Source organism: Blennius ocellaris, assembly GCF_963422515.1.
Source record: "Blennius ocellaris genome assembly, chromosome: 10".
NCBI classification, from domain to species: Eukaryota; Metazoa; Chordata; class Actinopteri; order Blenniiformes; family Blenniidae; genus Blennius; species Blennius ocellaris.
This window is the reverse complement of record NC_137659.1, coordinates 5,118,237-5,262,415: the sequence shown is the minus strand read 5'-3', so window position 1 is coordinate 5,262,415 and position 144,179 is coordinate 5,118,237. Positions and strand designations below refer to the sequence as shown.

Below are 144,179 nucleotides of genomic sequence, written 5' to 3'. Positions count from 1 at the left end.
TGTCGTAAAAGGATAGTTCATCAAATTTAAATTCCTTAATGATACGTCGATACTTTAACAAAGAAATATATTTAGCATTGTAGTTATTTATGATAGATTATAATGCTATTATTTACCAGTACAGTCCACTTGAGATCAAATTATGCTGTTATGTGGCCCCTGAAGTCAAATCAGTCCCTCCTGGTATCGTCTGTTCTTTAAGTATTAACTTTCGTGGTGAAAGACATAATGAACTCCCAGAAAGGCCGAAGGCAAACTGGAGCCTTAAAAGGCTCCAAGTGTCAACGACACGAATCCGCCTGGAGCTGAATGATGCAAGTTACGCCTGAGACACTGCCTTGTTGTTGTGTCCACACTCGTATTTATGTTGAATGCCAGATGGAGCAAGCCGGTGATCAATGCGCTCGGATGCTGCTTTAAATTCACTGCGGCAGCTGCAGGCTGCTGGAGGCCTGCTGCCCAACCGGCTGGCCAGTTGGCCGAAACGTAGAAGGAGAAAAAGAGTTTCTTTGAGAGCTGTGTGGAGATCAAGCGGCTTGGAGCTGGAGAAAAAGAGGAAGTGATGGACACTGTGAGGTTACATGTTCTTTGTGCTCTAAACGGGTTTATAGTTCATATTTCAGGCTTGTTTTTATTGTTTTAAGATGGTCAAGTGTAGAAAACATTGTTCTGAGAGCTTTTGTTGCCACTGTTCAACCTGATGCCACACAATGGAGAATTTAACCTTTTATCCAATGTGATCTGAAAAATGTGTAACTTACATATACATGTGCAAATTGCAGTATGTAATATTTTAAACCTGGAGTATATCAAATTTGTGAAATTAAACTTCACTTCTCTAATTTAATCATTAAAACAATGTTAAAAAGGATCATTCATTCATGTATGTATGTATGTATGTATGTATGTATGTATGTATGTATGTATGTATGTATGTATCTATGTATCTATCTATCTATCTATCTATCTATCTATCTATCTATCTATCTATCTATCTGTCTATCTGTCTGTCTGTCTGTCTGTCTGTCTGTCTGTCTGTCTGTCTGTCTGTCTGTCTGTCTATCTATCTATCTATCTATCTATCTATCTATCTATCTATCTATCTATCTATCTATCTATCTATCTATCTATCTATCTATCTATCTATCTATCTATCTATCTATCTATCTATCTATCTATCTATCTATCTATCTATCTATCTATGGGGTGGGTGGGGGGGGCTCACTATTTGTATTTTCATCCTCCTCTGGGTTTTCCATGTATCTAAACATATATAATACATCCTTATACTTTGATTGACATGATTCCCAGTCAATATTTTCTTCTTACACCACATTTTGGCCAAGCTCCACTTCTCTATCAGTCCAAACAAATGAGCTGTGTGGCATTATTGCCCAAGGAATCAAAATAAGAAACAGTAAAGTAAGTGTTGTGTTTATTCCAGGACTCTGATTGGCTGACATGGCTTCATGCTTCTCATAACACTGCTGCCTAAAGGTTTGACCTGCTCATTGTAGCTCTTAATGAGGTGTTTTGCGGGTTTGTTTTACCCTGTCCTCTTAAAACACTCATTTATAAAGTGTTATTAACTGTGTTGAATTAAAAAAAAAAAAAAAAAAACCTGGATTCAAGCGTGTATAATCTTCCAATTTATTAGAGTTGTCCGACTTACTAACACGCTCCCTTGAAGTGCCGGAGCAGCAGGTTGATGAGCCGTTACATAATAAGAGTATGATCGAGTGGACAACTTTGATTTCTATTCGTACAAGTAAAGTAACACAGTGGAATTTTGTTTGCATTACGGAGTCAAAATAAGAAAAATACAGAAAAATAGCAGAGATATTTGAACTCCTACACTCACATGATATATATATTTTTTTAAACTAATTATGCCATTGGCCTTTAAAATAACCTTTAAAAAAACTGTCAAAACTCAAAGCCATGTACATCTATAACCTCGCTTGACCTTTGGTACACCTTACAAGAATAAAAATCCAAACACAATCACAGAAATGTTATCTTCCAATTAATTTAATACATTTCCTACACACCTTTGATAAACATACAAGAGTCCATCTCTCATTTTGCCATTAAACTAACCACATTGTAGCTTTAGCGTTTAACAATCTTCACTGTTTAAGATATGTACACCTGCTAAAAATAAGTACGTGCTTAATTAATAATTGTAAGGGTTTTTTTTAATGAGTCAGTGAAAAAACATTGTTCGAGGTTTAGTTTTTCACCCCGGAAAACAATTAAAACAAACTTTTCCATATCATAATCTAAACTTTATAAACCAGATTCACAACAAAGAAGAAATGTTTTCATGTGCTCGCCAAGTCTGAGCCAAACTTGTTGAAGGCATATTATTATAAAACATGACAAACATTCATTCCACCTTTCTACTTTTCACAAGAAGACTCTCACACATGGAAGAAAGCGCTCTCGCACAAGTGGAGGTGGTGATTACAATGAGGTCTGAGTGGACGGCGTTGGGGAAGTCATGCTGCGGACGGCGTTGTGATGAAAATGCGGTGACGCCCTCCAGGCTTTTTCTGCTCCGGCTGGAACATTAACAGTCAGCGGAGGCCTGCAAACGAATGCTGGGCTGTCAGCCTGCATCTCGGAGCCGATTTCTTCACCGCAAGCAGGTCGAAAGTGATGCTAACTATAGGTTGTCAGACAGGCAGGAAATGTGTCGGTGACACGTTAAACCTTCCCGAGAGATGACCGACAGCAGAGCGGCTGCCAGGCTCCATTAAGACAGGCCTGTTATTGATGCACATGTCTATTTAAGTAAGTGGAGTATGTGCAGCAGTGTAAATTAAGTTTTGTTTTTGTTTTTTGTCTTGACAGAACTTTGCGTTGTTTTTAGGTCTGTTTCTTTGTGGGTTGTTTGCCATTGTCTGTTCTGAGCCTGGTTCTGCAGACTTATTCCTATTCCCCACGTCGTTTATGCTTGCTCATGAGGAATTGTTTCTTTGTTTAAAACAAAAAAAACAAAAAAAAGTTACCTGAAATGTCTATGCTGTATTTGTGGTGATAGAAATTAAATTAAATCGAATTTAGTTTAATTGAAAATGCTTTATAAGTTAAATTTATTTAGCTTTGCACTCACTCACTAAAACTCCTCATTTACCCAGGAGCTGAATATAAGACCACCATGATAGCGAAACACAATTTTTCATATCCATTTCCGAAAAGAAGAAGCCTTTTATATAGTTTGATGAAATTTGATATTTCAACAATCACACTGTGCGCCATGTGACGTCTCACTCAGTCTGATCTGTTGCAGTAACATTATAATGTGAACAAAAAGGCAAGAAAATCAAATCTCAGCAAAAACATCTCAAGCGATAATAAAGACCTGCAGAGTAAATGTAGTATTTGGTTTGGTACAGGAGGCTACAATCATGGAGAGGACTGCTGACTTGACAGTTTTCCAGAAGATGACCATCAACACCTTTGCACTTGGAGAGTGAGACACAAAAGGTAATTTAATCCCCTTTGAAATCAGTCAATAAAGCGAAAAGAAAACAGAAAAACCTCAGCTAAAAGAATATATTGGGCAGCTTCAGGTGCTGTAAAGACAACTACAACACCCATGGCCACATACAACAATACAATAAAGATATTTCATGCGCGAGTGCCCAGCTGCCTTTTGCCACACACAGAAACTGTACAACAAGCGAAAGCAGGGAGTCCAAAAATTATGAGAATATAAGCCAGATTCAAGATGAAGCCATAAAATAACATCTACAGAATGTAAACAAGCAACTTTCAATTTCGCATTATTTCAGTGAATTATCTTTTAAATATTACGGCTTATCCTTGTTTTCTTTAATAAGACTAATTTGGGCTTAATTAAAGTCATAAACACATTTTGCTGTAGTGATCCCGGGACCCTCCGAGCACCCGGTAGGCTCAACGGGCAAACAGATGCATTCATAATGAAGACAAAACCAAAAGAAACATGATAAGAAGAACCAGCAGAAATAAACTCCGAAGATTCCAAAGTGACTAATTGCCTTTGGAGGAGCAAAAGAGCAGATCTTTAAATGGAATAAAGACGGGAGGAGTAAAAGTTGCATCGCTGCACAAAGCCCAAACAAAGACGCACATGTTTTGTCTTCTTGTTTTCTGAATTCAGACTGAAAGGAAGAGTTAAAATACTTTGGGGTTAAAGTTTTTCGGTGCTGAGAATCCTGCAGGCTGCCAGCCGGCTGATGGAGACCGCAGCAGACTCACTCAGGCTCTCCATGACTCCGCTGGCTGAACCATAATAACGTCTATTAATATCGCTAAAAGAAGAAAATCAATGACACTGCACACTGGGAGGGAAATTAAAACATATATTTTTCAGTTTGTAATTGCTGCTCCATGAAAAAAAAAAAAACTTTAAAGGTCACACGTCATCACTGGAAATATGCTTCATGTATATTTTTCTTTCTTCCCATTTGTAATACAAAAAGCAAATTGACTCTTTTTATTCTAATTACATTTCATATGAGTGATATTCACAGGTACTTTCCAGTTTTACATTTTAAAAAGGCAGTCTTGCAAACTTTGATCAAAAATGGCTACCTGATCATTGTCTGCTGGAAAAACCTGAAGTTATTCCTTTGAGTTAAAAACCTCAATTGTATTTAGCAGAAAGTCAAAGTTTCTCAAGCTTCACATTCTAGCAGGTTAATTATGATATGCTAGGTTTCCGAGAAGAAAATTATTCATTTAATGTAGATTTGATTAAAGATTTAAGTTTAGTAAAATATCCAAATATCACCTGACAACCAGACTGCGGTTTCCGGGCATGGAAATGACTTCGCTCTCAGTGTTTCCGATGTTTCCATGGAAACGGGGATCACTGCATTGTCGTTTCAAATGAGAACGTTTTCTGAAACGACAACATAAAAACGATATGTTTTCACTTGAAACATTGTCGTGTAAACGGGGCCTCGGAATACATCTTTCAGCCAACGTTGCGTCGTTTTTTTGTTTTTTGTCCATCTGTGACTTGATTTCAAAATAAAATCACTTCCTCATCATTGTTGAAGCAGCTTCTCACTTTGGAATAAAGACACAAATTCAAACTTAATAGTATTACTGTATTACTATGCCATTGACAAAACTGATTTAACTTTTAACTTAACTCTTTTGGAGAGTTTGGAGGACAGTGGAGCGGGTAAAACAGCAAAAAAAAAAGAAATTGAGCTTAAATAATTTACAATCATCCTTGTGATTATAAAAATGTTGCTTCGACTTTCTTCCTTTAAATTGCTGCTCATTAGACTAAATAAATATATGATCCTGTTTGCTGTCTGGTGTATCGCATGATCAATATGAAAGGAATTTTTCTCAGTTGCACCGGGGAACATTTCATTCACCCTTTATGTAAAGAGAACATCAAACTAGCAGTCCATGCAAGATAACTAAGCCCCTCCCTGTCACGAAATTCATCAATTTATTCTGCCGTGTTTCATTATTTAAAAGGCTGAAGTAAGGTCAAAGTGGGTCGACGGAGGCGAGGTCGACCACATCTCTGGATGTGCCGTTATCCTGCCTCACCTTCCTTCACCTTGTACAACCGCTATAAATATGGATGTTGTTTTCACAGTGTGCTGGTAAAAACACAACGAACGAGCCGGGATTCAGAAAGGCCAATGCAGAGTAGAAGAGAGATCCTAATAAAAACTAAAAGTGAGCTCAAGATACATTTCTTTAAGTTTTATCTTCTAAACACTCACATTAAACAGCTCCATACAACACCTTCACTAATCCCGTCGGGTTTGTTTTGTTTTTGGGGGGTTTTTTTGGGGGGGGGTTGTTGTTTTGGAACAAAGCTGATGCGACAGGCTGCAGCTTCCTGGAAGTGACACACAGTCTGTCGGTTCACGTCAGCTCCGCTCTTCCAGGGATTAACTGGCTCGCTACTGGATGGCACTGCAGCAGACACCAGACATCACAGAGGAAACTGCATCCCAAAACCCTGGGGGTGGGGGGGGGGGGGGGTCAAAGGTAAATTACAGCCAATTCTTTTCATTTTTGAGATCGGCTGCTAAAATCAGATTTAAAATAAGCTGATATCTTTTTATTAAAATATTGAAAATGGTTGATGTCAACATGTGATTCCTTGTTTCTGTGTATATTTTACGCTTCCTATTAACTGTGGTGTCAGTGTGGGATATAATAATAGTTCAATGCTGGACTTACTAATTATTTTCATATTATAACATATTGTTGTTACCAGCTGCTGGAATCAGTAAGTCTATTATTGTGAAATCTGAACTCTTTATGTGTAATCTCTACAACTCAATACTGCCACATCTTTGTTCAGATCTACAACAAATGCAGTCATAACAATGTGTTTTAATAAAATGTCCAGTCTCCTGTCCAAAGACGTAGAAACAACCGTTCACACACATTTTACGGTCAATTTAGAGTCACAAAATAACATAACAAGCATGTCTAAGAACCCCGTTACACAATATCATTTGACAAAGTTTTGAAAACGATGTCTGTTTACACTGCAACAGCAGAAATAGTCATTTTAAAGTCACCCTTTTTGGACTTTGTGAAGGAACTGGAGAAAATTCCATTGGGGATACTTTCACTGTGTGTTACCGGAAGCATTTGTATTGTTTATTTTCTGACTAATTCTGTCAATAAAATTAACAATTATATGAATAAATATTGCTCTTAATGTGTAATAAATGCACTGTATATATGATGTGATGATATCCCTGCTTCGATTCCACCTGAGACTCTTTGAGTGACCTTATTCAAGCCGGGGAAAAAGGACTAGGGTTTTTATTAAATCTGAAAATAGAATTTCATTTCGCCTCCTTCATTAAAAAATGTTGTTGAATGGAAATTTATTGCCACTGCGGCTCAACTTGGAAATGAATCATGAATCACACAGATCATAATTGCCATGCTCCAAACCTGAGTCCGGGAGAACTCGTGAGTGATTTCATCTTTTGGACACCTTCAAGATGGACGTCCGCCTTGACCTAATTTTTGTGTTGTAATTGGGTGTTTTTGAAAATGGTCTGGTGTTGGACATTTCAGTCACCTCCTCCAGGGGAAAGTTTTTCACCTCAGTATCAGTATGCGGCGGTGCAGAAAGGGAAGAGGAATTTTATTCAAAATGGCTCAATTACCCTGAATATTGGCTGTTTAACATGGAGTGCAGGCGGGCGGGGAAACATAAAAAATGCTAGAATGACTGAGGGGGCTGGGTGGATGGTCAACCAGCAGCGTGAGATGAAATCATTCTGGAGGAATTCAATTAGTTTTTGACAAAATCATACCATTATATGACACTGATGGTGGATTAGTGGAAAAGAAAGCAATAGAGGTGTCAGCCACACATGCAATTCATACTTGTTTCTTGAAATCAACGCGATGGTGCGCGGCGGCACTGGACATGAGACAGGAGGCTGAACAGGAGGCGACAGAGAAGAATGGACAGGATCAGGAAGGAATACATTAGAAGGTCAGGTCATGCTCGAGTGGAGTGGAAGTGAGAGAAGCGAGATGAGAGCAATGTGAGGTGGGAGGATGCAGGAGGTGGGATTGGATGAAAATCATTTTTTTAGAAGAATTTTCACTTCGCTACGGTGGTGGTGCACATGCTCACTAGCATTTCGGAAAAGTCACAATAACCCCTGTCTCCGTGGAGAAGGCGTATTTTGTGCCCCATTTCCATGGTGATGGAATCGTAGCATTTTCCTAAAGCTTAATTTCCACCTGTTTCCTCGGAGATGGAGAATTTTCAAAAAGTTGCATTGTCCTCCAATTTGACAGAGTGTTTTTGAAAAGTTGCATTAACACTTGTTTCCAAGGAGATGGAGATGGAGCATCTTCAAAAAGTTCAATTTCTGAAAAGTTGCATTTCCCCTTGTTTCCATGGAGACGTGCTCAGAGCTACTTCCCATACCATTATCATTTATTTCCACAAATTTCCAATTTCCTAAATCGATCACGCCAAAGTCAATTAAAAAAAAATGGAATTTGTCACCATCAAATTGTTTCGCTAACTGACATTGTCTTCAGAAACCTGCCGCAAGGGTTTCTGGGATATCAAAGATTCCAGCAAAAATATCAACATTTGACTGATTCAGATCGAAAACAATGTCATGCTTTCTCAAAGAGCATTCAAGTCATGAGAATAGTCTTAAATGGTGTGAAACTGATCATTATGCGAGAGATCATTTATTTTCAGCACGTCACTATTTAACTCGCTACCATCTTCATACCAAGAAAACAAAAAAAAAGTTGAGAACATATAAACTGAGCTCCGTGTGCACATGGCGGTGATTGTTGTTAGACCGTCCAGTCACAGAAATTCAAACGTTTGTATCACGGTGCAATTGATAATATTATAATGCTGAAATCTGCAGTTATCTTGGGGGGAGGGGAGCAGATACACTCAATACTTTTTATCTACAGCCAAGCAATCAATACAAACCCAGGTGTTTGATTCACAAGACACTCATGTGGCTGCAGCAGCTTCACTTCATCCCCATCACTCATTTGACAGGCCTCCATGTCTAAAATTACAAGTTTCTTATCGTGGTTATTTCACGTAAACAGAAAAGCGCTCCAGGTTGTAGTGTCGTGTGTAACAGAGCATACAAAATGTAGGAAAGTTGCATCATGCGTCGGACTACTCAGGGTTCATGAGAATACCTGGAGAAATGTTGAAAAACAGAAATATTCCTGTATATTTAATGTTAAAGTATGAATGATCTTTGAGGGTAATTCTTGTTGAAATATGTGAAGGTTGTTCTTGTTTGAGTAAACTTTTCATTTTTATTTTTTATTATTTTTATGCAATGATCAGCACGTCAAAGTTAAATAGCTTTAGATGAAGGTAAGTAGATTGCAATGTAAAGTATCATGATGCAAAATCGCACTCAAAATTGGCCAAATTAACTTTTTTTTTTTCAAACTTTTGTGTTGAAGTGAGATTTTCTCGTCATTATAAAAGGTTCAAATCTCCTGTTTGTGTCTAATTTGATAAGTTGTTCGTGTTGTGCTTCGTGTTGATCGTGTTGTATTTATCATCACTTTCCAGAGTACAGAAGCGAGTTTGAAAATTAAACTGGAAAAAGCCAGAGGAGAGGCAATCTGTGCCTCTGCCTCTTTTCAGTTATTTTTAAGTCATGACTAAAAACTCACTGAACATATTGATTAGCACAGCTGGAGAGGAGCCAAAATATACATGAAAATATCTCCAAGCGTTTACACCAGTGAAGCAGAGTTGACTGTCTTCCATGTTATAAAGAGAGGGCGGAGCTCCTTCAGCTTCATGAGTGACAGACAAATCTATCACAGAAGTCTGTAGCTTCACCTCCTCGTTACCAGTGTCCTCGCTTCTGCAGCATCAAGCCGAAACAACAATGGTTTATAAAGTCCCTAACCCCCCCCCCCTCACCGGAGAAAAAAAGATGTTGTGAGAATTTGACAGAATTTTTCATGAGGAAACGGAGGAAAATCAATGCAAGTGTTTACCGAGCTCACTCTGTGAATGCTGCGGTACAAATAAAGTGGAGAGGATTGATCAGCCGAATGAGGCAGTAACAGAAAACATGCCGCTGTTGTAGTTGGCTCTGATTTAAGATTACCAAAGCATGTTTTTTGGACATTTCACTGTATTTTGCAGCAGAAAGTTTCTTTAAAACTGGCCTTATATTGAGATTGAAGTCCTTTTCGGTAACAATTGTTTCATTATATCGATATTCTCATCACGTATACTCTGTGCCACAACAAAGAGCAGTTTTAGAGTTTTCATTTTAATGTCATTATGGCACTATTTTACCAACTCAAGATGAAATTGAACTATACTGTGTATGGCCCTTGGACTAAAATGTATTGGACACCCCATTTGGAATATTTAAAAACTTCTAAATCGACAAAGCTCATTCATTGCACATTTTTTGCAACCATCAAATCAGTACAAATCACGGCATCCTCATCATACAAGAGGTTTGAGAAGTGGGCTTGTTTTTTTTTCAGGGGACTGCACAAGTTAGAAAGTGTAGTTAAAGTTTATTGTGGGCTGAAGTACCCATTCCTTCTTTTTGATGGTCAGTTATGGGTTAGATATTAAAAAGTCATGACCTTTGGCTAAGCTGGACACCAGTTTTTGTTGTTTATTAATCATGTTTGAGTGTCTGAATCAGACTTAAATTCTAAGATCCTGCAATTGAATAAAGCTCAGCAGCCTTGAGAACGTGAGTGTGTTTACAGGAAATATGTAGCCACGTGAAGACATTCTTCATTGCTTGAGGCTCCGCATTTGAGGCAGCAACACTATAACTGTTTAACTTGCTGATGAGCTAACAGGCCATTTTCATGGTGACGGGGTACTGAGAGAGTTGTGGAGCGTGACATTAGCCCCGAGCTTAACTGCAGGACTGAGTGAGTGACTGAACAGCCGAATGCCTGTTTGACGGACTGATTTTTTTTGGGAGGTTTGAATCCAGCCGAGGAGTCCTGAGGTGTGTTGTGAAGCATGATATTGGACCCTGAGGTTCACAGCAGGAGACTTTAGAGTCCTAACAACCGTTGAGCATCTTGCGGCCTTTCAGCTGTGACTGACGGCTGCTCTCATCTGGAACAAAAAGACGCTAAAAGAGAGGGGCTGACTTGACGGTGGAAAGTGGCGAGAAGCCGGTCGGCAGACCGAACCTGCTATTAGGACAGTGATGGATCTGGTCAAGATGAAAATACGAAGCTCCGAGGATGGCAGACAGGCTACAGATCACAGGATGACATGATGACACCAGTAAAGATGAAGGTTGAGCGACCGGGATGGTAGAGACGGATCAGAAAAATGTTGCACATTTCCTGAACACAAATCGCTCGTTTGATGATGTGTGCTGGTTTTGCGACTACTTTAAGGTCAAGTATTTGCTCAGGAAAGCTCTATATACTGGAATGAACATGATGGACAAAACTTGGTCCTCATAAAATTATAAAATCTCTATGCACTGTACAATATATGCTGTCCTTCTTGTCTTGAGCCTTTAATATCATTTTTTTTTTTTTTGCCCCTCTGTCACCTAAAATTGTTAACAAGCCATTTCATTGTATTTTGTACCAGAAAGTGTTTTCAAAATTACTTTATGTTGAGATTGCTGTCATTTCCCATAGCAATTGTTTGAGTTTTGTGAAGATATAGACATTTTCTTCATGTGTACTTTAAAAAACCCAAAAAACTTTAAAGTTTAATTTTAAAGATTATTATGGCACTATTTGACAAAACACTCAAACACTCAACAATGTGACCCCCTTGATTTAGTGCATGTGAAAGTTGTCATATTTATTCACGGGGATTCCTCCTCTTCCCAAGATGGACATGTGTGGGTGGAGCCAGTCCCGTTCACACAGACACAGCAGATTCTGAATGCAGCTCCTGTGAGCCAAAATTGAAATGGACAATAAACAAGGAAAAACTGGATTTGGGGCAATAAACATTTTTGGACCAATGAGTCCCATGTGAAAGTGTTGAAAAGTTGTTTAATGTGACCCATTTAATGTTTCGATTTTTACTAAAAGATAATTTAAAAAAAAGATGCGTGGTAAAAACTGGACCTCAGTCGCTACAAAGATATAATCAGGTGCAGCAGGTGACAAAATTTCAGCTATCTCTCAGACATAATTCAGATGTGATTTGCATGTTGTGCCTCGGTGTGTACCTGTGCTTCTTCTTCTGCGGCTGCTGCAAACAAATAAAGCTCAGCGTTTCTGGAACAGAAAACACACTGCAGCATAGGAATGTGCTCACCTGTTGGGAAATTGAGGTCAAACTTCTCACAGGATTTGTTTTGCTCGAGATACCCGAAATACATCATGTGTGGAGGAACACCTTATGGCATCTCATACCCTCTCTCTCTTTCTCTCTCTCTCTCTCTCTTTCTCTCTCTCTCTCTCTCTTTGTCTCTCTCTCTCCCTCGCTCTCTCTTTCTCCATCTCTCTCTCTCTCTCGGTGGTCAGTAATGGATGTTTACATGGAGGAGAAATAGTTTACTCAGATCATCTTTGCTCCTGTCAGCAGGAGATTGGTGGCGGAGGGGAAATGAGCGTCAGACTGTGACAGAAAGAAGCGCTGCGGAGAAAAATGACAGCTAAAAAGACAGAGGGGGGGGGGGGGCTCATGAGAGATGGACGGACAGGAAGAGGACGTGTAGAAACTGTGTGACAGGGGGAGAAGCAGAGGAGGAAATTACATATGTGAAGCACATATTTAATCTGGATCTTAATCTGAAAATGCAGCCTGGGGCCCCACAAAATAAAGAGCAGGAAATTATGTTATTACCAAGGAGTGTGAAGCCGGTTATTAGAAATGATTAATTGTCCATATATCCATGTGGGCAGTTTGCTTTTTCAATAGGTCGAAGCCCTAAAGGCTGTTCAGTATGGAGGTTTTATATGGACTTCCACTGTTTCACCAATTAAGCTAGCTGTCTTTGTCCCTGGAATTTTACTTTTAAAGTATATTCCTTGTGTAGTGTTTAAACTAGAAGCAATTACACTATAAGAAAGTGAAGCTTATTTAAAGTCATTATTGAAACAGCACCTTTAACCACCGGGTTAAGATAGATGTAGGCTTGGAATAATTACTTCAGGGGTGTGTGTTGTCGTCCAGCAGGATTTTCCCTCTCATTCTTTTTATGAGAGAATATCAAACGAAAAAATTAGAGGAAAAAATTAGGACTATGTCATTAAAAAAGAAACATTTTTATGGATGAATTTGTTTAAGGTGTAGAAATGATGAACTAATTCTGTAGTGTTAAAACAGTGGCAGTAAATTAATTCGATATTCAAACTCTCACAAGTCACACACGTCTCAACTCTCTGGTTTTACTTTAATTTGGGCTTTCTGCATAGAGTTTGCATGTTCTTCCATTGCATATTGCAGACCCTGCATGGAAGGTTCATCCTGCAGTGCATCTTTGATATATACATGGGTCTAGTTGGATAGAGATGAGTGTAAACATATTTTCATAAAATACATATAGATTATCAACAAATGGTTTATGGGTGTATATGTATGTGTCTGTATATATCACTGTGCATATGTGCTTGCACACAGAGTTTGACATCATTATGTTTATCCTGCACTGACTTCTCCACAAGTATCTGAAGGAAGTAAATTGTTCTGTGGTGAAAATCCTAAGTAAGTGCAGACCTGCTTGTTTAGTCTGCAGGTTGTTTGAATTATCGTCTGTTGGAGCCAAACTGCTGAGTGTCGAATTAACGGAGACGCTAATGACTCCGCTGAATCAGATGGAAGCTGTTTGCACTTCAGTTAGCCGCAGGTTCAAAGGGTTAATAGACTATTTCTGCTTCAGGGCCAGGAGGACAAATAATGTGGTGAAATGGTAATCGGAGAAGAGCCGAGCTACAGATTCAACACGAAATCTTCTTGTGTCTTGTCTTTGTATTAACCTTCTTTTGTTGTAGGCTGAACATCTTCAGAAGGTTCTGCACAGCTTCAGTGGGTCACTCATTCATCGTCTGATTCATTCCTGTTCAGCCAAGACTAATTAGCTGCTTAATATTCCCTTTTTGTCACAGTAGAGTTAATTAATACCCTGACCTGGGAAAAAAAGTACGACATCAACTGTTTCTTGCAGTAATGAATAAATATTGAAATGAAAGTCAGGGCTGTTATGTTGACATTCAGCAGATCAGAATCTAATTGTGATTGAATGACTGCTGTGTACAGTAATTAATAACTTATTTAGTTGATTTTATAATAGCGTCTGCCCTCTCGTGAACCCGGCAGCTCCGTTGAATGTGTTTGAACATGCACAGAAAAGAGAAAGGATTTCTGTTTCCCTCAAGCTGTAAATATGTCTCCAGAAATACTTTGAAATACACCTAAATGAGTTTTTGGATTATTATGCTACCTTTTGATTGAAGTATAATTGTTCAAATTATATTCAAAAGCAATGTTTTGACAGCAATTGCTCCATTTTTTTATTTCTTTTTTTTTCTACTGCCACTAAGTGGATAATTGTCAAAAAATTGTAACAACAAATACTTGAGATTGTGCTATAAATTTGACAAGGTTTTCATGTAAAGGATCAAAATGGAGACTGAGCAAAAAAAAAAAACCCTAACCCCAACCCTTTTTTTTTTTACTCAAAAACAAAGTCTGAAATACTTAATTAACTCAAAGCTCCAACAAAATTAAGTGAGGGAATATTAGTGGACCGCCACGTGTAGTGGTTAGCACTGATTATTGATGCACTGATGCCACAAGTACCAGTACTAACCTTGAGCTACTGGCCGATACCAAGTACTGATATGAGTACTTATTAAATGGCATAAAGCTGTGGGAGGAGGATAATTACAGCCACCTGAGGCTCATCAGGGTCTGATTACTTCCTCCCTATATTAAAGTGCGTGCGTATGTGTCTGTGTGTGTGTGTGCGTGCGTGTATGTGGTGTTGATTTTTTAATTTTAAAAAATGGTGAACGGTGACGCAGGCTCCGTAACTCTAATGGTACGCGATGGCTATGCGTTGCTCCAAAAAAACCTAAGCAGACTGAGATAGCTCTTTGCAAAACACACGCACACGCTCCAGCTCACTGTTAATTAATGTATCAGTCAAACTAACTTTGTTCATATCGAAGCAAACTTTCAACAATCCTTTCTCTCAGATAAAGCACTCTGATTGGAGCATTTTAAAAGTACAGCTGGTTTCACCATCGACATAACCTCACTGAGAGAGCTTTCTATTAAAATAAAAAACAGTCGACATGAGAAGCGTCCTTACGTCTGTCAATAGAAAACTGCAGTGGTTGCTAATGAACAAGTTCTTTGCTTTAGATTACAAGGATGAATCACATTTTGCAAAGGCTTTTATCTCATTGCTCAATAGTTTCTGTCATTAAAGTGTCTACGCTTGAGCGGCTTGGCCTCACACAGCAGAGCGACACAGTGAGAGAGCAGCTGAAATAGATATTTCCCTCAGGAGTCGGAGACCAAAAATGGATGAGAAAGACATGTAGGAACTCAGTTTCCCACTGTTTTCAAAGGTGTCATCTATGGGAAGATACCATTACTGGTTGCCGAGCAGATTTATTCAATGTAGCGCAAATGATATGAAATCAAAAGTCTCCAGATGAGCAGTCAACTTCAAATGCAAACTGAGCATGGGATGTAAGAAAATGTTTCCTTCATTCTGTTCATTTCAAAGGTTCAACTTCTTTTCCAGATGGACGATTTTAAAGATCTCCTATTATACACCTTTTCAACACTTTCACATGGGTCTCGTTGGTCAAAAGACCATTGTATTCAAAGTTTATTGCCCCAAACCCAGCATTTCCTTGATTTTCAGGATCATATGCGCTCTATTCAGAATCTGCTGGCTGACCGGCTCTGCCCAGTGGGAGGGTCAAAGTGAGGGCCGACCTTGATTGTGATTGGTTAAACCTCCAATGGCCACTATATAGCATTTGATTTCTGATTCGCTCATTGAAGCAGCACATTTTTTTTTTTTACTGACACAAGCCAGGGAGAGAGATGACAGACATTCTTCACTTCTGGGGCGTCATTCCAAGGCATGGAGATGCATACTACTCTTGCGAAACCATTAGAAAGTACATTCTGCATAATATGACCCCTTTAAAGAACTGTGCAATCCGGCCCGTCCATCCATCCACCCAACCATCCAGCAGTGAGGTGGGATTGTAACACAGCCGAGCGCCGCACTCGGAGGTGTCCGTTTCCAACTATCGGTCTCATCGTAGGAGCTCGGTCACATCGCATTGGTTGTATAAGTGGCACCCTCTCAGCTCGGTGTCTAATTATCGCCCATTTGACACAGTCTGAGCGACACGTCTGGAATACAAATGATGGAGATAAAAATACAGAGATCGCGCCGCGGCCATGTACCTGAAGAAATTATCAACGCCTCGACTCCTCTTATATGTCCTTAGCGAGCCTTCACTAATAAGCAATAATTATCACATTTGTTGCCACTTTGCGCCTGTACATGCAAGTATGTAATTTACTTCCTTTGTGTGGTGCTGCTGTAAATTCTAATGTCAGGTCAGTTAGACACTCCGGACCTGCTGTGTGTGTGTGTGTGTGTGTGTGTGTGTGTGTGTGTGTGTGTGTGTGTGTGTGTGTGTGTGTGTGTGTGTGTGTGTGTGTGTGTGTGTGTGTGTGTGTGTGTGTGTGTGTGTGTGTGTGTGTGTGTGTGTGTGCATGCGTGTCTTCTTCAGAGGTCACATTCAGCCAGTTTCTTCACTCTCTGATACTTTCCTGATCTTCACGTAGAGATCAGGCCTTTCAAACACCGTTTTTTTTTTTTATCTTTGACCCGGTTAAAATATGGTAATCGGAAACACACAAAGACATCCTTGTAATATACATCCTTTAGATATGTGCCAAAAGGAACAGAATCGCTTTGAAAGCGACTGGAGGAAAGCGCGTTAATTGCCGTGGCTGTTTGGCAGCGAACGTTTTAAAGATGCATTTTAACGTTCTCCTCGTCCCCCTGCGCTATTCACAGATCTGAATTAGACCCCTTGTCCAAAGCCGTCTTCCAAATCTCTCTCCATTTGAAAAAAAAAAAAAAAGTGAAATAAAAAAAAAAAAAATTTAATCTGTCCTTTTAAAGTGTTGTCAACAGATGTGATTTGCCAGCTCTGTAGTTTAAAATTAAATTATTAATGAATACGATGTTCCTGGTGTCAGCTGAGCCGCCCTCGGCGCTAAAAAAAACACCCTTAAGCCTTCCGGTGGAAAACCGCCACGGACCCCCCGCTGCTTCATCGCAGCCTGACTGGCAGGATAATGCATTCCTCCAGCTAATTGTACCTCAAAAGCTTCTATGTCGAAAACGAGAAATTATCTGAACTACAAGTATTGGACTCAAGTGCCAACCACAAAAGTAAATAAAGTGAAGTGATGTTTTTTTTTTTAAATGTTGGTTTTTTTTGTTGTTGTGTTTAAACCACAAATTAACACATTTCTTTGTGGTGTGGTTTAAAAAAAAAGATGAATAATGGATTACATTTTCTAATTTAATGAAGGGAAAACATCTGAAATATGAGCTGTGGATTATAAATGTTAACCAGTTATTAAGTAAATAACATTCAGCTCAAAACTATTGACACTATTTTTAAAGGCTGCTTTTCTAAGACTGTGTTCGACAACATTTCTAGTGAAAACACATTGTTTTCATGTTTTCGTTTTATTTATGCAAAATTATGCGTTTTCACATGAAATGTGTGAAACTTCGCCTAAATGAGCCTCTTCTTCTTCTTCTTTTTTTAATAACAGAACAAACTCAATACAGTTTAAATCTTTGAGCTTGATTAAAATAATTAAACTTGATTGAAATAAACAGAAATTTAAAAGAAAGCCACATTTTGGATACAATTTTCTGAAATCCAACCATTTTAATAGTGACGCACAAAAAGCTATGTGTCAAATTTTACAATATACATGAAAACATTCTGGATTATCATTTCATCATTACTACAAATACAAACAAAAACCTTCATGTAAAAATCATGTGTTGCGTTCACTGACACCTCAGTACAAATCACCTCAACGTCAATCCATTCAGGAGGAAACGAGAACAGGCAAGAATAAACAAAAGTTATGCAACATAAGTGGCTGAAATGAAAGTCCAAAACTTTTATTCACTCATAAGACTGATTTGACACAAAGCAATTATGATTATATAAAAACTGAGGCATGCACAAGTAAACCTATTAGGGAGGAGAGATTATTCCTGGATGCGGCAAACTTCAAGACAGAAGCATCTTTCTGTCTCTCTCTCTCTCTCTCTCTCTCTCTCTCTCTCTCTCTCTCTCTCTCTCTCTCTCTCTCTCTCCCTCCAATTAAACCGCTGAAAAGTTTGCGTCAACGCTGAAGAGACAGAGAATTTGTTCTGTGTAAAAAATTAACACAAAAATAATTCTCAGACAGATCGAGTACGGTACAGGAGCCAAGCAAAGTCATTAATTTTTCATCCTAATCGCGACCTTTTTGAACCATCCTCCAGCCCACGCTCCATTGTCTGCAGGTAAAACTGTCTGAAGGGAAAAAGAAAATTAAACCAAACAGCCTGTCACATGGGGGGAAGAGGAGCTGAATTACTGCAACACGATCATTTCGTTCGGTTACGTTCATTTATTTGTGCAGTTCATGTTTGGAGCCAGTTTGACCATATATAAAATTACACACAAAAAAATACCCGGTTCACATTCAGATTTTTTTATGCTTGTTAGTTAGTTAGATGTAAGCTTCTTGCGTATCAATAAAACTCCTATAACCTCTAAAAATGCACGCTTAAAATGATGTTAGTCCTTTCCTAGCAAGCAGATGAATGCCACTAATAGAAGCTGCTGAAGTTCTTTGTAAGCAGTGTGTTATCTATAAGAATTTTCATGAGAATGTGAAAATACAATGACCATCATTGAAAGGTTTATTAGAGATTTCAAAGACTATAAAGTATCCAGAGTCACTAAAATACCTTCTTGTTACAATCAAAGTGTGCATAAGAATTCTGAGTGAACTACATGTAAAACCTTTAAACGGGTTGCAAAGAGTTGTGAACCGTGCCGCCGGATATGATCGGATGTTACGTTACTCTGTGAAGGAAACTTTCCAAACATTGAGACTATTCATTCTAATCAGGCATTGTTTAAATGCGACAGTCTGATCTTCATACTTCGGTTGTTTCAGCAGGAAAACACACAACAGACTCAACTAATTCAGTTTCTTGACAATGTTTTCAGTGGACTCAAAGAGCCTCCATATTTATTTGGGATGTGGTTGAATATGAGAGACACACAATTGAACTCCACACGACAGACACGTCAAACACAGTTTAGTTAAGGAGCCACATACAGCTCAATTTTATCTTGAATGGACCTGACCAGTAAAATAATGCCATAATAATTTTTAAAGTTAAACTAAACTTTTTTCTTTTTTTGCAATGAAAATGTCAATATTGTCACAAAATTAAACTTTTTGTGGTACTTTTTGGTGAAAAAACAGTGAAATGTCCAAAAAACTTCTATGGTTGTTCAGTTGTACTGGTATATGGTTATTTTGGGCATTTTTACAAACTCACCTTAACAGCATGACTTTGAAGCGAATCCTAGTTCGTTTCATGGTGACATCACCGACATCGCAATGTTTTTTTAAAAAGATCTGTGTCAAATTTTTACTATTTTCAATCCTTAGTATTTTGCGCAAGTTGCAAGCATGTTGCGTAAAGTTTTGTTTGTTACTCATATATATGGTCTGTTATTCCAACCCTCACTGCAGTGATTCAAGTCAGTTAAAGAGTCTTGACCCAATAGAGGGGCTTTCCCAGTCCGTCCAGCAAAATGAAGCCCATTAAGTACAGAAACTGCTGGATGGAGAACGAACTGACAAGGTGACACCTCGCCTTCTCATTTCTCCTAGTCTTTTCATTTGTGGGAGCTAAATAAAGGAAGGTTTCAGGCATCCACATTTCAAGCTTTTTGCGATAAAGCGAGACATTTCGGGAGATATTTCGAAACTTGCTTTTGCAGCTCAGTGAGGACAAGGCTTTAAGAAAAGTATCTCATGTAAGAACTGTTGCAAAGGGATCTTTCTCTTCCTTCTTTCTTTGATGAAAGTTAAAAAGACTCATATAAATGTCAAGTTTAAGTTCCGCTTAGCCATGTTCCCCTCTTTGTAAGTTGATATTTGTAAATGTCAACAACAAATTGCAATAATAGGAAAGTGAAAAATTGTACCATCTTCCCTTGAAAAACAGAGGATTCTTGCAATCTTGATTAAAAGGTCAGATTTGTAGTTACGAGCGTGAAGTTTTGTGTTTGCTTCAAAACAACGCAGAACTTGCTACGTTTTCTTTTCTCCCATCTCATAACTTGAGAAGATTACTGTCTGTAGAGACACTTATGCTCTAATTTCACACTGAATAATGCAAAAGACGTGGCCAGGAAGCGACGAGACTGTCGGAATAAATCAAACCGGCTGCGCTCTTGTGTCTAGTTTGCTCTCCGTTTGACTGGAGGACTTTCTGAACGTGTTTCCTCTCGCGTGAGCTTGCTCTCCGGCAATCTGTGAGAGAGAGAGGGACGGCAATGACTGCTGTCAGCTCCAATAATGGACGTCAACCGAGAGGGAGCGAGCGAGACGGCGGGGGGGGGGGGCGAGATAAAGGACAGATTGGAAAGCAATGAGAGAGGGAGACTGAGGGGGACAATATTCAGCCAACTTTCCTGTCGTGTATTACAATATGAGCGGGATGAAAGAGCGACGGGGAGACGTAGAAGGAGGGGGAGGAATAAAGGTTGTTTTTGTGCGGCGCGTCAGCCTTCAAGGTGCCTGTGTGGAAATAAAAGAGTGTGCAGATTTCATCTGTTGCTGGGAGGTCAATGAACCGAGACGGGACACTGGAGCTGTGTGTTCGTCTGCTGAATGGAGCTCCTCGGGGAGATCACACACACACACACACACACACACACACACACACACACACACACACACACACACACACACACACACACACACACACACACACACACACACACACACACACACACACACACACACCCTTCTCCGTCTCTCTCTCTCTCTCTCTCTCTCTCTCTCTCTCTCTCTCTCGTTTATCAAGGTCAAATCTCAGTCATCTAATCCTCTGATGAGCTACCTCTGAGCCCAGGAGCAAGGCAGCCATTGTGCATCGGTGAAAGAACCTGAGATCCAATGAGTTGGGACACTCACGTAGCTACACACACACACACACACACACACACACACACACACACACTTTCACAGGAAACACATCAGACTGAGACGCTTTGAGAGAGAGTCGGATCATCAACCAACACAAGAGACGTAAAATAAGCATTAAAAGTTAAAGATATTTTCTGACCCGTGTTATTCTTTATTTATTCACATGTCTGTTACATACCCCGATCAATTAAAAATGTTGCCCCATGCTTCACCTCCAGCTTATTGGGATTCCAGCCAGTGAATGATGCTAATTTCCTCACGCCCGCATCTTCACCGTGAGTAATGGCTGCAGCTGGAGGCATAAGCAGTCAATCCGAGTCCGACCCTGAACAGGGAGGCAACGAAGCTGCCGGCTACTCGGCTGAGACGCAATCAGGTATTCAAGGAGGATGAAATAACACCAAAGTGACCTAAGAAAGTAGCATTATTTAAAGATTCATAACAACTAGCTTTTTTTTTTTTTTTTATAAACTCGAACTGCTTATGATGTCGTCGTTCTTTGTCTTTGAGTTTCAGCGACAGAGAATGCAGAGCCTTTGTAACTGTATTAGCATTTTTCAAAGCAGTTTATTTGCTATGTTTTCACATTATATTATTGTTAGCAACAATTACAATCACAACTCTTCTAAAGCAAGTTGGAGACTGTTAAGTTGAAATGTTTGGGATGTCTTCAGCAACTTTTTGGTATGAAGCTTATTTTATAATTTCAATTAGCCTCTTTTACAGGTTTATTATAATAAGACTGAGAAGAAGAAAAAAACAACACCCACTCCACACTTTGAAAACATCTGTACTGGATCAAAATATCCAAGCCTCTTCTTTTTTGTTTGTTTGTTTTTTGCATTGCGTTTTGAAAACAATGTTTGTTTTCACGTAAACGGCTCACGACGATGTAGTTTTTACACCGGGCCACTAGTAGATGCTATCGTTAGGGTTAGAAAATGATTTTATTGGCCATGTAGTTTAGGACTCATGTTGTTTGGTGGAAATGGGAGAAAATGCAACTTTCTGAAAGGCTACTGCTACTGCACATCCACACCATGACTATAGAAAACTGTTCTTCATGTGCGAGTTGATGGACAAAAACAAAAATGGCGGCCTCCAGAGTGTCATGACTCCCAGTCCAGATTCTCCTGGAATTTGGGAGTTTTATAGTTGACAGTCACTGTAAAATCCATCTTGGTCGTCTGTCCCCGCACTAGCCTTTGTTAATATTTTTAGCATATTGTTCTCACATATGTGTTTCTGGTTACATTACAAAAACAAACAACAGGACCTAGAAGTGGCCTAACATGCTAACTACATAATTATCAGCGTTTCTGCTATTTCTGTGTGAATGGACATCATGTTAAAAATGTTGGCGTGTAAATGTGACACTGTTCTGAAACTAAAACTCAATGTGCTTTCAAGGTAAATAAGCAGGAGACAGCGGGATGCATGTATTTACGAGTGAAAGACTTTTCTCACATATTGCAACATGAAGAAAATAACTATTAAATCACATTTTCTGTAAGTGTCATCAACTCACTGTGGTTAGTTTGTTGAAAAATGTCAAGAAATTAGAAAGTTGTCTTCCCAGTATAAGGTTAAATGAATATATGGTTAACATATTTGTTAATCAGACCTTTCACAACAATATATATGACCTTGATTAATAAATCACAATAGACTGATTTATATTCTGAATTGCCTTTCCATTCATATTGGAATTTAGTGGAAAAGCGGAAGTTGTGTTTTGTAATAAAATGTAAAATAATAGTGTTGAAGAGGCCTAAATGATGACGGGTAAAAGGAGCAACATAAATGAAGAAGGGGAGAGAAAGTTGTCGGGAGCTGAGCTTCAGCTGAAAGTGGCAACGAGGTATGTTAATTGAATTTATTTGGTTTTTGTTGGTGTGATTGCAAATGATACGCTGTTAAATTGTACCGTCATTTTTTTTCTGCCGAGCTCTCGCTGTGATGCAAAGTGTGGTTTACAAAGGCATCAGTAAAGACGTTGGATCATAAGTCATAGTTTACAAGTCATTCAGCCGGTACGCTTCAGACATGGAACAATAGAAAAGAAACACCCGACGACGCTCGGTCTGACAATGCTGTCACATTATTCTGATATTTACCTCCTACAGTCGTACTCTCATTCGTTTTATTCTCCCATCAGCATGGAGGATCACAACCCCGCACAAAGAGCTGTAATTGGACCATTTATGTTCATTTCCTCGGCGCTGGCGTGCGGTGACGGAGTCCTAACAGATTAGAGGGGAACATTTTGTCACAGTCGTGCTGTTAAGTGCCCGTTCAATGTGTTCTCCATAAATCTCTTCAGATAGTCAAGTACAAAAGATGATATGGAAACTGAAGTTGTGAGTCTTTTTCCACTTGTTTCACTCTCTCTCTCTCTCTCTCTCTTTTTTTTGTATCCTCTCCCTGGCTGAATGCTCTTTTGTTTGACAATTTAACATTCAGTTTCTGTCCTCAGAGACAGAAGAGGCCCTGTGTTGATTCAGACGATCGGCTCAATCAAAGAGTCCTGATTGCCTTTTCGAGATGCAGATGAGGGAGGACGACGAGGAGGCTCTGAGTGACGGCCACAGGTTTCGTTGTGTATTCAAACACCCTTAGATTTATTCATTTAAAATAATTAAATCATCCTGACAGGTAGATTAAAAAGGTTTCTCTCCAAATTACAGAGTTTGAATTTCATCAGAATTGCGACTCAATAACCTTTATGAGGTTAAATTTGTTGAGCACACGTCATTCATAAAACCACAGGATGAAGATGTGAGCTGGTCAGAGTCACCATATCTTAAATACTGTGATGGGAAAAGAAAAAAGCCTTTCAATTTCTATGGTTCCTCCTTATTTCCAGTGTCTTCTGGCTGCACTTTCATCATTGATTTTGTCACTGTACCTGGAGTTGCAGGTTGTGGCCTCAATGATTTTACATGAATATAACTGAACTACAGTGTGACAGGAAAGCTGATTTCACTGATTTTCCGATTGCTGTTGGAGGAAATATTAATTAGAATTAATGCTGATTATGGAAAAAAGTTGAAGAGAAGTTGTGGAATTGAACTCAAGCCGTAAAGAAAGTTGTGTTTTTGTAGTTAGTGATAAGTTTATGAAGCTGTAGCTTTATATTAAAATACTTAAAATTCGAGAATATATTTGTCATAAAACATGGTTGTCAAGATGTTATTTTCTTTTCGCAAAGTAAATGGGAAAAATAATGGAAAAACATTTCTTTTCTAAATGGCTTTTCTTTAGATCCACAAAACCAATTAACCCACTGTATGTTTGAGCTTCACTGAGCAGAGAAATTACAGGCACAAGTCCTGGCTTGTTGGATAAAGGATCCAAGGTTCACCGTAGAACAAAAGGAGCAGATGTTATATTAAAAAAGAGGTAATGAAACCGTTGTTATGATAAAAAAAAACAACAAAAAAACAATATGACAGATGAATTATTGTCTCAAGCAGGGCATTTTTTTATGTCATAAAGCATAAAATGTGCCTGGAAGGGGTGTTTGAAGTGACAGGTAAATGTACCCTGCCTCGCATTAAGTGGCATTCTTGTTTTTCATTACTGTAAAAAAAAAAAAAAAAAAAAACTGACAGCTCGCCAGACAAGGCACAATCATCAAACTGAGAAGATGCAAAAACATCAGGCTGCAGGGAGCTGACATGTTCACAGGTACAGTATTTCAGCCCTGCTTTCCTGCACAAAGTGCTCTTTTTTTCCTATTTATGTGTCAGGTCACTATTTTCCCATAAAGTACTACTTCATCGTCCATAAACTTTCTTCATCCGCTTTGTCAAACTTACCCAGACCCATCGCTGAAAGACATTCAAACACAATTACCTTCACAATCCGGGAGGAAAACGGAGCCCCGTTGACATGACCAGATTTTCAAGTGAAAATGCAAAACTTTTGCTGCATTTTCACTGAAGTGACTGTCTTCAGGGAAACAGGGGAAATGCAAGTTTTTGGAAATTCTTGGGAGGGGGATGGGGCACAACTTTTCAAAAACTGTCTGACTGTTTAAATTTGAAACGGGGGAAAACTTAACTTTTAAAAAAACTTTCTGACTGCATCTCCATGGAAATAGGGGGAAATGCAACTTTTCAAAAATGCTCTGACTCCATATTATACAGAATTTTTTTAACAACAAGTTAAAGCAGGAATGTTTTTGCTTCGCTGTCATGTTTCAGTGCTGAGATGACGCCCTGAGGAAGGCTGCAGGCCGAAACATGTCAGCAAGGTAAAAACATTTCTGCCTTAACTTGTGGTTAAAAAAAACAATCCATAATATACATTTAAGAACGACAAAACAAGCCTAATTCTGCTCTGACTCCATTGAAACAGAGAGAAATACAACTTTTCTGAAACATTCCGACTCTGTCTCCATGGAAATGGGGGAAAGCGCAGGTTTTTTTAAACGCTGCTCCTCCACATGTGAACCACAGTCGTCGTAAAGACAACTGAAACGAAAATGCAAAAAAAGTATGCACATTCATTTAAACCATTGTCATGTAAACAGCGCCATAAAGATAGAGGAACCATTTTTCTTCCAGCTCAAAGATGAAATGATGCTTGTAAAGTCAATATTATTGACAGACATCACTTGTGAAAGTATGGAGATACAATTCTCCATACTCGTTATTCAATTATTTTTTTTTGTATACTTGTGTTGAAATGTGGAGCTCTGGAGATGAACCAATCCAGTTGCAGTTTCTTTGTGGCGCTGCAATTGTTATTGTGTCATAACCCAGAGTTGAGATTGATGGTATTATGAAAATAATACATTATACAATCGAGAAGCTGCTTTTCTTTTTGTATAGAGAAGAGTTTTTGTGTCTCCATTATGACACTGAAGCTCGTGATTATCATCCACTTTAGATTCCTGCACAACATTAAGTCTGAGATGACGCTGATACAGGCTGAAAGGGAATCGGGGAGGGGGGGGGGGCAGTTGCTGCTGTGATGACAGATGTTTTCTGTGTAAGCTGTGCCTGCTGCCACGCTGATGGAGGATCTGCGTGGGACCTGCTGAAGCATGATACCTTTCTGCACGCAGCATCTGTGAGGAACAAAGTGAACCGGCCGTGTTTGCACGCTCCTGTTTATTTTAATGTACAGATGGGGGTGTGGGTGGGTGGGTGGGGTGGGGGGTGGGGGATGGGGGGGCGGTGGTATGATATATTGATTGATCAGTGATCTAATCTGGTTTAGCATTTAATCTTTTGGAAAATCCTTCTGTAATTTCCTTTTCTCCAACCGTCATAATGCACAGCTCGATGTGTTGTGACCGTGAAATCAGGGTTTCTTATCAAATATTGAAAGAATTTATAAGATCTAGTGACATGTAAATCTTGCAAGTCATTTATGGTGAGACAGAAAAAAAAAAAAAAAAGCCAAAGAGATTAAAAGAAATACATGACAGTGTTAGGAAAACATTAAGCAGCCTTGAAGGGAAGGTCACACAAACTGTCAGTGAGATTACAGTTCAGAGCCGCACCATCATGAATCTTAATTCCATCTTCTGCAGCTTGTCGGCATGGAGGGGCTGTTGATGTTTTTGTTGTTATGTATTCAGAAACGAGCGCCCTGTCATGTTTAATTCAGCTTACAATGTAAAATAATTCCCCAGCATTTCCCCCAGTAGGGAAGTACAGCTTACTGACAGCGAGCTTTGAACGCTGGAGCTCCACAACATGGAGACCTTTTTGTATGTTCAGAGCTGCAGGGTAAGAAGGGGGCGCACACACACACACACACACACACACACACACACACACACACACACACACACACACACACACACACGCACACACACACACACACACACACACACATGTGCGCACACACACATAGCCAAGGCTCAGTGGGAGTACATATGATGCAGGCTTAATTAATGATTTCATAACTGTCGAGGCGTTAAACGAAGCGCAGGGAGACGGGAGAATCCCAGATGAGGAGGGAAAGCAGAGCTCTGATATCATGTGAAGAGTTACTCTCCACCTGCTCCAACACACGCGTCTCCCCTCCCCATGAATTCATTGACTTCGCCTGCGTTCACACCCGGTTTGGGCGAGTTCCACCTGTGGATGTGTGAACGCTGCCGGCTGCTCTTCGGTGCAAATGAAGTGAATTTGGATTCAGTCTGAAAGTGAACTCAACACAGGATGACAACACTGATGTTTGAGGTCTTGCACCATATGTTCTCGACTGGAAGTCTCGTAATTTTTTTGACTTTGGGGGTTTGGTGTTATAATAAATTGAAACATATAGTTTGAATACTGTAGATGCTATGGGGAGAGACGCCAATAGGACGTCCAAGGAGCATAAACTGCATCTTAGATTTGATCTTAAAGTGAGGTATATGCCGAGTTAAAACGAGAGCAGGAACATAAATGAAGGTGTAGCAGGAGGAGGAGCCCATGAGTGGACAAAGGCACCTATCCGACCTCAGTAGTGATGAGTGAGTGACTTGATAAAGAAAATTAAGATTCAATGAGAAGTGGCATCCAGCAGATGCAATAATACAGTATGAAGCATACAGACAGTGGATAGACTGGAGTCTCTCAATGACATTCTGATATAGTTTCACCTCCCTAAGCCATCAGACTCTTAAATTCCTGATAATTCCTTCTGGGGAAGGCAATTATGGTTCACTGTGAAACTTAAGTGCTGCAGCAGTATTGTTCAGTGCACAGATTGTTTACAGTCTGATGGCAAGTCTTTGAATTGAAATTCCATTCAAATGTGCACCAGCGTGTATGATCAGTTTGATAATAAAGTGGCTATTCTATTCTATTCTATTCTATTCTATTCTATTCTATTCTGTTCTATAATATTGTATTCTATTCTATTCTAATAGACTATAAACAAGTGTCTTACAAACAAAAGAAAAACAACATGTATTTGGGAAAGATCTTTGCAAGGTTATGGGATTCAAACCCTTTCTTTGCTACTTATACTTTTTAAATAAATAAAGATACTATTAATTTGATTCGTTTTAATGATAAATACACAAATATCATGTAATTCACAAGATAATCTGTGAATTACTACATTTCCAGGTATGTAAGGAAGTTTAAAGTTTGAAACATAATGCCTTCAGGAAGTACCTACTTCCTACATCCGGGTACATTCTGGTTGATTCCATCAGCTTTCCTCTGCCGCCATTAACAAGCCGGCTGCAGCTCTGTTCTACTCTCTGCGCTGCAGGCAAAGTCAGCCAATAAAGAAACAGGACAATTACACACATAATGAACGTTGCCGAGAGGAGGAATTAAAATTTAAAGTGAGCCAGGTGAACTGCTGAGTGAGAGAGAGAGAGAGAGAGAGAGAGAGAGAGAGAGAGAGAGAGAGAGAGAGAGAGAGAGAGAGAGAGAGAGAGCGAGAGCGAGAGCGAGGGGAAGAGTCCAACGTGCCACCAGGTTTATGAAATTAGAAGGAGAAAAGAGAGACTGAATAAATAATCAAACCGAGAATTAGCCCGACACTTTATGAATTTAGATTTCTCCCCACAAAGGGATTAAAAGACAAAAGATAAACCCTCTAAAATCTCTCCATAGCCAGACTATTGAAAGCACTCTGGCGGCTCTCTAATCAAACATTTGTACAAGTAGTTTTTTGAAGATTTATGTTTTGGGGGTTTCACAAAGCCTCACACTGATTAAAACATGCTCCATAATCACATCGACGCAGACTTTCTTTTTTCTTTTCTGTAGATTTCACTCTTATTTCAAGATAAAAGCGTATTTTATTGAAGAGCAGAAAGTTGCGTCGGCTTGGCGGAGAGAAGTGCCTCGTAACTCTCTCTCCCTCGCTCTCCGGTGACCTTATCCTCTCTAAACTATAATCCAGAGGTCTTGAGTTAAGTGGCCTTTTGATCCAAATGGTGTTATTAATCAGCACCCGCAGGAGAGAAACCGCTAATGACCTTTATAATGAGAGGGCTGCGGTCGACACGCCGCTTCCTCTCTTCCTCCTCACCTCCTGCCGCGCTCTCGCTCCCTCCTCAGCCGCTCCTCTTTTGTACGTCCTGCTGCTCATTTTCGAGCTCTTTAACCATCTTCAAGCCTTCCCTTCCTTTGACTTTTGCACTCCATTAAACTGCGCTCCTTCAGGGGCAGTTTTAAGGAACGGCCCTCGTCACCTGGCAATTACTACGGCGACTCTTCTGATACCTTAATGCCGACACTGCTGACTCCTGAGCGAGTGGTGAGCGGAACCTCGCCACATTTTAAACTTGCCTCAACGACCTTGATTGAAATGAATGGCTGCCTTCAAGGTTTTGCTGTCACCTTACAATAGTCTTGCTTTTTTTTTTTTCTTTTGTACCAGCATAACAAAATGAAATTGAATATTGCAATGTCAAAATGTTTAAATGTAAGCCAATTTTCCAAACAATACTGAAGCGCCGGTAAGGTGGGTAATAATAACTGGATGCCTGAGACGTTGAATTCCTGTTTTATAAACAAAACATTTAACCACATTATACAACACAGTCATCAGCAGTCATCAAAACTATAGGTTTTTCGAAAAAATCTGATCTGAGTAACACAAATCAGTAAAAACAGGTTCAAACTTTTTAACGTTATGCTTGTCTTTGTTCTTTATTATGTCAAGCAGTGTTCGGTAGGTGGAGCGCGTTGTCTCTCAATTGAAAGGTTACGAGTTTGATTCCCCATCTGTTCACATGTCAAAGTGCCCTTGAGCAAGACGCTGAACCCCAAACTGCTCCCAATGGATGGATGAAATGAGTGAAAGTGCTTCACGATGTAAAAAAGTTTGGGGACTGCTCAAAGTGTGAAAGGACTAGTATATACTGTATATAAAGCCAGTTTTTGCCTTTGTATTTAAAAAGTTGCATTTTCTGTGGCTCTGAGTACTGCTGTCTTGTAAACAGACCCTCAAAACACGTTTTCCATTTTCACTTGATAATGTTGTCATGTAAATAAGGCTCGAGACTGTGGGAGGAGATCACAGTAAGCAGAGAATATCATGCATTTTCTTCTGGGTGTTGACTTGTTCTTTTTCTTTCAATGATCCTGGTCACTCAGACTTTGACTCCTCAATGAATCATCGGAGACAGTACTAGTTTTGTAAGTTAATGTGTTCTGTAAGGCCAATAACATTGCACTATGTAAAGACTAAATATTTTTAATCTGGTTTTATTTATTTGTATAGTAACACCAACATTTTTCAAATAATATTTAACATTTTGTAATAAAAAGCCTGAATGTAATGTAATTAATTTCCTCATATTCTGTAAAAGAGTACATACTGCATTGGCTGAAACACAATTTAGGGGTTTCTTTTCTATCTGAATAAATGTAATATAGTTGAAAAATAATGCCTTCATCAATTAAAAAAATCTATATACATTTCTATTTTTTTTTAAATCAAGATTTCATTTTATGCATATTAACATTGATATTATTGCCTCAACTATTTAAAAGGAGACTATTAGCATTCCATCCATCCATCTGTCTATCCATCCACAACAAAACAGAAACGTCGAACACTAAATCCCTCCAGATTCTCTCATAAACGTTGTCTTGTTTGTTCAAACAGACAGTAGTGATCAATAACACCATTAATTAATGTTTTTTTCTCTCTAGATATTCTCGGTGAAGAGTGAAATCCGGTGAACACGTGTTGCTTGATCCTGCAGATTTAGCGAACTGAGCTTCAGGGATTATCCCAATCCCTCCAGTGTCTTCTGAGCGTCTGACCTGATCATTAGGAGCTGTGAACTCTGATGGAAGCAAGGTTACACTGTATTAACTCATTACTTCTTGAGTTAATTAGACTTTCTTTTGCATGCATGGAGCAGTTTACCCATCTTCCTTCTTGCTGCCCTCATTTTGACCTTTTTTTTTTCTTTTTCTTCTTGGATATTTTTACAAGATTTTATAACTCTGACAAAATCGGCATTACTGCTGAAGTCTGAGATCATGGTGAATTAACTGACACATGCTCGGAACAACGATGATGATCCATGTGGAGCTGACTTTGTGGCCTTCAAATAAAGTTGATCTGGTTTCTTGACCTTGTTTTAGCTCTTTTCTAATTCCTCAGTTGAAACGTGTGAATACAATGAGTAATGCCCATTTCGATATTCGTGATTCCCCAACTCCTCAGGTCACTTGTTGGGTAATTCCTCAAATAACTAACTTTCCCCCGTCTCATGCCGACCAGATTGCTTCCTGCTGTTTGCGTGCCACCTTCCCGCTCATGCTGACGCCAGATGAAACAGATTAGCAGCATCGGAGCCCCAGTGTGGTTCAAGAAAAACGAAACGTGGGCGTGAAACTCTGCCTGAAGGCTGAAGATTTACATGTAGAAGACACAGACACGGTATGATGGATTTGTATTTTTTTTGGGGGGGGGGTTTTACAGCTCAGTTCATGGGGTGCAGGAGAAGGAGGAGCAGTGATGCAGGTAATGCATTACTCTCATATAAACCACTTTTTAGTTTTCAGGTGTTGTGTTATGGAAACTACTGAAAAGTTACTTGTAATCTAACTGAGTTACTTTTATAAACAAGTACCGGTAATCACTAAAGTAACTACGTTACTTTTTAGAGGAGTAATCAGTCGTCATATTACTTTTTCAAGGTAACTGAGGAGGAGGCATTGCAACATTCACACACACACACACACACATACATGCAGATGTAAATGATAAATTATTATTTATTTGTGCGTTGATGAAATTGGTTTACCCCCCCCCGACGTCCTCCAGAACACAATAAATAGTAATCTGTCAACATAAAAGAAGAGAAAGAGGTGGAGGTCTCGTCTCCCCCGTGGCCCTGCTCATGTCCCTCTGTGGTTTCTATGGAAACAAGAGGAGAATCGAGGAGAAACGGACCAGAGTGACCCACCTCAAAGTGTCTGAACATGAAACATTAGATAAGATAGAATACCCTCACTGATTGCTGAGGAATGAAAATGAGCGAGTGGAGTGATGTGGCATCACGCTGGGAAGTGATGATAGCATCTTCCCCAGCAGGTGGAAGGTTAATATCAAGATCCAGCAGACAGCCGGAGAAAGGAGCAGATATGAACCTGCTGTCACAGACACCAAACACACCTGACTCAAGGCAGATCTGGAACCTCAATCGGTGTTGATGTGTCACTCACACACACACTGAAGTGTGACAATGGAGTGAAGGAAACGGGCTCAGAAAAATCCATTTTTTGTTTATTTATCAGCACCAAAGGCAAACTTAAAAGAACAAATGAAATGCTTACATTTCGTGACGTACTGATTTTGTACTGAAGTCAGAGATATCTACCGTTAAAAATCATCTCAGTTACCTTTCACATTTAATCCAAAGATAATCACATCGACCAAACCATTGCCAGGCAGGAATGAGGGGCTTTATACCTTTTTATTTTAACATGAAAAATGTGTTGTTGTTGTTGTCTTTGTCAGGATTTGAAGTGTTTTGTTGTGTTTTTCATTATATTGGCTGGGTTTATATAGCTCACTTCAAGCATAGGTCATCTGGCCAAACCACCGAGCAAATTGTAAAAGTTTTATAGAAAGATTTTCTTTAGGAACATTTTTTTTAAGCGGACGATAACGCAAAACTGAGACCCAAGCAGAGATGTTGGTGATGCTGTCGTGAAAGCTAGCAAACCATCAATAGACTCAAAACCATGGTCTTAGGATAAGTTCGTAAAATTATCCATAATGAAGTATTATGGACATTTCACAGTATTTTTCACCAGAAATTCTGAATAAATGTTGAGATTGTAATAAATTTCAGTAGTAACTCTTTGGTTTTTGTGAAATTACAGACACCTATGCCCTATATACCACAACAAAGAAAAACTTTAAAGGTTGCATAGTATTCAGAATTCACTTTATAATGGTTTGACTAACAGTAATATTTAACTCCATAGCCTTTGTATGATGCCCCAGAAGTGAAGAATAGTACTTGCTTGCTCCACCTTACAATTGCCCAATTACAAGTGGACACCATTTCTTTCTTGATGCAAATGCCATCGGATGACAGACAGGGAGTCGGCATGGACAGACACAGCTCAATTGCATATAAAGGTATAGATACAGAAACAGTCTGTTCTCAGTAGAGCTCACGAGAGGGAGTTTTAGACTGGCTGAAATTCAAGACCAAGGCTGGAATTGGAGAAAGACACCTTGATACAATGGAGTTGGACCTCTGACAACAATGTTACATTGTTGAAAAACTGTATAATATGGGCCCTTTAATGATTAAATTCAAAGGTTATCATGGCACTATTTTACTGGTCCGGCACGCTCAAAGTTTGGGCTGTATGTGATCCCCTGAACTAAAATGTGTTTGACATCCTTGACTTAAAGGATATTTTGTGAGGTTTCTATTTTAGAAATGCTTTCCAACAATGTCTCTGCTGTCACAATGATGGTTGCTGAAATATTCAAGCCCCATTATGAATACGAAGCTTCATCACTTTAAATCATTTTGAGGCAAGAATTAAAAGTTGCCCACAACTGATAAATCACGCTGAAACATCACGGTATGAAACCATCAAGCGAACATTAAAACCAGTCAAAATGACAGTCATTGTCCTCACTAATTACCTACTGTGTGCAAAACATCAATTTCTCCGAGATTAAAGCTGAGACAAAGAAGAACGTTTCCAAGCCCAACGGCTCCCGTGCACATGTGGCTGTCTATCAGCAGTTCTGCCATTCAGAGGTAAAGCCGTGCTAATCCTCCCTCATGTCCTGGATGTTTGTTCTCTGCTTCTCTGTTCATGTAAGAGAATTTGAAAGCATCTGATCCTCATCCTCTTTGTGGAGTCTGCCGCTGTCCATCAGCGGCGAGCATCTCATTATTGAAATTTTGGTGCGCAGAGGAGTAAAAAAAAAAAAATCAGTCAGGGATTCAAACAGCATGAAGACTCAGCTGGATTTATCCTCCATACTTTGACGATATGAATGCAAACTGCGGTGCCAGTTTCTCGACTGCAGACAAAAGTCCTGTAACGAAGGTTTAAGTGACGCTATTATTGTTAATGTCACATTTCAGCATCATTATCAACTGAGTTTGAATGTCAAGCTGAAACCGTGAGCTGACAGGTGATTATGAGGGGTAGAAATGTCACCAGTGAGTTGAGTAATTGTTACTTTGTTCACGTGGGTGTATCTATGTCATGTCATTGAAGGAGAGAACCAAAGAAAGGTCAAAATCTGCAGGTTTACGCCTGTATAAATGGGCATGAGCTTGACATCGTGTGAAGGCTGATCCACCGAAGGCAAGGACACACTTCAGACAGGTGAGAAATGACACCTACAGTTGATTCAGCACGTTCGTTTTCATGAATATGGAGTACTGCAAATCCCAATGTGCTTCAGGTCTGAAGACAGATGTGTTGGATCTGATTTTAAGTTTTGGATGGAGGTAAAATCAACTCAGTCTTCAGCACAGATGCTGCTGTTATTGTGGTTAGGGGCATTTGCTCGGCTGGTTCCCCACCACTTTTAAAGATAAATCCTGGGAAAACAACGTGAAAAAGGTGGGGAAAAAATGGGAGTTTCATGATTTAGAGGAACCGCCACACCGAGTTTTCAGATTTGATATGAGATGTTCATTAGATCCCTCACTGAGAGCTGCCTCAAACAGCTGAACCTCATCCACCCAATCTTGGCACAAATGAAGGGGAAAGTCTCATTTAAATGCTGTATTGTTCCATTTTAAAACTGCAGGACTTTGAGTTTTTAATTTCACCGGGTTTGTTCTTTCTATAGCTCTTTTTTTGAAGGAAATAACAGCAGTAGTTGACACTTTTTTTTATTTATTTTTCTTTTTGCACATTATCTAATTATGAGATAATGACTTTGCCCTGCAGTAAACCGTAACTTGCCTCTGGCTTTTTCTCGGCACGCAGCAGGTCTGGGAAACGTTACCACCCTCCTTCTGTTCTCCTGCGCTGTGGACTGCTTCAATGTGATGCAACTTAAAAAAGAAGAAACAGCTTTGGACTGCAACAAAAGTTCCACCTCATATATATATATATATATATATATATATATATATATATATATATATATATATATATATATATATATATATATATACACATACATACATACATACATACAAATCAACGAGCAAACACTCTAAATCTGGATGCACAATTCAACATTAGTGTAATCTACAATGTGAATCTACAATGTGTCTTCGCGTGACACATAATGCACATTCCTGCTTTTTGTTTTCTATCGCAATTCTGCGTCCGCATATATATATATATATATATATATATATATATATATATATATATATATATATATATATATATATATATATATATATATATATGCTGATCCTGATGTGAATGCCGAATTACTCAACTTTCCAGAAACTCTGAATCCAGCTTCTCTTTCATCCAAGCTCATGCCGTCTACTCAAACACCGAAACTGGAATTTAGCCAAGGACTTCGCTCCACCGGGACAAGCTCTTGTCGTACAACAATCCCAACTCCCACCGGACAAAAACACCTCTGGTTGTTGTTGTTGTTGTTGTTATTGTTGTTGTCGTCGTCGTCGTCGTCGTCGTCGTCGTCGTCGTTGTTGTTGTTGTTGTTGTTGTTGTTTGAGATGGGTTGACCTTGAACTTCTTCTGCCGGGAGAATTCGGAACAAAGCTGTTCTTTTAATGCTTCCCATCAGCACTCGGCTGCAGCAGATGAAAACATCCACTGTTTGTGGAGCAATTCTTTTCTTATGTAAAGCTGCTTGTGTGAAATTCAGTATTTTGACGAAACAGTTGCCTCATTAGGTTCCAATTATTCTCCCTAATGGCATCGTTATCTGGTTAATGGGACCTGAGAGGCAGGTGATGGCCAATAATTGCATCAGCTGTGTTGCTGTCCATGAGGCTGAAGAATCTGCGAAAGTGATTTCAACTTTCTTAGACACTCAACTTAGCCAATTTTATATTTTCATGTGAAAACATAAACATTTTCTTTGTGTTTTGGGTGTCCATTTACACAACGAAGGTGTTCAGAGCCACTGAAAACTCAATTTTATGAGAACATCTTCCAAGGGAGAACCTCTTAAAAATGCTGAGTTTCCATGGAAACAGAGGAAAACAACTTATTTTAAATGCCCCAACTTCGTCTCTGTGTAAACAGAGGAAAATGCCAACTTTTCTGAAATGCTGCTACTGCACAATCCCACCACAGTCACACAGTGCATAGTTCTCCTGTTCACATGTGCTAGTAGATGGACAGTAACAAAAATGGCAGCCTCCAGAGTGTCATGACTCCCATAGTCCATATTCTCCTGCGACTTGGTACTCACTGTGATAACAATCCAAACTGGTCTTTGGCCCATGCAACTGTCTGTGTACTACCATTGATAATGTTTATAGCGTATTGTTCTCTTCATGCATGTGTGTCTAATTTTATTACAAAAAGAAACAACAGCCCCCACTTGTGGCCCAACATGAAAAGTACCTTGTAAATCGGCATGGTTTACAAAACATAACCATGTAAACACAAACCTTTTCTGAAATGAAAATGCAAAAACAATACGGACGTGATTTCTCTCACACCTTGAGGCCAATACGGGAACTTTGTTCTCGCCATAGATGGGAAGTGAAGCCACACTTCACCAATAGTCAACCCACCGCGACCTTGAAGCGGTAAAACTCGGTATAGAAGATTAATGGGCAGATGGAGCACCTAGAACAAAACATCATGAATTTTAATTACGGAGTACTCTCTGCTAACTCATCCTGCATCACCCAAAACGTACCAGATGTGTCATTGCATTACACCAGTGCTCTCCAGGCCTGGCCCCATGCACCGGGTGCCTCGCAGCTCTCCGATGCCTCCCTGCTCCAAAACACCTAATTTAAATGAATGAGTCATCATCGAGTTCTGCAGAGGACTGGCTTTGGAAAACACTTCAGAGGACCTTCTTTGCCAGGTGAAGTCAGGCGATTGCCCAAGCTTCCCTGTTTTCCAATACAGGCTGGTTTCCATCAGGCGATCTCGCCTGAATGCCCAGACTTACTGTGGCTCGAGACAGAGTTACTGGCAGTAAAACTGATTCATTCCATAAATGAACAGGGTTCGTGAACTTCCATTAATCATCTTTAATCATGCTGTTAATGGGCTCATATTGTTGTAACCTGTGAACTGAAGGCGTTCCAGTTTGATGGCATCAGCTTGAACTTCAACCAGGTTGGTTTTTAACTGTGCAATTTGTACTCAAAGCGTAGGAGGGGATGTTGAGATAAAAAAAAAAAAGGAATGAATAGTGAAAAACTAATATCATGATTAACGTGCAAGCCGCGCAACTTCATTGCAAATTCATGTTTCATATATAGAATCAATGCCGTAATAAATATTCAGGCTTGTCGGTTGCAGAGATCTGCATGAGTGAAGAGATATCTTTTACTGCTTTTAAATCAACCATTTTACCTCGATACAATACAGGAAATCCAGAATTCAATCAAAATGTAGTTGATGTAAAGCACAGTATGAAAGGTGACAGCTCTGCTTTGATTAGCGTTTTACTGTCGCACATATGTCACCTCTTCCCTGCAGTAACAATTATCAAGCAGAAAGGGGGACATGACTCGACATGTAGACCACAGAGGAAGTGATTATATCCATGTAAATGAAGGAAAACCTGAACTTTTTGAAAAAATAAAATAACATCCAACCTGGTCATCTATCCATACAAATGTACACATACTCCTATTGTTAATGTTTATAGTGTATTGTTCTCCAGGTACTCTGGACTCCTCCCACAGTCTAGAAAAAAATGTGTTGATTTGATTTCTGTAAGCGTGTGTTGGCCAAGCGTTATCATCCATTAGTCAGCAAGGACTGACTTAAACTTGCATAATTTTTACCACATCATGGATATTGAGTCTTTTTTAACATGAAAATACACGTTATTCCTTTAATTTGTATTTTTAAAATTCTTAAGTTCAGTTTCCTGTCTAATAGAGTAGACGTCCCCATTAAAACCACCTTCAAATGTGTGATCCACTGTGTTTCATTCTGTCCTTGTAAACTCCTTCATTTTGTTCCATTGAGCTGCACCACCTTCGAATACACTGAAGTAAATCCTCTTAGCTTGTATTCCCGAAAACTTTATTTCTCTGTGTAATTGCCTGCCTTTCAATTTCCTCCTCTGCCTTGTGGTGTCTGGGAATAATTATAACTCCGCATTCTAAATGGCTTAAAGTGGCCAAGTCATCAGACGTTTTCTGTGCTCTGCACATCGACTGAGTAAACTGCACTTATTGAGCAAAGGGGATTTACCTTTAAACCCATGATTAAAGCGTGTTGGATTAGAGAAATGACTGAATACTTAAAAAGCTGGAGAGGATGTCATTTTTTGTTGTTGAGTGTGAAGAAAAGGCTAGCAAAAATAAAACAAATTAATATTAACATTTATAATGTGTTTTGCGGTGAAGGATTTAGAATTATTAACCTGAAGATGATCACTATATGCACAGATAAAAGGGAGAGATCCTAAATTGCCATCTTGAATACTAATTGTCTGCTTTCTTGTGGGTTTTTTTCTTAATTGCAAATATCAACAAACAACAGCACCCACTAGAAGCCTAACATTTGTGCCGTTTCCGTTCAAGCAGACATTGTTTTCAGAACATTGCCATGTAAAGGCAAATCAAACGCAATCTTTGATTTAACGCTCTTCGGCATGACTTTTTAGTTTACGGTAAAACCATATTATCACTTATTGAGCTTTAGTACAGTGGCCTGGAAGTGCAGCACACTACAAACTTCAGAAAACACGACCAAATATGTTAGTGATGTTTGGATTTGTTGGTGTTTTGTTGTAGTGTTTTGTACTTCCAGGCCACCGTACTTTAGGGTTCCTTATAGTGTACCAATCACAAAACCTGCCTTCAAGTTACCTTTAAGAACTGCTGACAGTAACAATGAGACCAGAATAACACAACTATTGCACATTATAAAGACAGGCCTTACTAAACGAGGCAATTAAGAAATGGCAAAGCGAGAGGCACTTTTAAAAGAAAGTAGATATTCTCTTTGGCTTTTCCAGCAGATTAACTTACCTCACTCTTTACACGTCATCATATTATCTGTTGTTTGGAAGCACACTGTGGAGGGGTGGAGTGGAGTGCAGTACAAATATGGTGATCAGCGCAGTAGGAATGACTGAAGACAGTATAAAATCCACAGACAAGCAGTTGAAAGTGCTGCAACGCTTTGAAGTGACTTGATGGTCTTTGGGTTTGATGCTCTGAGCAACATCGATAAAGTTGACTGATGTGTCGCAGCCCAGATTTGGATCTTCAAAACAGGAGAACAAACTGTCACTGTTTTTTTTTCAGCTTCATCTACAAGCAGCAAGGAAGCCCAGACAGAGGTCCTGTGAAGCTCAGCGAGCGGAGAAACTGCTCCATGGTCCGTGGTTTTATTTCCACCGGGACCACCTAAAACTCACAGCCTGAGCACGGATAAGAGCGTGCACCAAGCTGCATTTACACATGATGACACCGAGGTGTTCATATCTGTCTCCGCCTGCTGCCTTTGTTTTCTCATCACATGCTCTGTCATCTTGTTGCAGCACAGACAAAGAAGGAAAAACTACTGCAACCCTCCCAAAAAAAAAAAAAAACAGTCCTGCCGGAGCCAGGACTTTCTGTCTGACAGCGTCCTGATAGAATCCAGAGGAGACCAGACTCTCCTGAAGCTTTATCAGCAACAAACAGCAGCACAATTACACCAAAAATCTACAATGGAAACGATTACTGGAAACAGCTTCTGCACATTTACATAACTCAGAGTGAATGCCTGTCTCTCTGTCAGCATCCCCGCTTTCTATTCCTCTTCCCCTCCGTCCTGCAGCATCCCGCCATTATTCTCGGCTCCACAGTTAAACCTGTTAACACGCAGCAAAAAAGGATTCCCCGTCTTTACAGCTCACTGCAGTGATTTCCAGGTCTGTCGTGTTGTCTGGCAGGTTCAGTTAAACAGCGATTAGTGACGGAAACATGAGGTAAACATGGTCGATTCCTTTCAGAGCATTGCAGACACATATACTCTCTGCCAACACGCCTCCTCCTCCAACAGCCTTCACCCTCAGTTTGATATTAATAGTTGTCATATTAGATATTGATACTTCTTCTTCTTTTGCCTGTTTTGAGGCCCGGTTGGAAATTACAGAGTGGATGTAAATGAGAAGGAACTCATTTTCTCTCAAGAGTCTCTCCGACAGAGAGGGCAGTAATTATGCAAATGACTCCGGAAATCAAACCGTGCAATGTTGTCAACTGGAGCTTGTTGATATCAAATGACTGAAGAAGTGGAACCTGTTGGAAGTAATCAGGCAAGACAGCGAGGCTCGAAGGCGACATGGTGGACAAACCTAACTGAGCGTGAAGAATCACAACGTGGCGTTCCTGCCTGCTTTTGTTCGACAGTCTCCCCGTAGAGCTTGTTGATCTAACCAAGCATGCCACATTAACAGATGCTGCCTCACTTCACAGCATCTTCAGAAAAAGTTTGAGCTGGTGAAATATAGGCAACAGTTGAGCCTTGAGCCAGGTTGATGACGATGCATCCGAAAAGCTATTTTTGGATGCAGGTAAAAAGTGGGGACTAATCTCTGTGCTGATTCTCAACACTTAATGCAAACCTCTTCTGTTGTTTCCAAGCGTTTTCTCTTGATGGAGATAGCAGCAACTTTATTATTGAGCAGTGAAATTTGGTCATAATTTATTGTTTCTCCTTACCAAAATGTCAACAAATTAAAAAAAATGTATTTGTTGTTTTTGTTGAAGATAGTCCATCGGAATTTTTTCTTTCACTGAGAATAGATATCAGTGATCGCCTGGTTGTTATTGATGATTTTATCCATATGGTTGATGTTTCTGGTTCATGTTGATGTTTTCCACACGGGTGTTATCTCCGGGGATGCTTTCATGCCTGCAGCAACAAAGGAAATTGTCTCTCTGTGTTGGGGTGTAATTACTAGTAATGTGAGGCAAAGTTCCTGTAGAATACGTTTCAATTTAATTGTCTGGGTTTCTCTTCGGAAAAAATGAAAGTTGGCGTCAATTTTTTTGCCCTGATGTTCAGATGCATTTTGTCCAGAAAGCAGGTTTTACACACAAGGAAGGGAGGAGAGGAAAGCTTTTATCCACACCTGAGATAAAAATAATTCAGCAGAAGCGGGGACACGTCGGACAGAAGAGCGGGGGTAAATCTCAAGGGTACCCTGTTTGTACCAACTGGGCTGTGAGTAATAAAAGTGAACATTTTCCTGCGCCATGCTGTCGCTGTCTGAGTGGTGTAACAATTGCACATTATTGCACGGCACCACCGTCTATCCATTGGCATCCAGCCGTGTTTTATTGGAAGGGAAGGTTATGGGGCAATGCAACCAGTGCATGGTGGCACCAGGAGGTCGGGGGCCGAGTACACCCTGCAATAGTCGACACACATCGCCTCCACCTTTCTATGTTTAATTCATAGGGTGATATGTTTGTGTCCACTTGGAGAATGTAAAATTCCTTCTCTCGCCTCAGATGTTTTTTTGGGTTTTTTTTGTTTTTTTGGTCTGTTCCAGGATATATCTGCTTCGTTTGTCCTCGAGTGCTCCTCCGTGTTCACCTCGTGGTTGCTAACTGTGTCTGTCTGCAGCTTGGAGATAAGCAGTGGGGTTGTGTGTGTGGTTATTTTTTTATTTTTTTTTTTATAGAGCTTCTTTACTAAACACAGCTTCTGGCAGTGGCCAGAACACCATGTGTGTCACTGTGAGACTGAAAGAAAACAGCACAGCTGTGAGCCAGATATTAAAACAATAAGAGGAAAAAAACTTTCTAAAAAGCTAAAAAAAACTAAGTGGGAAAACTGCAGTTTAAGTTGATAACTCTTCACGGCATCGCCACCCGAGTTGGAGTGAATTGAATCGTCTTCATATTACTTGCTGATAGTTTTGCTGAGCAAATTTACTGGTTCACACGAGGATTGTTACACACTTTAACGTCTCCTTTCAGGTATAGTCTAGCCTCAAATAAGCAGCAGAATGAGACAAAATAACAGACTCAAAGTCGTCTCACACACAATTTTGTGGTTTGCTACTCGAACATCCACCAAGTTTTCCAGTGTATTTATGTGTAGAACAGGTTTGAATTGGTTAATTTCGGTAGGTAGGAAGGTAAGTAAGTAAGTAAGTAAGTAGGTTGTTCAGTAGGTAGGACGCCTGTCTCACAACAAGAATATCCCAGGTTGTATTGTGGGCTTGGGGAGCCTTTTTTATGGAGTTTGAATATTCCCTCTTTACATAAGCACTTTCTTTTGACCCACATCCTCCACTTTCCAACCTAAAAATGGTTGAATTGGTGACTGCCAGCTGACTGTAGTTGCGATTTAGCTTTTTGATGGACGGGCACTTTATTTCTGGTGTATCTTGCTTTTCACCCACTGCAAGATGAGATTTCCTTCCACACCTTTAGGTTAGACAAAGCAGTATACAAGACTATCTGTGCCCGAGTTGTTTCTGTATAACCCCTCCATCTATCTTTCTATCTCTGATCTATTCTTTGATTCTGCGCTGCAGCCTTCACAAAAACAAACTTGCAGGATCTGTTCCTGAGGTGTAAACCACACCTGCATGCGGTTATGTCATAAAATATTAATACTCTGCACCATACAGAACGTATGTGGAGTGAAATGTTCATTTATATGATTTATTCAGTTGTCAATTCATTCCAAGCTCTTGTGGAGCGAGATATCAAAGCAACGAGAGGCTGCTCGGCTCCATTCCAGTATCTGTGCAGGCCTGGAAAAAAAGCCTGATGGCAGGTTGTGCGATAGTGAGTTTAAGGGGAACAGGTGGGAGCGACTTAATTTAATTTGACATCTTGTCTCTTTATTTTCTGCAGTATTAGGTTCGTGGACAGCAACACACTGAGGAAAAACAAACACAAGCGGACAACAAGGAGGATGCACTTCGGTGGTGGCAGTGTTTTAAGCAGATTTGTGAAACAGGGTCAATAGCACACGTGTTTTAACCATTCAGAGTAATGGCTGTATCGGCCACTAAGCGGCTGGAAAATCAATGCTGCGCTGATGCGTAGATATTTCTGTCCTCCTCCTCCTCCTCATCCTCCTCCTCCTCCATCAACACCCACATTCTTCACGTTTGACAGCCGATCATTTAGTCCGATGACAACCTGCGGCCATGACAACAACCTGTAAAAACGACACAAGCAGTACGAGCAGATCTGTTTTACTTTTTATACAAGAATGAAAATAGATATTTTGGGTCTGTTGTGACAATCAGCTTCTGCTGCTTTACAGCTGGTTCCACTAAAGGTTCCGACAAATCTATTCTTGAGCCAGTTCATGAGAACCTATTATCTTGGAAATGGGTTTCAAATGTGTAACTAACCAGTCCTGATTGGCTATATGGTTTAATCAAGCCTTTCGTATGACCTTGCAGTGTCAAAAAAACCAAAAAAAAAACCCAAAGAAGACACTGATATTCAGGTTTTTGTGGGTGCTGGAGCTGATCACACCTGACAATGAGTGAAGATACTAAGGAACATCCTGGACTAGATGCCCATCCATGTCAGAGAGAAACACTCACATTCACAGCTGCGGACAATTTAGAGACACCAATTAAGTTTAAAAGCATGGGGGTTTTTTTGTTGTTTTTTTGAGGATACGAGAGAAATCCCAGGTACGTGAAAACTCTGTACAGGGAGGCCAGCGCACCCAAATTCACACCAGGGATTAGAGTACTGAACACTGTGCGACCATTATAATAATTGACAGTTTTGCATCAGCCTCAAAGCCTCAGACCATACAGGTGTGCTAAACACAAACGCTAAAGACTGATGACGTCATCTGCTCTTATACGCACTAGCCTACAGATAAACACTGTGCACTGCATGGTATTAAACCTGAACATTTCTTTAAACATGAAACTACTAAGAAAGTCCAACATGAACCCCATATTTTATACGTTATACTTGTGATTATGTTATATTGTTACTTGCAAAAGAGTTGGTACTGCTTTACTCATATTTTATAATACACAGCTGTTTCATGTGTTTATCGAGAAGGGATTACTTGAGACACCATTTCATGTATGAACACGCAATTTTTGATGTTTTTGGTTTTGGAAAAGTTTAGCATTTGCACAGCAACATTTTGAAAACGATGTCTGTTTCCTTGGCAAAAAGCAACAACTCTGAAAGTGGCGCTCTGGATGCCACCCGTGTTGTTATAGTCTTGCTACTTGCAGAAGAACTATTTACTCCACGCATGTTGCGCAATCACAGAAGCAGCGTTTTCACTGGATACACATAGATGGCTAGTTTTCAAAAAGTTGTTTTCCTCTGTATCACAAAGTTGTGATTTCAGCTGCTCTGGGCACCTATGTTAAGTAAACGGACACCCAAACCGTATGTTGTCAAGTTAACAGGGCCTGAATCACGATCAAATTAGAAGGAGGCATTGATTCCATGTCCCCTGCCATAGAAACGGTTCAGCAATGTGTGATTCCACCAAATGGTGCGGGTAGAGCTTCCTGCAACTTGCACCATGAGCATATGTTTGGGTTTTTTTGTCTTTTTTTTAGTAGTTCAAATTTCCGAAGTATATTTTTTTTTTGATGACAACGAAGGGACTTCTGGGAGCTGTTTGGACCGCTAATATTACATGCGGGGTAAAACGCATATTTCATAAGTATCACTTAAAATGTGATTGCAAACAAATGACACGCGTCTTCTCTGACATTAATCGAGGCGAGAGACGCATTTAGGGTTAAGATGTTAATAGATAAATTTCCCTTCACATTAACTGCTGGAGGCTCATCACTCCTGGAAGCAAAGCCATCTGAAACCGAATGTTAAGAGCGCGCACACACACACACACACACACACACACACACACACACACATACACACACACACACACACACACACACACACACACACACACACACACACACACACACACGGCTTGAGCTAATGAATCAGGGGTCACTGGATTTCACAGTGAAGCAAGTGCAGTTATCGAAGATTGGAGAGTGGCGCTACGCTGAGCATTAAATTTCCATTCATTAAGAAACGAATTGAGACCGTGAATTTCAAAGACTCTGGGTCAGTTTAGTCAGGCTCAATTTAGTTTGTTATTAATCCCCTTAGAAAATGAATATTCAGATTGCATACAGGTTAAATGTCTTCAAACCAGCAGATCTGGAACATGACAGTCATCAGGGAGACAGAAGAGATTCTGTTGCAGTTTTAGTGTTTTAGTGTCAGGCGACGCTAAAATCCCATAATGTCATTTATCATCAGTTTCAGCCACCTGATATTGATGATAAAGAAGCAGATTGTAGTAGTTTGGACTTGTTCCGGGAACCTGCAACACTCGGGGCTTGTTCACACACACAATTTCAAGTGAAAACGGAAAACATTCATTGCATTTACGATATCCGTTTACATGACAACCATGCTTAGGGCCTTTCAAAAGGTATAGACCACATGGTATCAATTGACCAATCATGTTGGTCTTTACTGGGCATAATGCAAAATCAGATGTCAGCTGTGCATTGTGTACATGAGCTGATAATTTGCTATATTTTGGTGACAAAAGATTAATTCAGGCAAAATTAAACAAATGGTGATGGTCATTATACACATATTTTAGAGGCTTTGAACAACCCAACCGCTTTTTTTTTTTTTTTTGGTCATCTTTTCCAAAAATTGACTGTTCAAATGACGACTGGACGGCTCGCTGCCTAAAACTACAGTATGCTCCACACATAATCTGGCAGACAAACAACATTTCTGTTCAAATAAATAGCAGAATAAATCCTACAGAAACACAATTAAACATTTATGAGTTTGCCAAGGTACACCTTTAAATTTCAATCCATTTTTGCCTGCTAGGATTTCTACCTTATGGACCTGCTTCTGTTTGCGTCCGAGGCTCATGGGCACTCCAACATAAATCCATACCAAAACAAAGTTTTTGGGAATAAACTACAGAGCAAAAATGAATGTGCACAGATTGTGAGTCCTCTCGCTCCCCGATTGGTCGGTCTTTAGAGAGCGTACTGCCTGCGAAGTGCTGGCCAGTGGGGGGGGGATTTGACATAAAAGACCAGTAGAATTAAAATGCATCACCAGCGGTTATGAAGATACCTTTACTGATTTGCCCATAAAGGGATTGAAAACTTTCCTATTTGATAAGTTTGGTGAGCCACCTCTCTACTACCTGCAGAAAAGTGAAGCAGAACTAGCTAATCTTATAAATCCTGGTGGCCCTTCTCGTCTCCCTGGGTGGCTAATTCCTTTCTCCTCGCTGCTTATGCTGCTGAACACCGGGTGTTTTCTTATTCTTGAAATGTAGTTTTCTCACTCTCGCACTACTTTATCTTGAATAATTTGAGACTTAAGTCTTTGTAATCTTTGTTTGCTAACTGTTTTCTCCATTGATCCGTCCATCCAATGTGTCCCACAATCCCAATCAAGAAAAGTGTCTATTAACACATATTTGCAAAGACGTTGTCTTAAACTCTCCATCTCCCACTTGGTCATCCATATTTCGACTGTTAACATTGCTGCTTCACCCCAAGTGGCACTTAAACATCCCATAAAATCAATATTGAGCCTCCTGCAGTCACTTCAGATAATAACCAAGGAGTCAATGATGTGTTTCTATTGAGTTTTACGCTTGTTAAGTATGTCAGTCAACAATAACAACAATTTATCTAGTGTGAGAATGCTGCGAGGGTGTATGTATGTTTGCTAGTAGATAATGACAAGGTGTTAAGAGGGAAGGGAAATAAACCAAATACACTTCAGCAAGGATACAATTCAGATCAGTTTGCACCTTTCGAAATCTATTAAAATCAAAAATCCTTGAAAAAATGAAGCAGTTTTTCATTTTAAACAGTCATAGTTATACAGTATCTCACTAAATTCTACATATACATGGAACCAACATTTTGAATTTAGCGTTTACAAGTGCATCAACTCCTCTTGAGTTGATGAATTCTGTGTGTTTTTAAGAATTTGATTTCATGTCATCTTTATGTCAATCGGTGTTCTCTGATGCAGATCTTGGTGATGGAAGCTGGTTGTAGAATTATGACAAAACCACTGGATTTAACTTTAAACATTTATAGTCATGTCCATGAATGCTGTCAGGCACGTAAGGCAGTAACAAAGGATCGTCACTGTTGTCTGTTTCAGGTTAGATTTCTGAATGGCCCCCCAGGTCTGTTTGAGGTTTATGAGTTTTGAATCTGCCAGGTGTTCTTGGGTCGAGCAATCTTATGCAGGGTTGTGTGAGGCTGGAGACAGTCACACACACTCATTCACCAAATATTCTGCATGTTTTTTTAACGGTGAGACAATAGAAAACCTGGAGAAAATCCCAAAGAGCAATTTGATCCAAATAGAGAGAGAGATCCAAATCCCCAACCGGACTCGATATTCCCAATGTGAGGTAAGAGCACAAACCACTTCACCGCCAAGCAGCACAGAATGAGCCACATTTGGGATTGTGAATACAGTTAGTGTTTTATTCCAATTTTTTTTTTACATTAATCGTGGCCGAATCGTGACTATATTTATGATCTTGGCTCTAAATCAGTGGTGTTACGTCACACTCTGAGAATGTTTCAAGGACGGGATCTGTCATGGTCTTGAGACGAAAGACCCCCTGCGATAAAATTCAGTGTCAGATATTTGAGGTGACCATGACAAATAAAACTTGTCTACTCCATATAAGAGTAGACAAGTTTATTAAAAACATCTCAATAGTCATCACACTCATTTTGTTTGTTACGTTCACATAAAGTGTGTTTTATTGCAAAATGAAAGACCAAGTTTCCGAGCCACGACTGCATCTATAGTCTCCTCTTTCTCCCTTTTTGGGGGATTTTTCTCCAAACACATGTATGCCACAACAGCGAGAGCTCCATTCATGTTTCATTTTTAACGTATTATTCTTGTGCAATCCTGTGGACTCACAACATCGTCGTGGGTGTGACTCAGGTTGCACTTTCATCCTGCAAGCTACACACAGCAAACTTCGTAAAGGTAATTCATGTCATACATTAAGGTAAAGATCTTTAATAAACTTTAAAGAATAAAAAAGGTGTTTCCTTCATTTTGTTGGAGCTTTTCACTCTAGGGGTTTATAAGGTTGTATCTTATGGACCATGAACGTGCCAAGTATCCACTGTGGGGAGTCTCACAGATGTGAATGTTCCGTTGGAGCCCCTGGCTGAGGGCACACGGCCGGTTCCTACTGCGTCCACCCCCCACAGAGTAACTGTTGCCCCACAGTGCGGTACATGGCCAGATCTGAGCATCCCAAGCTTCGTTTGAAGAGCCTCAGAGATCGAGTTGTACACACAGCTCCCTGCAAGAAGCATCATCATCATGCAGATCTGGTAGCGGGAGTCAGTAGTGCAGCCTGCCGGGCGCTAAGTGTGTGTTTTTAATGATTATGGAGATATTACCATGCAGTACTTGTAATAGAGCGCTTATATGCATGGAGGAGTTTCTTTGTGGAAGTGAACCCACTTATGGAGCCAGGTATGTTTCCAATATATTATTAGGATTATATGTGATTACACGTGAGACTGTTTTACACTTCACTGTGCATGGAAATCTAAATGAATGCGTTGGCGTAATGTCACGGACAAGCAGCAACACAGGCCTCACTCGAAGCAAACTATTAGCATTCCCAAAGAGACGAGGCCAATAATGACTTTACGTGAGTCAGTGAGGCTGTAGGCTGAAGCTTCATGGTTGCAGGGATGAGAGGTAACGACATCACGAAACCTGTCAGTGATGAACCACAAACAAACTGTTACAGCAAACAGAAGATCTCATAAATATGGAAACCTAATCAATCCTTTTTCAGAAAAAAAAACGTAAAAATAATGTTTTTAAACACGAGTGCCATTGCTATCAAATTATAGGCAATATAGAATTTCTACCAAATTGTATTGTCATTATTAGTAGAAGCAGTAGAAGTATTATTACAAGTAGTAGTAGCAGTATTTATAAAAGTACCAGTACTAATGGTAAAAGTTAAAGCAAGAGTAGAAGGGAGTAATAAAATTAGTATGAGTGTTGTTGTAGTTATTGTCATTGTTGATGTTGTTTATAGGTTTATTAGAGAGCTAATTATCTGTTTTTAATGATATTTTTTAGATTTTCATTTTTATTGATCTATATTTAATATATATACTGCATTTGCGTACATTTAATTTTTTCAATGTTTTGTGAGAAAACATGATTGGGGTAACTTTGAACATAGGCAAAGTCCAAATTACTAAAAAGGACACCAGGATCTTAAAGTAACCGATCTATACTTATTTAAATTGCAGCAAGTGTCTGGCTGGGTTATATTATTTTATATAATACTAATAAATTTCCAGTGGTTTCTTGGAGAAAGTTGCTGCATGAAGATGTGACATCTGGAAGGCAGTGAAAGTGTCACTGCATGCTGACAGGCACTTAGACTCAGATTTAATGGACATCAGAGGACGCCAAATTGAAAGTGCTGTTGGAGGAGGAGGAGGTGCTGCAGTCACCAACTCATATATCAGTAGATACCATTATTCTTTCCACTGGAGCTTTGTTTTTCTCCCACTGAACCGGTGGCTGTCTTTACAACTATGGCTTCTCAAGTGAAAGCGTCTTCATGTCAGAAAAGGTTCACATTTCCATGACAATGTTTTTGAAAACGATGTACATTTACACGAAAACAGCAGAAATGCTTAAAACCATGTGACTTTATGTTCAGCTACTCATGGGTACTGTTGTTTGTTTGTTAATGAAAACACACAACTGCACTCAATGCGTTATAAACATTAACAATGTACACAGACATTAGTATGGACAGGCAACGAAGTTGGACTGCTGTTCCAGTGACTTTGAACCAGAAACTACCAGGTCCCAGATGAATATAGACTGGAATCATGACACTCTGGAGGCCGCCATTGTGGTTATTGTCTATCGACTGAGCATGTGCAGAAGAACTATTTACTACAGCTGTAGTGTGCAAGTGCAGTAGCACAGTTTATATATATATATATGGTCCGGCCATCACATTTGTTATGTTTCTCAAGGACGTTTTGACAGTCTGTACACGGACGGTTGCAGAGGTTGAAAGTCTGACATTTTGTTTATGGCCCAGCTTTTGTACCTGCGAAGTCAATCTGTCACCTCCCTCGCAGTCTCATGTTTTGTTTAAAGCACCTGGCCAGGATTTCTGCTGTACATACACCATCCTCTGTGCTAGAGTAACAATGGCCTTGGGGCAGGAATCCAGTTTCTATTGTCCTGATGGAGTGGACGGCGGCTCAGCCTGTGTTTATCATTTCCCATGCAGCCGTGCAAACCCAGCAGATATTAGCTTGGGCCTTATCAGCAGGCACCACAAAGGGCTGAGGGTGAAGTGGCTCGGATGCTGGGAGGAGAACAGCCCCTCCGGGAGGCGGCTAATGATCATCCCCGCTGACAGAGCCTGACACTGGGCCCGGGGTGCAGCCGCGACAGCCTCTCTGCGGCAGGGCTGGAGCGACAGCCACAGCCACCATGTCATTTCAATGTTAACGCAGAAAATCTGCTCATCACACGAAGCGGGCAGTGACTTACGACTGGGTTCATTAGGATTCAGCATGGAGGCTGGAAAAAGAGTCTTGATGACAGCAAGGTCACCGGATCAAATTGGCAGGGAGTGATCGGAGTTACAGCCCCGAATGATTTCTCACCTCGCCCAGTGATGAGTGCAGCTGCAAATCAATATTTATCATCAGTTTGATTATTCATCAGGTGAAGTCTTGTTTCCTTTGACTTCTCAGTTTGTTTGTTTTTTTGTTTTAATTTTTTATTTATATTTGTTGTGAAATAATTCCTTTATCACTGCAGACATGCTTCTGACCGAGTTCAGGGAGGCTCCTGAGTGAGATGCACGATTTAAGGCGAGGCTTACGCAAAGCTCCTCTGCTGTCTCTGCCCATTTGTTCTGGGATGTGGGATTTGTGTGTCCACACCTCCAACAACAAATAAATCACATGCTTTCTATCCACCTGTATCCATGTTGCACACTAAAAAAAACAAAAACACAACTATAGGGCTCAAACAGAATGATGGAATTTCACCGGTGCAGTGCTGCTTGTTGCTGTTCTCAAATCGATTCATTATTCAACATGATTCTTAATTAATCATGGCGTTCTTGTGATTAATTCATCTCATTGTGGCCCATTTGTAGTTGAATATGTTTCCTGTTTTCAGAGCTGATTCTAAATCTGGATGGATGGATGGATGGATGGATGGGTTTTTGATTGATTGATAAATGTATTGTTAGATTAATGTGGTGATTTGGGATTTATGCTGGCTTTTTAGCCTTTTGTATTCCATCTTTTTTCGTTGTTTAATTGTTTAATCATCACACTGAATGGCATCAGTGTTGTGAGATTAAATGGTCATGAGATGTACTTATGTTTATTATGTTGCATATATCACATTCGCCCATTCAATCACACACCAATAGTGATGGCTACGAAGGACGCGGCTTAGAGTTTAGTAAAAAAAAAAAACACTTGGATGGAGGATTGGACTACTAATACTGGAAGAACTTTTCTTAATGTCCCAGTTATTTGTAAAGTATTATATTTGTAAAGTATTATCAGGAAAACGTGATTAGGTCTCAAGGGTTGTTGGTTCAGTCCTGCTGGCCTTTCTGGGCAGAATGTGGATGGTTTGTCAGTGTATGCATTGGTTTTCTCCAGCTATTCTAGCTTTCTACCTGATGCTGCACTGTGTGATGGACTGGTGTACTATCCTGTACTCTGCCATATGTATGTATATATATATATATATATATATATATATATATATATATATATATATATATATATAAAAGCACATCGATACAGGGTTCCTAAAATGAAAAAAAAACACACAAAAAACGGACCTGTGAACCCGACGCCTGCAGGAGGCCGCACAACATGTCACTTTCTTTGCTCTATTTCTGATCTCTACATGTTATTTCACACATGCCTGCTCCCCCGAGTGCCGCCATGGAAAGTGTGACTGCCGTCAAACATTTGAAGAAGTTGACATCTGAGGATTTAAGCAGATAACTTCCCCTTGGAGCTATCAGCGTTTTGGACTCTTTAAATCATAAAACCAATCAGGGCTGTGCGCTGAGGGAATCCTCATGCCCAATGGAGAGAAAATGCCTCTGAAATGAGTCTTTGCGAGCAGCGAGTCAGATATGTCGTACATTCATTATGCATTTCCCCGAGAACAGATATCTTCTCTGTGGATCTGAGGCTTGAGAGCCGTCCAAGTGTGCTATCAGAGGGCATGAAAAACAGCAGCAGCAATGTCAAATGTTGCTCATACTTGCAGTTTTTTTTTTGTTTTGTTTTTTTACATCAGAATCAAAGAATTCCTTTTTCCCCTCTGTCAAATGCTTTGAAAAACTCTTTGAAACCAGGATATCGGTGACTATACGGGACATTTCATTGTAGATTTGAATCCACAGTCAATGGCCTCATAACCTCACAATACTCATTTCTCATTCTCTATGATAATAAAACTCACGTTTGTTTCGGAACTTTTGATGGTTGTTTGTCTTAAAAAACAAAATCAAAGCAATTTTTCTTTAGATCGAACGGGTCAAATACACAGGAAATGATGTAAAAGCTAGACTGAAGCTCTTCAAACACTTGCGATTAAAAACCAAACATGACTGAACGTGCTGCTGCTGGTGGATCCTGCAGAGCACTCAACATGTTTCTGTGAGTAAAACTATTACATCTTGTTATCTGAAGGAACATTTCATTTCCTCTGTGTCTAACTGATGCCTCAACACACAAGGAAAAGGGAAAAAAACAACAGCTGTGATTGACGGGAGTGAACAAAACAACAAAAACATTCAATTCTGCAGCAAATTATTTTCACTGAAACAACATGAAAGGCACATTGAAGGACGGAATGACCTTTGCTGCCATTGCCTAAATAACCAATTATATCTGCTTTTGTCAGAGGTAACAAGTAATCAAGTACATTTGTCATGTGTCTTTACTTTATCAGACAACTTTTTTCAAACGTTCATTCTTACATTTCAGCACAAACATATGTAAATTCTTCTTCTTTTTCTTCTGCTTCTTCTTCTTCTTCTTCTTCTTCTTCTTCTTCTTCTTCTTCTTCTGCTTCTTTCTTTTTTGTTTTCACCTCTATGAGGATGATTCAGTGGAAAGATTAGGCAGCTGATGATGACTGTTCAGTGATCCACACAGTGAGGGTGAACGCTGCATTTTTGCATTTTGTTTACTCGGCAATGACAATGTGTGTTCATACGGAAACAGCAGAAACACTGAAAACAATGTACAGTAGTTTTCATGTTGGGCCATAAGTGGGTGCAGTTGGTTCTCCATGCACAGAGAACCATAAGCTCCAAACATTAACCTCGACCTTCATGTGAGCGATCAGTCGCAGTTATTTACGGTTTAAGTTCACTTCAGCAAAGACAACTTTATTTATCCCACAAAAGGCAATTCATTTGCACTCAGTCAATAAAATAAATAGTCAATAATGGAATCATCAATGTGTCAAGGGAACAGTTAAGCATGGAACATACGGGGATGTCAGAACAGCAAGACACTGTAAAAAACAGATAAGTTGAAAGATCAAGCACATAAGATAAAAACAAGGCAGTATAAAAATAGTAAAATCAGAAATGAGACAATAAATAAATCATGTCTTTGAAATAAAGTAATTTAGAGGTAATTTAAAATCGGCGTGGTCGGTGTTTTGGGGTGTTTCAACATGGCCAATGAATTCTTCAGTTGTTCTATACTAGCACAACTAACTCTGTGTGTGTGTGTGTGTGTGTGTGTGTGTGTGTGTGTGTGTGTGTGTGTGTGTGTGTGTGTGTGTGGTTTTTTTTTCAACATGTGATCATGAAGGTGACATCAATGTAAAACCTATGTCATCTTTCTTATCGAATCCAACATGGCCTCTTTGGTTGTGGCTCAACATCATAAGATCTTCATTGTGTAGAACAAGAAATGGTAGGTATTGTAAGATAAAAAATAAAAAATAAAAAAATTAGCCTGAATCCAGTGTCTCCAGCACGTCTTTCCCACGCGGGGTTGGATTACAGCGAAGGTTTACTTTGTGACCCATTAGTTCCCACCAGAGAGGCTCTTGAGTGAACCAGAAGAAGGCGCTGGGGCACTCAAGTGGCACTTTGGTGTTACTTTAGCAGGGCTGCGGTTTGATATCAGCTCACTCAATTTGCTGGGAGTAAATCAAATCTCCCAAAAGAATCTGAGCCCTGTGATAAACCTCTGTTTAACCCTTGCCCCTCGGAGGAGGCGGATTTATTCAACTTTAACCCGACAGACGACCCGAATGCCTCATTAAATGTGTTTACACTCGTCACTAAAAGTGTACTAACTTGTTTTTTTGGGGGGGGATTTAATAACGTTTATGTAACAGAAATCAGAAATATCATTTGTCATCAAAACCAGTGATATTCCCACTGTGATCTGAGAGTGCCTACCACTACAAATCAGATCAAATCAAAATTTATTTATAGAGCACTTTTCATCCAAAGGCTGTAGCACAAAGTGCTCATAAAATGAATTGATAAATTATATAAAACAAATTAAGCTAATATACTGACTACATTAGAAAAAAGAAGAAGAAAGAGTAAGTAAAATAATCAACGAATTAAAAATAAACAGGAGCTTTTTAAATGAATTGATAAATGAATTAATACAATACATGAATGAATCCAAAGGCTGCCGCACAATGTGCTTATAAAATGAATTGATACATGAAATAAAACAAATTAAGCTAAAACAAATTTTAAATGAAAAAAAGTGGGTTTTGAGCCTGCTTTTAAAAACGCCAACAGCCGAGGGCTCATATCGTAAAAGCAGGTTAGAAAGATAAGGAGTCCCAAAGCCATTAAGACGTTTAAAAACTAATAATAAAATCTTAAACTCAAACCTGAAACGCACTGGAAGCCAATGCAGAAAGCAAATTTGAAACATTCTAAAATTGTATGCAACTAAATGGTAAAATCCCAACATCTCGAAGAGAATTGATTTGCTTTTTTATAAAGTCTTCTTTTTTTAATTGACTATATTACACTGGTGAATAAATTAAAAGGGTTACAAAGATAAACTTGACTCACGTTTAATTAATTTTTCATTCAAGTCAACTTTGGTCCATGCAAAATGTCCAATTTTGTTTTGTTTTCTTTGTTTTCTGGATGATAGAAATATTCCTGCACTCACACATCATTATGGGATTATTTTTCCCTCCTCGGCTTCACGTTGCCGCCGTCCTGTTTGACATTTCTGCTTGGAGTAGTTGTGCGGGCTGACCAGCTTCACCGCAGAGCGAGATTCAGAGCGGCTTTCCCATAAATATTGCATCAAATGAAGCCGGTGTCACAACCTGAGATCATCAGACAGCCCATGTGTCACCCAGTGAGGAGCCAGACGTTATTAACAAGGTTGCTCAACGTTAGCACACAAACACTGAGAATCCTCAAATATTAATATTAAGTCTTCGCTTTGGTTAAAAACAAAACTTCCATCTGACTGCGTTTGTTTGTGTTTGTTCGGGTTCTTGTGCTGCTGCTGCTGTAATGAGCCCATCTGTTTCTTATTTAATAAGAACAAGCAGGTTTTTGTCCTGGAAATGAATTATGATTAGATCCCAAGATCCCCAGTGTGTGTGTGTGTGTGTGTATGCCTGCGTGCGTGCATGCGTGCGTGCATGTGCGTGTGTGTGTATTTTCCCTGTACTGGATACACCCCGCCCTGGCTCATTGTCAGCAAGGATTAGACTCGTCACCCCATGACCCTGAATTAAATAAAGCAGTGTAGAAGACAGAGGTGGATCTTCTTACCATCCATAGTCACTCTAATGGAAGTAATTCGATTTGCACATCATCATTTATATCGGTTGTTCCCTGTCAGGGCAGATTTGATCATGCTGTTGGGCACAAAGAGTCATCAAAATTGGGCCACATGGTGGCGCAGTGTTGAGTGCCCGAGCGTGTGGAGTTTGCCTGTTCTTCCCGCTTGTGTGTGGGTTTTCTTCCCACGGTCCCAAAAAAAAACATGCACCATGTGTCCCTGAGCAAGACCCTCTACCCCCACCAGTGCCCAACTGTGGCTGTCCAACAATGGGTCAATTCAGTAAAAGACATTTTCACGATAAAATTTGATAAAATTAGAGGAAAAATACAAATTGAACCTGAAGGCTGTTATGATGGAGTACCTCTACCACTGGAATGTATGGGGCTGTAGAGAAGTATTCTCACTGTGCAGGTGTCCATGTCCATTATTTAGGAGGTTTAACTCGTCTTCAGTCACCGGGGAGAGCCGAGCCAGCAGACCTTCATCCACTGATCCAGTAACTCTCACAAACACCCAGGAGGAGCTGCACCAGATAAAACACCTCAATAACACTGGGCAACATGTTTATAACACAGGCTTTCTTTTGCTATCTTCATGTTTTAAAGCCCCGGACTGAGATCACATGATAATCTCTTTGTTTCCGGACTTCAGAGGAGTTACGCAGCCTGAATCCGACCATCCATCTGTTTTACTGCTTCATTCAGGGGCCACTTTTACCCTACAGGCAGGGTAAATCCTATTTCCACACAGAAACCACAAGCTGCACACAGAAAGGAATCAAAACCCACGACTTTCTCACTCGTGCTAAAACAAAACATATTGAAAGAGGCTGATTAGAGTCCAAGCATGAGCCGGCTCAACACAAACAAACAGTGTAGCGTACACTTTTTAGCTTCTGTTTCTATGAGACCAAAAAAAAAAAAAAAGAAGCAGGATGCAAGCGGGCTGATTGGAGGGTTTGATTAAATTGTTGTTCCTCCAACTCCTTTATAAATATGATAAACCCTCAACGTTTGATTTTCTTTTTGTTACTGTTGGGGATGTCTTGGTTTCTCGTGTTTAAATTAAAACCTTCATACATTCATACATAAGCCCCGTGTAACAAAACGAACCCAAAGGCAAAGATACAGACTGTTGTAAGCTGTAAGTGGTTCAGTATAGAGGCCTTTCTGTATCGAGTTTCCATGTTCTCCCTGTTTTTTGTCAAATCAGCTGACAAACATAGGTTCCTACATCTCCCACATTATTATATTGGGGTTTATGTATGGTTTGCGGTGTATTTGCGAATTTATGTCAATCTAAATATGTTTACCAACTTGTTTTTAACACAATGTTGCCCAAAAAAAGCTTTGTGATTGTTCTGATACTGAGAGCAACTTTGTGACATTTTGCACACTACAAGGCTGCAGACGTCCAATGACCTGAGAAACAAAAAGTGTTTACCAAATTTGTAAAGAGAAATGTTATTTAAATAAATTAAACTGTTTGCCAAAAAAAGTGCACTAAATCTGTACATTTTCAGAATGCACTTTTTTTTAATGTATTCATTCATTTACTGTAGTTTATATTTATGTGTATTATGTTGTATTTTCTGTATAATGTGTTACATAAAAGTTTTAATATCTGTAGGTATTTTTATGAAAGCAATTGTCACATTTTAATGGTTAATGCTAATGTTATAAATTTTTACTGTATGTTATATTTGTAAATATGTATTATTATGTTGCGTGTCTGCCCAGGGACTGCAGATGGAAACTAGCTACAGCTAAAATCTGATACGGAGCATCTTTTCTTCAACATTAATGTTTTCCTACAAGGTCCCTGAAAAATATACTAAATAATCAATAGATTTTACTGTTCTCGGCCAAACAAGTCTGTATGTGACCTCTGAAATTAAAATGGACACCATTGTCTCCGAGAGTGTTTCTTAGGCAACATTTGCAGGGAAAACAGTAGCTTGTATTGTTTCTATGAGAACAAAACCTTTTTAATGATTGATATTATTTATGCTCTGAGGCCTTCACCTTTAAAACCCTTTCTGTGTGAGCCAGGGCTGAGAAATCGATCTCATAGCTGAGCCATCGGGGCTGACGACTGGCTTTGACAGACTATTTATTTACATTATTATTCCACTTTGAGAGACACAAATTGCATTATTGCCCGAAATGGCACGCGGACCCCCCCCCCCCCCCCCCTCCCCCAGGTGGAAGCTGCGGATTTCACCCTGGGGTAATCAAAGAGCAGTTGTTATTCTATAATGTGATAGAGGTTGAAAAAGAAGTACTTTTATTTACTTCACGTGTGGTGAAGTACTAAAACACATACTTTCAAGAATAACAGGTTACAGTATAACCTGTACCTATAATAATATGCTCACAGAAATGTGTTGGCTTATTGTTGTTGTGTGTGTGTTTTTTTATATAATATATGGAGATTGTAATGAACCACTGTGGTCTGACTGACACACACTAATCCCACGTGCTTGTTTTATATGAGAATTATATAGGAAATGTGGAAGAAATTATAGTAAAACATTTACATATGTTCAGTTTAATGTTCGAATGAACTATCTATACAGTAGTAAGATTAATACCTATACATTATTTGCTAACTAATCTGAAAATCAAACAAAGAAAGAAAGATCATGAAAAGTCTATCATACAGAATTTTCTAACTCTAAAAGAAATAATTTAATGAATAACTTATCACTTCATGTAAAAACTACAATCTCATTTTAATATTGAGAATGGCTCAGAATCTAAGAGTCAACAGATCAGACCAAAGCATGCTTTAAGATTAATTTATGGACATTTAAAATCAATTTTTGAACATAGCAAGAATGCCAGAACCGGAGTAGGGTAACATTATGTATTAAAACCAGTGGAAAACCTTGCGGCTGACGGAGCGTGTACCACTCAGTCATGCTTCTTCGTCTATACTCGACCCCAACACGTTCCCATGAAGAGGGCGACACTTGAATCAAGGGTGCAAAATCTTGGATTGCCCCTTTCAATCACAACAGCGACCGGGTCCTGATAGCTCCTGGATTGATGCCACTGAAACATAATTCAAACAGGAAATGTAGTACTTGACTAATCATGTCTTTGAATATACTTTAAAATGTCTTTATGAGTCTATGTGCCAGTTAAGTTAGTTATGTTGACGTGTATTAACTTTACCAAAGAGACAAATGTAATCAAAGACAAATACATAACAATAGTCGAATAATGCAATCAAATAATTTTATATAATAATGGAGAATAAGCAATTCTGTTAAACTTTTTTTTTTTTTACAAGGAGAAAGAATAAACTAAACTGACAAAGACAAGATAACAAAATCTAAATAGAGAGACATAAATGAATGCGATTATTATTATTTATTCAACGATCTGAATTAAATATATAGCACCGAGATTTCTTTCTGCGGGGTTTGCATATTCATTGATAATTGTTCCATATTTGAACCTTTTGTCAGCCATAATCAAAATTTTAATTGAATCAAACCATCAGTGATTGCGGTGAGATACCTGTTGTACCTGACTCGACCTGCAGGGGGCAGCCTACAACCTCCAAACACCGGTAGACACGTGACACGAAACAGGAAGTAAATAAACGCTCTTCCCGCGCTGTCCATTCGGGTCGAGGAGAAAATCAGAAACAATGGATCAACTTTATCTGGATAACATTGACGAATATGTTAACGACCACAACAAAATAGTAAGTGCGGTTTTTATCTGTCTCGGGTCATCTTGTTGTGAGGTTTCTCGAGTCGAGCAGGCAGCAGTTTGAAACGTGTCCCGGCATGATTAACACTTGAACTCCGTTTACGAAACACCCAATTTAAGATGATATCGCTCCTACGATGTTTTATGCGTGTGGAATCGTACAATTGACATTTATCACGATAGATTTGGTGGTTTTCGTTCATTCGGCTTGAGGATAACGTAGAAGAAAGGAGTTAGATTGCGTTTAATGTCATAAAATTGTTGCAGGTTACCGTCGTTAGAAATCACTGACACCTGATTCAGCCACATGTCGTGTGTGTAATTGTCAGTATGTTAAGATTTCGAACATGCACAGTTCAACGTATCCGTTTAAATTAACAATGGTTCCTAACATGTTTATAATCAAGTATTATGTTCCACCAGGTGACCTATAAATGGCTCAGTCTAACTCTTGGAGTCCATGTCAACACAGCAAAACAGTGAGTGCTCTTCTTTTGGATTTTTATATCTTCGTACCACAGTCTAAAAATTCAGATTTTGTAAATCTCCGAGGCTAAGTTAGATAAGCCAGATTCAAATATGTTAGAGATGGAGCTGCAAGGCAGGAGAAGAAGACGATTTCAGGAGGGTGGCAGTTTAATAGTAGAGAAGGCAGGGAGTCAGGTGTGACAGAGGCAGATCATATTAATATGATCTACCTCTATTCAGCTAGGCTGGATCACTCAGATAAAATGTGTCTTGTCAGGATGCTGTACCACTACCTGGATCACAAGAGGAAGGAGAGCTCAGCTCAGCTGAATGCCACTTATCTTGTGTCGGGAAAGTTTGTGGACAACGGTGAAACGGTAAATCGGATCACAATTTCGGATTTCACTGAATCTTTCTCCATGCCCAGAGCTGCAGATTTCATTCTGACATTGTTTGCTTTGCAGAGTCATCGAGTATCGGTGGTCAGAGAGGATCAACTGGAAGGTGTGTAAATATTATATCATATAAAAGTAGTTGTGCTATATTTGACAGCTCACCTCTGTACCACTTTATTCTATTGCAAGCTTTAGTTTGGGACTTTAAGATTTAGGCGGTGGAGAAGGCAGCAGAGTGTCATCTCACTATATTTCTTTTTGCAGATTGTAAATCCAAGATGAGCCCGATAGTCAGCGTCCACGTCTACAGTGTCCAGAAAGCTTTCCTGAAAGACAGCGGCCCCCTCTATAGTGTTGACTACGATGCTGTGAAAGACAACCTTCAAAACTGCAGCAAGTATGTTGATCAAGAGGCCATACAGCTTCTTCTTTTCTTTTTTTTTTTTTTAACAACAGAAATCGTATACAAGTAAATGTTGATTGTATCCCCTTTCTTCTCTCTGTTTGCAGATACAGCGCGATCCGCTGCGCCAGCGCGGTGCCCATGTCTTCTCTGGAGCTGCAGCTGGTCAGAGAGAAGCAGCAGGTTGCTGTTCCCGAGACTAAAAAGTCCGGCATGAACGGAGACGCAGGCGTCGCTTCAAAACCAGCCGCCAAACCACAAAAAGGCATCATGGGAATGTTCTCAAATAAACCCAAGGAAAGCGTCAAAGAGGCCAAGTCTGAACCAAAAGAAGAGGCACCGGTAGGGACTGATCTCTCAGGCCGCATTTTCTAGTGAAAACAGTGTCCGTTCACAAGACGACAGCGCTTGGAGGCACTGAAAATGTTTTCGAAAACACTCAGTCTCTGTGGAAACAAGGGGAAATGCATGTAAACACGCTGCAGTGTAAATGCGAAACAAATATGCAACAATGCTGTGTTTTCACATGAATCGAGAAAGCGGCATTTCGGTGCCTGTAATTTATCTCCATTAATCAAGAGTGTGTGACGGTGTTGTGTGTTGCAGGTCCGGCCTTCCCAAAGCAAACCAGCTGCAAAAACCAATCCGATGATGAACTTCTTTGGAACTCAAACAGCAAGTGAGTGATTCTAATGTTTATTTCCACAAAATGTCTTTCAAACAAGAACACTTTGCGGTTTGTTTTTTTTGTCCTCGTGTGATTTTTTTCTTTTTTTTTTCCATCATCACTTCCATAGAAAAAGTCGACAAAACTGTGAAGCAGGAGAATGAGAAACCAGCAGCAGCAGCAGCTCCATCATCCACTCGGGCGGAGCCGCCGCAGAAGAGCTCCAAACCTGAAGAACAGGAGGAAGCTGCCGCTGCATCAGAGCAACAAAAAGACACCAAGAAAGACTCCAGGAGGTGCGATTCTATCAATGAAGGAAATCTGTGCCAAATCATTTCAACTAGGCACAAAAAATAAGGACTGATCAATACAGTGAAAATATCCAGCACAAGTTTTGTTACTTGATGTGCGTATTTGGAAACGTTTGTCTTTTGTCGTCTTTAGAATGTCTTTTTTGTGTTTGTTTTTTTTAAGCAAAACCAAGCGAATCGTGGATTCTGGCAGTGATGATGAGAAAATGGAGAAGAAAAAGAGGCGAAGGATTAAGAAACCCGAACCCGACAGCAGTGATGAAGATGGTTAGCATCTCTTTATTTTACTACTCTTTATTAAATTGATAAACGTTAAGAAAATAAGTATGACTGTTCATTTTAGGTGTTTACCATGTTGTTGAATAAATAAGTAATTTGGAATAAGATCAAAGCTGCAGATTTATCTTTATTTACTTAATAAATTATATTGATAACCCTTTTTTCAGTTGCTTTGACAAAAAAAATATAAAGACCCATGTAGAAAATGTTGTTTTTTTTCCCCTCTATTCAGTCATTCCAGACTCTCCACAGCCGATAGAATCAAAAGAAAAGACACCGAGTCCTAAAAAGCAGCTTTTGCCTGTTATGCACTCGCATGTAAGTGACGGAAATATGAAATACATTTAATATGCGTTTTCTATTATCAGAGCATCACTAAAAACGTGTTCTTCTTCCTGCAGGTGAACCCCGAGATGAAGATCCGGAAGAGGAGGCGCGTCCTGAAGTCACAGACCTTTGTTGACGATGAAGGATGCATTGGTATGAAGAGATAAAAACCGTTTCAGTGTGTTTTTTTTAACTTTGAAAACATAGATAGCAGAGGCAGACATTCGTTCAAAGATTGTGCGACTGAATTTTTCCAAGCTCATGCTGAGCCCATCAGACGTCAAGCAATTCCCTCCAAAAAATTCTTAATTCTATGAATTCAATTTCACTTTTTCTCAAAAACGGTAGGAAGATGAATCGGTTCAAAAGAAAGGGTTCCAAGAGAATTACACAGAATCTGTCTTCATTGACGCAATGGACAAAAATTCGAGCTGAATGCATCTATTAGGGTGAAAAACTGGGACATCAGAGCTTGAAACTGCAAGCTGAAGCAGACACACAAAGAATAATTTACCCATTCACCCCCTTTCTGTTCTCAATTGTATTGGTCACTTTAATTTATCTTCACATGCTATTTATAGTACATGAGTGTGTGATTGTAGAGTTTTGGGACAGACTTTCCACCTCTCCAGGGTGTAACCTGCTTCTCAAACTCCCTGCAACTCTTTATGCTTCATTAATCTTCTAAAACTCCTTGATCCAGAGTGGCTTTAGTGGATCTGATTTCCAAATATGTGACTGTGTGTTGTCTTCCTGAAGATTGAATCAAGTTTTTATTTAGATATGTGATTGAAGCACAGTAAAATTTAAAGGAACTTTTTTTTTTAATATTAGTTATTTTAAAACATTTGTTTTCAACATTTTTATATTAATGTATGTTTAACATTTGTCTAAAACACTCCCAAAGGATGTCAAACATGAGGCCTGTGAGCCGAAATCAGTCCGCAACAGGCTGCATTACAGCCTGTTAAACCACAAAGAAAATTGTAAACATTTCAAAGAAAATTTTTTAACGCATTTTTTTAAGAGGAGCTGACATAAAACCACACTGAGACCCCAGATGAGATATTGGGGATGCTATAATGAAAGATGGCAAACTAGAATTAGCCTCACAGTCATGCTGTTGGGATGAGTTTGTAAAAACATGCATAATGCAACAGTTACAGAGGTTTTCCTGACATTTCACTGTAGTTTGCACCAGATTGTCATAATATTTGGTATCAATTATCTATAAATATAGACATCTTTGACACTTATGCTCTGCTCCACAACAAAGAAAAACGTTCAAGTTTAAATTTAAAAGTGACTATGGCACTATCTTGCCATTTGGGCCCATGAAAGATAACATTTGGCTGTATGTGGCCCGTGAACTAAAATATGTTTCACACCCCTATACTAAAGACTTTGCATATTTTGAATTCATGTTTAATTCCCGTTCACGTCTTTCTACAGTAACCGAAAAAGGCTACGTAAGTGAATCCTACTCCGAGTCGGAAGACGATTTCAAAGCCGCCAAGTCGGCTCCGAAAGACCCCGTCAAAGCAAAACTCCCGTCGACGAGTAAACAAGATGAGAAGAAGAGTCAGAAGAAAGCCTCGGCAAACAAATCGACCAAACAAGCTTCAATCATGGGATTTTTCCAGAAGAAATAAGCGTTTTTAGCCCTCGTCGGCACCGCTGCAGACCACCTGAGCAGACTTCAGAGACTATTTCTGGGACGCAGTGTGCAAAAGGACCTCGACATGTGAACGTTTCCTATTCACAACACTTAAGTTTTCACCATCCACAGCTATGAAACTATGTTAAACTTAATAAATGTTACAAACTTAAACCTGTCTTTCCAGTGCTTTTCTACATCTTTTCCCTATCATACGTGTAAGGCAAGGCACATTTATTTATATAGCACCGTTGAGACACAAGGCAATTCACAGTGCTTTACAAGGAAATAAAAGAAAAACATTAAAATGAAGTATAAAGGCATAAAAAGAATTAACCAAGGAGCTATCGAACAGATTTTTTTAATTTTTTTTTTTACTGAGACTTGTAAGCGCACTATTACAAAAATCCAGCCTGCTGAGAATAAATATCTCTCAGAAATCCTTTAATACTCCAGAGGATGGAACAAATTATTGGAACTTTAAAATAAAAAAATTGCAAAAACATAGTTTCTCTACTTCAAAATTTTTGTTTAGTTTTTCTGTCTACGTTCCTCAAATTGTGTTTAAAAACGACTCCACGAAAATAACGACTTCTTATATTGGCTGTGATCTTGTTTGAAGTGAAGCGCGCCCGGTGGAAGATGGAAGCCCTCGACAATGACTGATTTGGTTTCCTCACAGCCGGTAATTACATATAATTCATATAATTCACTCCCAAGATTAAGTGTTGCACAGGAAGAGAAATCTCCAAAATACTGAGTGGAACTGACATTTATGCAAGAACCTGAACTTCAAAGACGACCACAAAACACACCGCTGCATTTATCTACAGAATATAGCTACATTTTTTTTTTTTTCAGTTTTATCAACCGTATAGCCATAAAACACAAGCCCACAGTCCCAAAGCAGGAGAAAACAACGCAAGACGTATTCATGACTGATTATATAGCGTTGGTGTCATGGTAAAGTATCCATGGGATTAGCTGAGATGGAGGATTTCTGTTAAAGTTCCAGGGAGAAGGTCGTATTTGCATAGGACAACAAGCATTTTAATTTGATTTAATATTCAACCCATTGATTTCTGGTGTTGTTGTGAAATTCTATGGTTTTGAGTTTATATTCAGGGTAACACATATACCCAATCAAGTGTATCTACTGCTGTGCAAACCCGAGAAACGGAAAGATTTCCAGTCGCCATGCAATCTTATCCTCAGTCCGACCTACTTGAGCCTTAATTGATTGAGCGAAATGTGCTGTTAAAGTGACTTTGCAGGTCATGTTAATTTGTCATTTCACAGTCAATTAAGTGCAGCTGAAGTCCGGAGTAAAGTTGAGTGACAAACTTTATTGTAACCTGAATGTGCATTTGTGGCAACATGCATGAAGCACATTTTGCAAACTGTTCTGCAAACACACACACACACACACACACACACACGCACACACACACACGAACAATAGATGTGGTAGTTTATGAAGCCTTGCCTCACACAGCTCTGTGTGTGGTGGCATACATCGCTGATCTTTTTTTCCCCCCAACCTATATATAGGTATTAAATGAGAAAAGGCATGAACAGTGTGGCCTCTGTCAGACACTGTCCAGCTGTGCTCAGCAGCCAGCAGAGGACAGTCATTCGTCCATTTATCTTCTGTTACGGCTTCATGTGGTCACAGGAAGGGATGGGGCCCATTGTCAGGAATAATGTGAAAATATCCAGGGAACAGACAAAAAATGTTTTTAAATTGAAGCTGATTTCAATATAAAACGATGTATATGACAGGCATTGAGAAGAGAAAAGCCTATCATATCGTATTTGTCTTTTTAATATAAGTAGGTACATGTCCTGATTGTGAATAGTTCATGAGTGTTGTATTTGATGTAAAAATGTGCAGAGTCGGGGCGTTTTTGAGGCGTAGCGTTTTCCCCCCGTTTCCAAGGTGACAGGCTAGGAGCGTTTTCGAAAAGTTCCATTTTCTCCCGATTCCACAGAGACAGAGTGGGAACCGTTTTATAAAAGTTCCACTTTTAACCCGTTTCCACAAAGACGAAGCCGTTTTCAAGATGTACCATTTTCAGTGGCTTCAGGCACCATTGCCACGTAAACAGACCCCCCCAAAACAATAAAAAGGCTTTTTATTTTCACTTGAAAACGTTGTTGTGCAAACTCGGCCTAGATATATGATATGTAACAATTTGCACACAGCTTAAGTTAATAGAAGAAAAGGGAAATGTTAGTGGGAATATATCAATTGGATTTCGACCTCATGTCTTCCCTGTCTCATACAAACTTCTCAACCTCAACTTTGATTAAATGCCGATAAAAAAAGGTTTTTCGAAATCTATTTATTATATAACATCTTAAATGTGCAACATTACTCCCCAAAAGACTATAAAACCCACTTCTGCAATGTTTATTGAAGTACAGCTCCGTGACTGTTTCTCTTATCTTCAACTTCATGAAAACTTCCCTGCGGGCTTTTGTTAATGACGTGCTACTGCTTCTCTAGACTTCGTATTTCACACATTGAATGATGGGTTGCTGTATTCTTTTTTTTTTTTCCTCTTAAAATGCGCTGTGAAAATAAAATAAATGACATGGAGATAAAGATGGTTGTTTGCTCATTTGTAAGCACCCGTGAACACATTAATGCCTACAGCCTAATGCATTAACAATGAATATAAATCTGCACGCTACAAGACTGTAATAACCAAGACACAGCTGTCAACTAATAGGCTTAGCTGGATGCTGAGCCCTTTGGTACACAGTGGGGGGGGGGGGGGGAGTCTCCAATAAATATGTAGCTCAGTGTTATAATTCAGCACCTAGTTTAAAAAAAAAAAAAGACTTTCAAGGGAGAATAGAATGAGCATAGATCTGTTGCTTTGAACAGCAGACTTTTGGGACTTTTTCCAACAATAACTCACTTCCCTTGTGAGCTCACTCAGCTGCACCGCACCCTCTCTCTCGCCCTCACCATGAGCACACAGTAGAACTGGTATCTGGACGAGTGCAAACATGGGAAAGGATATCCCACAGCGTTCTCGGGGTGTGGCTTGGAAATGTGCTCAGCCTCTTGTGGCTCCGTGATGGCATCTGTTGAGTGAGCTCAGACACGATGCCTTTTTTTATTTAGGAGGAGGGCTCACAGCTGCGGCTCTCTCGGAAAACTGACGGTATAAAGACAGCTGAGTCACAGGCCGGAGTCATATCCTCTTTCAGGTTCAACAATGGCACCAGTGTTTCCAACGTTTTCCTCCGAGCACATTCGTAAAACATTTTTTAGAAAATTTGACTGACTGTAAGACATTGCAGTGAGTTTCATTCACTGAGGCTTACTGTAACATCTATAATTTTGTTGTACACCAACTATATCATGCCAATAAAGCATCTTTTATTCGATTGTATTCAGTCCTAATCTACAATTGTATTATGAATTATTCCAGTAATTTAGCATTATAGACTTTAAAAGTTCATTGCAATAAACCCTGTGAAAGTGCCGCCAGGTAAACGTATTTACAAAAGTTAAAATGCATAAAACTGCTATTATAGGCACATTTCCATCCATTGTTACCCTGAACTTAACCTTTCTTTTGTGGTGATGTGTAAATGTATTCGGGGCAATGTTAAAATTTCATGGAGAACCTACTTGTGAACTGCTTGATGTGTATTTGCCCTAAGCAGCTTATTTCCCCCTGCATGTTGATTTCAATGAAGGATCGTTTCATCCACTGATCTCTTAAATGTTGCACAATATATCAGCTTATACAATGCCTTGACTGTCTTGTACTTCTTCTAATACATGTACCATAAAACACAAAATGAATGCGAGTAGTTTTTGCCTTGGCGGTACTTTTAATATTAATGATAATGATAATGATATAATGATTCAGATTTTTATGTTGTTTTAATGTTTGATGGAAGAGGCCATAAAAATAAAAAGTAGACACGCTGCGATTGTTATAGAGTAAAAGAGACTGACAAGAGAGTGATCAAATGTATGATCTGAATTTCCGCCATAGAAAGCAGAGTGTATGATAAATGTGGATGTTATGAGTTTTTTTTACGCTTGGGGTGGGGGAGGGGGGTGTTTTGTGATGTTTCTGATTTTTTTTTAGTAATGTTTTGTGGTGTTTAGTGATGTTTCGTGATGTTTTGTAATGTATTGTGGTTATTCGTGATGTTTATATGATGTTTCACAGTGTTTTTTTTATTTTGGTTTTTTTATGTTTTGTAGTGTTTTGTGACATTCTGTAATGTTTTGTGATATCTTGCGATGTTTAATGTTGTTTTGCAGTGTTTCGTGATATTTTGTGATGTTTTATTGTGTTTGCTGATACATTTGGTTGTGCTTCAAGGTGTTCTGGGACATATTGTGACGTTTTGCTGCCTTTTGTTGTGCATCGTGATGTTCTGTAATTGTTTGTGGTGTTTTGTGATGATGAGGGATGCTCTGTAACATTTTGTGATATTCTGTGATGATTAGTGATGTTCTGTCACGTTTTCAGATGTTTTGTGTTGACGCGCGCTTCATCCCAGCAGCAGCACGCGGAGGAGGGAGCGCCGGATGACGTCACCGTGCTCCACATCCACGGCAGCAGCAGGAGGGGCGAGGCGGCCAGCCGCTGATCCACCGGCATCATGGCTTCCTAACAGGAGGGGGAAGTAACTGAGAGGACGAAAATAACACAAAAAGCGCGGATTTTTGTTGACTCTCCAACAGAACACCGCCCTTTCTAGCACCCGAGGTTGGAAGAGAGGGGCTCGGCGTCCCTTTTCGCCCCCCACGGCTGCCCCTGGGATCCAGGATACACTTTAATTCTTATCGGTGAATTTCCATTCGTAAACCGTGGAAGATGGCCGACCCGGCGGAGTGCACCATCAAAGTGATGTGCCGTTTCAGGCCCCTGAACAGCTCCGAGGTGACCAGAGGCGACAGATACATTCCCAAATTCCAAGGGGAAGAGACTGTTGTTATTGCGGTGAGTGGTTTTCACGCTGCCGGGCCGGAGCTACCTGTTTGACACGGCCCTCCGGCGCAGTCAGCAGTACGCCATTTTTGATTGTCTGGTAGCTCCGGTAGTTAGCACCTTTTAGCTTCGTGGCTAACGTTAGCTGACCTGTGCATTGTGGCGTTGTCCCGCCGGCCCGTCACACTGCACCCGATACAGTCTCCCATCACACAATGAAATCTCAATCTGTACGATGCTTGTTCATTTTAAGGCGTTTTACCCGCAAACAAAAAACAAAAAAACACCTGTTTAATGGCTGTCACCGTGAAATGTCACGGCTAGCGAGCTGTCATTCAACAAAGCCACCAGACACAGGTTAAAATGTCGATGCCCAAACGAGATGCTTTTCGCTTCATTGTCACCACGATAATGAATATATAGCTTCCGTGCACCTGCAATTGCAAAGCTATTAATTATGGAGAGTTTGCGTCAGCAGAAAAAGGCGTAAGCCAGCTTTGATTTGTGGCTAGCGGACTGCTGGCTAACAGGCTAGGCCAGCTGGGAGTTGACAGATTAGCCGGCCTTGGCTAGCTGGCTAGTTTTAATACTGAAGCTTAATTATAGCCATCACTGGGCCTACATAACCAACCCCATCTGGAGTCTCAACACTACTAAAATCATTTGGAATCAAAATAGCAATGTGAAAGATCAACAATTGTAACATTTCTGCTTTCATTCAGTGACGAGGCACGTTCAATTAGATCAAATCAATCTTTATTAAGCCTTTTGGGAAAGGTACTTCAAGGAAATAAGATCATTAGAAGCACTACATGCCGAAATTGACAATATTATCAACCAATGATATCAGCACCTGAACCAGATATATATTACGACACGCAAATCCCTTCTGGTTGTATATTTTGCGGTATTTAAACTAACCAGTCCGCCATTGCAAAAGACTCCTGCATCACCTGACAACCATAAAATGATAAAAGAAAAGATTCCTCATAATGCTATGATACTTTTATTTCACTGAATAAATGAGCCGAATCTTCAAAAAGTGCTTATAAGTTGTCATAAGGCTATAAAACACATCTTATAAATGTTCTATTTACACAACCTGGTGTTTTGTTGTCACATGATTCTGCAGCATATCTGCCTGAAGATTGTAAAATCACTTATAAAATGATATTGGATGTTTTTGTCTTCTAAAAATCCCCCAAATAAGGCCAACATGTCAAGTTACTACTTGCTTTAAAATTATGTGTCACTGGCTTCTCCATCCTTTGCAAGAGATCATGGTTAAACATTAGTTATTCTCAGCATAAAGCTCCTTCTCCCTGTGGACTTTGGTATCTTGCTAATATGCTCACTTATAGTGACACAGCCTTTTTAAAGAGTTCAGAAGGCAAAAGAAACTCATCAAATCCAATGTCGGTGTAGATCATCTACTCTTTTGAGCTTGATTATTGCGTGACTATTCGTTGCCTGTCACGCACAACAGAGAGGGACATTTTAGTTGTTGTGACCTCTTCAGGCTGGCTTCAGACCTTCAGATAAGAGCAAGCACAGCGTCTATGCACCGAAGACGTGATATGGCCCTGCCCAGTGCGGAGGGCCAACCATAGTGCCAAAATACCAGTGCAGATTGTGAGAGACACAAGTGTTGCAAGCCAGGAACTGTTTGGTGTCTGCCGGTGCATCAGTGTTGAGATGCACAACACTCACGATGCCCAATCAGCAGCGACAGCTCAGGCCTCCTGGGTAATCCCCCCTGTGTTTTCTCTCCTGGTTACCAGCTGTTTCACCAATCAGAGCCGGCCATTGGCTGGGCACTGGGCAATCTCTCCAGGTGGGGAGGGTAATTATGGCGATGTACGTTGTTTTGCAGATGCTGTCCGCTAGGATGGCTGACTCACTTTGTCCTTATTTTTTTCATCCGTTTTGAAACCATCCAGGATGTGGACTTGGTGCTCTGCTAAAGCCTTCATCACTCCCAACAGTAGTAACACAGACATCTCCAGTTCACACTAAGTGATACTTCTTTAGGCGGGGCAACGATTCTTCCCACACATTTCTTTCTGCCCCAAACATTGACTGCAGCGCACCCTCAAATAGCTGCCGCTAAGGCCCTGACGGTCTTTTTCCAGAAAGATGAGGTGGTGTCCTCATTAGAGTGCAAATGTGCATCAGGTGAATTATTCACGCTTCTGTTACTTCTCTTTCAGTTGTATACAGAAAGGTTAGGTCATTCCCTTTGCTTTGCTGCCACAGTTTCTATTTTCATACAGGCTGTGATGCCGCTCAAGAATGGTGCTGAGCTACTTTACAGCGTAGTGGTGGAAGTGCGTGAGAGATAAAAGGAAAGAAAAGGATTAGAGAGATAAGTTAAAGTGCTCTTGCCATATTTAAACAAGCAAATAACATGTAAGAGCAGCTTTTTTACGTCCCTGACTACCACAGATTTGATCATATCAGGATACTTGTTTTGTCTCCTGCACCAATGCAACAGGAATTATGTGGACATCTCCGTAACCTTGGACTGACGGTCCCTCCTGAATGCTTTACCCTTGACTGTATCCTAACCGCTATATGGAGGAGAGAGCACTTATGAATACTATATCAATACATTTGTCTGTAATTATTCTCACAGTAATCCCATTAGACACAAGTGTAGGTAATGAGGCCAGTAGTGGCAGAAACAATGAGGACTTTTAACTCGGGCCTCACTATTGTTTGCCGACAGCGTCTGGCACTCCTGATAGTGGCTTGCTGCTCTAGATAGGGTTAATTGCCAGGAAGAGGCTAGCCAGGGTGAATTAGAAATGGCTGGAAGTGCTGCTGGTCAGCGTTGCTCAGGGCTTTGCTTCAGATGGGAACGTTTGTCAGGAGGGATTACGAGCAAGAGTGCAAATTGAGGACATCTCGGCTGTAGTATTGGAAATACCTCCAGTGCTGCTAAATGCTGTTGAAGACACACCGTGACATGGCTTCCCAAGTGAATTATGAATGAGTTTGCACTTGTCCTGTTTATCCAGGGGTTTCCACTGAACCTGCCTGTAACTAGCCCTCTGAACACGAAACAGCTATAAACCCCGCCCAAACCTCTGGAGACAGACAAGAGTCAACAACATCAGGAAAGCTCTAAAGAAGGCACGCTATCTCATTTGAACTTAAGAACTGCTTGTAGCATCAATTTATTCGCCTTGCGGTTGTTCATTTTAAATCCGGCTATCGATCGCCATCTCACTGGAATCGTGTTTTGAAGGCTTGACGTGGCCTCGTGGGAGTTTGCATTCTGCTGCTTGTTTCAAGTGGGACAACTTTCAAATTGGTACTAAGAGCTTGGGTTTTGATGCTCATCGTTCATTTTGAATGCTGAACAAATGTGATTGGAAAGGGTTTTGGATAAGAGGTACTTACTGGATGGGATGCTACTCCATCAAACACAGACAGAAACCCTTAGGGACAATCTGCTTTTCACACAACGTAGAGGCCCTACATCACACCCCAGATTTGAACCAAGGACTTTCTATTTATGACTAGAGCCCGAGTAAAGGTTCTGATGTCTAAAGTTATGGGCCAGTAACCAGAGTCCAACATGGGATAATTATTGCATGTTGTACTTTTACTTTTTCTGCCGTTTCTCTCGTCTGTAATCAAATGGCAATAGATTTATAAGAAAAGGTTTTGGACCAATCGCCAGTGATCGACATTTGCAGACTCTTGTTTTCATCATTGGTGAAACAAGCCTTGGGCTTTATGTGAATCAAATGATTTTCCATTTCTTAAAAGTGTGTGTTGATAAATGTTATAGTTGGGTGTTTTAAGTCATGCAGGCTCTCCGTCCTATTGTCTCTCATTTCGCAACAACAGACTACTGCTCCTGCTGATCACATTCTGGTGATAAGATGATAAATGAAAGTTTTCAGATGCATCTATGAAATATTTTTTCTTTGAGATATAGTTTTCTAATGGTTTCTCCCTCTTTATTCCAGAGTAAACCATACGCGTTTGACAGAGTGTTTCAGTCAAATACAACACAAGAACAAGTGTACAACGCCTGTGCTCAAAAGATTGTAAAAGGTGAGATTACACCCAGTGTTGTTCAGTTTTCAACCATACACTCAATTCTTTTAAGTCACTAAGTATTCTTTGTTTTCGTAGATGTTCTGGAAGGATACAATGGGACTATTTTTGCCTATGGGCAGACATCATCTGGAAAAACACACACCATGGAGGTAAGGCCTTCTCGACTGTTTATGATTAATTGTTCTTTTAAAATCTCAGCTACATGTGGTTAATTTTCCCTTTTTACTTTCAGGGGAATCTCCATGACACAGATGCAATGGGTATCATCCCCAGGATAGTGCAGGACATCTTCAACTACATCTATTCCATGGATGAAAACCTGGAGTTTCATATCAAAGTAAGCAGATCAATATATGTTGTAACAGCAAAGTATAATATTTGTCCAAGGTCTGATAGAAATGCGGGACAATCCAAAGTCAACGAAAGCTGGTGTTGTTTATGTGTTTTGTAGTTTTAGCATTTTTCTTCTCTTTTTTTTTGCCCAAGACAAAATGAACAATAGAAGAGGCTGGAAGGCAGCACACTTCTTTGTGCTACTGGATCATATTTCCTGCTTGACCCACCTACTTAGAGCTGTGTTCTAAAGTTTCCACGCATGGTGGTAAAACTTGTTCTGAAATGTCTCACTGCAGAACTTGTTCTGACTATTTAAACATCCGAGTTGTCTGCTGCTTTCAGCATATAGCCGAGGAAATGCAGCTAAGCCTAAGCGTAAAAAAGCTGGTGTTGTAGGATAGAAATCAATTTTTGTCCACTGTATTTTGTGGATGTCTAGTTTTCCTGCATCCGCATTAATCGAGCCATGAAGGCATCATAACCCCTTGATATGAATCTGAATTTTCTGTTGGTTTCACGCATGACAACGTTGCCTTTTTTGGGGTTTTTCCACAGGTTTCCTATTTTGAAATCTACTTAGACAAGATCCGAGACCTTTTGGATGGTAAGTGGATGAGACGGTGCAACCAACTGTGAACAAGCATGAGAAAAAATTAGTGTTTATGTCAAAAGTATGATCGAGGAGAAGCAGTTGTGGATATTTTACATGAACATGAAACACGATAACAGCTGTTAAACCGTTATAATTATAAGCTTCTTTTTTTTGCCAGATCTGTCAGATTACATCAAAATGTTCTCACATCACCTGAGTATCACTCAGTATGACATTGTCCAACAATGTTTTTAATTAAAATAATCGAATCAAATATCATACGTTTAGTTTCCAGTCATTGCAGGCTATTTTATTATCGCATATCAAATTCTGTTTTTTGTTATTTTACACTGTCCTACCAGCGACATATATGGGTCTACAAGCCATAAGCTTTCAACCATTCAGCATTAATGGCAAGAAACACAACCAGCTTTTGAGCAAGGGTGTCAAACACATTTTAGTTTGTGTCTGCAGTCGCATGTTATCATCAAGTCTGAGACTGTTTGGGATAATCAGGCCAGACATTCAAACAAGCACGAGAAGCTCAAACCAAGCCAGCACAATTTCAACACACAGAAGAACGCAAACATTTATTGTTCTCCGTATTTATGTCATTAAAAATGTACGTTGTTTACTCTCTGTAGACTGTATTGTTTCTTGTACAAACTTGGCTCCACTGATGCATTCTCCTCCTTTTCATGCCAGTATCAAAGACCAATTTGTCAGTGCATGAAGACAAAAACAGAGTACCCTACGTCAAGGTGAGGCCTTCTCTTATGTCACATGTTGGGAGAATCTGGTCCAACCTGTTTAAAAAGTAATTCAACCTCTTGGGATACTTTTTTTTTTTCCTCAAGGGATGCACTGAGAGGTTTGTCTGCAGTCCCGAGGAGGTCATGGACACAATTGATGAAGGCAAATCTAACCGACATGTAGCAGTTACAAGTAAGCTTACACTCTGCAGTTCAATAAGTTAATGAGTCCAATGTTTTGGTGGTATGGTTCTTTTTCTAACCAAATGTCACTTCCCGCTCAGACATGAATGAGCACAGCTCCAGGAGTCACAGCATCTTCCTGATCAACGTTAAACAGGAGAACACTCAGACAGAGCAGAAGCTGAGTGGAAAGCTCTACCTTGTTGATTTGGCTGGCAGTGAAAAGGTAAATTGGAGCGTCTCTTGTAGTCAGAGAATTGTGTGCTTCAGGTCTGAGCTCTGATCACGTCAAGCCTCACTGATTCTATTGTGACGTGCAGGTCAGCAAAACCGGAGCCGAAGGAGCCGTGCTGGATGAAGCCAAGAACATCAACAAGTCCTTGTCCTCTCTGGGAAATGTCATCTCTGCGTTGGCTGAAGGAACGGTCTGTATCTCCACCTCACCCCTGAGATGCATGTTGTTCAGTGTCCCTCCTATCTGATTATGGATTTTTTTAATTGGGATGCACCAATACTGGTATTTAATTCAAGTAGACTTTTTTTATATTTAACCAAATACAGCGCAGTCATTTTGAGTTGCCTTTTACAGAGAAAAACACCAAATCCACATGAGCAAGCATAAGCGACTGTGAAAAAGAAAAGCTATCTTTAACAGGAAGTAACCTTTGCAGGACCAGGCTTAGTGGTGGCGGCTTTCTCCTGTTGGGGTTGGGCTGAGGGGATGGAAGAGAGAAAACGATTGGACAGACGGGTTTGGGGGAGGGATTCAAACCCTGGTTCGAGTATGGCGTTTTGATACTGCACAGAGTATTCGTACTTGTAAAAGATGCCAGATTCAACCTAGTGGGTGTTAAGTGACATCATCCCTCAGCAGAAAGTAGACAAAAGACAACAAGGGATTTCCGCAGTTTGGAGATTCTTTAATATTAATGAAAATAACAAAAGTAAGACAGACCGTAACCTATGTCCTGCTACATGCTAAAGAGTTGTGGAGCTCACACACCAGCGACGCTATACAAGAGTGAAGTATGACGGATACACCAATTAGCAGCGATTTAGAGGGTGTGGTGGCAAATAGCAAGCATATTGCAGACATGGTGGTATACTGGGGCCTTCAGGGCTGTTGGAAGTTTGTATGGTGTTGACACAGAGGCTGTGCGGAGGTGGTTTGCAGCAAAGCAGAGCCTACGCATATCATTTGCATCTGGATTATAAATTAGACTTCATGGCATTTAATTTGTACTTGTACTTGGTTTCGATTAGCAACAGGTTAAACCTTGTCCTTTAAAAAAGTGGCATCAATGCATCTCTTATTTTTCACTACAGACAACGGAAAATTTTATGTTTGTTTTGCAGGTCTTAACTTCTTTCCCACCGTTGATCAATTTTACCAGGTTCTTTTTTTTTATTGTTTGAAAATTATAGACACCACTGTTGATATAGTAAACTGTATGAAAAGGTGCCACGGTGTCCTCGCTGCAGCGCCCGGAGCTAAGTGTGCAGGAAGAAAACCCACATCATTTCCCGTTATCTAAAGTGTGAAAGTGCCATTTGCAGCCATTCATGGGCCCTTTGTGCGGCTGAAATAACTTGAGCTGATAAAAACTTCCCTCTGAGCATGTTTTTGCTTCAGCGGTGTCATACTAATTTCACCCCTTTCATTTTGATCAACAATCGGTTTGTTCCCAAGCCCATTGGCCCTGTAAACAACCTGAGGCCGACAGGCTGCAGATATATCTGCGATGGTCTGAAACAAACAAGCGATTGTCCAGAGGTGTCTTCTCTTCTCGCTCTCTCTCTTCGGCTGAGAGCAGCAGCAGACTGCTGAGGCATCGCTGGTTGTATCAATACTAATCATATATCAAGCTTGCATTTAATTGCAGTGTAGTTGTATTGAACTCACGAGAACTTTAACCTGAACAATCGCATCCTGTCGGCACTGCTGGTAAAACCTAAAGGCTCGTCTTCATTTTCAAGACAGTAACTCGTCTTTGAAATGACCACAGTTCTACTTTTGTTTTGTTATTCTTTCTAATAAGTTCTATACACAACCATGGCAAATATTTTCTTCCCAATTTGAGAAAATGCTGGACCATGTCAATATAGTCAATCAAGCATACTCCCTTCACATAAATGCTCCTAGAAAAACTGCTCATACTTCTATATCCAAGTTTCTGAATCCACGTTAATGGGTTTATAAGGGAGGTAAAATCGCAGTCTGCGAGAGCACGAGTGATATTGGCTGCTAAATTCTGCAAACATTTGCGTTAATACAATTCCACCTAATTAAGCTTCAGCCTCAGGCAAAGTGAATCAAGACCTTTGTGAAACCCAAACATTTTTTGTGAGGTATATTTATTGCTGGTCAAGGCGACACGCGAGAAAAAAAATCAATACATTTAAATATTTCACTACTATTTTTGACGATAGTGTATCGATTCCCCAAACATCTGTTTAGATCACAGGTGTCAAAGTCATTCTAGTTCAAGGGCCACATGCAGAATAATTTTATCTTGACTGGGCCGGACTGGTAAAATTGTGCTTTAATAACCTTTAAATTTACACGTTAAAGCTTTTCTTTGTTGGGGCACAGAGTATACGTGTTGAGAACTTTCAGAAAATGAAACGATTTCTACCAAAAATGACTGCAATCGGGTTGGACTCCTATAGCTGTTGCATTATACATGTATCGACAAACTGGGTTTTGAGGCTACTACAAATTTGCTAGCTTTCATGGGAGCATCACTGATCTCTCAGCTCAGGTTTCAGTGTTTTGGAAAGAAAGAAAAAAGTTTTTTCTTCTGAGTTTTGTTTCCCAATTTGCCGGATTGGAGTGTCTTGTGAGTTGGTTTTGGCTCATGGGCCTTATGTTTGACACCCCTGGTTTATATTTTGAATCAGCAGCTGAATTTATCGCAGTGTGTGAAATAGATTTCCTAATTCATTGGTTGCTTGTTAGCTGGGTGCAGCATCATCGGAGCAATCCAGCCAATAAAATTCCTTTCAATGAGTCTCACCTGCATGCTTTTCTCTTTTTGTGTATTTCCAGGCCTACATCCCCTATCGAGACAGCAAGATGACGCGTATCTTGCAGGACTCGCTCGGTGGAAACTGTCGAACCACCATCGTCATCTGCTGCTCACCTTCCTCCTACAACGAGGCTGAAACCAAATCCACCCTGATGTTCGGACAGAGGTGAGTTCGACTACTGTACAGCACATTTTTATTCACAGACGGGGAGTAAAATAGTTTCAACATGATGCAGTAATATACACACTGTCGTGATATTTACAAAAAAAAAAGACTTTTCAAGAAATTCATTCAGGGCTGCTTTAACTCTTTGATTGCATTTATTTTTTTTCTCTTTTATTCATGTAATTTTGTTTTATTACTCCCAAGTTTTATCTTTTTTTCTTTTTGTTTTTGTACGTTGGTTGCTGTTGATGTGAAACAATGTGATACAGCTTCGTTTTACAGCTTATTTGATAAGCTGTAAAGCTGAAATGGGCTTGTTTGTGATATTTATGGCTTAAAATGTACTTTTCCCTCTCCCCCAGAGCAAAGACCATCAAGAACACCGTGACAGTGAATGTCGAGCTGACAGCAGAGCAGTGGAAGCAGAAGTATGAGAGAGAAAAGGAGAAGAATAAAACCTTGAGGAACACTGTCACTTGGCTGGAGAATGAGCTCAATCGCTGGAGAAATGGTACAGCAGTCCTCTGGCCGTTTAAATGCTTTGTTACATCTTCTTTTTGCCTGTAGTGTGTTAGAAATTTGACCCGTGTTTCACCTCAGGCGAGAGCGTGCCGGTGGAGGAGCAGTTCGACAAGGAAAAAGCCAAGGAGGAGGTTCTGGCACTGGACAACATGATCAACGAGAAGCCGGCCTCCACGCCCAACGTGCCCGGAGTCCGTCTCACCGACGTGGAGAAGGACAAGTGTGAGGCCGAGCTGGCCAAGCTCTACAAACAGCTGGATGATAAGGTGAGGGCGAGCACGTCCCAATTAGACATGCACCGATACCACTTTATTAAAGGACGAGTACGAGTACTAACCTTTAGCTACCTGCTGATATCGAGTACCGACACGAGTACTTATTTAATGCCTTGTTAGTCTATTTTACAGTCTGTTGTTAGACTCTCCAAACCGCGGACATCACTCATGCTCTCTTGCTGCATGACATCACTTAATACTCACCGGGTCGTATCAGGAAGATTATATGAGCACTCTGTGCAGAATCGGACGCGTTGCTTCCCCAGTCGCAATCAATTCAGGTTTACCCGGAAGATAAAGATCGCTTTTGTAAAGGAGATGCAGTAGCAAAGTTGCAATTTCATCGACTGGAGTCTGTATGTTAGTTTGTCAGATTATGTCTTATGGTTTTTCACAATGCAACACAAGTACAGAGTGAGACCCACTTCTGCTATTATGAACTGAATATGAGACGAGGTGCAGCAGAGCTGACGTTTGATGTTGATCGTCACACCCTCAGATCTCAGATGCCGAGATCAACATCTTTTAAGGAGACATAAACATCAAGAGTCAACTCTTTGTGATGCATGTGAATACTAATGCTGGCGTATCTCTTTACAGGATGAAGAAATCAACCAGCAGAGCCAGCTGGCTGAGAAGCTGAAGACGCAGATGCTGGATCAGGAGGAGGTGGGTACAAATACAGAGGGAACTCCTCATCACACAGCCGAAGTTGTCCAACTTTTAGTTGAATGCAAATATTTGGTGTGAACATCTAAACAAGCGCATCAAACAAATCCCTTCCTTCCGGCACGCAGCTGCTCGCCTCCTCTCGGCGTGACCACGAGAACCTCCAGGTGGAGCTGAACCGCCTGCAGGCGGAGAACGAGGCCTCAAAGGAGGAGGTGAAGGAGGTGCTACAGGCGCTGGAAGAGCTGGCTGTTAACTACGACCAGAAGAGCCAGGAGGTGGAGGATAAGACCAAGGAGTTTGAAGCCATCAGCGAGGAGCTGAGTCAGAAATCAGTGAGTCAGGAAAACACTGTTCTCTCGACTACAATATGTTACACACACATAAGAAGAAAAACTCCCACATTTATTAGCCAGGCCACAGTATTATTTCACCATCTGAAGCCGTTTCCAAGATGGGCAGTTTACACAAAGTGAGAAATAAGTTGCCCAAATGACTGAGTGCCGTCGTCCTCTTCAAGTGCCTCAAGACACCCTGACGAGGCAATGAATTTTAGGAGGTAATTATACTCTGCAAATTAAGACTTCAGATTTTTGCACAAGCTCATTTAAAAGAAAACGGCAGAGCGAAAGGACTGTGATTATCTGAGACAAGGCTGTGCTGTAATGTGAAGGGTTGAGTGAGGTATGACTATAATGGCACGAACAGGAAAGCAATGTCTGGTTGCATCAGGAAGTGTGAAAACTTCAAACATATGAGTCACATAATTAGCCCCTGTCACCCGAGAAGGAAGGAGCGCAACCATCACTACCCAGAACTAGTACTTCTTTATGTGCTGAGGTTTTTGGTTCTTGATAATCAGGCTCTGAGTTTGATGTAACCCTCTGGTAAAGAATTCTAAACGCTTTTCCCCTTTGCAGTCCATCCTGTCGTCTCTGGACTCTGAACTCCAGAAGCTGAAGGAGATGTCCAACCACCAGAAGAAGAGGGTGACTGAAATGATGTCTTCACTGCTCAAAGACCTCGCCGAGATCGGCATCGCTGTTGGCAGCAACGACATAAAGGTAATCGCATCCCTATCTTATTTTCTCCCTCGTTCGCACCTCGTTCTTTCCCCTAACGGTGTGATTTCATTGGCTTTATCCAGCAACACGAGGGTGGCAGCGGTCTGATCGACGAGGAGTTCACAGTCGCCCGTCTCTACATCAGCAAGATGAAGTCGGAGGTGAAGACGATGGTGAAGCGCTGCAAGCAGCTGGAAAGCACTCAGTCCGAAAGCAACAAGAAGATGGATGAGAACGAGAAGGAGCTGGCTGCCTGCCAGCTGCGCATCTCCCAGGTATGGAAGGACCGACGCCAATGTATGAACCTCTCGTGTGTCTTGTGTGTAAACTTTCATGTGTAACGTCCATGTGCTCCGCTCCCTTTCCAGCATGAGGCCAAAATCAAGTCTCTGACCGAGTACCTGCAGAACGTGGAGCATAAGAAGAGGCAGCTGGAGGAGAACGTGGATTCTCTCAATGAGGAGCTCGTCAAGCTCAGTGCTCAGGGTAGGTTCAGTTCAACGCACAATACAAACCTTTTATTCAAAATAAACGTGTCATTGCTTATATTCGTGCATAGTTTATCGCCAAGTGGTAATGTTTTGTTTGTTTAAATTTTACAGAGAAAGTCCATGCTATGGAGAAAGAGAATGAGATTCAAACTGCCAATGAAGTCAAGGTACATTTCCCCGCCTCATTTATCAGCTCTGCAAACTCTGCAAAGGAGAAAACATTCAATTTGACACCAGATATTAACATAAATGTCGTTGTGTGTCTTCAGGAAGCAGTTGAGAAGCAGATCCACTCCCACCGCGACGCTCACCAGAAGCAGATCAGTAGCCTGAGAGACGAGCTGGACAACAAGGAGAAGCTCATCACCGAGCTGCAGGAGTAAGACGACAAAATATGTTGTTATAAGGAACAGATCAGGGAGAGACGTGGAAAAATATGTATTAATTACTGAGGGTTTGGTTGCAGAGCATCAAAGTGAACTGTTTCCTCTTCTGATCAATCCTGATGAGTAAAGGGCTTCGGATTAGTTCACTCGCGTGTCGTAATCATGAACACATTTTGTTTCTTCAAGCCTGAACCAGAAGATCATGCTGGAGCAGGAGAGACTCCGAGTCGAGCACGAGAAGCTCAAATCCACAGACCAGGAGAAGAGCCGCAAGCTGCACGAGCTTACGTACGTTAATTTCTCTGTTTCCGGCTTCTACCGGGATCGTGCTTGGTCAATTTCACATTTCTTTCTGTAACTTTTAAACTAATGATGAGTGAAAGTGGTGCAAGACATTGGGACACATAAAGCTTTTTGCAGGATTTTTACACTCCCTACAACAACAAAAAAGCCCACATTTTTGATGATATACACATAAAATGAGTGCATTTTTAAACGCATTCCTAATGCATTCCAAAAGTCATGTTTTCGGCTGCATTCTTGCAAGTAACACCTTTTACTTATCAAATGTGTTTCTGTTTACAGACCTATTTATAATACAAGGCATGAAATATTTGCATCTTTGAACTTTAATCTCGTACGAATGCTGTAATTGCTTCTTTTTCTCCCAGGTTTAAAAAGATGAAAGTATGTTGTACAATAAAAAAATATTTGAATATTAAAGTGTCCTATAATGGATTCACTTTATTGATGCAGTTTATGGACTTTGTCCAACATAAGTACATCTCAATATATCTTGGAACATTACTCTGCAAAACAATCCTTCACATCCATCATGTAATGTCAATAAGAAAACATCTAACTGGGAAAAAAAAGAAAACATCTTTATTTTTTTCCCTAAACAATTTTTTACCCCTGCTTTTCTTTTCAATCCATTTACATTGTGTTCTGTGATAAACATCAACTCTGTCTTCCTGTCCTTGCTGGTTCAGGGTGATGCAGGACAGAAGGGAGCAGGCCAGACAGGACCTGAAGGGCCTGGAGGAGACTGTGGTCAGTTCTCCATCTTAACTGCTGACTAAAAAGCAACAATCAATCAGCGTTTTTCCATCGTGATCATCGATAAAAACGATTGTCCTCTCCCCTTCCAGGCCAAGGAGCTGCAGACTCTGCACAACCTGAGGAAACTCTTTGTCCAGGACCTCGCCACCAGGGTGAAAAAGGTAACGCATCAAGCACAGTCCTAATGCATTTTCTCCACAAATAAGTCAGAACAATGAACAATGTGGATGTCCCAGAAGACAGGACTGTAGATTCAGCAGGTCTGAAGTCTTGTGTTTTGTTGCCGCAGAGCGCCGAGATGGACTCTGACGACACCGGTGGCAGTGCGGCGCAGAAGCAGAAAATTTCCTTTCTTGAGAACAATCTTGAGCAGCTCACCAAGGTTCACAAACAGGTAGGACTCGGCACAAAGTTTTCTTCTTCGCTGTGGCTTCTGCGACCCGGGTGACTGAGGCGTGACTCCTTCCACAGCTGGTGCGTGATAATGCAGACCTGCGCTGTGAGCTTCCTAAACTGGAAAAGCGCCTTCGTGCTACGGCTGAGCGGGTCAAGGCCCTGGAGTCTGCTCTGAAGGAAGCCAAGGAGAACGCCGCCCGCGACCGCAAGCGCTACCAGCAGGAGGTGGACCGCATCAAGGAGGCCGTCAGGGCCAAGAACATGGCCAGGAGGGGACACTCGGCCCAGATCGGTGAGTGGAACACCTTCTTTTATTTGATTCAGAGTGGGAAACAGACTCTTTAGGTCACGCTTGGACAGATAAAAACAAGTTTAACCCTTTTTAATACTCTACTGAATGGCTTTATTTCGATTGCATGGTTGTAGAATGAGTATTTCTGATCCTTTTTCCAAGATGACTTTCAATATCTGCTTTGCAGTGAGACGCTCCAGTTAATAATGTGACTGATGTTAATGTACAGCTTCTCGGAAATAAGCCTACCAGCTGACTAGAAGCGTGTTACTCTGTGGTTCTCACTTTGAGAACTGGAGAACAATGCCAACGCCTGTTTTGCGAGACGCGTGTTCCACTTGCAGAAACGACCTCTGTGATCCGTTTCTTGACATCTCCTCTTCCTCCCTCGTCAGCCAAACCCATCCGACCCGGCCAGCAGCCAGTCGCCTCACCCACCCACCCCAACATCAACCGCAGCGGAGGGGGCTTCTACCAGAACAGCCAGACCGTGTCCATCAGAGGGGGCGGCACCGCCAAGACTGACAAGATGTCAGTACACAGTGCACACGTCAGGAAATTTGGGGGGGGGGGCGTTTAAAAGTTGGAAGATTTCTGATGATGAAACAAAAAAAACGTAACTAGAACTAGCCTCGTTAGAGCGCAGACCTTCGCCAACACCACATTTGTTTGTGAAACAGAGTTAGCATCGCGAACATGATAGCAGTTGGCATATATCGGCGCTAATGAGGTAGCTCAGGCACCTACATCACTGAAACGTGACTGTTCGCTATGGAAACGGCTCAGCTACCAGGTTACGCAGAGGCTGCAAGGCTTTCTGGGAGATGTATTAGTGCTGTTATTAATAGTGTTATAAAGGAAATTTAGTGTGATGAGATGAAAGGGGAATTTTTTTCTGCGTTTTTTTTTTGACATTCAATCAGACACTGTTAAATGTTAATGTCCCAAAATCTAATCGATTGGTCCTCTGATGATGACAAGTCATCTCTGATAATTTCATGTAATTGGGGTGAGTCGTTTATGTTAAGTTGGTAAAATACATACAAACAAACCAATGAATAAATGCATGCAGACAAAAACAGAACCTTCTTGCCAACTTTTGTTGGCGAAGCTTATTAAAGAAAAGTCAACATGTCCAATACGAGGGAAATGATTATGGCCTTATGTTTGAACCCTGAGTATAGATGCTCCGCTCTGCATGGTACGTTCTGGAGACGCAACAGCCTTAATTTGCAGCGAGCTGCTTGTGGTGATAATAGCTGTAGGGCGAAATGTAGAATAATCAGGCCTTAATAATTCAAAAAGTAGCAACAACAGTCGACTCAGGCCTCATCAGCAGTGAGCTTTTTTCTTAATCTGTTGTCTCGATAGAACTTTTCAACACTGAACTTTACAACGCAAGAATTTCTGCTTCTTTTGTTATGTTTGCATCGACTGACCTGATGCGCTTGTCACTGACGACCTTCTTCATTCATCCACAGCTGACATGCGGCGGGACAGAAGAACGACACCACAGAAGAAGCCAACATCGCCCCTCCCACCCCCCCTCCCCCGCCCACTCCGACAACCTGTCATTCCACTACAGCGAGCAGGCTCCACCAAGAAGTTTCTCAGTTATAAATATATATATATAAATATTCCCAGCCTGTACAGCTCCGACCCCCAAAAACGCACCCACACATACATCCACCCTCCCCTCACCTCCTTCCCCCCAGCTTCTAATCATGAATTCTTTTCTCTTACTGGATATGATATTTAAAAAAAAAAAAAGAAAAAGAGAGAAGACATGGATTTATAATTTACGAAAAGCAAAAATAATGTTCTCATCCACTGAACCAAACTCGGTCTCGAGCGCAGCCTGCGCGAGCGAAAACTAAACACGCCACCGGATCGTGTTCGCTTTGTTTGTTTGTTTGTTTTTGGGGGGGGGGGTTTCGTTTGGTTTTTGCACAGTCTGCCGTCATCTGTCGTGGTCGTGCCGAGCTGAATGTAACAACAGCAAGATCTGAATATAAATAAAAAAAAATAAAAATAAGCTCCTAAAACAAAACGGGAAGAAACAGCTTGATCATGTAGGCTAACCTCTGTATATTTCATTATCGGCTGTTAACACTTTCCTCTGGATAGATTTTACATGCTTCTTTAAGGTAAAGATTAAAAGAAAAAGGAAAAAAAAAAACACAAAAAAATGTTTCTGAATTGACTAGATGGCGTCGAGCACTACTGTTCTGTCCGCTCTTCTTGTACAGATGTAAAATTGGGCACCGCTGCACGAGAGAGGGGGGGAGTGGTTAAAATGAGAAGGGTTATAAAAAAAGAAGAAGAAAAAAGCCAAGACGTGCAACAGTGTACTGTAGATGTATTTAACTAAATACCTGTGGAGGCCAATGTTTTTATCATTAAGTTAAAAATGAAAAGATATACTCGTTCTTGGTGATGTCAGATGTGAAGAATGTAAAAGGATGGAGGAGAAGAAAAAAGAAGAGGAGGAGGATGATCCGGTTAACACAAGCTTCCACTTTTTTTTTTTTTTTTGTCCCCAAGTAGCTAAATGTTTTTACTCCTCACGGGTTAATATTGATGTTAATGGAAGTTATTTATGTCTCTGCACACAGACCGAGAGGCCCTGTCACACAATCGCTCGTCCCCTCTTTCATTCAGGACCTTTTATGTTTTATTTCTTTTTTTTTGTTGTTGTTGTAAACTTTAAACCCCACTGTCATGATGTCTTTTCAAGGGTGCCTCTCCTCTCCTCGCCTCTCCTCCCATCCCCCTTCTCTTTTTCAGACCTGCCCCCTCTTGATTGTAAATTTGCAGAAAGTGACGTGTTGCGCTGGGTTTTTAACGTACTGTATGTTGTTGGGTTTACCCCCCTCCCCCCCCTCTTTCATAGACTATAGATTTGTCAGGGGGATGTCAGTCAGTCAGTCAGTCAATCAATCGATTGATCGCTCAGATCCTTGCCACTGATCAGCCAATCAGGAAGCGCAGGGTCTTTTTTTTTTTTTTTTTAATTGCACAATAATCTTCTGTCATCATCTGGAGGAAGGAATTATGGAAACTAGCCAAGAGGAAGGGGATTAGGATCTATTTTGTGTTTCTTTGTGTTTCATGTATTTTTATTCCGATTCTCATGACTTTTTTTTTTTTTTTTTCTTTTTCCTTTTCTTTTCTCTAACCCTGTGCTGCCCCGTTGCATCGGCAAACAGCTTGTGGTGACCGTAACCCCGGCATGAGAACACTAACATCTTGTGCAAGTGCAATATACTGTAAAGTTACACTGAATATCGACGTGATCGGGTGCGACTCCGACGCCACAACTCTCCTCTCTTTAGTCCCGGAAAGGCTTCGGCCATCGTGTTTTCGTTTTTTTTTTCGAAAACGTGAAGAAGGGAGTTGTTTTGGGTCGGGATCGGATCCGGAGTTTCTCAGAGGTGTAAAGTTCGCTTCATTAGCACTTTCTCCACAATGTCTGCACTCAGAAAACACTCCTAAAAAAAAAGAAGAAGTCTGAAGCCCATTAACGGACGTGAAGTACAACTGTACTCACTTCCTCCGGGGAGGAGTAGCTCCCCTCCTTCACATATATACCCAACAGGACAGTGTTTGGTGTGTTTTGAGACGGTTTATACCTTCTGTGTAATCTCCTAGATTAGTTAAGACTTTGCAGCATGGACCTTGAGATGTTTATCCTTTGACCTTTCACCAAAACTGGATACGAAATGGGGAAAAAAAATAGTAAATAAATACAGCGGAAAATACTTGTGTGTACCTAAATTAAATTTTTTTTTTTTTGCATTAATTCTAAATTAAGGAGAAAAAAAAACAAACAAAATTGTAGCCACTTTTTTTATTACTGTGTAATAGTTGGTCAATTTTTAAAAAAGGACAGTTTTGGGGATCCGTCAGTGGACAAAAGGTACTGGATCATTCCTGGATGAACTGAGGCACAAATAGCGGGGCTCTGACGTGGACGGAGGCGGGAAGTCAATGAGATCACAGTTTTGGATTGACTGCATGATGTAAATGTATGTGTGATTAAATAATTATGAGAAAACACTCCTCGTGTCTGGACTGCGATTCATTTTAACTCATGGATTTATCATTTTGATCCCGCTTCAAAGTTTTTAAGTCGATGCTTCCTGGACCTCCTGGAATGAAATGTAAAAGGACAACAGAAGTAACATCTTGGAGGAACTGATGAGAAATGTCCAGAAGTAGGATTTAAGATATTTATTATTAGTGCAGATATGCTTTTACACTGTACAAAGAAAAGCGCACTTTGCTGGTCCCCCAATCGATAATGAAATAAAAGAAAGAACAGTCCGTCTCTCAACTTTGTTCTTTGAAAGGAAAATTGTGTACATTTATTTTTATCTATCTTAAACACTTTGAATTAATAAATCTCACCATTTCATCATTCGTGCCCAAACAGTTTATTTACTGAAGATATGAAAATATCTGCTTTATAATTACATTTGTTCACCTCTTTCAAATAGATCACTGCTGTCTGAAAAATGTGTATTTGACATATTGCACAAAATGCATAAATGCAGTGAGAATAGTTTTTTTCAGAAAGATACAATCACACAAATGAAAGATAGGTAGTTTTTAGCCAAGATGATTAAAACAATGAACAGCATGAGCGACAAATTGCCCAATAACAAGAAGTCCTCAGCTTGAAAGTGAAATAAAACAAAATAGAATAAAAGACAATATTAATGATAATGAAGAGAATGTTGTAAAGAAAGCCTCATAGTGAATTAAAACCAATTTAAATCCCATTTTAATGGAAGTTATCTTTTCTTATCAAAACATTTAAGCTGGTCTCAACAAAAGCAAAGTTTCTTTGGGAAGTATCTTGAACGTAAATTTGATTGGCATGACCTTTCAGTTTGTGCCGAGCGTCAGTTCCTGTTTTAGTATTTTTTTCATTAATACATTTTGCTAAATTGTTACGATGTAATTGTAGTTCCCGGTCGCTGCCGCCAGGGGGAGCGCAGTCAGTGTTTGCGGTCCGCAGCACCTGCGGGCTCGAACCACAGAGGGCGAATAAGACACGAGTTCTCACTCTGTATAATTTTCAGCTTTTGAGAAACTTACAAAAAAATCTAAATGGAATTTTAATAAAATCATCAATTTACACAAACAAATAAGTGCACTCTTTCTCGAACCGAAATTTATCAATTTGTTGTAAAAAAAAATAAATAAATCGACTTTAAAAGTTGACAAACTGGTTGCTGTGGTCACCGAAACACTTTTTTTTTTTTTTTTTTTAAACGCACGCACTCATGGGACCGGAAACGACTTTATGTCATTTTTTTCCAGCAGAGTGACACCTCTTCGCGGTGGAAGAGCTTTGTTCGGTGGTAGTTGGGTGAAGTTGTTGAGGGCAGGCGGGCGGGGAGAAGAGCACCGCGGCGGGCTGTGCACACCGGCCGGGAGAGGACGGGAAGGAGACACGGGAGCAAGACACGGAGCGACGCTGGAGTAACTCACCTGACAAGTCCGCTGCCAGCTCCACATCGGCCGGGGAAAGTTACTGCCGGTCGGGGCCGCCGGGGGTGCGTTCGTTTTCCTGAGGTGAAGGTAGGCGGAGGTGCGGAGCTTCTTTGGGACACGGAGGAATGTTGTAGCCAGGAAGCTAATTAGCGAGCTAACGTTAGCCACAGATTAAAACCAACACTTTAACCACACAAAACATGGAAATGTGACAAAACATCAGGATCAAAACTATTCTTAAAGCTGCTAAAGTTAAGAAACACTTATCAGGAGGTGTGATCTATAAACAGATCAGGTGTTTTACTCCTGTTAAGTTTTCATGTACTCTTTAATTTGTACCTTATTGCGTTTATACAAAATATGTCATATAATCTGAAACCTGCTGCTTTGCTTCACTATTATTGACTTTAAATATTTAATAATAATTGATGAAACTCTTGATGTTGTCTTCCAAGCTCACGTTGGAAAACTGACTATAATTTCGTCTATACAGTATATCCTATAGTAGTCTATATATAATATAATGTAAAAACAACATTAATAAATCATTAGCATATTATTACAATTCTGTGTGGCGGATTGATCACATTTACAGGAAACTACAGAGACTATTTTAATACACTGAATAAGTTTAGTAAGTCATATTACGTAAGTACATTTTCTTGTGGGACACGAGCACCCAATGCTGTAGAGATAATTATGAAACATTGCTAAAGTCTTTTTACATAATCGTTCAAGTAGATATGCTGAAGTATTTGTGATTGTAGTCATTTTTACACAGCCTTGCAACAGATTTGACAGTGTTATTGGCATGTAATTGTTTATCTTTGGCACAGAAATGTATAGAAAATATCCATTTGTGTTCTACTAAGAGTTAAAGATGAACTGACTAAGCTGACTAATTTAAAGTCTTTTTCATCTGTGGATTAGATTGTATCATAAATGGACAGAGTATTCATGTATATCATGTGATAACATGTATTTCCAGTGATTTCATGTTAAGCATGTCTATGTTCTGGGAGAGCAGAGCTGCAGCTTTTCAGGATGGACATCACTTTTCCTCTTTGCTGTGTGTGTCCTCTCATCCCGTCGTCTTGTTTCAAGCCAGCACAAGCTGCCTGCGGCGAGTTTGAAGTGTGACACACTGTGGTTATAACGGTCGAGGAGGACCGTGGGGAGTTGAGCATCGAGGAAAATCGGGTTGAGACTCATCTTAACTGGGACAGCCTGTGATGAATCCGGCCTGTTTTTTGGGGGCAGCGTGGGCCTATCTTTGGTGTATCCGCTTGTGAAGGTCACAGTGTGCTACTTGTGTGGCTCTGCTTGATCCTGATGTTGGAAACTGCTTTAAAGCATCGTTGGATTACAATTCAACTCGGTATCTGGTGGTGGATTTGAGTTTTGAACTGTTGTTGCCTGAGTGAGTTCACTCTGTTTTTTTCTTTGTTTTTTTCCGATTGTGTTCCTCCTCAGAGGTTCATTATTAGTAAATACTCGGACACTAAGCATACAGCAAGTTTATTGAAGTCATTCATTTAGCTATGGAGCACTTATTTATAGAGTCCTCAATTAACTTCAGTCACGTTTCTGGATTATTGGAGGAATAATACTGATGCAAGGAGAGCAAACTTTAATACAGTTAGGTTCCAACACCTGGAATCAAATTGGAGATTCTCTTGCAGTCAACTGGGAGTGCGAAACACTACTGCCATTAAAGCAGTAGTGATTAAGTCGGTTATCTGTGGAACTATGAACAGCTAAATATTTAAAGTAAAGCTGATGGCCATCTCTCCCCACCCTCTTTAAATACCTCTCAAATGAGGGAACATTTGCTTTCTGATGAAAATAACTCACTTAATGTAATCGCTTGCAGCTCGAGTCTGAATAGAAACTGCTAACAGGAGTCATGCGAGACTTCCTGCAGAGGAACAACGCGGCCACCTCGAAATATTGGGATTGAAACTTTCCAAGATGCCACTGCTTCCACTTGTGCTGAGAACGGGAGAAAATGCGAGGGTGTGTTTCCTACGTGTGCTGACACTGGCAGATTCTTCACACACGAGTTCCCTCCTCAGTCTCTCGCTCATAACACCCAGGAACCCACTGCGGCGTCTCGCACCTTTTACCCGTCTGTCTTCCAAGCTTCCCCCCCTCTTAAATCTTATTACCATCGCTTTAAATCAAGGTGCCGACTCTGATTGTGCTGATTGGACTCCGAGCAGATTTGTACTGTCTGCTAAGTGGCGATGCTGTGGTGGAGCTTAATCTCGGCAGAGATAAGTAAAAGAGACAACAACCCTCAGGTACTTACTCATGGCGATGCCTCTCAGCTGGAAGAATAAGAGTAATGAGGCTGCCGCGTTCAATTCACAAGGGGAAACTTCAGACGCAGCTTTTCATCATATTATTCTAACTCCTGAAAGTAGAACTTTTAAAGATGAATTGGGAGCGAGGAATGTTTCCAAAAGGTAAAAAGTTCTTCTTCCTCTGTTGTCATCATTTTCCAGAAAGGATGTTCTCAGCTCGTCCAAAGATTTAGTGTTTACACTGCAACCTTTTGAAAATAATTTCTATTTGCATGGAAATGGCAGAAATGCTGAAAATTGTGCAAGGCCACGAGTTGGTTTGTTTTTGTCATGAAACCACACACACACACACACACACACACACACACACACACACACACACACACACACACACACACACGTGTATGGACAACAATATGCCATAAACGTCAACAATTGTGAATACACGGACATTCGTATGGACATACGACCAAGTTGGATTGTTATTGAGTGACTGTCAACAATAAAACTACGAAATCCCACGGGGGATATAGACTGGGAGTCATGACACTCTGGAGGCTGCCATTGTTGTTCTTGTCCACAACAATGGCATGGGTAGAAGAACTATTTACTTATAGCCATGGTGCACATGTACAGTAACAGTAATCAGAAAAGTAGTGTTTCCCCCCCCGATTCCTTGGATTCTGAGCGTTTTCAACTGTTGCATTTTCAGTTTCTCCAAACACTGTTGTCATGTAAGCAGACCCCCCAAAACTACTACTTGAAACAGGACCTTGGAGTCGCCAGTTAACCCTAATGACAAGTTGATAATTCGTGTAGACGTAGAACAATTTTCATGGTTTAATCAACAGATTTCAGACGAACTGCAGACCCCCCCCCAAAAAAAACCCCCAAAAAACCATGGCAGGATGTTAAAGATAAGTAAAAGTCTGAAAACAACCAAAAGGGAAATATTGTGCAAAGAAGACAGGAAATTGAAGCTCATCTCACTGCTGTAGGACTTAACTAACTCATTTCCCATCTACTTTGAGTCGTCTCTCCATCTGAGGAGCGCTTGAAGGACGGAGCCTGTGAACAATGAGCAGGTGCTGTTTGCTCACAGTTATTACTCCCCGAGCTGGAGAGAGAGAGAGAGAGAGAGAGAGAGAGATTGAAGCTCTGCCTGAATCCAACAAAACACAATCTTTCCTGTTTGTTTGTTCTTCCTCGCTTACTTTTTCCTGTCGCCTCGACCCAACCTGCCGAGAACGATGTCCACTCACCCCGACTTGGATTGCCTCATATTGTCATCTGCTCAGACACCGCAGAAAAAGACAAAGAGGCTAGTGCCAAATTACAAGAACATTATGATGCTTTTGCAGCTGGTAAAGAAATCCTGATACCTTTTTAGATCAGAAGGAGATTATATGGCTTTTTGGGGATGGTGGGCCTTAATAAAACAAGCAAGTGTATTTTGATTGATGATAAATTATGATTTTTAATGTTCATAGTCATGAAAAGATACTTTAGTGGCTGTTAAAAATTTAGATTGTTGAAAGAAATGCTCCTCTTCCTGCTTAATATTATTTTTTTTAACTTTTTCATTCAAAACTCTTAAAGATAAGCTCATGAAAGCAAACATAATTTCTTTGGAATGTTCTGTTTCAGGTTTTGGTTGTCAAGTTAGCCTCAGGATATTGAGACTTGTAAGTTTATTTACTTCATCCCAGACCAATAAGACATTGAATTGTAGAGTAGCTGTGGTGGGTAAAAAGCTACACATAGGAAAAGAGGCACTCATCAAGTTTAGATAGTTGTTTTTGTCATGGAACTCCACACACGTGCACAGAGAACAATACGTTATAAACATTAACAATGACGATGGCAGTGGATTGTTGTTATGGCAAATTTGGTAACTAAAAGCCAATAAGTCTTCAACACAAGGATCAGATAGAATAAAAAAGTTCATTTCAGACAGGCCAGAAGCATTAGGAGGTCACAGGTTAACAAGGAAAGCTGCTGCCTTCTGCCATGTTCCACACATCCGCCTGTCTAAAGCCTCACCAGCCTGTTGTTCTCTTGTTCACCGTGCCGCGTTGCACCGGCAGCAGATGCAGCGCTTTGTTTCATTTGGCTAATGGACTTTCTGTTTGGCTGATGGATTCGCTGTTCAGGCTTCCCTCGGTGACAGTTCGCCCGAACCAGCGAGTTAAGCTGTGGAGATATTATCCCGCCGCTCACTGCATCAGGAGTAATCCCGGCACTGCTAGCCTAATCACACCTAATCACAGATCTTTATTAAGCTAATGCACCACTGAAGGGAAAGCAGAGACGCGGCCGCGTTATCAGAGAATTGCAAGCGTGCCCACATTTACTGTTCAAGCCGTAGGTTTTATGGGACCAACGTTGAAAATGAAGCAACGCAATAAATCAATTGCTCAGTAAATGTTGTGTAATGTCTGTGGGATGTTAGAAACTGTGAAATTGCTGGACCCCTGTGAAAACCAAAGAGCCACGATAACTACGTGGTAAATTATAGTGACCATCTATGTGTTGCAGCTGGTACCCTGACACTGATCTGAGGATGTCTTATGACTGAAATTACTCCCCAGCCACGTGGATTTATTTAGATTTTATTACAATCTGAATATTGATTTCAGAAAATGTGCAGGATTCTTTCTTTTGTGGGACTTTTTAAAAGTGCATGTGTGTTGAACACGAGGCCTGTGGGACAAAATCAGTCCCCAATCTGGTTCACAAAGCCAAGCAAATGGAAATTATTTCACATAAAACACATTTCTAGAGGATTGCAGATACAATGCAACAGTGAGTCAAAAGATCCAATTTTTGTCAGTAATTGATTTTGTGAAAATATAGACATGTATTCTCTGCACCACAACAACTAAAAACGTCAAATTTTAAAGTAATTATCGCACTATTTTACTCGATATGAAATTGGTCTATTTGTGGCCCCATGGACTCGAATGTTTATGACACCTCTGCCTTAGAATCATCAATGAAAGATTATTTACATAGTCTATTTGTAAAAAGACAATCCAAAGGGTTGGTCAGGGTTTGGCGCTGCCTCACCTCATGTTGTAAGAGCTGGTGTGTGTACACATGTGACTTCAGCAGGAAACTATGTGTGTGATTGCACTAATCTCCGCTCAACATGGCAACAAGTTGACATGCTTCAGCCACTGCTGGACCCGCTGACTTCAGTGCAGGGAAGACCCAAGAGATGGCAGAGCAAGGGGAAAGAAGACGGCGTGACTCATATTTAGTGTCTCCCCTCTAGCTGTCTTAAGGTGGGGGGATTAAATCTCCTCCGTTTGGATATTCTTTGTCCGTTCTGATTGGGTTAGCAGGGAATTAGGCTTTGAAAGACACAGTTGTCTGCGTCTTTGTTGCATAAGAGATACAAAAAGGAGGCAGAATCTTCTCAGATGTATCTACCCTGAGGGTTTCAAACCGTTATGACTTAAAAAAAAACGGTCATTATTTACCTTGACCACAAATTAAAATATGTCAAAGTATGTCAAAATATGACGTATAATTATGAAAACTTGCTTTTTAGTGAAAATTCTGACTTTTGCTTGGTGGCTTGGCCTGATTGGAGCCTCTTGCGGGCCGGTTTTGGCCAATTTGACAGCCTTGAATTGGGTTGTAATATATGACAAGAGTACTGAATGCTCATCTGTGTGTCTTTGTTTGAGCAGTAAACATTCTGCTCAAAAGGAGTGGGCTGAAGCAAGAATCTTATGAGCGCCTACCCCCAAATTCAGTGCAATAAAAAGTACATTTTACACTGATACACTGAACTTGATGCTAAGCTGTGTTTGTTGTCTCCTCAGTCCTGCTCGTGAAGCCATGGCGATGATCGTCTTCCCGTTGCGGTGAACTTGCCCGGTGGACGGTCAGAGGCGTCATGGCAGACCTGCCTATTGCCCCAGGCGAGGTCTACATCGAAGTGGAGTACGACTACGAGTACACGAACAAGGACAAGCTCATTACCATCCGGCAGGGGGAATGTTACATGCTGGTCAAGAAAACCAACGAGGACTGGTGGCAGGTGAGGAAAGAGGCGGGGACTAAAGCCTTCTACGTGCCCGCCCAGTATGTCCGGGAAGTCCGCAAAGCCCTCATGCCACCTCCGAAACCCATGGGACACGCTTCGGGACACACGGCTGGCAACACGTCGCCGCAGAGTGCAGCCGCGATCTGGATGAAACCGACCAGTCTGGATCTGGGAGCCCACGAGCATCCCGCCGAGAACCACCACAGGCAGGAGTCCACCTACCGGCGTTCTCCGTCAGCAAATACGGCCTCCTCGGGTCACTTCAGCCCCCCGAGTCAGCGCAGGGATTCTAACCACCACCACCACCCCCCCCAGCTTCCCCACGCCCCCGCCAGCCCCACTGACCACGACAGAGCTCTGGCTGAAATCTTGCTTCACGGCGGAGGACCCCCGGCCGCTCCCAAAGGCAGGTCCAGCACCCTGCCCCGTACCCGAGCCCGCTCGCCGGAGAGGGTCCGGGCGCCGCTGGATGTCGACAACACTCACTGTGACTCCGCCGGGGAGGAGAGGCGCACCAACGACTCCGAATCCGGAGACGAACTGAGCAGCTCCTCCACTGAACATCTCCAGGTAACCCATCTTGTTTCAGTACGCGTGTATTCAAAACAAAGCCAACAAATGCAGAAACCTTTGGGGAAAATATGCGCTTCAGCCACTTTTGACCTTCAGTCTCGTTATTGTTGGCGGACTGCTGTCGTTTTCCTGGGCGGATGTTTTGTCTATTGCATACATCAACCTAGATGCTTGTTTTTTTGGGGGATTTTTTTTTTCCGCTTTTCCAGTCATTTTGACCAAATCTGAAGAAAGATGACGCAGTCTGGTCTTCAGGCAGCATCAGTGGTTTGAGCGCAGGGTACTGATTTCTAATAGACTTATCCACTGTCTAGATTATTTGCCATGGAATTATTCACCCAGACTCCTGCGGAACAAGAATGTAGAAATCAATCTGCAACTATGCAGATATATTTCCGATAAAATGCGAAGAACACCATTTAGGTCTTCGGAGGATGGAGTGTACCCCAGCTGACATCGAGATAAACTCGCCGAATGGTTCACCGATAAGCCATACATACCTGTGAGTTTTTTTTTTTACGCGCGCCATATGGCTTTTATCAAACAGGAAGTCCCAACATCGGCTAAAATGAGCTCCTTTTCTGTGAATAATGTGGTCTTGGTGTGATTTTTAGTGCTCGATATGCGAGAGTCTGACTCATACCCAAGTTTATGAGATCCACGTGGAACAGTGCAGCCAGTAATAAGGCTATAAGATTACGCCACTGTTTTTCTTTTTTGACCTTTTACAGCTTAAAACAACTGGCATCTTTGGAAATCAGTTTCCTTCTCCTTCAGACGCGCCGATTTCAGTACGACGCATCACACTCTGACGTAAGACTGTTGTGTGTGTGTGAAAGGTTATCTGGTAGTGAGCACATACAACAAGTTGATGTACTCTCTCAAAGCAGCGCGGTCTACAATGGAGCTCTTTCCTTCCTCATCCAGCCGGATTGCTTCTTAAATGGCAGGACAAAGGTCAAAGTAGTCGAGCTTGTTTTGGTTTTCTATGAAAGAAGCGCTGTGATTTTTCTATTATTGTCAGAGCTGATGGAACCAATAGAACGCCTCTCTAAACTCAGAGTAACACTGGAAACTGTTTTTCAGTTATATCTCCACCATGAAATATTGATTTCATGATATAGTCCTCCTGTTGAACATTTTTTTTCTATCTATGTACTGTAGTTTGTTTTTAATGACTACATTTAATGGCTACATTTAAAAAGAATAATACAAAAAAGGCTTGTAAAATTTCAGTTTGAATTTCCTTATGGGTTTTTTTTGTTTATTTACATAAGAGGTCCAAATGTACACAAACAAAATTCCTCCATTCAATCAAAATATATCATTTGTGAATGTCAACAATCTGAAACGTAATATTTAGGAGCTGTTGACAACATAGACTTTTTGTTCTGCGCTTCAGTCTGATTTCATTCATGTTTCCTGGTGTTTCTTTTGCAGACTCTTGAATTAAAGTAAAGTAAACTAAAACGAATCATCCATTCTACTTCTGGGATGCGGTGGACAGTGACATGGGGGCGCTCCGGGGAGGTGGTAGGGGTCAAGGGTCATGCTCGGGGAGCCACAGCGGTGACGTTTCCACTGTGGGATTTGAATCTTTGCAAACTCCCGATTTCAGGTCTGCTTCTCTAGACTCTCGGGCCAACGTTGCTCCTCGTGGACTCTCATGTCCAAGCACTCTGCCATGATGGGGTTTGTTTTCCCTCCGTCGCCGCACGATGTTGCCGCTGACAACAGCTCAGGTGTGAGTCAAAGGCTCCTAAAATACACACAACATGCTCCTCCTAATCTCTGTTTTTCCAGTTTTTTTTTCCCCCTCTCTGCTTCCTCTGCACTGCATTTTGTTAAAGGGAAAAGGGCAGAAATGGTGACTGTTGAAGCAGGAGGAGCATGAATGAATGCCAAATCAAAGGAGTGATGCAGTTCTGTTTTTGTGTCCAGCTGCCATGTTTTTGTTTTTTTCACCCAGTTTTTGTTTTCCCGCACCCCTCGAGCAGGCTGTAATAAGCCGACTTCCTGTCTTCCGCTCTGTCCCTGCTTGAGTTCCTTGTTCTCTTTTCAACAATTTCATTCATTTTTCATCCATTTATTAATATCTCTCAATGGATGGTTTACACTTCGTGATCTTAATCTATAACTGCTGACAATTTCATTGAAGTTCGAAGGACCTATTCGTATTGTTAGATGAGTTTCACATCAGGTCTGACATTATTTGTTTGCCCTACTCTGGAGATTAAGTGAGGATTTGAATAGAAAAGGGGGTTAAAAAACAAATTTCAGCTCTAATCAGAAACAAAATTTAAAGGCAGCACAGACCTGTGTTTGCATTCCTATCAAATGTCTTGTGAACGCATCATCCCCTGAGTCTTAGTTGGAAAACGGTTATCAAATGTGGTATCACTTGGCACGTCCGTGCATTCGGCCCATCGCGAAGCCCGCGGCCACATCGGACGTCACATTCACTGCAGCAGATGTTTCCCTCAAGCCACCGAATATAAACACTGTCAAGATCTGGGTGTATTTTAATTTGCTGCTTCGCTGCACCGTCTCATCTGCTGCGTTTTAACGTCCCTCCTCCTTTAGGGTCGTAATGATCCGCCAGGACTCGCGAGAAACACTGAATATGTTAAATACTGTATGTAATAACCTCGCATAATGAGTTTCAAAAGGTGTCACTCTGTGTTTGCTTCAGGGAAACTTTCTCTACACGCACTCTTGGATGTCCTGTGTTGTTACACTGACCTGGCAACCCACTAATGTAATCCACCAAACTGAGCATCACAAGTCTTAATCTGTTTTTTTTTTGTTTGTTTTTTTGCTTGGTGCGTTATGTTGAAAAGTCACAGTACGCCCTGCAGACTACATCACTCTATGACAGCTGCAATCAACTAAAAGGCTCCAATGTCTGTCAGTGTCTGGATGATTGATTGAAGGGAAGCGCTTCCTCCTTTATTTGATTACTTAAGGTTGTAGGAAGTGTGTGGGTGTGTGTGTCCCCTTAAACACACTTGTGCATATCAATGGAATCTGATGCAATTTGCTCACATCAGAAATGCATCGACGTGCATTTCTGTGATACTCTTGTCTGAAGGATCTGTTACTGGCAGCCAGGCCATCTGCTCTGCTGTTAATTCCTGTTAAAAACGGTTATTATATGACATGATTGTGGGAGGATATGAACTCTTTAAGCACCTCCGAAAACCTTTCAAGCTCACGACTGCCAGATGGAAGTGTAATAAAAACTGAAATGAATAATGCATCAATCTGTTGCTGTGAAGATACTTTTCCTTAACTGTCTATTTTATTTTCCCTCCTCTCTTTTTATACCAACGGTGAATACGCGCCTTGCTCAAGGGCAGTGTAACGCTGGATGTTGACTGAAAGAGCGTGTGAACTCAATTAAGCAAGCAAGCCGTTTTTGTTCCCTTCGTCTCAACAACATTTTGATTCGCTGGGTTGTGCTTTGCCATTTCTAGCTCCAGTGGCATGTTTCTTTTGAACCTTATCTTGCTCTGCCACGCTTCCTGCCAGATTGTTTGTGGATTAAAGCTGACCTTCTGCCACAAAACCCACTCCTCTTAGATCTGGGTCAGCATTCCGCCAGCCAGATGACCGTCAACACAATGACACATTGTGGTTATTAGTTACCATTAGTTATTATTTTACTGATTTTGTACTACTTTTCAAGTACACTGTCCGATTTTTTTCTCTAGTTTCTTCATATTAAACAACTCGGCATACAGCTGCTTGTTAGCCAGGTATGCTAATGCTATGAGCTTGAACATGAGAACGGATAAAAAAAAAACCCAAACAGTTTTATTAGCTTACAGTGTCACATGAAAGAAGTACGAGAAGTGGAGTGGAATGCATATTTATTGATCTGTGGTGAATCTGTGTCACAAAGTAATCGGCAGGTCAACTATATTGGGGGAACTTTGCTTTGTTGGGCAGTTGAGAGAAGGAAAAACAATGTTTTTGTCCGGTGAAACAAGACACACGTACGGATGTGCGTGAGTTTAATGGAAACCACAAGTTTGGACGTAAATAAAAGAAGGTGCTTATTCTGAAATTAGGACTCAGACTTTCATTTATCTGACACACTGGCAGGCAGCGCATTTGGCTTCTACCACTTAAAGAGGTGTCCGCATTGCAGCATGCACCGTCGTCTCGGCTAGTGTTCACAAAGTATACCCTTCGTGTTGAATCCAAACCAGTCAAGGCAAAACCCCAGGAGTCACCAGAGAGCAGCTCTGAAATACACAAACAATATCTTCAATTCTTAAGGCACAATCACCTGTGATGGCACACAGTGCATTTGATACAGTTATTGCACTTTCTCTGTTGTGGATAATGATGCATTTTGGGAACGGCGCTTCAGGATTACTCCACAGACGTCTCCTTTCAGGGAAATCACTGTCTGCAAACAGCAGTTCATTGGGGAGAAAAACGAGGACGTCTCAGTGGAGTCCGACAGACAGTGGCGGTGTCTGTTTGTGTGCTCATCACCGGCGCTGCGAAGCAGCCCTGAGGGGCCTGGAGCACCGTTCTGTGTCGTTCTTGACCGGGAACAACACAAACACAACCTCGGAGAGCCCCGGGCGGTCTGACGGCTGACCTGCTCCTCTGCTTGTTTAGCTCTTGTGTAACAGCGCAGCAGTAAATGCAGGGTCGACACCCTCGCTTTGTGTTTTTCTGTTTTCCACTTCTTCATGTTTTCTTATAAAACTTCACCTCCTCCTCTTGATTCGCTGATTTTTGAAAGTCAGTTTTATTTTTTTTAAACAAAGGATGCTTCTTTTTACGTTAGATGGATGAAGTTGCGTTCAGTTGAAAATAAGGATGTTGATTTTTGTATAATCTAGTAAAAAAAGAGCCGTACCTACAAAATGAGTGACATAAATCCCACACTGCGATAAAGCTGTCCTTCCCATTGATTTAAAGCTACACTTGCAGTGACCTAACACAACCAGCAATTTAAAAGGTAGAGAGACGTCGTCAAAAATAGCAGTGTGCGCAATGAACACAGAGAGGTCTATTGTCTGTAAAGGATGTGTCGCACCGTGGAGTCTGGTTTTAAATTTGTTTCGTTTCTATCTTTATAGCTGTTGTATCCTGTTCTCATTGAAAGTTTAATCTGCATTTGTTCTGGTCCTTGTTTGGTCCCAAGTTGCCCTTTTATGCAGTGTAGGTAGTCATGTGTTTCAAGGTTAAGTCTACAGATGACGTGAAATTGTATCATTGAAAATAATTATTCTCAATCTTTTAAAGTGATTAATATTACCTTGATCTAAAGTTTGACCGTATCTGATTTGTAAAGCAAATTAGGTAAAGATTTATAATTTTAGTTTACCTTAATTCTGATCATGGATGTGCCATCACAACCTATTTCCTGACCAAGTATGTACATTTGGGTACTTAATAATGCAATTGCAGTTCTTAAAATGACTTTGTAAATGTCCTATTTACATAAGACGCTATTTGTTTGCCGACTCCTTGCCTGCTACCTTCAGGTAATTTTTAATGAAAGCTAAAAACCATCTGTCATCATATTGTTGTCCTATTTGCTGTGGTGCTGTTGGAGCACTTCCATATGCATGAGCACCTACCCACAGTTTTAGGCCCCGTTTACACAGTATTCAAATGAAAACATATCATTTTTGAGTTTTTGTTTCAGAAATGTGTCCTGTTCCAATGTTTTGAAAACGATATCCATTTCCATGGAAACAGCCGAAATGCATAAAATGATATATAGGAGTTGGCGTCCCAGGCCACGAGTTGGTGGTGTTGGTTGTTTTTGTAATGAAACCACACATGCATGCGTTTAGAGAACAATACACTATAAACATTAACAATAGGAGCACACGAGCATTAGTATTGAAAGACGTTGAAGTTGGATTGTTATTATAATGACTGTATAAAACTACCAAGTCCCGGGAGAATATGGACTGCTAGTCATGTCACTCTGGAGGGAAACATTATTGTCCATATACTCATATGTTTGCAGAAGCACTATTTCCTCTGTGCATAGGCACAGTATTTCAGAAAAGTTGCATTTCTTCACTAAAATTCTGTGCAGAGCCCAAGAGTGTCTTTACATGAATCTTCACTGTCGTTTTGGCTTATTTTTGCAGTCCGTATCTCTTTAGAAGGCTCACGGCTGGTCCCATAGATCATCTAAAATCTGAGTCAGTACCTTGTTGTGACTTTCTGAACGTAACTGATAACAGCTTGGCTGATTTTATAGCAACAAAGATACCAGATTTCATGTGTCTCAATCAAGCCAAGGTCAGAATTAAAAAGATATCAGCTCAACACTTCCACGAGTGATAAATGTCTGGTTTAGTCATGGAACACCATCTAAATTTGAACAAAACTGTAGCAGTTGTGTCAGAAAATGTTCATAACATAACTTTTATTTTCTCTCCTTGTGTTAAAAAAAACTGTTGTTTTTTTTTTTTTATCAGAAAAGGAGCTTGACGCGTGTCAAGTCATCAACTGCTCATAACCTACTGTCTCCACTCATTTTCAAAAACTCTCAGATGTATAACGGCTATTCTTAAATGCCGATTATAAGGGATAATCCAGTGTGTAAACCGTCACTATGTTCTGTATGAGTTCTTTGATTAAGAGACACAGAAGATGCACGAGCGTGTGCAGGCACACTGTTCCTCACTTTGCAGGGCTTTTCTTAATCCCTCAGGGAGCTTCAATTGGATATCTGTGTGTGCTGGTATTTGTGTGCTGGTGTGTGTGTGTGTGTGTGTGTGTGTGTGCGCGCACGGACACGGACACGCGGATGTTGCTTATTATGTCAGCCGCAGCGTCCTGTGTTGTGCAGAGCAGCATTATGGCATTATAGGAGGGCAGGTCAAACAGTGGGAGCTCAGGGGGGAGCGAGCATCACCGAGCAGTTCTCGCTCTCTCTCTCTCTCTCTCTCTCTCTCTCTCTCTCTCTGTCTGTTTATGTAAGGATGTGTGAGTGAATTAGAGTCGGTGCGTAGGGGGGGCCTCAGAGTGACACTATGTGGTTTGCCATGATGACATGTCATTCAGAGAGCCGGTGACTCGGCAGGGGCTGCCGTGTTTCTCTGCATCATCACTGTCCTCGTCAGCGCCACCAGCCGCCTGTACAAGAGTTATTCCTCTGCAGCGGTAACTCAGCCACAGGACAGCATGTACCCAGATGAGAATGAGACGGTAAGACAGCTTTTTTTTTTTTTTTGTCATCTTTGCACGCTCAGGTACTCACTCTATAGTCGGTACAAGATGCAGGGTTTTGTTTTGATTTGTTTTGCCAAGTCAGCACAGTCTTGGATGTATTGTCTCGTGATATATCAAAGTAATTTGCTGCAAAGTGACTAATGGCACACAGGTGCACACATGCATGCCACCACTGTTTCATTCAGATTTATGCCTGTTGTGAATTTCACTAATCATCCTGCCGTGTATTGGAGTGTTTTATTTTATCCTCGTCATGCAAGCAGAGACTAAAGTTATCTCCTAAAGCTTTCAAGCATGCACGCACCCGGAGCTTATGGGACTGTCCTATCGCTACTTTCTCTGCATTCTTTGTCTTTGTCTCCCTCTCTCACCACTTCTCTCTCTCGCTCTCTCACACACAGGACAGTCGATCTTGCAGCTTTCATTCGCAAGCTGGAGGCAGACTTGTATTTATTTTCCATTTATTCAGGGCGAGCATACCCAGCGATCCATAAGATCGATTACTGGGCATTCAGCTACTTTTTCCCCCCCTGCTGAATCCATAGATTCACTGGCCAGAGGGCACAGACGGGAGCTTCGGTTGCAACCCCGAGACGCGTGGAACTGATGATGGCATGCGACAGGACAGCTAAGAGGATGCGCTAAGCACTTACTCCGCTTCATTACATAAGCGCAGGCTATGTAACGTTTGTTTGGACAGCTGGCTGGTGAGACGAGCTCCCGGCAGCAGGGACGGTGGTGGAGAGGGTGAAGAGGAGGCAAAGTGGCAGACAGAAGTCAGTGGAGTTTGTTTGGAGTTTAGATAGACTGTACGGTGATTTACACAACCAGAATGAGAACAATCTAACATACGAAGTGTACCCGGCTATATTCAGACATGTGTCAAAGTAGTTTTCTTATCTTTCCTATCTCCCTTTAATCTCTTGCTACCTGCAATAAGAGAGCCTGTTCTGTTTTGTTTTTTTTACAATTTGATGATATATGTTGGCAGCATGAGAAGGAAAAGTGGCTGTTTGAATACTGGTGTTCTTCGCCTCCTTTCAAACCATGTGTATGCGATGAGCCGCCAAATGACAGTGAGCAGTGTTGTTGTACAATCTTCAGGACCAGTATAAATAAAGGCTCACTTTGGGCCGGGCCCATGTGTACTCATGCTTACCTGGGCGACAGCATGCACTATAATTTCTCACTTTTCAGCAGGAAGGCCCATCTTCCTATGTACTTTGCCCTCTGGTGAAGTTCATTGTCACAGATGATTAACTTTGCTTCAAATAGGTTTCTCGATTCAACAGAGGAAACGCTTGTGTCTACTCCCAGACTGTTAGCGATCTGAATACACGATGATGTTAGCTGGAATGATTTGACTAATGTGCCAATTTCGAAATCAGTTGGAATCTGTGACACATCTATATTGAGGATTCCTTACAGTCTCTGCAATTATTCACTGTTGTTGTGCACAAATCACAGTGATGTGTGTTGAGTCAGGTTGACTTTCACCGTGTCCGCCCGTTCACCCTCTAAATCGGGGTTGAGATTGTAGTTAAGATTGAAGTGGGTTGTCAGGTCAGTGTGAAAACATGTTATAGGCACATAAAAGTGCTTGTTTTCATTATTTCCGTTTGGCCATTGATAGGGCGAGGTCTCCCAGTCTCTAAATGTCGGAATGTCCTTTAGCAAGACTAATTGATCTCAACAGTGGGCTGATCACCGGGCGTTGCAGCCATCACTATTGATGTGTTGGTATGTGGTACCAACTCAAGTTTGACTAACCTTCCTCAGTTTTGGGTGAGGTTGCCTCAATGTAAATCTCGGTAAACTGAGTTGTAAGCTTCCAGAACGAGTAAGACCTGGATTTGTAAAGCGGCATATATGGATTGTGTATGTTGTGTGAATCTCAGCAGCTCAAATTCCAATGTGCTCAATGCTGTTTGGTCTTGAATTACCAAAACCTTCTTTCTCCTCGGAGATCTTCTGTGTCAGTGGGTCACAGCAGTTTCAGTAAATGAGTTTTTCATTTAATAATCCTTTATACAAAGCTCGGGCTGGTCGTGTCCGTGTGGTTGGGGTCACTGAGGGAAGAGGTCACAGGATAAAGAAACCAGTTCAGAAATGGTTATAAGACCTGGTTGTGGATCAATGTTGGGATGATCCCAGCTTAAGACTTGTTTCCCGTGTCGGTCATGGCATATGGCTAATGTAAACTTATATATTTATGTTTCTGCTCTGTCCAAATACTAAATAAATCTCTAGTTACACATGAACGTGTGATTGTGTGTAAACCATGACACAAGGGCTCATCACACAGCAATGGGCTTGGCTAGAAAGGATTACGCAACTCGAATATGGACACACCCAGTCCTTGCTACTGAGTGTTGGTTAAGTAATTTGACACTTTATGTTTGAGGCACTTTTTGTACCTTAAATTAAATTAAAATGATTGCAGTTCTTTTTTATTTTATTTTTTTTATTAAGACTACCAGAAAAATGTTTCACCATGCCCAATAATAATTCAGATTTGATTGAGTCAGCAATGTCAGATTGAGGATGTAAGTTCATGCTGACTTAAATCTGGCCGCCTCTTCATTCAAAGCCATTATGCAGATGAAAGAATGGAGCGTTTTGTTTTGGGTTTTTTTCACCACAGGAACAACGACGTCTGAACAGATTTGGCTCTTTGTAGTGAAAAGAATCAGGTTGTCAAGGCAGTCAGACTACAATTGAATAGAAAAGTCATGTATCCTGTCAAACCTTCCCTGTGTGTGTTTAGGAGATGAAAGAGACTCGCATGAGTTCACAGCCCAAGGCTTTCTTATCAGAAGCTTAATTTTGAATTACCCAGAACATGCTTTGGCAAGTATTTGCTCAATATTTGGGGGATAACAATGGTTTATTACAGTGTTGTTTTTAAAATGCTCTTGAGCAAAACCAAACCTCTTATGAGGCTCAAATGATGGGAGTAATCATCACCCTGCTATTTGTTTGTCTTATGTTGTAAATATAGGCACCAACTGAGCACTGCAGCAGAGCTCTCGTGCTCACTGTTGCTGATAATCAATTGCAATCAGTTACCAGAAGCTCAACACAAGAGCATGTTTGGCATTTTCTAACAATGTTTTACAATTTCCTTTCAGGAGTGTGATCCATTTACTCAGCTCCTCATCCCACAAATGACAGTTTCTGATTGCTTGAGTTGAGCTTCTATCATGGTTATTGATAATTCCACCTGACTGTAAGCTCTCGGCGTGACTCATTGCACTTGGTTACTCATTCCTACGGCCAAAGTAGAGTGGTCATAAAACATACAGATAATAATTGTCTGGAATAAATCTCATTAGTATCGGGCAGTACAGATTCATGTCAAAAGCCGAACCACGTGTGACATGTACGCTTCTGAAGCTACTCTGAATATTTGCCAACCAGCCATGAATGCGTGGCTCGCTCTTCATGTGTTATCAGTCACTCAACAGTTGCCTGCTTGCAGTAACTTGGAAACTCTGAGATGAAGCATGAAAGAACCTCCACAGTGGTTTTCAGACGATCGTACGCTCTCTAAAGTTTATTGTCAGCTCCACTCCTGCAGGATTAAAGCTGCTTAACTCCCTGTTTAGACAGGGCCCCTGTGATAATTCCAATTCAGATTGGATTAGTAGATTATTTTTGGACAGTTGCTTGCTTTCCCTCCCCCCCACCTTCTTTTCCTCTTTCTTTCATGCACTTCATTATTTTTCATAGATATTAGTGTTGTTATTGTATTTATGACGATGTTCAGTTTGTCCCTCAGTGAAACCCTACTAACCGACTTTCTTCTAGTTAAACTGGTTTGATTTGAGCCGGTTTTTGTGCCGTTTTACCGTCTCAGACATGATGCATTTGCTCATTCGAGACCAGAAATACAGGTTCAGGCTCTGTGACTAGTTAGTATTCTGAACAAGGTCTTTTTTTAAAGGGCAGTAGGGCTTCAGTGAATACAAAGTCTAATCACGCAGTGTCTTGTTACCTGTCGGGTTTGCCGAACGTTCTTTCTGCCTCCACTGATTGTTCTTGATTATGAAATTGCATGGAGTCTGTGCTCGATCTCACATGATGCACGAGTAAATGTATTAAGGAGCACTGCGATACCGACTCTTACAGCTTTGGAGAATAATCAGAGAATGGCAGAGGGCAACAAAAAACTGATTTATTCACACATTTTTAGTTACTTTTTTCCTGTCCGAGATATAAAAACAAAACCGGCTTTATTCTGATGTGTTAGATCTTGTGCTTGTAGTTCTAACCTGCATTCATGTTTCTGTCACTGCACTAACAGTAGAAAGATTTGTCATGCCAGGTTGAATTACCATGCATGTCTAAGTCCCAGCACCTTGAAATAAACCTTTTTTTTAATGTTTTAAGAGCAATTTAGAGGAAATCATTATGGATGCACAGATACAAATTCTTTAAAGGATGACTACAAGTACCTTTATCTACTTGTCACTACTGATTACTGATACAAGTACTTATTAAATGCCATTAAGCCGAATTTATACTCCATACACAAACTATGGGCGAAGGCTATGAGTTCTCATTGTCATTGTCATTTATTTCAAATGAGTGCCAAACCGCTGACATTGTCCGTCCTCTCTTGTCTTCCTTGCTGCTGACGGATGACGTCAAGTAATACTGTCCGGGTTGTGTCGGTGATCTTATACGAGTATGAATAACCCGTGCAATGTGGGACCTGATACTGGTATTCTTATCAATGCATCCCTGGAAATCATCATATTAATTTGTTTGGATTGCCACAAGGCCTCACTTGCATAAGCCCAGTATCTCTTGTCTTCTTGAGTTGGAAGCATGTTTGGGTGAAATGGCAATACTCTCAATGCCAAATCACACTGGTTTTCCCCACCCGCATACCTTCCTGCCCTCTTCCTTCCTGCGTGCCTATCTAAACGACCTTGCAAAATTTGCATGGTCATTTGAAGTAATCGCATCTGGGAGTTTTCTATCCGAGGTTACTCCTCATGCTGTCGCATTGCCTCACACCCCGGAGTCGGAGGCAGTGTGTGGAAAACAGCCAGGAGTTATTTCAAAGACGAGCAAAAGCAGCCGGTGACACCAGCTCCCGTTGTATTTTTATTTAAATTATTATTCTTACTGCTTTTCCTGAACAAATATTTCTTATGTGTCATGTGGAATCAAGTGTTTCACATCGGAATGATTTATAATGAACTAGTTGTATAGAATCCAAACATTCTGACACTCCAGTCCAGCTTAGAAATCAAAATGTCTTTTAAAAAAAAAAAAAAGACCAGTGCAACCTGGAAGAAATCACAGGCTCAATAGTCCCCTTAGCAGACAACCAAAACTCTTAAGAACTTGATGTGTGCACAAAAAGAAGTCGTTTTATCCTCCAAATCAGGAACCTGAGGAAAGTCATCCTTCCACTGGCCTGTGAGGGCAGGCTGCCAGAGAGTCCGGCAGAAATCCACAAACACAGCAGCCTGTCTGTACATGCCAAGCGGTTCTCCACACTCAGAGATAATCCACTTTGTTACCTCGAAAGCGCACACGAAGGCCCATTTCTAGCCCCTCAGCTGAGCATGAAGCCCCTCTCTGCGTGACGCTCCTTTGGCATCCATTATGCCCTTTTTTTTCCAAGGCTGCAGGTGAAGTTGAGGTCTTATCAAATAACCATAACTGTTTTTGGTGTTTTCTACAACCTTTTTCATCAGTCCAATTTCTTTTTTTTTTTTTTTTACCCCAATACAATTTTGCTATCCTCTGTAAGCCGAGTTCTTGTACACAGGTTGTTTCTACTTTCGTCTTCAGTCATTTGAAGAAGTCCTGACATGCTGACAGCCTTACCTGGAGGGATCTCTCTCTCTCTCTGTCTTTCTCTCACCACCACTCTCTTCCTCATACCTGCCCTCCACCCCCCTCCATAAAGTGGTTCGCTGTTGAGGCTTGCGGCTGCGAGAACGCCGGGCCTCGTGGCCTCTCCTTCCAAGTTGGAGGAGGAGAAAGGTACTCGAGTGCGTGGCGTTCTCCGCATTCTTGAAAGTATGCAGACGCAGGTCGACACACGATTCTGCAGACTTTGTAAACGTGGAGAGATGGAATACGATAAAGAGATGACGACGATCAACTCTTTATGCACTGCTCGCCTACCCACATCAGTAAAACTCCAAATCTTTTAATATTTTTTTCGAACAACACTCAAAGGCGGTCTCACGACATTATATCAGGGATGTGGCTTCCCCTTCAAGAGAAAAACAATTCCATCTCGTTGCAGTGTCTCGTGGTTTAACTGGGATTTGTGACGATGATCAATGAAGCTGTGGCAGAAAACGACAGACTAACCTACATTCACAGCGAGACATGGAGATTGGCTCACTTCTGCCTCTACGCACACACAGGCACGCACACACACACACACACACCCACACACGCATGCATTTAGTGTAGAGCAGGGGTGTCAAACTCATTTTAGTTCAGGGGCCAAATGCAGCTCAACTCAATGTTGTATGACCCAGACTGGTGAATTAGTGCCACAATAACCTTTGAATTTCAATATTCTATGTTGTGGCACAGAGTATACTTGATGAAAATGTCTATGTTGTTCCAAAACTTAACAATTGGTACCAATAATTACTACAATCTTAACATAAAGCCAATTATTGACACTGGTCTACCTATATTTATGTATTTATCTTTATTTCTCTTTTATCTTTCGCGTGCATTCATTTCCTTTACTATTAGTGTAATATAGTGTGCTATTTTCTTTTTTGTCTTCTAAATTTTAACGTTTCCTTTATTTCTTATTCTTCTATCCTATAAAGACTGTTTTGGTGCAGAATGTGTACTGAGAGCAATTCACTGCAAATTATAGCATGTGTAATTATTGGGTGTAATCAATAAAAGACTCGAACTGGCTTGACTCCATTTTAGTGATGCAAAATACAGTAAACTGTCTAAACTGCATCTGTAACTGTTGCATATTACATCCTTTTGAGCAAGGTTTTACAAACTCACTCCCGACAGCATGGTTTTGAAGAGAATGCCAGTTTGGTTGCGGTAAATACGTGAGGTTTCATGGCAGCACCGCAGACATCTCAGCTCGGGCCAGTGTTGCATTGGGTCCACTACTTTTAAGAAAGCCATGTAATAAATCCATTTCTTTCTTTGCAATTTTTACAATTTGGCTGGATTAGAGCCACTGGTTTGGTTCACGAGCCTTATGTTTGACACCCTTAGTGTCAAAGGATTTTTCTTTAAGTCACAATGTTTCTATTTTTACATTTGATGGTTCCTGCTGTACAAAGTGTGTAGAAGATATGTCCTCAAATACGGCCTCTGTTACTTTCTATATTTCTCAAGTCCTCACATCAAAAGCTGCTACAAGTTAAAAAATTTGTCGTAAGTGGCGGATATTCAATTTACATGTATTTAATGTTTGAAGACATTGTAGGTTATGGTGTCAGCTGACTGTGACAGCTCTGTTTTGCATGTTTGGAACATAAACCAAAATCTTTAAACACAAATCTCTGTCTTATCCACTATAGTATTCTCACTTACTGTTATGCCTTTATTGCCAGTGAGCTGCCATCAGTTTTCTTGTCAGTAGAAAGGCCACTTGTTCCATTCCTCATGCTTGACTCACACTTTTTCCAGCTCCCACTCATTAATGAGGTCCACTATGACAACTGTGCCTCCATTGCACAATGTTCAGTGTTTCCATCCGTACCACCCTTAAAGTGTTGGTCACATTTTCTTTGAATGTGCAAGGACCTTGTGAATTCAGTGTTGCTAAGAGGTTGATTTTCTCTTTTATTTTCTTCGCATTTTCTTCTAAATCATTTTGGTCCTCATATGTTTTAACCCCCGAACTCTTTACATCTGGTTCGGTGCTTACCTCACTTCATGTTTGCCCACTGAAGGTCCTTTTTCTGTGACTTTAATGGGGACTTCACTGGCAGCTCTGAGTCATGACTCAGTTTGCAGCCAGTCTTTGATGTACCTACGGTCCCTCAGACTCCCTCTGTGATCGGCCCCGCCGGCATTTGACTCGTCACCCACACGTTTGACCTCACGGCCATTATTGATGCATGAAGGGAGAAAGTGGCTTTTCATGATCTCTGCGTGGAGAAAGCAGCGGTTGTTGGCCGTGACCTCAGACGGTTGAACTGATGGTGGTATGCACATTTGGTTTTTGCTGAAACGCCTGCTACTTACACTTACAAATAATAATCCAAAATAATTGTCGGCACAAAACCTCCAAAAGAAAATAGCAGAACAACAGTGGTATGAATGTGATTGCTGCTTCCTGAACAGATAAAATCTGTTAATGATGATGATGTGTGTATATATATATAATAGTTCAGATATATATGTGGTTCTGCTATTTTCTTTTGGAGGTTTTGTGCCAACAATTACTTTGGATTATTTTAGATTATTATATATTATTCCACATTTGGTCAATAGAATGAAAAAGTGAACCGCCGGTTAGCAACTTATCCTAAAAACCTTTTCAGTTGATTTGAAATGTTTGTGGAATCTATTTTCTATGGTAACTTCACAAGAATTAAATTATTAGGCGACTCGCCTCCTTATTGCAATACATTGCGGTACCTTGTCTGACAGAGCAAGATTTGATTTTATCAACTGATCACATCCTCATACGCAAGACTGGATATTTTTAAACGGCTCTGATGTACCATTTGGAAATTATTAGACTGCTTCTCATTTAGGTTTTTACTTCATTTACATAAAAATGTTATTCACTGGGTCAAAGCAAAAGCTTTTATTTCGCACGGACAGACAGCTGCAGACATAATCTATAAAAATATTAGGTTAAAGGATATCTTGCAAACAAAGAAAGGTGGTAATGCTTTACAGAGTTTCACTATGAAGACTAGATGGAGCTCATATGAAAGTGTCGTTAGCCTTTGGATGATTTCCAATAACCTGTGTTTCAACGATACTATACTGAGAGTTTATGTGAAATTATAGCTGGAGTCACAGAGGCTGTTGTGAGTGGGCCAAATGGGTTAGTTTCAGCACATATTGTGTCATTTCAAAGGAAGCCCGGCTCAAACGAGCATTAAAGCTCATAGAAAGTGTCTGAAGACGTTTCTGGTTTGGAGCCGCTGGCCTCACTCTGAGACAAACATTTAGCCTTGAATGAATGAATGAAGTCTACTTTGATAATTGCAGCTCCACTCTGAAGCCTCCTTTTATCTTTGCCAGCTCCACTGTGCCGATCTCAGTGCATCACGGCCTTGTTGTGTCTCCGTTATCTGGGTTAACGACGCATAGCTGCATTCATGTTTGTGAATAGACATGCACTAAGTCTGGCCTTTTGCCCTCAAAGGACCCATGTCTGCCATTGAGGAAATAATACCCAGTCCTGTTGCCTTCTCCTTGGATTTAGACTAAAATCATTCAGGGGGCACAGCTGGGTCAGTCCGCTCTACAGTGAAACTGTTGTCTGCCATAGTGTGGTCTGACCGAGGAGCTGTGGGGGGGAATGAATGTGTTCAGCGCTTCAATACTGTGCTCACAAATTTCTCCATTAGCTGAATTTCACCTCTTTATCAGTTTCTTAAAACTTGAAGACTGAGAGTCAAGGTATCAATATCTTTAATTTGATGGATTCCACTTGGTTTATGTTTGTTGAAATAAAATGTAGAACACATAAAACAGTTCAGAGGTGTCATTTACTCAGTTCACCACTAATGTTTCTATGGCTTTCTATGCGCATTTTATTTCTGTAGATTTAATCTTTGTCGACTTAAACCAATACAAAATAGTTTTGATAAAAATGTTTCCTTTGATTTGTGTGGATGTGTGCGATGTGAAAATTTGATCATAAAACATGCCGAAAGAAGCGTTACAAATGTCATCTAGAGGCTTTCGGTAGATTTAGGTTTAATTACAGCTCGTGTACATACTGGTTCATGTTGTGGAGACGTGTTGGGCCTCTAACTGATCCCATCGAACTGATGGGCCTTGATTGCAGCTTGAAGGGAGTTGCTGTGTCTTTGGAAAAATAATTGACTGTGGTGCAGCGCACACACTGCTAAATGGGAAATGAACCGATTGTGCCCAGTCGGCACCGGAGGGATTACACACACACACACACACACACACGCACACACACACAGCTTCTTCACTTGCCAATGAAACCCAAATTCTGTTGTATAAAAGGAGGTTGTGTTTATGTAACGATGCGAGTTGAACTTGGAGAGGAAGGCTGTCTTTGGCACAACTGATGAACCATTCCATCATGTCAAACTAGAATTGGAGTTGGTCATCAGAACATCCTGACAGGCGAAGGCAGGGTCCACCCAGGACGGGTCAGAAGTCCATCATAGGAAAAATACAGAAATACAATTATACATCACACCTACAAGTAATGTTAGGCCCACTAGTGAACTCACAATGTATGTTTTTGGGAATGTCGGAGGGAACTGGAGTACATTGGAGAATAGTTGATGAAGCAATCATATTGTCAAACCCCTCTGAGGAGTGTTACTCACATGCCTTTTGCAAAGGTAATTCAATCAGCAGTATAAGCATTGTTCTTTGCCTCGCACTTTGATCCAACCTGGCATTAACATCTTGTACCTCTTTTTCACAGTAGGGTTCAGTAGCCATGCAAGTTTCAGTGCCTGTAATGCACAGGTTTTACAGGAGTGGGTTATTGACTCACCTCCTCATCCACATCACTCTTTGTCTGCTCTCGACCCTTCGTTCAACCTGTTCAGCATGGGTGGCCCTACCAGGAGTATGATATTCCAGCCGACATAGCTCTCGGGCTCCGAGTGACACACAAACTACGATAGTGATCCCATCTGGATAGATTCTTTGGTCAGAATCACAATAGCTTGTCGGCTCACAGTTGCACGGTTTTGGCCCTTTGACCAGAATATTGTGAGTTCAAATAGATCAGATCAGCTGGGATGTGGGGGGAAAAAAATGTTAGAAATCTCTTTCCTAAAATCTTTCTCATGACATTGCCCATGAGCAAGGCATTTAATGCTCTACTGCTCTAATAAAAGTTCCTTCCAAAGCAATGAACTGTAGGAAACCATCAGTCCCTCAGGCCCTTGGAGTTCAGTGAATCCGAAGCAGAAAGTACACCATGCTGCAACATCTGAAGTTTTACAGTCGGTTTAAAAAGAGATATAAAGAAAATCTATCTTTTCCTTTCAGGTTCATAACCTCCCCCCCCCCTGTTTAATCCATTTGCTTTGGAGCATTGCATCTGGACTCATTGACCTGATGTGTTCGCCTGAGGGTGTTGTGACTGGCCTGGGCTGAGTGACGGCCGGACTCAGATGTGTCTGTATCTGTACCGCATATCTTCATCCCCCTCAGCTGTGTTGGCTCAACACAGCTGAGCTGTGACAACAGGCATCGAGATGTAAACTTCCTCCAGTGGGGATTTTAGATGACGTCCCACATTGTTGCAATGTGGTCGCAAACATATTTAAGGATTACACCTTAATCCTTGAAATTTGGACATTTTTCATTGTTTTGACTTGCACAGACTGCCTGAGTTTGTTGTCATTAGCACTTTCCTCTTGCAGTAAGAATATTCCCGGTTTGAGTCCAGGCCTCCCTGTGTCGAGTATGCATTTCCAGCGGTATTCCGATTTCCTCCGGAGTTCAAAGTGTCGTGTTTGTCACCTGGAGGTTTGACGTTTATTGGCTTTATATTGAGATTTTTGTCATTTTCAGCAGTAATTGTTTGGTTTTTGCAGAAATATAGACATTTTCATCTGCACCACAACAAAAAAAATAAAGCTTTGAAGTTTCAATTCAAAGATAAAATACAGCAATAAAATAAAGTGCATTTGACATCCCTGGTGTAGAAGAATTCATCATGGACTAAGAATAAGACCGATCAAATGTAAACAGTCACAAAACATTTGTCAAGCTTAAAATTGCACACCCACGGTTAAATACTCCGAACATATTTATTTCCAACCTGGCAACGAGGATTTACAACTCGAGCTCAATATGTTAGATAACAACGTGAAATCCACAAAGCCCACATTGGAAGAGAAAGTGTCACCGTATCTTTGTAAGTCACATTGCAGTATGTGTCCTGAGCAGTGAGTACACCTGTCCCCTCACTACCCTCTTGCATAACGACCGACCGACACACTTGATATTTGCTGGGAGGGATTTGAAGGGAAACACTCACCCACTCTGGTCCAATCTTCCTGTCTGCCACAGCAGGCTAAAAAAACATCAAAGCAAACGTCCTCAGACATCCGATTCTCACGCATCAATTGTAACTCTGAATTTGGATGCTGCACATTCTTTCCCCGATGTTAACTCTTTGTCCGTTATTTACAGAATTCATGAATTTGGGAAAATGTTCATGTTTGACCTCTGCTTTGCTGGAACTGATTCTGATTGATTCTTTTTCTTTCAACATGAAAATGGCAACGATCATGGAAAACCTGTTCAAAGTTAGTTATTATTCCTCTTATCACACACATTTATTACAGTCACTTTCAATGGTATATTTGATTAGGATTTAGCACTTTTTACACTAAAGTCAGTGAGTAATTTTCCCCATTTAGTATAAATTTGCGCTACAAATGCAAGAAATTTTCCTGAATTCAGCCAGTTTCACATTTTCCAACTAATTTTAGTATGAATATTATATTGCTGTTTATTTAGACAGATTCTGACATATAAGTAAAGGGCTAAGTAGTAATTGTGGGACTTATTGTTGAGCTTCTTTTATTTTCTTCTATTTTCACAATGAAGTATGAGTCGCAGATGTCATAATATTAAGCCTTGCAGCCATGAGATCCGTTATGTTTTTGGTTTTCTTTAATTAGGTACAATTTTCACGGGTTACTCAACATTTCAATCAAATGAACTTCAGTTTTCCTCATCTGGGTTTTATATGATTATATATTAATTTTTTAAGCTTAAGCAGTTTGTAGTGGTTTTAATTTTTTTATATATTTATTTATACCGCATACAACAATCAAGTAGAGCAATTTTTCTGTCCCTCTGTGTATACTAATGAAGTGGCAAAAACATTGATACCATTTCCCAATGTAATGTCGAGTCCAGTTCCATGAAAGAACACACTGTTAAACTCTATCCACTTTCATTGAAAATGAAAAATACTGTGTTCATCAGTGTCGTACAGGCTCAATGAAGTGGCATCTGAGTGTCTTTATATAAACACGGCTCCTGCCAGCTGCCCCGAGCGGACCCCTCCTGCTCCGAGCCAACCCCCATGCAGGAGAATTAGACGTCATTAGCCACGGCCAGCCAGGTACATGGAATTAGAGGATTAATCATGCAGTCGAGGCTGTCAGCTGCCTCTCCGCCCTGTGTTTTTCCTCAGATTGGATCTGCTCTGCAGCGTCACTAGGCGACGTCACCGCAGCCCAATGTGGAGCGTGTTTAATGCTGAATCACCTCCGGAAAAGAGTCTGCACTTCTTTTTAAAATGAATTAAAAAAACATTTAATACAAAATTGTCCCCTGAGGCCAAGCGGCAAGCACAGACATTGAAAGTCTTGCCTTAAGCAACCCCCCCCGCTTTTTTTTTTTTTTTTTTTGCACACTTGTGTCTCATGGCTATCATCAATGTCTGAAAATCAAGTGTTGCAAAAGCGCTACGTTTAGGAGGGTGGAAAAAGGATGACTGTGTTGAGGCATCATTTTGAAGGCCGTTGGGAATATCACTCATCTCCCTGTGGAGGGGCGAGACGCATCAGGACAGCTGCTGATTAACACTCACAAGCAGGAACACACACACACACACACACACACACACACTCACACTCACACTCACACTCACACTCGAACACGTCAGTGTCTTCATCACCGTTGGCCATTTGTGCATATCGTCACTCTCGGTATACACTCATCCTTCACGGATAGATTGATTCATTACATAAGTCCATTTCACGTCTAAAACCTTACAAAAATATATAACTGGAACATGCATTAATTATTCTAATGAGGTATTTTTGGCTTTTAAAAACACCGGATTTATTGATTAATCATTCAGTTTAATGTATTTTGTTGTAAGGTCACTCTCCGAATAATTTATCTCCATTACCCAACATTTATTACATTTATAATAAAAAAGAATGAGAAGAGAACAAATAGCACAAGTGGTGAATCATTTTATTGACTAGTCAACTTGCGCATGTCGTTCCTGCCAGTCACATGTGAACACTTGATTATCGAGTAACATTAAAGTAGGCCCCGTTTACACAACAGTGTTTTCAAGGGTAAATGAAAAACTTGAGAAAGTTTTGTGTGTTGTTTTTGAAAATGCTCCAACTCTGTCTCCGTAAGAAACGGGGGGGAAAATATAACTTTTCTGAAACCACTGGAACCACTTCTGCACATGTGCGAGTAGATAGACAAAAATGTGTGTGTGGTTTTATAGTTGAAAACAACAGTGCCAACTCATGGCCCGGCATGCTAACTACATCTTTTTCCATGTTTGCGTAATTTTCATGTAAATGGGCATCTTTTCCAAAATGTTGTAAATGCAAAACTTTTCTGAAACAAAAATGCCAAAACGACTCGTTTCACTTGACATGACGCCGTGTAAATGAGGCCTTAGATTTGAAGCTGTAATGTTGCAATAAAAAGACTAAATAGACTAAATAATAAAAAAGAAAATTCTAGCTCATTCAGATTTCACTGTTTTTGATCATTTGCAGCAAATTGTAAAACTCAAAGGTCATTAGTGTAATAAGTAAGCTCGTGTAGGGTTCATTGAGTGTTTTATTTGGAGTTTACTGTGAAAATCTTTACGTTAAATAGCCTGTCTGCATTAAGATTCAAACCGGTGAAGTTTATTATCATTCTAAATATTGCTATTCATCAGACTCCTATCTAAGTTTGTGATGCTTTCCGACCTTGAATCATCCTGTTTTCTTGCTGAGTGACGAGCCGTGTGCACCTGGGACATTGTGCATCGCTCCTCATACATGAGCTCCCTTCACGTTGTTTATTGTGCTTCCTTTGTAAAGCACTGTCTGCTCTTTTCTCTTGTCGAGTGTCATTTTTGCCGGCAGTTGCGTAACTGCCCTGGGTGGTGCTGGTGTTTCAAGTTCTTTCCGTGTTGTTGCTCTCTTCCTTGTTACTCAGTCCCGTCAGATTTACCAAGATTACCTCAGACGGTCCTGAAAGAGGCACAGATCTCTAATGGACGTCTGTTTTACAAGCTCCGGGCTTTCTCAGGGTCTCTCGGGGTCTCTCGGGGAACATGGACCTGAGCCGCTCACTCGTCTTTTTTTATTTGCTCTTTTTTACTGATCCAATTTCTTGATATTTTTTTTGCCCAATGCCTCTCATTATGCCTGTATTACACAGTTTTAGCTCACCTCTCATTCTTTCCATATGTTGTAATATCTGTGATCATTTTCCTCACCTCGTCAGGAAATACAGTCTGCTCATTTTCCTTTTCTGACAAAACCTCGCTTCTTCCGGTTTCAATCAGGTCTTTGATGACACTCCCTGTTTTCACTGATCGTCTTTCCCACGACCAGCTAAAAGCCAACCATTTTCAGTGTTCATCCCCTCAGATAGTTAAAGTTAGACATAATTAAATCTGATTAAATATACTCTACGGAAGGAAAACCTCAGCACTTCTGCTTTCATCAGCTCCATGCGGTGTCACAGAGGGACACATTAAGAAACATATCCGTCTCTGTTTATGTAATCTAGAGCTGACCACAGTCAGGACTGGTGGTAAGCATACAAAGCAGTGGTACAACTCTCTGTCCCAGTGAAACTTGACTGCTAAATGGACCAGGAAGTGGACGTGAGAGAGTTTGTGTTTGTTTTTTGCGGGCACGCTTGTGCATGTGCAAACATATCAGCCGGGCACAAACTGACACACAGCTCGGCACCGTAGCACGAGCATATTTCTGTGTGTTTGTTGTTGTGTGTGCACGGCTCGGCTCCCCGTGGTATGCAGCAGAGCAGGTTCACCTGTGTCACACAGTTAGGAGGAGGAGGAGGAGAGGCGAGAGAGCCCCACCTCCTCATCCTCTTCCTCTTCAATCCCCGCTTCCCTTTAAGACATGGAGAAACTTTACTGTCAGGCTGCCACCTAAAGGACGTCACGACCTCTGACGTGATGTTCGGCTGCTTCTGCACCCGGACAGGCATCACGAGCAAGATTAATGAAATCTGTTTTAATTCAAAAAGAAAAATCGGTTTTAAATCAGCTTTTCATGAATCACGGCAGCTGCGTTTGCATTAAGTGAACACTTTATTCTGAATATCTCACGAGACCAGACAAAACATACTCATCTCCAGACATTTCTGTCTTACACTAGCTGCGATGCATTCACCGCCTGAAGCGCAGTCCGGACCCGTCTCTCCTTCCCGTCTGTCGTTTTGTTTTCTCTACTGGTTCTCATGTGGCTTATTTCCAGCTGAAGAACTTTGCGGCCGGGTTTATTATTATTCAGCTGCCGGCTGTACAGATAAGACTGTGTGATTCTGCCCTGTGGAAATGTCGGCGCTGCGCCGCATCCTTTTCCCTTTCTGTGTCCATTAACGGCTGTTTGGTCTCTGATGGAGGGAATTAAGAGCTGCAGTGGGAAGTGTTAATTGCCTGCTGATGCGTTAGCGTACCCTCTGGCTCGGAGCCTCAGTCTCATGGCTGCTGAGGTCACGTTATCCTCTCATGTGATTGCAGCCACGATATATGGCCAGACCTGTAACCACCTTTAAACTAACTTCTCTCTTTAGACAAGCTAGTCTTGTATTGTAGATATTTGTTATTGAAGGCCTTGGTCCGAGCAGGTGGTTTCCTGACTTGTGTTTCGCCTTTACCCACGTTTGGCTCCATGCAGTGCGGTAGAATCCCCGTCGTCTGTGCACACACAGGGACCGTCTGTCCACTCGCTGACCTTTCCTGAAAGCGGTGTACTGTCAAAAGGAAGCAGCTCCCTGGTAGCGCGAGGTCAACCTCCTAATGTCCCACTGTGGTTTTCGAGGTTTTCGAGCCCAGTATTGATTAGCTGGTCAATCTGTTCACACCAGATGTCCGGAGCCAGCTGCTCAGGAATATACAGCTATAATCATCCAGTCAGGAGACTCACGGTGCATTTTTTAATAAGCCAATCTGGACGCAAAGACTTACGAGGTGTCTTTATTAGGAGGATTTGTCTGACTTACCTGCATCATTAGCATCTATTTGATGTATTTAGCAAAATTATTTTTTTTAAGCAAACAGCAAAACATCAGGTCAGAAAGTTCATGACAGATGTTATTTTTGCTGCAAACAAAAGTTCATGAAGCACATCTGGACACATTTGATCATGTTGTTACTTACACCCTTGACAAATGTGTCTGTTTCATGAACCAAAGTTGTTTTGGTCCGTTATTACTGGCGGGTTTCCTAACGGTCAATTGACTACCAAGACTTCCCCTTTGATAGATCTACGAATCACATGTTCGCGCTGCAATACGACACAGGAAGACCACAGAGCAGCGTCGCATGCCGCCGAACAGAGACTCAGAGCTGCCGTCCACGTCTCAATATTTGACAAATATCATGGCAATCACTCGTCTGAGGAGGAGTTTTTTCCGAGCCATCTCTCCACACGAAGAGGACGATGTGTTTGCCAGTTGCTCACCTCCGGAGGTAATATTTAACTGGTTTATTATTCATCATAACTTTCTTGTTTGATAAAATTCCCCATCCAAAACTGAAGCAAAACAGTCTGGTGATGTAAATGTCTGTGGTGCGCTGTTGCCTTGCACAGCACCTTTCCCTCCTCCCCGTCCCCGTTTATTGGATTCTTGCGGGAACCTCCAGCTGTTTGGCGGGCTCGTGCATATTTCATCCCTATTGATCCCCGTGCAATAAAAACATCACAGAGCCAGTGCTGGGACGCCTCGGGGGGACCGGCATTATTTATGACTCTCTCTCTCTCTGCCCCGTCGCTCTGCAGCCAGGCAGCTTCTTTGTAATGCCAGCATGAAATAATCATGACAAGCAGCCCATTGACTGGATCGGTTCTGCGTCTGGTTGCCGTGTCATTGGTTGAACTTTTTTCTGGTTGAAGGTTGTTTCTCAAATCCTAAATGTCACCTGAAGTTCTGACAGTTAGAAAGACTCTCCCTTAATTGTTTGTGTGGTTGGCTGGCCAGGTTTCCTCTCCAGTTTAACAGGAATATTTCTGTCGTGTATCAGCAATGATTTCCTCGGCCAAGAGAGCCCAGAGGGAAAATTAATACACTATCAGGGAGTAATTATTTTTTTTATTTACTTTTATTCCTTTTCAGGTTGTTGTCTAGTGGTTTTCAGTCTTGGTTGACAGAGTTTGCATTGTTAATAATCCAACAGGCTCCTTTTCTGGCATTAAAAACAACTTTTATCAGTCTAATGTGGATGAATTTGTTATTTTAGCTTGCATGGAGTGGTAATTAGAATGCTCTCCTAACAACGGGAATATGCTTAGAAAGCGTAGAATAGAATAGTTTTAATGTGTCATATGACATTACAGGTGCTGGAAAAATTATACACTTTTGTGCAGTTTTATAAACAGAACAGAATGTCAATATTAATAATATACAATGCGTCACGCTCACTAATTTAAGCACAGAAAAGTCCTATTTTGCATGTCTGTGGATGGTGGCAGGAAACAGGCTCAGGAAGAACATGCATGCTCTGTTAACAAGGTAACAGATCAAATTAAGCCTGTACCTCCATGACATGAGTGCCAATACACTTTCTTTTAGATGGGAATCTTTTTTTGAAGTCTGGAAAAATAATCTTATTCGTCGACTATATTATGTTTTTGGAGAGTTGACTCTGTTTACAGTTGTCTGAATGAACACAGCTTAGCACCTTCAGTCAGTTTTACTTCCTTATTTCCTCCGAAAACACACATTTGGGCCACTCGGTTATATAAGAGTGGCAGTTTCCTTCCTCTATCGACCTCCTCTCACTTCATTCAGTGATCTGTTCCTCTCCGGCCCGCCACAGCTCCTGTCAGTTTGAATTGTTATTTTCCTCACAACCTTCCAGCCGTCAGGTTTGTTCTCCAGCACAGCTGAGCGTGTCGAGTGTGTAGAGTAAACCGTAAACCGGCCCAGGAAGGTGAAGTGATTGATTCCACGTGCAGCTCGATAGGAACATGATGTTCACGGCGAGAGGGGCGGGGTGAGACGTTTGATGTGCACTTTTTTTTTTTTTTCACATCCAAGTGTCCACCAGCTGGTGATTTACACTAGAGCTGCTGGTTTCTCACGTCTCGGCCTCTCGCCTCCCTGTTTGGGAACTTTTATATAACAGGCTCGGACCTCACTCGCAGATGACTCACGCGTTGATCTCTGCTCATCCGCAGACGGTGTCCTCGTCGGGCCGAGGCCGCTCCGACTCGCCCGTCTACACAAACCTCCAGGAGCTGAAGATCACCAACACAAACCAGCCGCCTCCGCCCTCCGGCTCCCCGCTGCACGTGCAGGGAGACTGGGAGGCCTACAAGGACCAGAGTGGCAGGCATTACTACTACAACCGCTCCACGCAGGAGAGGACCTGGAAGCCTCCGCGAACCCGGGACGCCAGCATTGGACACTCCCGAGGAGATAGCCACAGCACCTCAGAGAGCACCGAGGTAAAACTGACTGAGCGCGGCACTCCATAGATGCATGGTGGGCAGGTTAAGCTCCATTTCAAGGTGGGATGAGTTTTTATTCATCCTGCATGAGGAGATTCGGGCATCACAGAAACACCGCTTTGCACGAGGATCAAGGAAAAGGCCTTTTTTTTTGACACGTCTCATCCTTTCACATGCAACTTACAGCTCCATTCAACAGTTTTCCTGCACATATGCGAGTAGATTGATAACAATAAAGTGTGCATTCACTAGCATTCACTCTGACATCAGGGTGTGCATTGCAATGCAAAACACCTTCTGTCATCTACACGTGATTCTATATTATGAAAATGGAAAAACAACAGTTTTCAGTACACTGCCAACATGCATCCGTTCACACCATGAGGGCGGGCATCGTGGTGATTGTTGGGATCATTTCATATGTTTGACTCTTAACAACAAACATATTGGGTATTTACAAACATAATTCATACATTAGTATCATAAAAGTATTTTTTAATAACCGCATAATGGTACAAGTCAGATTTGAGTCTCAAAAACGTGTTTCTACATTCTGTGTCGGTGTCAGAGCATTGTGACTCAGTGCCAAACATCAAATCCATAACAATGACTGCGTGACAGCACTTTCATCAGTTAGAGTCTGCAGTCTCATAAACAATGCGCTTCATGCAGACGCGCAAAATTGCTCCTCCAGCCCTCGCAGATTGGTTAGATTTGAATTATCAGAGAAAATAGATCTCTGAGAAAATGAACAATATTGTTGTTGTTCTTTCCAACACACACAGGTTAATTATGCAGCCGCTGCGAAATGATTTATTGCCCATGAGTAAAAAAAAAAAAAAAACAAACCCGAAAAACAAACAAACAAAAAAAACAAAACCACATGCAGCTTTTCTTTGTTTGGAAATTGCAGGAGTCAGTATTCATTTTTATTAAATTGGCTGTAGCTGATCAGCAGGAAATGACTTTTTTTTTTTTCTAACATCAGATATCCTCAGTGACATAACATATTAGTCCAAATTTACCAGGACTGCTCAGAGTTTGAGTCATCCTGTTTCATTAAAAAGCTGCACCACAATGCCACCTGCAGGCCAAAAGCAGTCACTGTTACTTCTCCTGTCCTGTGTCTGGCTGCAGGTTTTAGACTTCTCTGTCCAAAATCAAGCATGAAAACGAGGTGGTGGTTTCTGTGTCCCTGTACGGTCTCGCTACTGATGTGGGGGCAGTTTTCTGGTGATTTATTGGTTCTGGGTGCATGACCTGTCCTTCCTACTTTGTGACTTCATGGTGAAAAATGTCCTCTGTCTGTTCCTCTCTTGTTCTTCTCTCTCTCTCTCTGTCTCTGTCTCTCTCTCTCTCTGTCTCTCTCTCTCTCTGTCTCTCTCTCTCTCTCTCTCTCTCTCTCTCTCTCTCCCTCTCCCCCCACACTGATGGCAGAGCACACCTCTCTCGCTCTCGCCATCCTTCCTCCCCTTCCTCTCGCTCTCCATCGGCCGGCTGCAGCCTCTGTCGTCGGAGGACACGTGCTTCAGTACCTACTCTAGCCAGTCAGACAGTCAGTATGGCTCGCCGCCGCGCGGCTGGTCCGAGGAGATGGACGAGCACGGCCACACGCTGTACGTCAGCGACTATACTAACGAGAAGGTACCGGCTGCATGGAACTCTCCTACCTCTGTCCACTGTTGATGAGAGTGATCATCAACAGTCGAACACCAACTTTAATCAATGGAAATTTCTTTTTACTTTCCCCTTCGAACAGACTTTAATGCAGGTGCATCTCGAAAATGTAATAAAGCTGGTTGGGTTTCTTTGTCTCCTTTGCCGATTTAGGATTACTGTGTATTTAATTGGTATTTCACTCCTAAAATACACTTGATTTGGAATTTTTTCTTTCGAGATGCACCTGCACATGGCCTGAAACATTAGTTCCTTTACTGTTTTCAATTTAAATCTAGTTCTATTGCCTCGGGACTCACACAGCTGACTGTGGCTGCTCTCTGGTCTGTCTCTCTTTGTACTGCCAGTGGTTAAAACACGTTGACGAACAGGGAAGACCTTATTACTACAGTGCAGACGGCTCCAGGTCAGAATGGGAGCTGCCCAAGGTAAGACCCGAGAGAGGATATATCTCACCATATCTTCTCTGTTTGGTGTCGTTGTGGCTGCGCAGCTGAGCAAACTGCCTCCCAGTCAAAGTGACAGTTGTGACAACTTCAACACTGTAAAAACAGTGTGACGCAACAGAAAAAAAAAACCCAATTCAAGCCACTTATGATGTCCAACAACTCATCCATCAACACTTCTTTTAGAATTTAATGCTGCTTTAATGATTATCTTTATTGTTGCATTTTCAGTCAGCTTCAGTTTCACTGTCATTATTATACTATAGTACTTCTGATGATGTTTGTGTTTTAGCTGTCTGACAGAGTGCCAGAACCCCATAATATTCCAGTGCTTATATAAGCCCACACAAGAATTAATTTGACAATAAGCTTGAAAGTTGTACGAAAGCCGCCATTATCGAGTAGTTAAAAGGTTAAAAAGATTGAACTTTTACTATAAAAATGACATATTTTACATAATTTTAGCATTCAAACACAGTTTTTTTAAAATTATGAACGGCTTATTCCCTACAACTCAGATGAATGTGGCTTTTTTCATTGACATTTCATGATACAATGATGTGTAAGCCTGCAGAATAATGCACAAACATCCTTGTAATTCAGATTACATTCTTGCCATGTTTAATTAGAAGCGAATTTTGTCTCTGTTAAGAGAGTATAGATGGTAGATGACGAAATGTTTCCTCCCTCCAGTACACCCTCTCCCCTCCCCAGCCGTCTGGAGACGCTCCAAAGAGCCGTAGTCTGGACAGGAAGCACACAGATCCCATCGTGTTGACCAAGTGGAGGCACAGCGCCTACGTCCAAGAGCCCAGCGACAAGGTCTGACACCCCCCCCCCCCACCCCCCGACTATAGATTACCTGTTTAAAGAATATCCTACATGTATTAACTGTGAGCACAGTTTTATCTGTCAAAGCTTTTAACACTTGCAGCTGTTAATTGTTGTGTTCACCTGTGAAACTCCCTGTTGAGTACAGAGTTTCAGTTGTAGACCGCTTGCTTTGCAGCGGCCTCTAAAAGTCAGGCGTTTCTTCTCGGATCGCCGTCACCCCTACAAACACCAAGTCAGTAGAATGCCAGGCCATTTTTTTTTTTTATTACATTTTTTTTTTAATCCAATCCGACCACCTGATCACCTTTGCATGAGAGTAATTAGAAGTCATAAATACAGATGAATATCATGGAGTTGATCAAGCTTGTTCACTTGAGTGATTTGATCAAATACTCACCAATCACAAACCAATGAGAGTTAACTCCAATGTTCAATGACTTATCTTTGAAAAATATCAATTATGCTGAAGCGTAAAGTAGTTTTGAGCTGCATGAGTCTTCGGAGGGTACCTGACCTGCATCCACTTCTTAATGAATAATCCCTTTGTGCCTCCTGAACACACTCCACAGCATCATTACCTCTCCGGTAATTACAGCACACTCTTCCAGCTGCCTGTGTTTTCTTAACCTCGCGTCACTTTCTCATTAACCTTCTTTTGTTGGCCCGTGTGACACCGTTGTTTTCTCACCCCTCTGTCTTCACCTTTAGGATGCTCACCTGGCCCTCAAGCCCCCCTCTCCCGACTCTGACTCCTGCCCTTCATCTCCCAAGCCCCCCGCCTCTGTTAGTACTCACCACTAACCTCACCTCTTCACCCGCTTCGGAAGGGTTAAACTCACACACTTCCTACACAGGGCTGAAAACAGCCACTTAGAAAGGATTTTTAGCTTAAAAGTACATTTGGAGGGGAAAAAAAGACTGAGCCTGTGTAGGAAGTGTGATAACAGTCATGGTTTAGAAGTATTGATTAGTCTTGTATTAAAAATGTTGTCACATTTGTTCTTTTTAGTGTAATTCTCTATGGACTGGGATTTTAAAAATGTCAGTAGTGTTTTAATTTCGGTCCATTTTATGTCATTGACTGCCTACAAAACTTTTTCCCCCCCCAAAAAATGAGTGACTTGTTAAAATGCAGCACGTGTAGTCTCAGTCAGAAATGTTTTTGTTGAAATTGCACTTTGTGCACCTTTTTTGTTTTCTCACCTGCTCTACCGGTTGAAAATCACAGTTTGCTTGTTTGATGAGTTTGTGATGTGATTGTTTTTTCCACGATTCCATGATTTCTTTCTTCTTTTTGTTTTTTTAATTCCCTCTGTAGCCATCTGAGAAGTGTGGCGTTCTCAACGTGACAAAGATTACAGAGAACGGGAAGAAAGTAAGGTGAGTGGGAATGACTATTCATCCGTCCATGTTTTGTTTGGCTCTATCCAACGTGACCGGGGGGTGGGGGGGGGGCACGTATCTGGGAGAACAATAGAGAGATCTTGCAAACTAAATAGAGAAATGCCCTGAAATATATTTGAGAACGTTAACCGCTAAACTGGAGAGACACGTGTCTCTTTAATGCGTCTGTAAAGGCTCCATAAACATCGGAAATGAAAAATATAAAAAGATAGTGTTTGTCATTATTTCCACATTGTACTATTTTTCAAAATTTGGCAACATTTTTTAAAATGGCTGAAAAAAAGTCTGGAACTGGATAAAATTGTAACAACAAAAACACAAAGGTTGAAAAAGCAAAAATGCTTAAAATCAACAAAAATAAGGTTGACATAACTAAGTATTGACATTTCATTCAACTTTTCAACAATATTCACATTTTCTGAGACGCACCTGCACAGATTCACATTCTTTTTTCTTTTTTCTTTTTTTCTTTCCATGTGGCAGGAAAAACTGGACTTCATCTTGGACGGTCCTTCAAGGTTCAACGCTGCTGTTTGCAAAAGGTCAAGGAGGCGGGACCAGCTGGGTGAGCGACAGGAAGACTTCTGCTTTTTTTTTTCCCCATCCATGTGGAGGAACATAATGTGTTTCATGTTTTCATTCAAGTCCACTGAGAAGAGAAGGAGGGTGACTTCTGTCACAGCTTTGAAAGCTCATTGATTTCTTCTGCCCACATTTCAGATTAGGTGCACAGTGCAGTGCTATTTTCTTTTTCTATTATAAATGTAAACTCTGCACCAGAACTTTGCGTTGATATTTTTTTCTTCTCTCTGTTAGCAGTGTTCTCAGTTGAAAATCCTCTTTATTGCCCTTTTAAGGGATGAGCAGCAGAGCGCAGTATGAGTGAGATGTTTTCCTTCATACAAAAGGAAACAATAATCTGGAATTGAAATAGTGTTGTAACAGAGAAATAATCTACAAAACACTAGAGGAGAGAAGAACTTTCTCTGTTTCCTTTTCTTCTTTACCTTTGGCTTCATCCTGCCATCATCCTTTTTCTTTACCTCCGACCCCACGCAGCCATTCTGCCCCAGTGGCTCCTTACCTGAATTACTCCTGTCTCTGTTGAGTAACTGGAGGCCGTCGGCTGAGAAGCTCCCCGCCGGCTGCTTTGACCGAGCCTCCTCTGTATGTGCGCCCTCTCTCCTTCTGTGTCACCTCCCGCTCCTCTGCATGTCGCCTCCCGGCTGCTCGCCACACTCCCACCTCAAGACCCCCCCCCCCGTGTGTCATCAGTCACGTTAGAAGCAGTCCTTACACGTGATCAGTCGATTATTAAACTCAGTTTCTTTCATTATTTTTGAGCGATGCGATTAAATCACAGTTGTTTTCTTGGCGTTGGTTAGATGGAGGTCTGCGGGAGTCCGGCGCGGTCCGTTTGCACAAACAGCATGAAACACAGAGGCAGGATTATAGCGAACACTCATAACTGTGTTGTTACACTTTATGTTTAAGGTCTCTGTAATGTGCCATGATGTAATGAACCACGATCACATAAAATCAGCTCTTTTTGTTTCCTGCATGGTTCCAGATTGAAGCGCTTCTAAATTATGAACGGACCCCTCTGTGCTAAACTCTGATTCCTTCCGTCTCTGTCCATCTAGTTTGGAGGAAGTCAGTCCAAACCAGAGTTCACAGTCGACCTGAAGGGCGGCTCAGTGGAATGGGCCTCCAAAGACAAATCCAGCAAGAAGCACGTCATCGAGGTGAGAGAGAAATCAAATGTCAGCTCATTAATGTAACTTCAGTCATGTAATGACTGCAGTTAGTAATGTAACAAGAAATCCTCTTCAATTCTTATTATGGTCCCCATACTCACTTATTTCCTCCTTTGCCTCCTGTAACAACTAGTATTTGGGTGTTGAGTTCATCTTATACGGAATTCAGATTTTTCAGCTTTTGCTTTTCCAAATATCATTTACGGTTTAGTTCAAAGGTCTGCAACCTCATCAACAAAGACCAAGAAATTATATTTGAATAACTACCCTTATTACCATTATTATTGCAAAGGTTATGTTTATTTATTTATTGAGTTCTATGCATGTATTTAACCAACTTTTTGAAAAAAAAAAACAATCCAAGGACCAATCAATAAGATTTTGAGAGCGATTAGGTCAAAGGTCAAGGTCACAAAAAGGTCAAAGAATGTATTTTTGTCATAATATGGTCAATTTTAATCTGATTGATGTCAAACCAATGCCTAAAAGTTTAGATTTCAATTGTAAATAACTGAATTTGCCATTAAAAAAATTTGAATGTTAAATTAAGAGTGATGATTATTAGATGGGAATTGAAGGTGACCGTCCCCTTGTGTCTCCTGACTGCAGCTGAAGACTCGACAGGGAACTGAGCTGCTGATCCAGTCAGAAAATGACAACGTCATCTCGGACTGGTACCGAACCCTGCAGGACACCATCAGCACACATGTAAGCAGCCCGAAAGAGTGGAAACACTGTTATTCCCTCTGAAGGAAGAGAGGCATATTGATAAGTGAGGTTGTTGGCTTCAACTTTGATTCAGTTTGACTTCACCTTCAGTCAACAGGTTGGCGTCTTTATTTTACAGCCACTCTTATCTTACTTCCTTTTGTTTATTGTGTGTGTGTGTCAGGCTTGGGAGTCAGACGAAGCCATCGAAGAGGACATGCCTGAGTCCCCCGGTGTGGAGAAACACGACAAAGAGAAAGAACACAGAGACTCCAAGAAAGGCAGAGGTCTGTGTGTGTGCTGCTCTCACACAGGTTATATTTAAAAAAATGAGACACGTCACACAACTCCCACTTGGCAATAAATCACAAAACGAAAGTCCAAAGTCGAGACGAGGCGTTTTCCCCTCGTGTAAATCTCCGGCTCGTCTGTTTTCGACCCGTCGCCATGTCGCTCAGCATGCTGTGGCGAGCGGTGGATAACGCCGCTTTGTCTCACCGTTCCTCCTCCGCAGCTATGAAGACCTCCACCAGCATGGACGCCTCGGACAACAAGAAGACCCGGCACAAGCTGAAGAAGTTCCTCACCCGCCGGCCCACACTGCAAGCCGTCAGAGACAAGGGATACATCAAAGGTTTGGAGCAACAGCTTCGCTTTTTTTTTTTTTTTTTTATCTACACGCTTATACAGTGAATCCACGCACCGATAAAAGAAAAAAGCAAATGGCTGTCGAGGCACTTGCAGTATTTGTACATTTGTTTCAATATTTGGGAATGAAAAACGGTATTGCCTCATACACCTGTTTCTTTACAGCCTGTTTATACTCATTGGCTAAGATAAGCCACGATCATTTTCGTAATGATTTACTAGTAATAAAGAGTCAGAGGTTTTTTTTTTTTTTTTTATCATTCTTGGAATGTAAACGTTAACACACCATAAGAAGCCTTCGCTCTCATCTTCCTCCATCAGATCAGGTCTTCGGCTGCAGTCTGGACGATTTGTGTCACAGGGAGAACAGCACGGTGCCCAGCTTCGTCAAAATGTGCATCGACCACGTTGAGAACAGCGGTGGGTGGCTTCAGGATTGATATGAAGCGACTGTAGTTTCTGGGTAGGCTTTTAAATTGTTGTTAAACATGTGGCGATTTCGCTCTGCAGGACTGAGTATAGACGGGCTTTACAGGGTGAGCGGCAACCTGGCCATCATTCAGAAGCTACGCTTCACCGTCAACCACGGTAAGCAATGGAGAGATCCCGGTTTGAGTTCAAGATGCTCGGAAGCGTCGGTGTAACCGATCGTTTGTGTCCAGACGAGAAGGTGAATCTGGCTGAGGACAAGTGGGAGGACATCCATGTGACCACTGGCGCTTTAAAGATGTACTTCAGAGAGCTGCCCGAGCCGCTCTTCACCTACGCTCTCTTCCACGACTTTGTCAACGCCATCAGTACGTGTTCATTCACACGTTCAGTCGGATCAAAGCATTGTGGGAAACCTTTGTACCCCGCACTATAATTCTTTTGAAAGTGTGACTAAACAAAGCTCCTAAATAATAAACGGAAGCAGCTTTAGGAACACTTTTCTTTAAATTGCATCAGTGAAAGCGAAGGAAACGGTTACAGTACATGTAAGCCGGTGATGGACTTGAATAAAATGTGTCTCTCGTCCTGCAGAGATACCAGACAACAAGCAGCGGGTGGAAGCGATCAAAGATCTGGTCAGACAGCTGCCGAAGCCCAACCACGACACCATGCAGGCTCTCTTCAAACACCTCAGGAAGTAAGAAAAAAAACCAAAAAAAGAAAAACACCCTCCACCTGTTTACACATGAATGTGGATCAACACAGAGAAGAGGGATTTGTGTCCGTGGTGATTGACAGCCGAGTTGTGCAGGAAAGTGATGCAACCTTTAGTTCAGCTGTTTCTCTTCCACAGATGAAAAAAAGGTTTCATTAAGCCAGAACTTGGGGGTAAAAGTTTGAAAAGTCCACTGTTTGGTCATGAGGAACATCAATATTATAATCCTTTCTCCTTCAAGTTGACTGCAGCAGCAACAAAAACCCAAAAACGTAATAATCAACAGGCATGGATTTGAATTGTATTTTCTACTGTTGAAAAATACTCATGAAAAGCTACCAGCGCCTTGGATCAGCACGAAAAAAATCCCAGATTGTCAACGATCATAGCTAAATAGTAAATGTTTCACTTTTGATTTCTGATGGCATATTGTTTTGTGAACAATCACTGCATGCAGATAAATAGATGGCTACAATCATTTTCATTGAACATTTAAGGAGTTGTTGTTGTTGTTTTTTCAGAAGCTAAAACTTTTTAATTCCTCTCTAAACCTTCTCGACTGTCATTGCTCTGTTTTCAGTGTCTGTAATGATAAGTTACTCAGTCTTTTAGAGCAGTGGGGGTCAAACCTACAGCATGCGGCTCACAACCAGGTGCCCCATCCTGGCCCTCCGGATCACCCCGCAAACCTTCCTGCTTATGATTTGTTGACTGTTGAAGCTGCAGGTGAATCAATTAACATGAGCTTTGAAGTCGAACTGTGACGGTCAACCTGTGAAAAGCTGAAGGCTTTATACTATATAGAAGAAGGCCTCCGCCAACATTAACTTTAAAATAAACACTGACTGACAGGATTTCCAGGTTTTGTCAACGTTCTCTTAATTTAGTAATTCTTCTGTGCACCAAAACAAAATGAAACATTTCTTTACGCTCTCATTTTCCCAGCCCGGCCCCCTTCAGGATCAGACTGAGCTGCGTGTGAAAACTGAACTGAAATGAATCGGAGGAGAAAAGTTGTGAAAACGGCTTTTGGTGTCATAGAGAAGTTCCAGGGAAACTAATGTTAGCATTCTGATGCTACAGGGGAAAATAGTTTAATGTTCCTCCACCATAAAGAGAAAAATCTAGTTTAATGCTGCGTCGACTGTAAAGGCAGCTCTCATTTATAGACTTTTCTCCCCCTTGGGCCCGTTTCTCCCTCTCAGGGGCCTTGTGCTTTAAAAACTAAAAGTCAAATAATGTTTTTCACCCACAAAACGAGCAAAAGTACAGATATTATACATGTTGCTTTACAGCAACAGTTACTTTAGTTTCATTGGGAAAAGATCAACAGTTGAACTTGTAATTGAGTGGCTCTGCTTCTCTCTCGTTTCCTCCAGAGTGATCGACTGCGGGGAGGAAAACCGCATGAACACTCAGAGCGTCGCCATCGTGTTCGGCCCGACGCTGCTGCGGCCGGAAACCGAGGTGTGGAACATCGCGGTGCACATGGTCTATCAGAACCAGATCGTGGAGCTCATACTGAGCGAGTACGAGAAGATTTTTGGCAGGTAGACGACAAAAGGACGAGTCTCCTCCTGGTTTTCTTTCTTCCTTTTTTTTTTTTTTTTTTTTTCTTGCGCTTGCTCTCCTTCCCTCGTGCAAGTAGCCACGATGGGCGTCGCCCACCAGGTGCAGCTTCTCATCTCAAAACCACCAGCTCCTCCAACTCCTCCATCCTCTGGACCAAACGACGCCACAGACTCGCATCGTATCAACCAAACCTAGACGACGAACTCGCGACCAAAAAAAAAAAAAGAAAAAGAAAGTTGACTGCACTTTTTTGCATCTGGGTTTGTTTTTTTGTTTTTTTTTTTCTTAATTTGTGCCACTTTACTGCAAAGTTGACGTCTTTCTGTCCCAACACTGGATCCCCCAAAACCGATCGGTCCGAGCAAAGCTGGGCTGCCGAGACCAAAGGAGGAGCCAAGGAGCCTTGGCGAGGCTGAATGTCACCAGTATTGAGGGTGAATGACGCTCCGCAAAAATCAGTATGTTGCCGTACTGTAAACACTCCGTTATGAACCACACTGGGGAAGCAAGAAAAGACTCTCACTCCACTGCCAGCCTGGCTTTGGATGTTTCTGTGTACACACTAAGAAGTGAAACAAGCTAGAATAAGGGAAAAGGTGAGCCCAATCTTGTTATTTCTATTGCTTTCTGATTTTTGAATTTATTTTTGTTGTTGTATTTTTTTTTTCATCTTCTCGCCGCCATTTTCCAGGACCAAGGTCCTCAGAACACATAAAGAGGTTTGCACCACTCTGTATTATATTTGCACGCCCCATGTCAGCTGGACTTTTAGAACAAATCATCTCGCAGCGTTTCAGAGCATCAACCTGGAAACAGACAAAAAGACAAAAAAAAACAACTATGGTACTCGGCTGTTTCTCTACCACATTTGAACGCGTTCGGGGCGAATACGCCTCCAAAGACAAAATCTGGATGTACAGTGTTTCTGTGAATGCGGGGTGGATGTATGGATGGATGACTGGATTTAATGATATTGTATAAATAGTAAATATAAAGTACTTATATGCCTGGAGTGTTAAAGCGATGACTGGAGGGAGGAGTCACTATTTTGTGATAACTATGTAACCAATGGATGGGAGGAAATGGTTATAAAACAGGGATGCAGAGGATTACCTGCGTCTGTTGGCTGTATCAAACTGGAATAAAGACCTCGAATAAGAAATAATCCCACAGTTGATTTTTGTTGGAAGTCAAAACTGGATACTTCAAGGAACAAAGTCTCTTATAATAAAACATTTCCAATCGACAATATCTAAAAAGAAAAGAAAAGCGTGTTCCACACTTTTGTCTGCCTCCTCTAAAGCAGCTCGCGTTCACTTCACGACCCCGAGGAGTCCGAGTGGAGAAACTTTGTTAGTTGTGTCTTAAAGTAAGAATTTGCTGTGCGTTCATCAGACCGGAGGGTGATTTACAGCTTCACGCACCGGTAAACATATTGCAACAACTGGTCAACAAAACACTCGACCACTTTAGATTTTTAGTGAGGTGAGGAGGAATTATCGATTCTATTGTGTAGTTTTCACTGAAATGTATCTTTTCATCTGAAATAGTCTTGCTAAAGTTGTGCAAATAAGACCAGTTGGAGTAATTTTAAGGATTTATGTCACCCTTTTGTTTCGTATTAACCTTTATTTGGTGGAAAAAGTTGCTTTGGGAATCATGGATGCTGTGAACTGAAGAGGACAGAGAGAAAGCGAGCATCCATCTTGTTACATATTTCAGAAAACTCCCATCTCCATGTCTCTTTCAGGTAAGGCCTTTATATTTCATCTAAACCACACACTGCATCCATCTCCACAGCGGGGGAGTGTCTTGCCATCACCAAAGAAAACCTCACATCAGACATGAATAGAAACGCTCCAAAACTGCAGCAGCTGTTTCTCTATCTTCCAAGATGTTTACACATAATGTGTTTAAAAAAAAAAAAGAAGAAGAAGAAGCTAAATGATCATCAACATGATGCTGTCTTAAACTTTTTTGGCAAGTGTCGCTTCATTTTTATTCAAATTCAATATGTTGAATAAATCTGAGTTCATTATCAGTTTGTATTGAACTGCTCCAATTGTTTTTTTGGATTACCTCCATCAAGGAGCTTTTCATTCGCCTTTAGCGAACTTCTCGTCACAAGCTTGCAATACTGGCTCATCATTTGTTAGATATTCAAACCCCCACACCATGTCATTAGAGTACACGAGGTGAACAGAAAAACTGCAGCTGTAACAGGATTTGTTGATATTGTTGTGAATTCAGCGCCTTGTTTGTGGATCCGGCGTGCAGTTCGGTGGCAAGGTGGCGCCGTGGCCTTAATTAGGTTGATGAATTCTATCCGTGGATCTTCCTGCTGATCAGACCACACCCGGAGGAGAGACGACCTGCTCACTATTTATTATGCTTCTTTTTTTAATCGCACGGCAGTGTTGTTTATCACAAGAGCAAGAACTTTCCTGTGTGAACTTTGCATGTTCTTCTCCCGTCGTTTTCTAACCCAGTTCAAATGTGAAGCCGATGCCGGCGACGAGCCTAAATCACCCGTCGGTGTGAGTGTGTGTGTGTTTGAACGTGCATTAACCCTGCGATGGATTGACGACCCGTCTTGCCTTGTTTACGCAATATTTCAAGTGAAAACGCATCGCTTTTGCATTTACGCTGCAACGCTTTGGAAAAATGTTTTAATTTACGCAGAAATGGCAGAAAACAAGTGACTCCTATCCAAACTGTTTTTTGTTTTGTGCTCTGTGTGAAAGTTTCGATTCCGATGTTTTCCCACCAGACCCAGACCTCGATCATACCAATTCCGATATTTTTCTACATGCGACTGCTCCGTTATTGACGTGTGACTGACATCAGGAATACGCGACGGGGGGACGCGGCTTCACCTCCTCATGCTGTCTAGATTTTGCTGGCTCTTATTGAAACACCACTTGAAAATGGATCTACGCGCTGACCTGTGTTGCCAGATATGGCAGGTATCCCGTAATTGGGGTACCAAATTCTCTTACCTTTTAACTTTGTTTATTTTGTGCATTTCTGTCTTTATGGTGTGTTTTTTATGCTTTTACCGTTTTAATGTGATTCCGAGACAGGCTGAGGTTTGGGCTGTTTTTTATTGAGGTGTTGTGGGTTTGTTCGAGATTAAATTGTGACGTTGATATTGCCCATCAGATATTCCGACTTCCCAGTGCCAGCCTGGAGCGGCTCCAGCAGTTTGCAGGCAAATAAAGCACTGAGTGTTCATTTGCATCGACGTAGGAGTTTGCTGATAAAGTTGGTGAATTTGTGTCTAAATTAGTAAAGACCTTGCGAAATGACTTCCTCCAGCAAACCAACATCTGGACGAAGTGCGTGGATAAACGAGCGCGCCTCTCCGCGGGCTGCACAGAAGAGATCGTTGGCCATTCTCTATGAAATCAAACTGATGTGGATCCCCCGAGGAAACAATTTAATGAGCTTCTCTTACATACAAGGATGACGTGTGACGACCCAAACATCCCTGCAATCTACCAGCAGCTGCGGCGAAGTACAATTTAGAGGTACTTATGCAGCCTTTGTGTTTGTTTTCACACTTTCAGCCCGCTGTGTTGTCAGCTCGTTGTCGATCGCAGTGAGTGTGAACGCGTTTCACCGTGAGGGCCCAGTCGAGGGCCCGCTAATTGATTGGCTCAGCCGGTGACCGCGATCAAAGTGGAGGAAATAAGCCACTTGTTTACAGTGTTTTCAGCAGCACGGCAGACTTTTTAACCGGACTAAATAGGTGAGTGTGAGAAAGGCGACGTAAGGGAAACGGAGAGGAATTCAAAACAAGTGCGAGTCCTGAGGCGGTGGCAAACACCAAAGACGAAATTTGAAAATGCCGCCTTGGCTTTGAGGTGTGGACGAACAAGATGCACATTCACTTCTCAACCCGATAACCCCGTGACATCGCTTAACGACAAGAACAACAATGGCAGACATGTCTTTCTTTCTCTCATTCTTTCTCGCTTTCTATTCCTTCTTTCATACGGAGCAGTGTGAACTAACATAGAGCTATAGAACCAGCAGATGGCGGTAATTCAACATTCATGGATGCAAACTACTGTTAGACCCAAAAGAAAAAGAATGACAACAACAATGGCGGACTACCTGCTCCAGGTCGGGCCGCAGAAGCTACTGATGCAATTTGCTTTAATAAAAGGAGATGTTGGATTTGTTCATTTGTCCGTTTTTGCCTCCGTGTATTCTCAGTTTTTGGTGTGTATTTCTATAGTGGCTCCACAGCACCACCCATAGGCCTGGCATATGTACTACATCGTCTTGAAAAGATCGTTTTGGTTCCTGAGAGTTTTGTTAAAGTTTTGGATACAGATGTGCAGATGATTTTCTAAATTTTCCCTATAAATCACAACATCATCCAGTTACTGTGAATCAGACACACTTCTGGACTGCGATGTCCGTTAACCTTTCTAACTTTGCCAGTCAGAAAGATCTTCCAGCTTCCATCAATTTATAAAAATACAAACTTCTTTCCCTCTGTAAAAAGCAACTAGAAATACCTGGGTTGTTTTGAGTGCTAAAGAAATAAAGTTGAATTGAATACAATATTTAAGTTATATTTAAACATCTTCAGTAGTTAGATGTGTAGATGTTCTATTGGTCTTCTTATTCCTGATTCCTTGAGTTGCACACTTGATACCATCAGCTTTTCCCAATAAGTTTTAACATTGACAAACAGACCTTTCTGTTTCCCTCAGCGAGGCAGACGGGCATGATCAGAAGCGATGCTGACGGCGTCTTTTCCGAAACATCCTGCTAACAATCTGAGAACGAAAAAGTGAACACTTGATAAAATGTTTTCCCCTGAAACGAAGAGTGTGTTGACTTTTTGTTGTTCGGTTAAACTTCAGACAGCGGGAATCCTCCCAGAGGAGAGCAATTTACATCCTCTCTGTGAAAATAAGCAGGAAGCGCCGCTAATGAGAACTGCAAGGCCGTCACGTTGCCGCCATGAACTTGTTTAAAGTCGCAAGTTGGAAGGTGATTCTTCGTTCTCACGTTGGTGCGAAGAAACTGTCAGTGGCGCTTTGCGCTCTCATTTGAAATGAAAAATGAGGAGAGTCTCTGGGGGGGGGGGGGGGGTGTTGGTATGGGAGTTCTGAAAAGGCTTTTACAGTCAAGAATCCTGCTGCAATGCAACTGGATCAACGTTGTCTCTGTGTTATAACTGCTTTATGACAGCAGAGTGGAGCTGATTAAGGGATGTAGTGCCGCATTATGTAATAATGGTGCAATATGTAATATTGTAATTCATCATTGTGTAATAATCAGCCACATTTTCGAATAATCTTTGCTGCATTTTGTAATAACTTATAATAAATATTGCAAAAGTAATTACAAAATGTGGGTGTTCCACTTTTTAATTTTTTTGTAAATGTAATGATTTGCATACATTTTTATCCTATTTACATAGTTTCTGCTCTGTGACTCGGCGACCTGTCCAGGGTGTATCCTGCTCATAGTAAGCCGGGATCGGCTCTGTTGCCCCGCGACTCTGAACAGGATGAGCGGGATAGAAGATGGATAGATGGATGGATATATATTCTCTGTACTTAATCATTTGCCATTGATGACTTTTCTGTCAGAGCTAAAAATTCCCTGTACTTTAAGTTATTTTGCAAAAATCCCTCTTTCACTTGTCTCGCACGTTCTCATTTTATTTAGTTTTTATTTGTTTGTTTGTATCATTGGCATTGTCTTAATTTCCCTGTGGAAATGCAATAAATATATATATTGGTGCATTATGTAATACATTTTGGTATTTATCCACATACATGGTTCTATGTTTAGTAATAAGAAAAAAAAATGTTGATTCAGTCGGACTAGTATTTTATGTGACTTTTTGATTTTGCTCATGTCCTGCCAACAGAGCAATGTTGGAATGATAATAATGTCTAAACTGTTGCATCTGATGCTGTAAGATAAAAATCACTACGAGTCAAGTTCTTCATATATGGAAGCTTAACTTTATTTTGAAATCTGGTCACAATTACCTTAAAAAACGTATCTGCTGCAGATTAGCAGCAGACAATGGGCTTGCCAGTGTGTTTGAAAACTTCACAAGTGTCAGCAGTTTTCTGTTGTGAGAAGTTTCACATGTGAGGGTCTGAGGAGACATATTGTTGAAAGAAAAAAAACTGTTTGTTTGTGATGAAGTGTCACGTAGTGGTGCTGGATCTGCAATCACTTCTGTACAAAGCATCTCGGCTTTTCCAGAGGTGTTGATCTAAAGCGTCATCAAACTAGTGCCTCGTCTGAAACCTGTTTAACATGGAAGCTCTGTGATGAGTTTTCAAGTGAAAAGTGAAAACTTTCTCTGAATCATGGATGGAATTTGAAAACGCTACCTTGATGTGTGGACGGGCAACACGCACAATTGCTGAAAACGATGATGTCGTCGACCCGCCTCTCAACCATCTAACTTGTTTAGGCTTGTGCAGACAGGGCCTGAATGCAAACCTTTTTTGAAATGAAAATTATGCATTTTCAATTGAAACGACAAATCTCTCAAAAGTCCCAATCAGGTTGTATATTAAAAAACAAAACAAACAAACACTAACACGTGATTTATAGAAGAATCGTGGATCTCTTTGAATTAATATTTGGATCCAGATGAATTATTATTACTGCTTTTTCACATTTTGCAACAGTTTTTAATGCAATTTTCTTAAATTTTATACTCTATTGACACTGTGTGTGTCTGTGTGTGTGTGTGTGTGTGTGTGTGTGTGTGTGTGTGTGTGTGTGTGTGTGTGTGTGTGTGTGTGTGTGGCCCGACGGTCTTCAATAAAAGCAATTAAATTAATGTAGCAATCTGATAAGTAAGTTAAAAAAAAGTTTCGTTTCCTGACTTGTATGTCTGCCCCCAGTGGTCATAGCAGGTATTGCAGGCCGAGATAAACTGACATAAAAGTGTTCTGCTTGTGAAACTTTCTGCACACCCTGCATGCGCTGTAAGTTTCCCTTCGAAGCCACGTGGAGGTCTGCAGGGTCCCACAAAGAGCACCTTCATCCTTTATCCCGGCGAGCAGCTTCTGCTGAGCGCGCACGCTTCTTTTTTAGGCCTGTCCTACTTCAAATTGCTCCAGTTGCAGAGTTACACTTCAGAGCCGGGGGTCAGGGCGGCCACGCTTCCCCCCCTGGCTGCCACGTCTTCCCGAAAGGCCGCGTTTAACCTGAATTAACTCGCAGAGCAAGAAAACTGTTTTTGTATAAAAGGACGTTCGCTGGAGTCTGTGTGAATGGATTTACTGTGTAAATACAACATTAGACTTGATTAAAATTTGTTTTTAGGCCACACACACCTTCGCATATCTGCTTCGTCCAAGTGTTTGTTGACTTAATTAGGAAGATTTTATTTACACAGCACTTTTCACAGATAAATATCCATCATTTAATAACTTGTGTTATTACACTGGCACACAATCAGCATGTTTAAAACTACCGCATTCACATAGTCTCATGATTTCACTTGCACACAGTTCGTGAGAAACTGGAACACGACACATGAATCGGTTTAAACCGCTTCATTGGGTTTTATTCAAAGTTCAGTGAACGCTGACCTTGTGGACTGCTCCTCTCAAATGACAAAGTCGGTGTTGGAGCGACTGCGGCTTCACACAGTGAGTGGACTGTCTTATCAGTGCAGGTTCACGCCACCGCCGGTCCACGGAGTGGCGGCCCCTCGGGCCCCGAGCCGGGCGCCGTCATTAACGGCCACCCGGAGGCAGCGCTCCACTCAGCGCTCCGCTTCACCCTCAGCTCTTTGTGGCTCCGGCGGATAAGGCCGAGCTGATATCTGCTGCTGTCCACTCCAACGCCTCAAAACGCACTTCCGATTTAATCTTTTAATTCATGGCATCAGCACCGATGGTTGCTGGGAATGCTCGGGATGCTCCTGGAACATAATTTCTCCTTCGAATGAACGTTTTGTCGTGTTTTTATTTTGTGCCCGTTTACATGGTGGCGGTGCTCCAAGTCACTGAAAATACTACTTTTTGAAAACGCTCCTGCTCCACATGCACACTACAGGTGTAGTAACTAGTTCTTCCGCACATGCTCAGTAGACGTGACAATAACTCCCAGTTTTCTCCTGGGACTTGGTGGTTTTATAGCATTTTATTTAACAGTCACCTGGAAGAACAATCCAACTTCATCATCTGTCCATACTGATGTCCATGTACTTCTTTTCCTAATGTTTATAACATATTTTTCCCTGCATGCATGTGTGTGTAGTTTCATTACAAAAATGACCAAAAAAAACCCCAAAATTGTCAAAAAGTACCACAATTCATAGCCTAGAATATATTGAAAAGTGCATAAAAGCCATTTAAAGCCTTTAATTAAAACTTCAATAATTCTATTGGTGTAACTTCTCCTGCATTGTTAGGAGCACGTGCACAAACAGCACATCAAACAATGTTGAATAATTCCGGAATAGTGTGCTGCAACTAGCGATTCGGGAGACCATTTCTGCAGAAATTGCAAAAAACTGCAAAAAAAAAAAAATCTTGCCTGTCACAGCGGATGGGATTTTGGTGAAAATGAGAACTCGTATGCAAAAAACACACTAGAATGTGTGGAAAATTCATGAATTGTGTGCTCTGACATTTGTTAACAATTGGCTACACACACACACACGCACACGCACACGCACACGCACACACACACACACACACACACACACACACACACACACACACACACACACACACACACACACACACACACACACACACACACACACACACACACACACACACACACCAGTTTGTACACTCACAGGCTTGACTTCACACTAAGAATCCATTAACTGGAGAGCAGACTTTACATTCAGACCAGCCTCTTCACTCTGCCGCAGTGAATCTTCCTCTGAGGGATTTTTCAGTTTGGAGAGTGGATGTATTATAGAAACCGGTCGGCATTGCAGAGTGACTCTTTATAAAAAAAATTAAAAAAATTCCATGGCTTTAGGACAGTTTTACAGACATCAAATGGAAGCCTAAAATTAAAAATGTATCTCGCAACAGTTTTCTATAGAGCAGGGCTGCTTTTGTCCTGTGCCATGATGACAACAAAAGATGAATACGAACAAAACTGCGTGTCACTATTTGGATTGTCATGCAAATAGATTGCAACTGTCATTTTTTTCAAATTTGACAAAGCATAATTTCATGGTTCCCATAATTATTATTAATATCAGTCAAATCACTTTTAAAGGGAGTTACGTTTACGGCACAAATAAGTCAGAAGTATGAGTAAAACTAATAGTAAAACTACTCACATGACGACAACAGAATATTAAAGCGTTAAATCTTGGGTACAAGATTGTACAACATAGAAAACCTCTCATAATAAAGTCTGCCAATTAAAGTGGTGCACAGTCAGCTGAGGAATATCTCTTCATCACATTAATTCATTAGCATTTTATCCTCACGATATTTTCAGTTTTTATATGTATTTAACAAAACACTAACATATTTTTACAAGCATGATTTCATCCACTACAGCTATTTTTGATCAACAAACTTCACAAAAACCGCAAAATAAAAAAAAGGTCCAAGTAATCTAACCATATTTATTATCATTATTGCTGCAGTTATTATGTTTTGGAAAGTAAAAAAAAAAAAAAATGCTATGTCAATCATTCAATAAATTATCAGATTATTCGCAAAATGTCAACATGATAATAGATCAAATGTCTTCCAACACTATTGGCATTATTACATAATGGGATTCATTACAATGAAGAAGGACAAGCTTAATCAAACATTCCTGGTTGTTATGTATATCCTTTAATGGATCACAACACTGAGGCCGGTGTTGACATATTGGTGATGCTGCCATGAAAGCGAGAAATGTAAAATGCAACGGCTATAGGGGGAGTTGTTTTGAGGGCATTTTACTGTAATTTGTCTAGAAAGTTTCATTGAAACTGGCTTTATGTTAAGATTGCAATAATTTTCTGTCGGAATGTGAAGAAAATCTCAATGTTTTCTCCACGTATTGTCTGCATGTCATCATAACTTTTAGATTGAAGTTTCAATCTAAACGTTATTATGGCACAATTTTACCGGTCCGACCCTCTCCAGATGAAAATGGACCATATGAGGTGATTGATGGATGAAGGAAAAATACCTTTTTTTCAAAGAAAATAACATAAGTCCCGGTTATTATTTTATACTATCCATCCATCCATCCATCCATCCATCCATCCATCCATCCATCCATCCATCCATCCCACCTGAGGGATTATTTTCTCTCGGTAAGCAGGTTGGTGGGAGTGGAGTGAACGTTAATCAAGCAGCTGTCGGATCAGAAAACACTTTGTTTCGTGTTCGTGGTGTAAAAACAGCGACGCCTCGTCTCAGCGTGGAGGTTTTTGCTCTGTGGGACCCTGCAAATTGCCTCTCTCTCTCTGAAAGCCGCGGCTCCAACACCAACTCCTCTCCCTCTTTTGTCTCACTGTGAGCGATGAGCGAGATCTCAATTAAGATTGACCCGCACCACGAGCGCTACAGGCAGGTAACGGCCTCTCGGTCTCCGGTGGGCCGGCACCGGCGTGAGGGAGGAAAACAAGGAGCGAGCCAGCGGGATAAAAATCTGCTCTGAATGTGCAACACGGGAGCGAAGAGTCACTCCGTACCTGTCAGGAGGAGCTGAAAACTCATCCTGTCAAGGTCGACGTCACAGTCCTGCTCCTCCACCCCAGAGTGCTTTGAAATTGAAATCTAAACGTTTTCTTTTCCAGCTCAGAAAGACGCGCTCCGGAGATTTTGATTTGACATGAAACAAAATTAAAATCTAATGTTTGAAAAAAAAAAAAGTTTTGCGGTTGCACTGCAAAGTTTTGAAAATGATGTAGTTGGCATGCCAGGCCACTAGTGGGTGCTGTTGTTTTGTTTATGTCACGAAACCATGACACTGGAGGAAATCGTTGTTATTGTCCTGCTACTGAGCATGTGCAGAAGAACTATTTACTGTTGCGTTTATTACCTAATTTCCATGGAAACACAGTTAAAGCATTTTCAAAAAGTTCTACCTTAGGAGCCATTCTGAAAAAGTTGCATTTTCAGGTTTGAATTTTTATTTGAAAATGATGTTTAAGCGAACCTTAAAAACTGTTTCTTCTATGTATGATTTCATTTTGTAGGAAAAAAAATCCCAATATGCAATTCCAATCTGCTGAAATACTGTATATATATATATATATATATATATATATATATATATATATATATATATATATATATATATATATATATATATATAAATTAAAATTCAAGGTCTCTATCATGAAGACACATCGTCGCTGCTTCATGACCTTCTAACCTCCTGGATACATTTTAATTTGTATTTTTGGTTGTGATGCGAGCTGTTTTTTTGTTTTTTTAATTGAATTTGGCAGGTTTGGCGCCAACATAATTAT

The 144,179-nt window shown here is 40.9% G+C and overlaps 3 protein-coding genes across 7 annotated transcripts; all 3 read left to right on the top strand.

The window, feature by feature from the left end:
• Positions 1 to 59,344: 59,344 nt before the first annotated feature.
• pold3 (polymerase (DNA-directed), delta 3, accessory subunit) lies at positions 59,345 to 64,079 on the top strand. The gene is made up of 12 exons (XM_080502917.1): positions 59,345 to 59,470; positions 59,902 to 59,957; positions 60,224 to 60,323; positions 60,411 to 60,450; positions 60,606 to 60,738; positions 60,852 to 61,086; positions 61,351 to 61,423; positions 61,542 to 61,707; positions 61,886 to 61,989; positions 62,234 to 62,319; positions 62,403 to 62,481; positions 63,781 to 64,079. Exons 1-12 carry the CDS (start codon positions 59,414 to 59,416, stop codon positions 63,978 to 63,980), a joined length of 1,329 nt encoding a protein of 442 aa, XP_080359043.1. The 5' UTR covers positions 59,345 to 59,413; the 3' UTR covers positions 63,981 to 64,079.
• Positions 64,080 to 68,614: 4,535 nt separating this feature from the next.
• On the top strand, positions 68,615 to 87,303 carry LOC308135495 (kinesin-1 heavy chain). Of its 2 annotated transcripts, XM_080503517.1 has the most exons (26): positions 68,615 to 68,967; positions 72,936 to 73,023; positions 73,105 to 73,178; positions 73,262 to 73,366; positions 73,921 to 73,969; positions 74,663 to 74,718; positions 74,815 to 74,902; positions 74,994 to 75,118; positions 75,213 to 75,317; positions 77,942 to 78,087; positions 78,450 to 78,598; positions 78,688 to 78,875; positions 79,485 to 79,553; positions 79,682 to 79,888; positions 80,474 to 80,617; positions 80,701 to 80,892; positions 80,986 to 81,103; positions 81,220 to 81,275; positions 81,378 to 81,487; positions 81,681 to 81,782; positions 82,487 to 82,547; positions 82,646 to 82,717; positions 82,846 to 82,950; positions 83,028 to 83,244; positions 83,640 to 83,775; positions 84,726 to 87,303. In XM_080503517.1, the coding sequence occupies exons 1-26, from the start codon at positions 68,842 to 68,844 to the stop codon at positions 84,727 to 84,729; spliced, it is 2,892 nt and encodes a 963-aa protein (XP_080359643.1). In that variant the 5' UTR covers positions 68,615 to 68,841; the 3' UTR covers positions 84,730 to 87,303. The 2 variants fall into 2 exon arrangements, with proteins under 2 accessions (XP_080359643.1, XP_080359642.1); XM_080503516.1 differs by having other exon boundaries at positions 81,220 to 81,487.
• A 1,391-nt stretch (positions 87,304 to 88,694) lies between these two features.
• On the top strand, positions 88,695 to 133,857 carry LOC308135242 (rho GTPase-activating protein 12-like). 4 transcript variants are annotated; one of them, XM_080503132.1, is made up of 18 exons: positions 88,695 to 88,827; positions 94,886 to 95,679; positions 122,256 to 122,525; positions 123,966 to 124,172; positions 124,553 to 124,633; positions 125,345 to 125,473; positions 126,194 to 126,268; positions 126,804 to 126,865; positions 127,373 to 127,454; positions 128,533 to 128,634; positions 129,256 to 129,354; positions 129,539 to 129,641; positions 129,869 to 129,988; positions 130,324 to 130,422; positions 130,513 to 130,590; positions 130,665 to 130,799; positions 131,026 to 131,131; positions 132,529 to 133,857. In XM_080503132.1, exons 2-18 carry the CDS (start codon positions 94,960 to 94,962, stop codon positions 132,701 to 132,703), a joined length of 2,643 nt encoding a protein of 880 aa, XP_080359258.1. In that variant the 5' UTR covers positions 88,695 to 88,827; positions 94,886 to 94,959; the 3' UTR covers positions 132,704 to 133,857. The 4 variants fall into 4 exon arrangements, with proteins under 4 accessions (XP_080359258.1, XP_080359257.1, XP_080359259.1 ...); XM_080503131.1 differs by having other exon boundaries at positions 88,695 to 88,833; XM_080503133.1 differs by lacking the exon at positions 126,194 to 126,268 and having other exon boundaries at positions 88,695 to 88,833.
• Positions 133,858 to 144,179: the final 10,322 nt, after the last annotated feature.

Coding starts and splice junctions, on each gene's coding strand:
- pold3 (XM_080502917.1), top strand. CDS start 59,414: ATGGATCAACTTTATCTGGATAACATTGACGAATATGTTAACGACCAC. Junction 61,087..61,350: donor AACCAAAAGAAGAGGCACCG/GTAGGGACTGAT, acceptor TGTGTGTTGCAG/GTCCGGCCTTCCCAAAGCAA. Junction 61,990..62,233: donor CGACAGCAGTGATGAAGATG/GTTAGCATCTCT, acceptor CCCTCTATTCAG/TCATTCCAGACTCTCCACAG.
- LOC308135495 (XM_080503516.1), top strand. CDS start 68,842: ATGGCCGACCCGGCGGAGTGCACCATCAAAGTGATGTGCCGTTTCAGG. Junction 73,024..73,104: donor TGCTCAAAAGATTGTAAAAG/GTGAGATTACAC, acceptor TTGTTTTCGTAG/ATGTTCTGGAAGGATACAAT. Junction 78,876..79,484: donor ACAAACAGCTGGATGATAAG/GTGAGGGCGAGC, acceptor ATCTCTTTACAG/GATGAAGAAATCAACCAGCA.
- LOC308135242 (XM_080503132.1), top strand. CDS start 94,960: ATGGCAGACCTGCCTATTGCCCCAGGCGAGGTCTACATCGAAGTGGAG. Junction 95,680..122,255: donor CCTCCACTGAACATCTCCAG/GTAACCCATCTT, acceptor GCTCATCCGCAG/ACGGTGTCCTCGTCGGGCCG. Junction 130,800..131,025: donor CGACTTTGTCAACGCCATCA/GTACGTGTTCAT, acceptor CTCGTCCTGCAG/AGATACCAGACAACAAGCAG.